Source organism: Aquila chrysaetos, chromosome 5 (assembly GCF_900496995.4).
Source record: "Aquila chrysaetos chrysaetos chromosome 5, bAquChr1.4, whole genome shotgun sequence".
Lineage (NCBI taxonomy): Eukaryota > Metazoa > Chordata > Aves > Accipitriformes > Accipitridae > Aquila > Aquila chrysaetos.
In genome coordinates, this window is record NC_044008.1 from 32,887,668 (window position 1) to 33,031,846 (window position 144,179).

The window sequence follows — 144,179 nt, forward strand, 5'->3', positions numbered from 1 at the left end:
TTCTGAAGCTCTCCTTCCTCTCCTCCCAAGCATAACACATCCTCCCAATTTCCACAAAGCACTGTGCTGTCTGCATTCAAGCCTCTCATGTCAGAATCTATTTAAATATAACAGCTATGTAAAAAATAGTTTACAATAAGTAGTTCTACCAACAGACAGGTGTCATTGTTCCCCAGCAGAAGCCAGTTAAAGCATGAAGATAACTTAATGTGAAGATGTAGCGAGTCCCGTTTGCATTAATATAACCCGTTATACTTCTCCGCGACTGAAATCCAATCTTTGCAGTTAGAGTTTACACTTATGTACTCCAGCCAGCCGCATAAATTTAATCCTCATAAATTCTGATCTGAAGTACTGTTAAGAGGGGAAGCTGTAGAAAGAAACCTGAAAGCGTTTAGCATAAATGATATACGCTTATTCTGCATGGACATTTGGCCTGCTCATGTCTTTGCCCTGCCTGCCTCCTCCCCTGGCTCCTAGCCCCCAGGAGCGGTGAAGTTGCATCCCAAAAATGCTGTTCTAAGAATTCCTGATTGCCCCGTGCTCAAAGGCGCAGAGTAATCTGTGTGCAGAGCTCCGACCACACTCACATCAAGGGAGCTCGGTGCCTTCCCATCAACCAGTTTGCCGTTTCAAAGCTTTAAGTAATGATTGCACTCATACGGAATCCTAAGGAAGAACACCACACCAAATTTGCAGTAAGTGGGCAGGAGTAATAATAACGTATTGTAGCTTGTACTCTTAATATTTAGCGGGCATACGACGTGTGTGCAATATCCTACAAAATCCGCCATCGGAGCACAAATAACAGAAGAGTGAAAAAAAGGTGAAAGTTTTGCGAGGGCTACTCTGTCCTGAACTCAAATACTCCATCACGGGCTTGACCTAAATTGTGCAGCAAATGGAGAGAATTCTGGACATTCTCCAGCAGCTTCAGCTAAATTAAATATGAACATGAATAATGCCCCGGGGCCCTGCATTCTCTGGGATGCCACAGGCACGGGACTCGCAGAGAATCCACCCTTGCTGCAGAACTGTGTTCCAGATTTTAATTAACTGAGTTTCCTCTGTCAGGCTTTTCTTGTGAAAGCCTCCCACAGTAAAAACACTTCTTAAAAATGTTATGCTGCAGCAGATGAAAATAAATCTAGCTGTTGAATTTTCACAAACTTTCTTTGAAAGAACATAATTTCAAGGACTACAATCACTCATTCCAGATACATGGTTCATGAACTCAAACCCATCACGTCCAAGTACTGTATGTTCTCATCTTTCCTAACTGCCATATGCTACTAAGTAATTTCATTTTATATGCACCCTCATGGCTCCAGGCTTCATGGGCAGATGGCTCTTTGCCACCCAATCTAATTCGCACATCAAGGGCATCCCAAGTGAGGTCCTTTGGAGAACGGTATCCTCCTTCAGTTCCTCTCCCTTTCTTGAACATTTGCAGATCAGTACAACCTTGTACTACCAAAAGGTTCACAATTTTCAGACATAAGACACTCATTCTTCAATTAAGCACAAGATAGTACAAGCAGTTCTATCCCATTCACTCTAAAAATACAATTCAGTGCCTTGGAACTTCACAGCATACCCACACGGTCCTTAATATCCTTTTTGGTTCTATTTTGGGTCTCTCCTTCTTCCATAGCCGCATCTGTTCATTGGGCAGAACGTGTCTACCTCCTCTGCTACCACATACACAGTTATAATGATGCATCTTTACTCCTGCAACCAAGTGACAGTTTTCGCTGTACTGCACCAAGCTTGATGCAGTATCTAAATTTGGATGCCTTCTAATTTCCTTTAACTGCATATTGATTAAACTGAATTTTCATGGATCAGCTCATCTTAACACAGGCTTGTGGCTGTTGCCTTTGAAGGACTCATAATCTCAGAGTTGCATTTGATTCTCTGGAGCATCCTATTAATCAGACGGTAAGGTTCTCCTATTAGTAACTGTGGTATTTCTTCAAGCCACTGTGACCTACATTGCCTCACCGGGTTGGTTAGATTTTTCACACATGCTTTTATCACATTTTACTGCCACAATTTCTGTAACTCTTTGCTCGCTGCGTAACCTATCATCACATCCGTTAAATACTTGTATAAGCACGCATCTCGTCTATCTGAATGCACAGCAGGGGCAGGGTTAGCCTGGCACTGACGAAACATTATTTCACAAACCTGTACAATTCTTCAACTTAAAAAATACTTCTACATGCAGAATCTCCTCAGCTTATCGCTTCTAGGACACATTTTACAGACACCAGGATAGATACAAGAAACAAGGTCATCTACGTTGAGAGTGACTAAACCCTCCACTTTACACCTTTTTCTCTAAAGAAGGAACAGCGTAGTAATTTTTAATATTGCCGTCAACAGCTACAGAAAAAACTCACCCTGTTAAGATCCGTCAGATAAACAAAGCTGTTTAGTATGAACATTTTAAGGACACCTAAAACCAGTTTTGTAATCTATACTAAAAAGAAGCAATCAGCTACCCAATACCAGTTATTTTAAGATAACACATCTGGAAGAGTGTTATTTGAAATATTTTTCTAGGAGAGCAATGGCGGAATTGTGATGGTATATATTACCATATTGACACCACAGATGCCAAATAGAATAGAAAGCAGAAACGAAGAGGTCTCTATACTAGTTACTTCTAAACATTCATAGTAGCGCTTACTAAATCCTATTTTTAGACATCATGTTTTACATCTAGCTTTTCTAAGTGATTTAATACATTGTGCCTCAAAAGACTACAGCCAAACAGCATGCACAGCTCACCTTCCTATGCTACAATAAGCCATCTCTGCAGATTAAAAAAGGGCTATCCCAGAGAACACGGTGACCCAGATAGCCAAAGATAAAGTGTTTACAATTTGTTCCAGACATCACCTATTTAGCTACACATAGTTCTTTATATTTACAGCCCATTCTATTGCTCTGCTGAGAGTAGTAACCTGAATATGCCAAGAACATAGTGGGAGCCTGCTAAACATGGACTAAATTTACTCCAGTGTCTCAGAGCTGCAATGGTTTAACAAGTGCTGCACAGGCACAGTGAGTAATACCAATTATAATCAGTTGAGCTAATCATCCTTGTCCCCCCTTTCATAGCCCCTTCTTCCCCAAGGACAGATAAAAGTTATCTTCTTTTGAGACACTACTTGGTTAGCCATTACAATAGACAAGAGGTCCGTCCCATGACCCAGAAAGCATTATTTTGACAATTTTGAAGCTGTTTTGAAAATATGAAAGACAAAATCTAGTAAGCGGATGTTTGCAGAAAGATCCAAGTTTTTGACATCATTTAAAAAAAAATAAAAATCTGCCTGCCACTTAATGTAATTTTTTCTATAATCAGAGCTACATTATATATACTCTAAAACTAGCATTCGGCTTGCTAGCCTAAGCTAGGTCCTCAAAGTACTAAAAAAAAAACCCCAGACCAACACCCCCCCCAAACCGCTGTGGTTTTTCTAACAATAACAGGAAGGTGTTCTACAAGGCGTTTTTTTATTCTTCTCTCTTTTGATAACATGGCTACAGAGCCTCGTTTGTCTGGCCCAGAGCCATGCAGCCACCAAAGCTGTTTTCTGCTTCCTGAGCTGGTGCTTTGAGATACCAAACTGACAAAAGCACCACTCTGTTGCTCGAGTTTTGAAAACTAATTGCACTCTATTGGCCTGATCTAAATTAGGAGCCTAGTTAACACTCTGCCTCGCTTCTCAGCACTGATCAGACTCAGACGGAAACCCGAAGCCATGCTGCTTGGAGTAGGGGAGGTTTGGCACCAACAGGAGCAAATCCCTTGGTGTTCAAAGATCAAAAAGGGACTTAGTTGACAAGTTTTGGCTTTTTTCCAGAATAAGGCAGCTGCATCAGGGGGTGCTGCAGGCAACAATTTTGGATTTAAGCAAGCAGAACAGGTACTCACGCTATCTAACTTAATGGTTAACTAACGCTAGTGTTCTGAATTTCTCACCTACAGATGCTTCATTGTCCTGCCAACAAAGAATAGAAGCTTAAAATGATTCAGGATACTAAAGTGCAAAAATCCTACTCCTCCAAAGTCCCTCTAGGTCCTGTTTTCGGCACTTGGTGCTTTCTTCTTTACCCTGACTCTAAGCCAAAAACTAAAAGCATTGCTAATCAATAGAAGTTCAGAGTTAAAAAAACTGTTAAAAGGACGATGATTTAAGGTAAGGAATTCTAGATGCCAATTCTTCACAGAAGCAGGCTCATTTTTATCTGTTTCTTTTCCAATGTCACCTGCCTCAAGTGACTTTATGCTTGGAACAAAAGAGCATGGAGGAACACCACTGGGTCAGTTGTAATAGTCTGGACTGAGCTACTGCTTCATGCTGACAAAAGCAAATCCTACAGGGAAAGCAGTGAGGCAGAAGCAGCAGAGTAGAAAGATGTATCAACATGCTTCAGCTACTGGAACTCTTGAAAAAGTACTGTATTAGGTCAGAACAAAGGGCAGTTTTGTTTTTATTCTTTCTGACAACACACCAGTAGCAAATATGAAACAGTAAATTATATAAGAATAAAACATTCCTAGACTGTTAGTATCTCTGTATATTTTACAGTTAGAGGTAGTCAGTAATTTACGATATTTCTGAGTGGAGACTGTATTTAAACTAATATTAAATATCATGTTCCACATATAAGTCTAATCCTTTTCACCCTATGACCCTGAAAAAAAGTCTCATAGCAGTGAGTTCCACTACTACATTACACAGCGTAATGAAATAGAAGTTTGGAACTTGCTGCCTGATGACTTCATTGAAATCTTAATTCTTATAAGCTATCAAACGTTCCCGAATGAAAGTCACAGACAACGTCAAACTGGTTCTCTGTCACATTTTAGTTTTCTATCTTCTTTTTTTTTTTTAAAACACCATCAAACATGGTATCGCAGAAGATGACAAACCCCGATTTTAAGTAGTGGCATAATATTTTTGTTTGTTTGTTTTGCTCTCTGTTTCTTTTTTTTTCTTTTTTTTTTTTTTTTAATGCCATTGAGCCCTAACCTAGCATTTGCAGAGAAGCATGCTGGCTTCATGCTGGCAGCAAGATTTTCTTCCTTAGCAGAGTTAGAACTCCTCAGTCTTCATTATTACACTCATGATGCACAGTGATTTGCATTTATTAACACTAAGTTACACCTGGCACTTTGGCACTTGGCTGTTCGCTATCAAGAGACCTTTCCGAAATACAGTAAAGGAAGCTTCAGACTTAATATTCTCTGGATCACTGAGTCCGAGACCTTCCTATGTATAAAGACCAATATTTCTCCCCATTCTGCAGCTTGAGGAGTTTGTACAGAAAAATCTTTTACTTTACTACCTTATTCTTGTTTCTGAATTCTTGTGAAAGTAGCAACAGAAGACCCCAGAATGACCTTCTGAATGTGACTGCTTCATATCAGCTTAGAGGACTGCTTTATATTAGCTTACAGGGTGTCTTGTGCGTGTGTCTCTCTTTGCTTTGTGCCCAGTTATATATTTGAATGTAAATTGGTTAAGAATACGTAATGGTATATTTGGATTTACGTTTTCTATATTTGGAAAAAAAACAAGTCCTGATGACCAACAGGAAGAGCTGAAAATAGAAACAGAGGCCAGCTGGTCTCTTCTTCCAAGTGTGAAAGTGTTTTATATTGTGCCTCCTAAAAATCAAAAGTTTGACTACACGAAGTGGCCAATACAAAAGGGTTACCACCATCACTGTGTGTCTGTGGTTTTGGGAGTGATCACTGCTGCAAGGCTTCGTACTGTTCTCCTAATGTGTCTATGAGGCTTTTTAGGAGAATGTGACTAGCACCCTACAGAGATTTAAGGATGGAGACCCTATGCAAAAGATCTGAACAGCTTTAGGTGCAAAATAGGCACCAATACACTTTGCTTAGAGACCATGACACTTCCAAGTATACATGAAAGCTGATTTTTAAGCATGCAGGAAACTTTATGCCTTTTAGATTTTGCCAGCAGGTTCAGATGCCTGAGAACATCGGACTGTGATCCATGTTAAGACACAAGTATATTTAAAACCCCGTGCATAACCATAATTACCATGTTAGGCACCCAAACTGCAGTCAGGAGAAACAGTGCAGTATAAGCCCTTATCACAGCAAGAGACCTTCAATATCAGATTAGAGCATATTAAAACATATGCACATTCCCATTTTTAAAACCTAAGGCCATTCTCATTTTTAATGCAAGAGCAACAGAACTATCACTCTTAAAAAAATATTAAGTATGTTTCAAGATTAAACTACTTACTTACCACATCGCTTTTAACTTGCATCTCCTATGAAGCCTATATTTTATACAGGCTATATAATACTACGAAGTATACAGCAAGTTACTAAAACTGTGCATAAGACGCAAGAGCAACATCTTAATATCCTCTTGGAAAACAGACAAATGCATTGTTTAGTCTACAATGATTTCACAGATCAAGCTGATGTGACGGTAATTTATTTTATTACTGCATGAAGAGTTAAAAGACCAGTACAATGCTTAAGGCTGAAATTCAACCTTATGCAGAGGAACTAGTGCAAGATTCATATACTAGTAAAGTACCACTAAAGCACTGCTTCCAAACAGGCGAGAACCAGACCAATACATAAAGCATCAGTGGTGCTAACAGTGATCCTAAGAGGAACTCATCTTAGGAAAAAAAATCTTGGGAAATTCTCTTATGAAAGATTTCACTCCCAGGGTTTGGGTCTAGATACTAACTACAAGAAGCACTCTCCCAGATATTTTTCTGGATTTAAGCATAGAAACACATCATTTTCTCAAGAAGCTGCCTTGAAAAGTGAAGTTTTGAGAGGGAGATATCAAAAGATAGGAGGTTCGGGGGAACATCATCTTCAGTAAGTGTCTTCAAACCAAGACAAACCTGTATTACAGATAATTTTGTAGGATTTTACAAAATGTACACTATATATATTATATATGCATATAAAACAGTATTATTTCAATCGCTAAGTTCTTCCTCATCACTGAAATAAGCACTTTTCTTAATCCGTGGACGTTTTGAATCATCTGAAATTGAAGATTCCCCTGCAGTCTGCGTCCATCTTTGTTGTTCTTCCTCAATTTTGGCTTGCTGCAATGAAAGAAGGAGAAGTATTAGCTAGGATTAAGAAAAATTAAGATGCATTACAAACAATAATGCTAACTATTAATATGCATTGAATTATTTAATAAGTTAAAGAATTCAAAGGGTTTATCTCCATTTCCAGATAAACTGTGCAATGAATGCACTAGAAAACATTTCTGAAAGTAGCTCTCGCATGCAAACAGTAAGTCTTCTGCACCAATGCAGGCCACATGGAGTACCCTCTGTTTTCGCCCATGGCAAACTTACAGAACTATAGAGCAGCTGAGATCTGAAGCAAAGAATGCATCGTGTTTTAAATTGACATCATTGAATCAGCTTTGTTCCACTAACAAGCCTTCTATCAGTTGTCTTTTGCAGTCAGGGAATGAATGTCTTCAGGGATGTAAAGGTTATTCAACTGAAGGTTTAAATAGATGCTTCCTATTTTTACTAGGAAATATGCTATCCCAGTTAAAATCTTTGAATGGCAAGAGAAATGGGAATGTTTCCTGGCTTGTTTACATTTACAGGTTTTACTTCCAATTGTGGAGTTTTCTGGGGGTGAGGTAGGGATAATTGTGCATATTTGCATCAATTTTTTTGGACTACATCACGTAAAAGCTTTGCACTCATTACAGTCATATTCAGGACAAAGTTATCTTAAAACCTCTTGAGGGTTTTTTTGGGGGAGACGGGGCACACAGAGGACAGCTGAGGACAAAGAAATTTGAACATCAGGACAGGTTTGCTCTGTGTAGTGAAGCAAAAGCCTGTAAAGAAGTAGTAAAGAAGATAGTAATACAGCTGTCAGACTATCTATCTACATAACAAAAAATGCGTTAAATAGGTTTTGAGAGGTCTGTTAGAGACCATGATGGACTGTACTAGGCAAAGGAAGTGCTCCAGAAACAGATGTTGTTCAAGGATATTCTACTGAGTGAGGGCAGAGGATGCACCTGGTCATTTATACATGACTGTTTTTCTGGCTGCTCCGTTAACAAAGTAAAGAGGGATTTGTGGACCAAAAACCTAATACAGCAGCACAGCACAAACACAGCAATAGTGAAACAGTTAAAAAAATAAGAAAAAAAAAAAAAGACTGAAGATGCCTGCAATATGAAGAAACCAACTATAGTCACCAACTACTGCCAGGCAAGAGTGCCCTGTGTGCTACAGGGTGGACAGACTTACAGGTGTATCTCAGAACTTTTGAAAAGCAGCTAAAAAAGGAAGTAGAGTTGCATTTAAATAATAATAAGTAATAAATGCGCAATGCTTCAATTTTGTACCTGAAAAGCTATGGCTTGGCTGAGGCTATCTAGAGCAGGATCTTCTCCTTCCTCCTCACTTTCTTCTTCCTCCTCGCTTCATCGCGCAGAGAGAGAGAAAAATATATAGATCTTTATTTTAAGTATTCAGTATGAAAAAGCTTCCTAATAGAAGTAGTAACATGTAAATTAATATACATACATTTCTTCTGGCTCGACTATTTTCTTTCTCTTCTTCTTTTCTTTTTTTTTTGGTGGCTCCCGCTCCCCTAGCATATTTTTAGGACAAGCATAACTTAAGTGTCCTGCTTCCTTGGAGAAAAAGAAATACTGCTTAACAGAAACCATTACAAACAACTATATGTTAAAACATATAATGAGGAAAGTTAATGTAAGACAGTTCACACGGAAAAAAATGGAAGCAATTAGTAAGATAAATGGAATGCTGAATTAGCACACAGAAGACAAACTCTTCTCTATAAGCTTGCCATGGAAACAGAGAGATTGGTGGTGATATGCATGTTTAACTGCAAATTGAGAACAAGCCATGAGCAAAGTAGATTTTTTTTGGCTGCTGAAATAGCTGAATATACTACAGCATAGTTTATTTTCAAGACAAGATACAAACCTCAGCATTAGCAGTTTAAGAAACAGGAGTGAGTCAACATTTTTGCTCTAAAAAGTGTACGAATATAAAACGAGTCTGTATTTGACATTAAATACTATCTAAATCTTAATCTATGTTATTATGTTCAGGAAAAGTGAGGAATTGCCTAAAACTTAAAACACACTTCTTCTGTATAAAAACAGTTGTTTCCAATATTTATTTTACTGCCAACTGTACGGTGAACTTCCAAAGATACAGCAAAAGCAAGTATTTTGAAGCAAAGATTAGGAAGTTTTCCTTCTCAGGCAGCATTATACTGACACTCAGATCTGTCTGCTCATCAGTGTGTTAAGCAGCAGTTATACATACGTATTTTCCCCCACTCCCAAAATCCCAAATAAAAAACAAAAGCGGTACTATCATTCCTGAAAATGGTACAACTGCTATGCAAGTTGATAATATCAACAGAAAAAAAATTAATTTAACAGCATGGGCAGGATTCGTAATGGCCAAACTGAAGAAACAAGCTAAAAGTCTGTGCTGGTTTTGGCTCGGGTACAGTTAATTTTCTTCATACTAACTGGTATGGGGCTGTGCTTTGGATTTGTGCTGAAAACAGTGTCGATAACCCAGGGATGTTTCCGTCACTGCTGAGCAGTGCTCACCCAGAGCCAAGGGCTTTTCTGCTTCTCCCCCCACCCCACCAGCGAGGAGGCTGGGGGGGCACAAGGGGTTGGGGGGGGACACAGCCGGGACAGCCGACCCCGACTGACCCAAGGGAGATCCCACACCGTAGGACGTCATGCTCAGCAATGAAACTCGGGGGAAGGTTGGCTGGGGTGGCCGCTGCTCGGGGATTGGCTGGGCATCGGTCGGTTGGTGGTGAGCAACTGTTTTCATTTGCATCACTTGTCTTTCTTGGGTTTTATTTCTCTCTCTTTGTTATTTTCCTTTTCATTACCATTTATTATTATTTCATTTTATTTCAAGTATTAAACTGTTCTTATCTCAACCCACGAGTTTTCTCACTTTTACCCTTCCAATTCTCTTTCCCGCATCCCGCTAGGCAGGGAGTGAGCAAGGAGATGTGAGGTGCTTAGCTGCCAGTTGGGGTTAAACCACAACAGAGTCAAAAGATGGAATATATTAGTTCATTTTTGGTTTTACTCACCCCACATTCGTAACACTTAGACTTATCAAAGTAGTTACGCCTGCGAATGAATTCTGCTGCTCTTCCATTATCAATGGCAATACTTGCTTTTATTACTCTTCCAAACAACTACAGCAAATTGGAAAATAAAAAAAAAGGTAAATATTTTGGGACTGTAAACCCAACCCTCCTGCCATAACAACTTTCCACAATTTACCTGTTTGTTATTAAGTGCCCGAGAACAGTTTTGTGCAGATTCTTTATCCAAAAACAAAATAAAGGCAACTCCTTTGCTCTTCCTGGTGTCTTTGTCTTTCATAATAGTAACTCTGAAAACATATAACCACATTATTGATACACTAAAATTACTTCAGAGACATTTTTTCCTTAAAGATCTCAGTGGGATCTTAGCTTTGTTATATAGCAAAAGGGAGAAAGTATATTTAACAATAGGAAGGCTTGCTAAACAGAAATTCAAAGGAAGAGCTAACCTGGCCATATGCTTACAGGTAGAGTGAAGATGATTTAAAAAAAAGGTATGTGGGGTCTTTCTGGGTCCAGTATCATTCTTTATTCCCTTGGATGACTTGAAGAACAGACAACATACTCTTTAGATTTGCAGACAACCTAACTGGAGGGAACTACACATACGGGAGGTGAAATTAAAATTCAGGAGTAACCTTGACCATTGCTAACATTGCTGAAAAACACAGTGTATTGAACCGCACCCAAACTGAGAAATCTATGTTCGTGTAGGACTAACCAGCTAAACAGGTTCACAAGAGGAAACGATACATATATGCAGCATTGTTCTACAAATATCTCCAACTGGAATCCAAGCAGGTCATGGATGCATGTGTTATTTTACATGACATATAAAGTTAAATCTACAGTCTAACATTGGAATCAACAGCTGCAGTAACACATAAAAAAATTCAAGACAGATTTAGACCCAGTAAAAACAACGAAGAAAAAGAATGACAAGAAGTGAAGCAGGGGTGGAACCCACACAACCTCAAGTCTTTCAATCTTAACAGCAATCGTATTTAGCCCTAAAAAAACAAACAGTGGGAAACAGGATACCAGTCTCCATGTACATAAAAATAAAAGCACATGCTAAAAAGTAGGGAATAAACTCCTCCTTGTGTCCACCACAGGCAGAACAAGGTTCAGCCATAAGGCAAGCCAAAATTGTAAGTAATAGGACGCTTTAAAAAAAAAACCACCAAAACAAATAAACCAGCCCCGCTTCAATGCAGAAGGCCTACCAGCAAACCTGCATAAGTAACAGATGACCTACACAGTAAAAAGTGTATAAAATAAAAGCTCGGTAAAGAAAGCTCAATTTTCCCCCAAATACAGAATTCACAGAAAGATAGAGCTTAGAACAGTTTTTCTGCCAAGGCCTCTCAGACAAGGATGCGTCCAACTGAACGCATTGAGTTGAATTGTCAATAAAGCTGACTTTAGAACAATTCTATTAATTCTTTCGCCAAGTTACTCTTCCAAGAGTTCCAATGGAACCCTAATATGACTGTCAAGCTTCTAATTGGGATATCAAACGTACCAGTTAATAACACAGGCATAGAAAGAAACAAGTGTGACAAATCTTTAAGAAGTCAGCAACCTCTTGAAGCCCTAGAAAGTCTGATTTCTCACTGAACAAACTGAGATGCAATCATAATAGCCAGGATATATTGGGGCAAGAAATGTAGTACAGAAGAAAAGTGAGCATGATTTTGCTGAGTCAAGACACACTTCAAAAAAAAAAAAAGTCTAATAAAGCTTAATTAAATAAAGTTAAAGCTGACCTAGATGTCATCGTAAACCTTTCTGCAAAGTGTTTTAAGTCCCTGAACAAAGACTCTATAGAAATCAAGCTAATATTTGAAAATATTTTTCTTGGGAATTAATGACTAGCTACAAACAGGAAACTGATCCTTGTTAGCCTCAGTTTCACAGGGAAATGGGAATACCAGTAGAATCCCACAGTATCTCCACTGTTTATAGTCAGGTCAGCTTGCACAGAGGCAAACAGGAAACAAATTTTGCTAGATAAAAAAAAAATATCACGGTAGTATTTTACACATAGTATTCTGTGACTCTTTTTACCTTTGGTTTAACTTCTGGCAGTGACTAGACAAAATGTCAGGAAAAAGTTAATGTCAGTAAGGGAATTTTTTGCAAGACTATATATAGGTGGGGGAAAGTAGTAACTGCGCAGACAGAATGCAAGTTCTAAATTAGCTACTTTCACACAGGATGCAGTGCAGGATTTCTTCTGCATAGGCATCTGAAAACACCATTTCTGTTGTCTACGACAGTAAAAAAAAAAGCAAATAAAAGGATAGAAACTATTAAAAAAGGAAAAAAAAAAGAGAATGCTGCTATGACACCTTTGAAATAAGCAATACATCATACAGCCAATACTTCATACAATTCTCATCCTCCTATCAAACAAGTTCAAAAGCCAAGACAGGAGGAGACCCCTACCCCCAAACACACACAGTATAGGTATATTACCAAATGATAGCAGGGAGGTCAGAAGTGTCACATTTATGGAGAACAGGCCCCTCAATGGATAAACACCAGCGTTACTACAACCTTTGCTTAGGATTTTTCTAAATCAGTAGTTCAGCGATTGACTTAACCATGTCAGACACCCCACCCTGGAAACAACAGGCACCGCAGGTGCCCAGTTGTATTGGTCACTGCATGTCTGCCAGAGCCCTACATAAGGGTTTTCCTCTCGGTCAATTTAAAAAAAAATACATTTTTCTAAAGTTATAGTTTGGCTTTTCCTGCTATTTGTCACCTGAAACACACTCCTGAGACTTCAAAGACTTTGAAGGTAGCTCTGTATCTCACAGATTGTTACAACAGCTACTAGAAGTTAGATATTTGGTGGTGTAGGGTTAAAAACTGAAGTCTTGAGTCTCATCATTCTGACCAGTTAAAAAAATAAAGAAACAAACCAGCAAGTTCCTTACTGTGGCATTTATTTCTATCATTTGAACACAGAGGCAGGTATTCACAAGTACTGTTCATGAATACCCTACATATTAAAAGCCATTACTCTGCAGCCTTACATCTAATCTTAAACATAATACTAAGCAGTCACAATAACAAGTCCCTCTAGAACCACAAATAGAGGAACCGTACGTTGCAATTGTGCGAACTGTTTGTGGGAATTGTGACATCTAGTTCACATAAGTAGAAGCTCCCACTTTCACTTAGCCACTTGTGTCCCAGGCGGTGTTCGGGGGGAAGGGGAACAATACTTGCTAGAAGAATATTGTTTCAACTACTTCAGAGAAAAGACCACTGGTAAATGACAACATTCTGCTTGCTCTTAAGAAGTGGTTAGCAAAACCTGTCCCCAGCACAAATATTCTTACATTATGTATGTACCTGCAAGAACTTCCAGTTGTTAAATTAAATTTATACTTTATTAAAAATGAACAGGACTTCAATAGAGTTCCACATTCATACTTAAAGTATAAAAAGCACAAGACTTTCAAGTGAAGCAAAGACATTAAATATTTAAAATGAAAGCTACAAAAATAGCAGGCCATATCAGGTCACTTACTTGACAACTTTCCCATACTTTGAAAATATCTGAAATATAAAACAAAATGAAAAGATTTAAGAACTGACAATTGCATTTCATTAGTAATAAATTAATCAAGACATACTTTTCTAAGTAAAAGATATATAGCAGTATTGTATTTACATTCAGAACTGTTGTCAACAAGTTTAACCTGAACAATGCAGCTCTTAAAAAAAACTTACCCTGTACAGGTCGTTGTTTGTCAAAGCAAAGGGTAAATTGGACACATACACTGTGCTTTTGCTTGGTGCCAACCCACCACTCATTTTTCTGATGAAAGGAGAAAGAGAGAAGAGTTAAACTGTATTCAACAGAGAAATCAATTAAAACAAGTCACAAAACTTTTTTTTAATGTTCTTTTCCAAGCCTAGCCCAGACAGTCATGATAAAGTTGCAGGAAAGCACAGCTTTCATTTGCCTTTCATCATTTTACATGAAATTAGTGTTTGCCTTCACGTGCTACAGAAGACATACATTCCTTCCCCCTCCCCTGGATCCAAAGCATATTTTTGCTGTATGTGAGTCAATTTGTAAGTCATGGAAAAACAGCCAAGTTAGTGTACTTAAAATAAACCTCTGCTGATTTGTGCAGTAAAGAAAGGTTTATGTCCAGAAAGAAACAAGTAATGTCCATTTATTAAACATTATGGCCAATATGTGAAATTATTGACCTTTGTTCAAGTACCCGCATGATCTCATTCTTTATACAACTTTCAGTTCAGCTGCATTCAACATAGAATAAACCACAATCAATTACGGCAAAAAAAAGCTTCCCTAAAGCAGAGTCTTAATTATTGCAGGGGGGGAAAAAAGGGATACTACATTGATGTTAAAATGTATCTAAGATGCTAAAGCAGCAAGCATTTCCTCTTGTATCTGTTGGTCAGGCTTCTACACTGCTCTGGAACTGCAAGTGTCCGGAGCCCATCACAGACGGCATCTCCCCTTCCTCCTCCTCCTCCTGCTCTATACTGGCAGGAACCAGGGAAATCTCAAAGCCATTTTCATTTCCCAGTCTCTATTAAGCTCTTGAAACTAAGTATGTCTGGAAACAACAAATCAATTCAAAACCACTGTTATAACTGCATACACATCCTCTAATACTAGGTGAAGAGCAACTGAACTAACTTGAAAAAGTACAGCCTACGGTTTTCCTCACGTTTGGACATTTCCCAAAATTTTAAGTGGTGCTAAAGTCTGTGCAAAACACTTCTTCCCTTTGATCCATTCTGTAGCCATGGCTCAGTCCAAGAGCTAAGCGGGTAAAATTTAAGATCAGAATAAAGCACAGCCCTTATGAGAGGGCACACCAAACAGGTCAGCAAAACCATTCTCCAAGCTCTCCAATTACTACCTCCTTATCCAGTTTCCCGCAGCCTTATTCCTGCTTCTTGGCACCCCTAGCCGATTCCTAACTGAGGATCAAGCCATTTCTTCAGCAAGACCAACTCATTTTAAAAATGCAGACAAAAGCTGATAAAGGGATAAAAGACACTAAAGTATTAAAAATCAACATCTGTCAGAGTACACAGCTTCTTCGGGGACTTTTCAGGTAGTGAGTCTGAGCAGATTGCTTGGCCGAGTGCCAGCGAAGTAACTAATGTCACACTCTAATCCGGCTGTGGTGATTTTCTGGCATTTCATGATTCAGTCATCTGAAGACCTGATATTCCCAGTAGACACTGATTATCCAAGCGTTTTGCTTCTCTTTGCTGACATGCCTACTGTACCACAATTCATTTGAGCAGCAGTTTCCAAGTGATCGAATTTTGAGCTCTTCCATGTTCAGAGACTGTGTTTTCTGGCATGAGCAGAAATGGCAACATAAAGGTTAAGCAAATGAAAACAGAATAAATTTGCAACAAAGGCCACGCATTGCATCTGGTGTTACACAGAGTGGATTCATTATCCCAAATTCCTTGCTGCTTGGCATTAGTATCCTTGACAAGCCTAACCATGCTGACTTGGCAACACGCCACGCAAAGAGATGGCCTGAAGTGCAGTTATCCAGATGCACAGTGGATACAAAGGATTCAGTAAGAGCTACCTCAGTGCTGCATTACAGTATGTCGCCAATGCTAATATATTGCAACAGCGGAGGAGAAAACAGCAGAGGTGAACCTCAGGTGGCTGCAGATAGCAATTTAACTCTGCCTAAAAGACAAGAGAAGCTAGAGCACCTCGTAACAGGAGGCGAAGCAGGCCCCCTGTTAATGAACGGACACCAGTGAGAACGGCACGACTGGAGAGCAGTCGGCTTGTGTATTCTCCAACACCGCAGTGCAAGCCTCCAAAGAGAAGGTGATTCGTCACGTGAAGATTACTACAGGCCTAATAGCTCAGACAACAGGAAATTATTAATGAATGCAAGCTACAGAACTGCCAGTTTCAGCTGTACGCTACTTTTTCCAGAAGCAAGCTGAAAGAGTTGCACCCTGGAGCGCTGGCTGCCGGACAGCTGAGGTTGAGCTTTGTTTCTAGTCCCCTGGACAAATTTCAGTGAAACAGTCTTGCTGCTCTGACTGCCCAAATATTCTTAGCAATTTGTTTTGTTTAGGACTACTACGCCAGGATTTCTTACTTTTAATGTCTAACTCACCGGACAGGCACAATTCTAATAAAAGAAGAAGTATAGTAACTGTAAGGCTATCACCATGCTCATGTTCAAGATGGCAAAGGTTCAAATTTGCCATGCCAGGAAAGAGTATTTCCCCAGAACTGCAGGAGGACTTCCTCTTCTAAATACTATGGGGTCACTGGGATGGTTTATAAATACCTTATTTAAGCCAGCAGATACACTGACAGGTTTCCACAATAGATGAATGGCCTAAATGTCACTATCTACTTAAAAGCCCGGTCATCCTTACTAAGTTTTCTGCAGAACATTCAAAAATAATATTCTACCAAAAGCAATCTCTCAAAAAAGCCTGAGCATGTTAAAACACAGATTTCTGCTTATCTGTTGTGAATACAGTGGTATAAATGCAATTTTAGATCCAACTACCGGCACAACTTCTCCCACCCCAATAAACTTTAACAAAACATCATGTGTCAACTTTAACTCTGCTATAACCAATCCATTAGTCTTTTTTTTTTTTTAAACCACCATGAAGTCCCCGCGGGGATACCAAGTGCCAACACCATATAAACAATAGCTTCCCCCCCCCCCCCCCCCCGTTCATTTATGGATGACAACCTTGCCATACCAGCTTCACATTTATTGGTCTGATGTTTTCTAGCTGGCAGGGGTGGGGTAGTAAAAAAAGCCAATTCCAGCTTTAAACTAACTCTCTAGATGAGACATCTCATCTGGAGGGTCTTCATTACAAGGCTCAGAGTCCTTTTACTTCAGGAACTTTCTAACTTCAAAGAACTGTCCAATACAAGTTTAACATTTTCATCACATTCTTTCTCCTTGATCACCAGTCTCTCTGCTTTATAGGTTTTCACTTCACAGGCTGACAAAAAAAAAAAAAAAAAAAAACCAAAATAAAAAACAAACCACCACAAAAAAAACCCAAACAAAAACAACCTCCTGAAAAACATCAGAGCTTTCTACTTGCTGCAGGGGAGTCAGCTGAGAGTCATGTAAAACCTGGCTTCTATATCCTGCTAGATCTCCCCGACAAATCAAACCATTTTTGTTTTATACTGAATGCTTTTATGGGACTTCCCTTATCTTCAAGGTACGACCTGGTGACTTACTTTAAAGCACTAGCTGGAAGCCAGTACATTATCTCCGTGAGGTTGAGCACAACCCCCATTAATGTAATAGCCTCTCTATAATATTAATGCCTTCTTCATTTATCATTTTCACATATTAACTTTCAGGACAGAGTTGTCCCTCATTACTATGACGACTTGAATTTAATCTTTTTTGTCTTTTCCAACAACTCGAACTAAAAGCAGCCATTCTTTGACAAGAGCCATCTGTCAGTAATGATTAAGTTTCCTGCAAAATATATTGGGTACAGGAGTATGTTTTGCTTGAATCCAATATGCTTAATGCAGCATCTGTCACTCATGATGAGAGCATCATAAGAGAAGACAATGATTAATTTCAGTAACTGGCTTTTCTACTCTGTGCCAGAAGACATAAGGAGACCACCAAAATAGTTCAGATGCCTCTGAAGCATCAAGTGGAGTCTGAATTTACTGATATTTTCACGACTTGGCATCAACATTTCAACTTAAGCACAAACTTTTGTTTAAGTGCACAGCAGCAAGGCCAGATTAAAGTACGCGTGACTGATTTGTGGGTAAGTTACTCAAGACACGCTTACTCAGGCCAACCAATCCGAGTTCTTCCACCTTGATCCTTAAACCACCGTACTTTATTTCCGATTTAACAGTATCAACAGAGTTTAGACCCAAATCAACAAACCACGAGTTGTGGCAGGAGCTAGCTCGAGCTTATAATCAAAAGCCTGTGGTAAAGGAGGAAGCCGAGCTCACGTTCTCCTTGGTCCCAGACAAGGGCATTAACCACTCGCCGCAGTTCTGTCCTACACGAGGGGCACGTAAGGAGCTACCAGAGCAGAATCTGTTTTATCTCCACCTAGTCGCTTAAATATTACAAGGCCAATATTAGGTAGGATCGGAACTAGGTAAATAAAGTTGACGCTATCGGAAGAAAGAGCGCAACAGCCTCTCGACCAGCCCAAGCCAAAGACGTACAGCAAAAGACGTACTCGGAAACTTCCACCGCTCCGCTCTGCCCCGGCTGCCGCCCTTCCCTACGCCCGCGGCAGCCAGCAGCCAGGCGGACAGCCTCCCCCGGCTCCAAACGAGGCGCTCCTGCCGCCACCGGGCGGCGGCGGGGCCGGGGCTCCGCGTCTAACGTCCCCTCAGCGGCCTACCCGTCACGGCGGGGCTCAGCCGGCGCGGCTGCCCATGGTGCGGCGCGGCAGCGGACGGCGCGCAGGCCCCGGCGGGACGGGACGGGACGGGACGGGACGAACAGGCCCGGGAAGGCCGGCGCTCTTCCGCCGACGCGCGGACGACCGGCGTGGTTGGCGGCCAATAGACGGCGGAGGACGGTGGGAGGGAGGCGGGCGTTTTCCGGTGACGTCTAAAGAGCGCCGGAAGCGGCGGGAAGGCGGTGAGGTGCTGGCCGCGGGAGCGAGAGGGGGAGGTGGGTGAGCGGTGGCGGCGGCGGGCGGCCCTTTCCTTTCCTCTCCTCTTCTCCCCGAACCCGCGGGGAGCCCGTGCCGTGGGACGGGATCCTTTTGCTTCCCCGGGTTCCCCAGAAGTTAGGCTGACTGGAGGTTGGCGGGAGGGGAGGGGAGGGGAGGCGGCGAGGGCGGCTTTTGTAAACCTTGCCTTCCAGCCTTTCTTAAAACCCGCGCGTGACAGGGGGTTTTGACTTTTCAGCTTAGTTTGTGCTTTTTCTTTGGAGGGGGAGGACGTTACTCCTCGTGAGTGCCTCTGAGAGCTGTTCTCAACTTTAGCAACTAGCAGCGAATGGCTGGAGGCTGCATAAATCCCGTTGTAGACGCTGTCCGTGAGGCGCCCCGTGGGTATGATGGTGCAGCATCGGTGTCCTTACCTTTCTGGGGGGATAAATAAGACTCTGGTGTGTCACTTAGCTGATTTCGTTAGAAGTGCTAGCGTAAATCTGTATGCTTAGCTGAACAATAGGGTGTCCCATAATATATTTAAAGTCTTTATCAGCATTTAAACACTTTAAGTCTGCTCTCCGTGGTTCTTTGTTCTCACTCATACTCCTTAAGTAGGCTCTTTACCATGCATTAGAGTTTTCGTGGATAGTCTTATTGCAGTTCTTTATCTGACGCGTCTGGGACTTCAAGGGAGCAAAGTCTTTGTCAGAAGTACACAAAAAGGTGTGGAAACCCGCAGAACCTGTGCAAGCAACAAGTAGGGTTTGATACAGCGATTTGCCCTGGGTGAAATATTCAGAGTTGGTTGGCGTTTTCAAGTGTAAATGTTGAAAGCACTGCGGTTTTGACCTGTTGCAACAACCGTATGGTGAGCTGACATATTTTGTTGTCAAAATGTTTGTGCTGCAAGATGGAAAGTCACGGTGGAGGCGGTGATCCGTACAGTTGTTTGCATTGATGTTGCTAGCGTAGCAGCCCCATCGCGGCCTGGTAGAATATTCTTTTTGCAGCATTGACACTGATGAAGGATGGGCTGTTGGTAACTGCAGGTGTTCAGGCAAAGATAAGTGCTAATACATCAGTCATTGTATTAATATAACCCCCAATACATTGCCTCCATTTCTCTTGCACCCAGTGATGTATTAGAATGGTGTGGTAAGAAAACTGAACCCTTGGGATCGTAAATCCTCATCAGAATGATGCTGCTATTAATAATTTTATTCAGCTTATGCATTTCTGGTTTTTTTCCCTTTTGAGGTCAGAGTTAATTTGACTTTTGTGGTCAGTGCTTTTTTAAATATATTTTTTTCTTTTTTCTTTTTTTCTTTCTCTTATTTTAAGTCAAAATTATTGTGAAAGGTCAGGAAAGATTGGAAGAAAGCATCTTCCCTCAGGTTATTTTGTATCTAGGTTGAATATGCCTAGACTTGTTGCAGTCATGCTTCTAATTGCTTTTGAAAATCTTATAGCCTAATATTTGGTATTAGGAAGAGATGGATTCTCGTTGTATCCCTGTTTTTTTTCTCAATGCCTCCCTCACAGTATTTTATGTACTGTTGTGGTGCTCTTACACTTCTGCTTTTTCATCTTACCAATAGAGGACTATGTCTATTCAGTGTTTTCTACCTGTCCCAAGTATGGGGGGAGGAGGAGAAAGTTACACCACCCCCCCCCCACCCAGTTTTATCTGTCTTGCCTCCTGTCTAGGTAAGAGATACTGGGATATCTTTGAAGCACTATCAAATACAGATTCTAATTGTTGGAAGAAAAAGCGGTGTTTTCTGTCTGTCTTTTTATGTCCGTCCTCAAAGCAGCAATTGTTGCAAAATTGGCCACGATATTTCTAATAAGTTACAATTCTCTAAGCATCTCTCCTAGGTCTTACTCATACAAAAGCATCTAAGCTTTTTGTGAGAGCTTTCCAAAGTGGAGGAGAGACGGAACTGGCCCACATTTGTCAATCTCTGCTGTTTGTCAAAGTAACAGTATAAAACCAGATATATACCAGTAGCATCAGAGATACTGCAGCTGCCTGCCTCTGCATTTACAGCACACCATTGGTTTTATGCTTTGTTCACATATGGCAAGATGTAGCCATCTGGATTAGAAAGCTGTGTGTTTTCGAAACAAAAATGTAGATTCTGCAGAAGGTTGATACCACACACTGGAAAATTACAAATCCTGGAGAAGTAGGTATTTCTAGCCCTGATGAAAATTGATGTCTCAAGAAAGACAAGAATTGTGCACAAAATATTGCAGAATACTGGAGTGCTTTTGCAAATATGTCAGAGATTTTTTTAGGATATATTATTTAGAAAGAAAAAAAAGTAATGATTGATTGATAAAGAAAACCCAGTTGTGCAAAAAATCTAAAGTTTAAGTGACCCATGTAATCTACTTGATGAAGAAACCCTTTTTGTATTACATCAGTTATACTAGCATAGAGCAAGACATAGCGCTGTGATAATCGGAGCAAAGCCATTCTTGGCAGCTGGCCGCAGTGAAGCAGCTTGTGCTGCGCTAATAGAATGGCTTCTGCGTATGCTGGAGTGTCTTTATTTGAGAAAATGAAGACCTTGCTTTAGGGAAAACAGTCACCTCTGATCAAAAATAGGAAGAGGTTGTTTAAATTAATATAGCAAGTGATTATATGCCATGATAATAAAGAAATATCAACTACCTTTGCTGTCTATGCTAATAGAAAACAGTCAATATGAATGACAATGGCATTAGGTGTGAAACAAAAATAGATTTATTTTTTTTTAATCTTTGTTTTAGAGTAGCTTTGTGCTGAGAGAACAGGTGAATCTGAATACAGCATAGTAATCTTGAGGTTTGATCTCTTGAATTCTTGTTAATGGAATCTTCTCATATTGATCCGAAGGGTTTAGTCTCTTCATGGTTGTTACTAAAGCTGTGTTAGGTCACATAATCTAAGAAATGCAAATTTTTTTTTCTGTAGAAACAGATGAAATGTGCTCAAGATGCTGGGAAATGCATTTTCCTCTCTTTAAACATTGGGGTTTTTTGTCTGGTATTTTCAAATGCATCCTTACTTTATCTCATTGGTCCCAGCTAAAATTTGTCTTTTTAGTCTTCTGTGTGAAATTGGTCTCCCCCTATTGGTTTTCCTTGCCAGCATTTTGAGCAATGTACTTGATGGTTAATTCTGTCTGATTAATTTTCTTCATTTCATTCCACTAAATACAAAATATTCTTAACTTCTGAGATTTTTCTTCCACCTCCGTACTTACTTCTTGTCTGATATAGTTGTGTATTTTTTTTTTCTTCAGTCTGTTGACTTTTGTGATAGTATCTCTCTACCTTTTTTCCGGCTTGTGTTTTTGTTTCGTCAAAATACTGGTGATATTCTTGCTAGTGGGAGTGAGGTCCATCAACAATGATAAAAACACTCCCATTTTTATAAGCCTTTCTGCCTGATAATATAATAGAGCGTGTACATGAATGTCGGTGCCTGCTGCCAGTGATTTGTGGTGGGATGTTGGCTGTGGCATGACTAACAGAGACCAGCGTGATGTCTAAGCTTGCCCGTAGCTTCAGCCTGCAATGCGTTGCTTTTTGAACCTTGTGTTCAGTTAACGGTTTCAGTAACTGCTGCAGGCAGCAGGGCATGGACGCTACTGTATTTGTCAATATGCAAAAAAACCCCACCGGAAAACCTTATCTGAATCCAGCTTCTGGTATTTGCTGTTGGTCTAAAAACCCACCTGGAGGGAATGGGCCACCTTGGGGCAAGGGCTGGGTGTGGGGAACCAGCGGCAAAGTGTTTTGAGAAAGAGCAGGACAGCAGACGCTCTAGCTCTTGCCCTTACCAAAACCAGGACCTACCAAACTCCCGTCGATTTAGTCAGCTTTTGATTTATAATCTGTGGCTACATCAGACTAGTCCTGTGTCTTGGTTATGGAATGTACTTAAGGTCAAGTCTGTCATAAAACAGAACAGAGTTTTAAGAAGGTACTCTGGTTTGTTTGTACCAATGGTAGGGTCAAAATCTGAACATAAAGGCTTATTAACAGTTGAGGAAGGAGCTACTTCATCAGGATTTACTATCTATTACCGAAGGAAAAACATCTGTTAAATCAAACTTTTCATTAACCTCTCATCACATACAACTGAGTCTTATTTTTCTCTACTTAATGATACTGAAACACAATGAAATAAATGTAAGTTAAGTGAATATATTTAATACTTTTCTGAGTGTTTTTAAGAAAGCAGTTACAGTAGTTTCCAAAAGCTGTTGCTAACAAATGGAAGAAAAGCTGAGATAGTGAGTAAAAAGTGATAAAAGGGAAAGAAAACTCTGGAATTTATTAGGAAAGTGTTGTATCTGTAATAATTTGTCACGGGAAGTTTTTTGATATTGTGAATTCAGCTGAGTAGTTAATATTCTTTCTTAATTGAATGTAGTGAATTAGTAATTCAGACAAGTCTTGGGTATGGGCAGTCAAAAGACTTAGATTTTAAATGTCTGGTTTACTTAAAAGAAAAGATGTACTTATGAATATATATATATATATATATGCACTTTTTGCTAACTTCAGTTTTTTTTTTGGTAGGTAATTGAATGGGTCTTCCGAAGCAGAGTTGCTAAAACTGACAGAAAAGTAAGTATGAGAGTGTTTGTTGTTTTTCACAAAAATATATATCTGACTTAGTGCTACCTCTGTTTACAGTTAGTATACCCTTTAGTCATATTGATTCTCAACATCTGTAGTAATTAATATTTTTATATGGCCTAGTAAGTCTATTTCCAGTTAAAAGTTTTTATTTTGTGGAAGTAGATGTTATGTATTTCTCCTTCTGAATATGTCCTGCTGTTTCTTTTTCTTATTGATTATTTTTCATAGCTAGAACTGTCATTGTGAAGGGAAACTTTGAAAAATAAAATTCTAGCAATTTCTTACCTATTTTCAATGAAGTATAGTATATAATTTGTCACCTTTATAACCATCAGAAAGGTTTCAGCCCCTCAAGTTTGTGTTGTCTAACATAGCATGACTAGAATCTTTTATGGTGATGGTTTACTTCCACCTGTATTTAGTTAGTAATTTTGACTTTGAAAGTCACCTTTCTTTGGAAGGAGGAATTTTTAGTGTTCTGCTGGCTACCAATTTAAACCAGGAAAAATCTGCACATGAAGAATGCATTTCATTCATGTATTCAAAACATGGAGCTTTGTACTAACTGAATGATATGTTGTGTTTTAACCTCTTTCCACGTGGTTGAGATAATGAAATAATTCAAAGTTATTACATATGATACAAAAAAGTAGAAATTCTTCAATCTAATAAATAGGAGTTGAACTCTTTTTTTAAAAAAGTCCTCTAGTTTTAGCAGAGCAATATCAAAATTGCTATAAGGTATGTGTGTATGAATTTATATGCACAGCTGGTATTTGCAATGTGCGTATATTTCAATAGAGCTGTTTATAGTATTCTTAAGTCCTGTAATTATATTGATAATACTGCACTAATTACCATTTGTTCAGTTGTTCTTGCACTTACTGTGAGTTATTTTTGCTTTAAGTTCATTAATTACTTTCTATAACTAGATAGACTTACTTTTGAAAGGGCTAATTAAAAAAAGTGTATGTAGAGGGCTTGTGCATAATACATTATAGTGGGAGAAGTCCAGGAACCTTTATTTCTATGCTTGTTATCCTTTCGTCTATTAATAATGAGTCTGGTTTTGGCTAATTGGATTTTCATTGTCTTTAGTGGCATATCGAAGAGATGAAATGTGGTCTGAAGGGCGATATGACTATGAAAGAGTTCCAAGAGAACGTCTCCCTCCAAGGATTCATCCTGATGTAAGTGTATAGTATGTTTCCTTAGCTTTATACTGTTATACCTTTATACCATGACTTGTTTCATAAGGGCTGAATTTATGTACATATTTATGTTCCTAGTATACCCCAAGTTCCATTCTTTTCTCATTCATTTAAGCCAATAGTCTAGCAAGTGCATCTGCACAGAGATAATAGGATGCCTACAAAATTAAATCTTGTAATTTTTTTTCAAAACTATTGAAAGTGTTTAGGAATATTTTTATTTTGATAAATTGATTATTTTTTTTTTTTGTGTAATTCTTTGTGTTATTCAACACAGGATTTTTAATAACGTCTGGAGAACCAAAGGCCATACTGTGTTGTATTTTTCCCCAGACTTTTTTTTTAATGTTAATACATCTTTGAAGTGATTTGAGGTGGTAAAATGACTATTTTCTTTATTGTTCTTGTTACCGATGCAGTTTTTTACTATGATGCTTAAAGTATAGAAGGAAATGTTTGTAACAAATGTTGAAAATACATCTTTGCTAAATTGTGTTTTGGAGTCTTGTAAGGGAAATGCTTATCAAGAAGAGTTTCGATGGAAATCTACTTTGTAAGCATGGAGACTTCTACTGTATGCTATGCTTGTAAAAGCAAATGCAGAAGCTATGCTTACCCTGCTGTAGAATAACTTTAGAATGCTTTTAGAAAATCTCTGTACCAAAGAGTTGGGTAATTTTTTTGTTTTTTCTCCTGGGCCTGAAGTCTCTAAAGAAGAAAGAAAACAAACAGGTTGTAGCTTTGTCTTTTGAGCTATTACACCTTAAATACAACTTTAAGAATACTTTTTGATATTTCTATTTACGTGCTGTGCAACGTACATTTGGCAAAATAAAATTTCAGGTACCTGTGCCTGTTATCTGGCTTTTCTTTTAATTCTTTTAAATGTTGGAATAATAGCATAGCCGGTTTAGCATACTTTCTGGGTTCCCTCTATCATATTTTCAGCTTGTTGTTTTGGAAGCGTACCAGTGTTGGTAACTTGTTACCAAGTTATGTAGTCTTCTCTATTGCATAGTCTATTAGTGTTTGGCTGCTCTGTGACGTTTTTAACTCTCTTTACAGGCAACAACAAAATTTCTGCATTTTCAGCAAACTGGAAATCAGATAAGTTTGCACAGGGTATTTAGCTGCTTCTGCAAAATATTTATGAGCAATAGGACATGAGGAAAGGCAGAATGTATTTTCAAGATTTTTATTTTTTTTAATCAGTGTTTGACTTGACTAACACGTTAATTTAATTTAACCATTGCAACAGTGACATTCCTAAATTCTTTTAGTCTTTCAGGCTGGCCAGGGAACATATGCATTATGAAAATTTACTTTACAATTTAAAAGATGTGATGCACTTATTTTGATGCAAGAATTAACTAGATAGTTCAATGCTAGCTTTATATTATATGTATTTGGAACTGGAGATGCAGGGACTAGCAGAATACACTCATTTATCACAACTAATACTATCCTTCTGCGCCAGAAGAACACCCCCAGTAGTTGGACAAACCAAGATCTGGTGTCTTTCTGCCTTGCTGAAAGATGGTTATGAAGCTTCTCGTACAGCTCTGGTGATTCAAGATAGTTGGCAGGCAGTTTCTGTCCTTGTAAGCCTGTGCCATTGTATCTGTGTCCACATGTAGAGGTCTGAGTTAATTTTGACTAGACAAGTAACATGGAATTAATTTATTCAATCTATGAACACGCTTAGCATTTCCTGATAGGTTAGTATGTTGGAACTGAAACATGCAACGATACAGAATGAAGTATCTCTTGTTTGAGAGAGAAAAAGGCTTGTCCTAATCTAAACTGGGTGCTAATTATATATCAAGTATAGAGCATAGTGGAAACACACGCTTTCAGATCCTGGTAAACAACATAAAGTTGCAAGCACTTGGCACAGTTAACCCTAAGTGGGTACACCTTGAGCTTTCATGTAACTATCCTTCTGTATGTCAGTATAGTTATGCGATAGGGACTTCTGGGTGAGGCTGAAGCATGGAGCAGTTTTATTTTAGCTTCAGAGCACATCTTTATAAGACACCAAACTAAAAAAAAAAAAAAAAACCCCACAAAAACAAAAAAACAAAAACAAACACATCAAGGATGTTCAATGAGGTAAGGGTAGATCAAGCATTGTGGCCGCATATGGATGTGTATGTAGTCTCTACTTTGCATCAGTATGGCTGTAGGCTGGCTTTGGATTGCCCTCTAGTGAATTTGTTGGGTGGTCTCTGAAATCAGAACTAACTTTTTTTGCATGACAATATTTAGCAGTTTGTGAATTTAATGTTTTTTTGTTGTTGTTGTTTTTTTTTTTTTTACAAAAAATGCATTAGATTCTGACTTCTACTGCTGTTAAAAAAACTAGTTTGAGTATCTTTCCCTGCCTCCAACCTGCACATGCTAACTCAAGTCTCTGCATTTATAGCCTGTGTTTTTAAGGCCCATAGAAAAAATATCTTGCTAAAGGAAGAAGACTTAAAATACAAGGTCTTGCATTCATGTTTTTGTTTGCTTTTTATTTGCGGTTGACTTATATAATACTTAGTTCTAGAAAATTGAATTTGTATCCTTTGCAACTGTGCAATTTGTGCTTAATAAACAAAGGATTTCTGTAATTGGTAAATGGTCCATGACGTTTATTTGAAGGAAATACAATAAATTAATTTTGCATTCTAGCAAAAAGCTATCCAAAACTTGCGTTATAAGAAAAACCAAGTGTTAAAACTCTGTCACTTGAATACTCAGATCACCTACTGTGTTGTATTGAGGAGGTGCTTATCTGTTCAGATTATGAAGCAAGGACTGTCTTCACTGTAATCTCCATAGTGTGGAGGATGTTATGGACATTAAGAAAATTGACAGTATTTTCAAATGGGCTCTATGTTTTACAGGCATTACAGGAGTAACTTTCTTTATTGCGTTCCTAAGTTAACATAAAAGTCTCTGAGAAACACATGTAGCTAATGCATAAAAAAAGAAAGTAGCTGATGCTTAGAAAGTAGCTAATGCTACTGCTTTAAACTTTCAAAAGAAACTTAAACCATGTTGAAAATTTTCCCTCTAATTAATCTTGTAATGCCTAAGGATTGCATCTGAATGGTGTCCGTTTAGATTTAGTAAGTTATTCCACCATCAGACTGGCATGATTTTTAATGTTTGTTGTTCCCCTGTGCTATTTCAGCTTTTAAGATTATTATAGTCCCATATTTAGAAATAACTTGTTTTTATTTTTGTGTATTTACTATAGGTTTCCAGCTGTTAAAAGCAATATGATTTTGTTTGTGTTGTCTTTTAGGATGATTACCATAGAGTAGTAAACATTGTGCCCAAGAAACCACCGCTGCTTGAAAGACCTGGGGATGGGAATTATAGTAGGTATGATGATTACAGTCACGCTGAGTACAGAGACTATGAAGAGGGTCGCAGTTTTGCCCATGAGCGAAGAAGTGGCCCTCCACACCGAGGTGTACGTAAGGTGATTCTTCTCACATGTTTATGATGTTTACTTGCTCATTAATGCTTGAATACTGAACAGCTAAAATATTATTTCAGAGAGAGCATTGATGTTACTGCTGTTCTCATAAATTGAAAAAGAATGAATAGAAAAAACATCCAGGTTTTGATACTTGGTGCTTTTTTGCTGTTACTGTGCTTCTAAGACTCTTGTGATTATATAGTGGTACCCGTTTGCTGCTTCTTATGGTTGCTAGCTACTCTATTGACTTAGAAAAGAGCTCTTGTCCAGCACTGTGGAAAGCTCAGAGTCTGAACTGGGAAAACAAAAGTGGCCAGAAGTCCTCTCTATAATGTAGTGCAAAGTTATCTGGATGAATAGAAGAGTGATTGCAAAATCTTTCTATGTAACAAATCCTTGCACACGCAACTTGTTGAATGTTGTCTACCTATCCTTCTACTTCGCACAGTTGTTCACTTATTTAAATTCTGTCATGATGTTGAATGCTTCCCCCCCCAGTAGCTACACTTAAGTACAAAATTTATGATCCCTTTGGAAAGTCATTGCTGTTGCCTCCTCCAACCCAGCTGTGTGAAATTCTGTAATTTCAAGCTATTGATGATAGTTTACATTTCAATGAGGAAATTTTCTTTTTTTTTTTTTTTTAAGCCAGGGCCTATGTATATAGTTTGGAAATTTTTTTTTAGTTTTTGTGTTTTGTACAGCATTGCAAAGTTGCTTTCTTTAGTATTGATAGAGGAATAAAATAAGAGGAATGGTGTACAGTGAATAAACTGAGAGAAACCTTGCTGTGAATGATTAATACTTTCTTTTAGCTCATTAAATGCTTTGGTTTTGCAGTAAATAAGTACTATTTGGCAACTAACTATACCTGACATCTGATGTTGAGATACACGTCACACAATTGTTTTGCATGTGTGTTTTGCAGGATGAATCAGGATACAGATGGCCAAGGGATGATCATCCTATAAGTCGGCAGCCTGAATACAGGTATTTTATAAGACACTGCAGTAGTGCCATGCATAGGCTGGGACTATTTAGGGCATTTTTAGTTTGTTATGAAACCAGTTTGTGGAGCAGAGCAGTGAAAAGGCAGGGATGTGGGAAAGGACATCTGTTGGAAAAAAAGATGATAGTTGAAAAGTGGTTTCTAGTTGTATTGTTTGAAATACAAATTAAATGGTATGACGTGAAAGTCTCTATTTTAGTATTTGTTTAGTAAGGATAAGAGGCATAATGATAGCATTTTTAGGTTGTTAGCCTGGGACTGTTAAGTAATTTAGTGCATCTCCCTGATCAGTCACACTTTTTACATAACTTCAGAGAATTCTTTGGTCTAATACTTGCTTCTGTGACCTTGGGGTGACAATACAGTGGAAGGATACCTGTGCCACTTTAAAGGTTGGTGGGGTGAATAAATGGGATTATGAAGTTCACCATAGCCTTGTTCTGACCTCCCTGTTTTCTCAGCTGGACTAATGAGTAGATATTTCCATCATGCATTATGTTAATTTCTGCGAGCACCTCTTAGTCCGTACCTTGGGTTCCCATCTATGAAATGTAAGGAATAGTACTAAACAGTAGGGCTGGAACATACATATGCCTGCAATGATGTTTGATATGGGATTATTTGATATAATAAATAAAGTGCACAGGATAATGTTACACTCAAAATTAATGGACAAAGATGAAACTCACCTTAAATATTCAGACAAGAATTAATTGTTAGTATAACTGAAATATTAACAGTCTAATCGAAGAATGTAATCTCATGCTGTACTTTTATACGCCACATCCTGTGTTTCCACTTCTCGGGGTGTCTGCTATTATACCAGGCCTGTATTTCTATATACTGCATCAGGGTGTTAGTCAAATACCTCATTCCGCATAGAATAACTCCTTACTGCTATCTATATAAAACTATGGTTGTACTATACAAAAATCAACAACAGTAAACCAAGTTAGCTATAGACACCTGGTCAGTTAGAAAAATTGCTGTTAAACCTGCACCAAGTTAAAAAACAAGACTTCAGGCAGGTTGGGAAAAGCTCAGATAGAGCAAGCCTGACAAACTTTCTCAAAGCCTCAGTCTTGAGGCCTTGCAAGCACAATATGAAGCTGTTAGAAGCGATGGCAATACAGTGCTACACAGTTGCAGGGAGATATCTGTTCCTTTGAATGTGATGATTTAGACGTAGCATAAGTAGGTTATTACATAACTTCACCATTAAAAAAATCCTTCATATACCATAAGGGTTTGTGTGCATTAGACTTCTCTCAAAATTGTGTTCTTGGGGCTAGAAGCAACAGTAAAGGGTTTTGAAAAGTAGTAAAAGAATCAGAGTTGTTCAAAGCTGGAAAAAAAAAAAAAAAAAAGAGACTGAGAAGACTGAGTTAGTGCCAGGCTGTGTATTTTACACAGAACAAGAGTGGCACCCAGTGGTCAAAAAGATTGTCTTAAATGCATCCTGATTTCTTCCATTTAAAATGTGAGGTTAAAATGTCAGCTTGTTTTGTTGAAGGCTTTAACAATGTGTTGTGTGATAGGTGATGGTCCCATCTGAGTCTTTATTATATATTTCAGAATATGTAACTGTAATACAACTGCAGTAACACTATGGAAGAATTTCATGAAGGTACTTGGTTCAGATGAGGGTATGAGAATGTATTTGCAATTGAATGAAGCCCTACTGATTTATTATATAAATATGCATTAGCATGTCGGAAGTCTGACTGTACAGAAGAGCACAGGGATAGTAAATAACCTTGGTTGTAAAATCCTGTGATCAAACTGCTAAACACTTGTAGCATTACAAGCTTTGTAATAAACTTAATTATTATTTTTTGTACGCTGCTCACTATTGAGCTATGTAGTGGATGTCAGCAGAGGAAATTGAAGTACAGTACTTGGTATCTGTTGTCTCCTGTGGTGAAAACACTAATTACTTTCTATTTCAAAGACACTTGCACTATAAACCATGAGATTAAAAAATGATTATATGCGAAAGTGCTTTCACTTTGGATATGATGAAAGTTATTTTGGGTAAGTTCTTCTGGAGTACATATAAATAATTTTTTTTTTCTTTGAGGTAGTAGAAGGAGATTTAAGATTACTTTAACCAGAAGTACTTTTTAAAAAATTGCATGGAATATGGCTAAAACAGTACAAAGCTAGATTTGTGAAGCTAAAGACACTCAGGAGACTTATAAAGTTAATGGGTTTTCATAGTCAGTACAGTGACTATAAATTCTAAAAAGAATAGCTCCTTTATTGACATAAATAATCAGTTTTCTTGAGTATTTTAAAAAACTCATTCAGCAGCTAAAAATGTGCTGTAAGAAGTTGTCAATATTATGTTTATCATTTCCTCTTAAGCATTAATCATTCACATTTTCCTGCTATGATTATGGCAACTTAACTGTTAAAAAGTATTTTCTGATCTCCTACTCTTTCCATTTTTGTTCCCCTATCTTTCTTTGGAGTGCTGAAAAACATTACTCAAGATTCTCCCGAAGTAAAAGAAGCTGCTTATCTGGAATATCAAAAATCCTTAAATGATGCAGAATTTTGGGGGGCAAAACTTTCCTATGTTGAAGAAATCAGCTGTTAAGTTTTTTGGAGTGTGGGTTGTTGTTTGTTTGTTTGTTTGTTTTTAAGCAGCTTGCCTTTTCCTGAAGAATAGGAAGTGCATGCTTATTTAGCAGTTGCATAGCTGTGGCTTGAGCTGTGATGTGTCCGCTGACCACCAGCAATTCTCCATGAGTGACGAGGGGATTGTTGAGGTTCTACCGCTTGGCTTAGCTGTCTTTTTTTTCTTGCCTTCTTTCTTCTTACGGAGTTATGCTCCAGTTTCATTTGCCAATAGTCTACTATTGAGCAGAGTGTTACTGATCCTTTTGCTCTTTCCTGGACCGCTCAGTTCTTGAGAGTTGTTAGCCCTGTTTTATACTATGCTCAGTGAACAGCTTTCATCCTGACCATGACTCCTTTAGGGTAGCATCATTTTTTATATGTAAAAAAATAAGGTAATTCAGAGGATGTGCTGGGCATAGATTTCAAAATGAGTTCCCAGCCCTTTTTCTCCTGTTCTGACCTAAGGGATTCTTACTGGATTTCTGAACTGCAGAAACTGATGTGGATTGTGTAACCTTGCAATCATAGTTTGGTTTGAAGTGCCTCTTCGTTCAAGCCTAGTCGGCATGTATAAAGAATTGTACATCAAAGCAGAATATGTTAGTTTGGAGAACAGAGAATTTTCTGCGCCCATGATGACGGTCTTAATGTCTTGGTCGCTGATGCTGTGAGAATTTTGAAACTTGGAAATTATGAGAGGAGTAGAGATCAAATAACATATGACTTCTCTGTACATTTATCTTTTACTGATGTTGATCACTTCTGGGGCTGTGTAACTACTTGTCTTTAGTGATATATCAAACTCATTTATTCAAAACGCATTATTTTATGCATGTCAGAGTTTTTGAAAAGTTGCAGGGAACTATGCTGTTATATGTTGAAGAACTCAAATTTTACCATACTTCTGTATGGGCCCTCATAGCAATGGATTTTGCATACAAGTTCATTTTTATAAAGTCAGATGAACTTTTCAGTGAGAACTGCTTTAGAAGATTGTTAGCTGCTGTTCACTTTAGTCATACCAAATTTTAATCCTTTTGAGTGCACAGAGCATTACTTCATTCTTTTTTTTTCTAGCCAAACTGAGTTCATAAGATGTGAAATATGCAAAACTTGGCAACTTAAGATGGGTAAGACTCATCTTCAAAGAGAAATTACAAAATGACGCACTTGTAAATCCCAGCTATACATGCATTAAATTTGATCCTTAAAATTATCTGAGGTCCAGATTTTTGTAAAATAAGGATTGCCATATTTGTAGACAAAGTACTCTGCATTAGTAGTAATGTTGGTTCATATAATATAGACTCCTGGGAAGTGGCTCACGTAGGACATTTTGAATATCTCCTCTAAAGTTGTTGACATGAGTAAGTTTTCCTTTGTTAATGAAGGAAACTTGCTGCTACTACGTGTGTTCTTTTGTTTATTGGTGGTTAGTGGTATGTTTTTTTTAATGTCCTGTGTGAAATTAGGAAGTCTTAGCCCAGTCTTAATACTAATGCATTTGTGTATATAAAACACATCTGCTTATCTGTGGCGGGCACAGGAAATGTTTTGTAATAAATAGAATAATAAAAAAGTAATTTTGATGCTAGAAATGAAAGAAAACTGTCTGGCAAAATGTTGAAACTTAATTTTAAACGAGTAATGATCTGTGAACAACTAAGATTAATTAGTCAGTTCTTTATTTTGTTGTGGAAATCCTTTAAATCAATGGCACGTTGCCTTTCCTCTGAAAATTTTACGTGGCTTTCTGAACATTAAACTTAAAGTTACCTCTTTAGGGTAACTATTTTTGTGGATGCATAAACCTTCACAGTGAGATTGTGTTTACTGAAGGCCATGGAGACAATTGGTAGCAAAGTGGGGGATAGAAGCCCAGCAATTGTGGCTTTGTGATCTCTGCTTGAACTACTCTTTCATTTGGTGATTCACCCCTTGCAGGTGCAGTATGTGATGACAGGATGTTCTAGAGGAGCGGTCTGAAGATTGTACATTAAGAAGAAAATTGTGCTTTGGCAAGAATGGTTATTTTAAACAAAACCATTGATGAGAGAGTCTCCAGGTAGAAGTTAAGGGTCACTGACTCTTCTCTCAATAAAGCAGGATTTAATATTGAGGGTTCAGATGTGTCATAGGCCAAGGCAGTTATCTTTACATTATCACTGTGCAATCACCTTGGAATTACAGGGGGTAGCTTGTTTCTTCTTCCGTCCCCGCTGCCCTGCCCCGTATGTATTCTCTAATGAATGAAACAGTGAACCTGTTTAAATATTTTATACTCATTTAAAACAGTGTGTTATATTGTGGGAGGTCTTTAGGCTTTCGATTTAAACTTTCTTGTAATGTAAACTGATCTTTGTCTTGCTTATAGAAGAGAAACTTAGCCAAAGGGATTTATGAGATGGTGTTAAAAATGTACGTAAGTCTGCTGTTCTGTTGCAATATTTGACAAGTCTTAAGGGACACCATACAAGAACCTCATTCTTCATTAAAAAACATGTGTGGAGGGAAATAAATATGGCAATCACCCAAAGAAAATGGCCTTGTTTTTCAGAGAGATTGATAAGCAGGGTTCTAATCATATTCATTAGCACATGCTTTTTTCTTTTAATAAATAAATAAATAAATAAAATCTCTGCCAGAACATTGAACCTCTCAAGTATTCACACGAACTACTAGAGCAACTTGTTTATTCATATATGAAATTACAGTTTCCTGATAATAGGTCATTGTGGTAGATTCGTTATACCTGTCTACAACTCCAGGCAAGGACTTGTCTGTGAAATCTTTAGTTCAGAAGACCCATTGTATTAGGCTGCTAGCTAAATTAGTTTACCTTGGCTTATGGTATTTGGGGGGGTGGAGGGGGGAGTTAGAACTTTTTGGAACAAGATAATAGGTAATAGATAACTTAAAAGTAGATTCTGGCTTACACTAAATATTTAATGACTTCATATTGCACTTCATGTCTTATGCAGCAGTCTTACTGATTCAGTAGTTGCAACATTTTCTTTGAGGGCTGTTTTCTGCTCCACTGCTTCTTTAGCTCTTCTGTGCTTGGGACAACCAATTTGCTTGCAAACTGAGATTTATGTTTTATAATTTGATTTTCGTTACTTCGCCAAAATTATATATGTCTAATTGTATTATTAATGCTTTGGGTTCCTTTGGACCACAGGTTTTTATTTTGAATGGATTTTAAGAACTTGAATCTTCTCATGCAGATATCACTTAGCATTTTAAAACTGCCTCTACTGAAGGCTATATATAACTAAGAACAGTTTGGGACTGTCCAGTATTGCAGGTCAATGCAATCAGAAGTAAAAAAGTTTCAATTCAGATAAGTTTAGTTTTGTTGCTGTGATGAATATCTTTCCTCCATTTAACTTGGAACCCAGAGACTTGAAACTATATATGGAAACACTGGCTGTTTTCTTACTAAGAATATTATGTCAAACTGAGTTTCTGCTGCTACTTATGTTGGTCAGACCAGCTTTATTTATATCTAGATCATACTAGAAATGTCATTCAAAGCAAGACTGTTGTCACTCCACTTCTGAAATGTTTGTCACTTGAGAGAATGGGGAGAAAAGGAGAGACTGGTGGACAGGGTTTCAACTGTAGAATTTTTTTTGCCCCCACCCTACAATGTAAAAATATGGGGACAAGGTAAAAATTCCTCTTATTTTCAACTGGATTTTTTTGCATGTTTCAGCTAATTGTGGGGTTATTCTGTACGGTGACTGTTGCTTTCACTGGCAGCTAGTTGTAGCTGTTGAATGATTGCTTTCAATTTTTAAATATTTTTATTTGCATAACTGTTGACCATGATCATTATGGAAGGCCTATTTTCTTTTATTTCTTTGCAGAATTTCTCATTCCAATTTTAAAAAACACGTTTGCTTTCAGAAATTGCTTACTGATAATTTTATTCCTTATAGCGGATCTTGCGGCACTCTGATTTAATTGCTTATGCAATTTCCATTTCTGGTTGAGGAGAAGGAGTTTAAACTTTAAAGTTATAATATATACTGTATTGATAATTTAATTTCTTCTTCTCTTAACCATTTTTCCTGATGACCTTCTGAGGTTAGTGCCAGTATTCCTGCTATTCAGCCAGGACCCTGGAACCTCCCACAGGAGTCTGAGCTGCAATTTTTTTTTTCCTACCTGGTGGGAGACGACTTTGACTGTTGTTGGTAACAGATGGGTCTGGTTGTTCTATTTCATTTTGGAATGATGTCATGGAAGCTTTGTTTTTCTAATCAAAACATTTCATAGTTTCTCATATATGGGAATTGTCAAATTAGCAGAACTTCCTACTACCTGATTATTTTTTTTTTCCTGCTGAGCTTTTAAATATACAGCATCATGCAGTAAAGCTTACCCTTCATATGAAATGTAGAACGGTTCTAAATCTTGGTTTTAACTCTTAGAGCTGTAAGAGAATACTCGGTAAGCTTGTTTCTGAAAAGCATAATTACAAATAGGTAATTTCAGATTCTGTGTGTATGGTATTTCTTATGCTTTGATCCTTTGAAATGTTTCAGTTACATTTAAATATGGTCTCTATGTTGTGACTCTAAAGGACTGACAAAGTATTCTTTGGACTAAAGACAGGTTGTTATATTCTTCTCAAAGAACATTTTGGTATTCTTAAAAACCCAGCCTGAATTATTGTTGAATAAAGAACAGCTAGGTAGTAAATTGGCTTGCATTTGTTTGACAACAATTACAGTAAACACACCAAATTTGGTAACAAAAAACCTAGAAGTTTTCATCACGGCAGTTCTCAACTGCTATCACGTGTTTATTTAATTTGCTTTTGATCCAAAGCTATATTGTGTTTTAAGGATCTATGGCTTTTTGTGTGTATAACTGTTTCCCACTGCAGTTTTTGTAAGGTTGTAAATTGTCATATGAAATTAGTGTCATCAATATATTTTTTTACAGTGGTTATTGCATGAGAACTGTTTACTACAGCTATTGGTATGTTATGATACAGATGTGTTGTGGTTTAACCCCAGCTGGTAACTAAGCACCATGCAGCTGCTCGCTCACTCCCCCCCACCCAGTGAGATGGGGGAGAGAATCAGGGAAAAAAAGTAAAACTTGTGGGTTGAGATAAGAACAGTTTAATAGAACAGAAAGGATGAAACTAATAATGATAATAATAATGCTAATAAAAATGACAATAATAATAAAAGGATTGGAATATACGAAACAAGTGATGGACAATGCAATTGCTCACCACTCACCGACCAGTGCAGCAATCCCCCCAGGCCAACTCTCCCCAGTTTATATACTGGGCATGACGTCACATGGTCTGGAATACCCCTCTGGCCAGTTTGGGTCAGCTGTCCTGGCTGTGTCCCCTCCCAGCTTCTTGTGCCCCTCCAGCCTTCTTGCTGGCTGGGCATGAGAAGCTGAAAAATCCTTGATTTAGTCTAAACACCACCTGGCAACAACTGAAAACATCAGTGTGTTATCAGCTTTCTTCTCATACTGAATCCAAAACACAGCACTATACCAGCTACTACAAAGAAAATTAATTCATTCCCAGCCGAAACCAGGACAAGATGTAAGGAAAAATTCAGTAGTGTGTGCAAACTCAGTTAAATTTTGTAATAACATTGATTTGTTGCTTAAAACTAAGTCACATTTTGTGAAAAGGATTGTTTTCTTCTTATCAATGATGTTTACATAATGCTAATAAACTGTAAGGAGTTCCTCTGTTTACAACATATGATAGGGCAACATGCCTAAAGATAAGATTATGTACCTCTACAGTGTAAGATCTTGGCTAACACCTCACTTTAAAGAAGACTTTAGAAAGCAAGCTCGTCTGGTCCAGTTTTATAGCTAGCATTATAATCGGGTGGTAGATGGTATCAAACTAGCAAGTTAATTCTGTATTGGAAAATAATGAAGCAAACTCCTGTGGGTAGCACTTGATTATTCTGGAAGGGTTTCCTAACAACAAAAACAGCTAGGTACTGAGAGACAGTAGGGAGGGAAGGAGAAGGGAGTCTCCCTTCGAGTCCAGACAACTACTGTTAAGATGGGCATCTAACTAAATCATCTCAACGACTAGCCAGTGAATTGGCTTAATTAATGCAGTCATGGCTTTCTCAGGATGGGGAGTATTGTCACAAAGGACTTGTACATGATTTCCCTTAGGAAGATAAATTCTTCATCTGTTAGGTTCTGGGGATTTGTTTGTTGTATTTTGTACATACTAAATATTTCAGGGAATTTAATTCCCATTGAGAGAGGGTGGGAATACTAGGATGAGCTTTGCTTAAATGTTGTTTCTTCACATGACTGCGAGTTGCTCCCTGGCCTTAATTGATGAAATGAGATGCACTGTAAATTTTAGTAGAGGAGAGAAAAAAATTCGGTGTTACTGACAGTATAGGCATCCTTTTGTTGAGCATTTTGCTGCAAAGAGAAGATTTTTGATATGCCATTTCCACCTACTGCTGTGTTTGAGTGTGTTATCATCTACATCTGAGGAAAAGTTCATCAGTAAAGCAATTCCATGATCTCATGCCATTTGTATTATTTTTAAAAGGTGATGCTATTTTTGCATGCTAACAAATTATTCTTAATGTTAGTCTTGACATTTATTCATGATATACATTTGCATAACCATACAATGTTCTTTCCCTAGTATATGAAGCTTTGTAGTATTAGTTTGTGAGTTGATAACAAATGCTTTTGTCTAAGTGGAACTGAATATTGATGCCATGAGACACAACAGTGTTGTGTCAGCTAGCTGTGGGAATGTCTTTCTCTTCTGAAATCTGACTTCTAACAGTTGCATCGTGTTAAATGAAGTCCTACCTTACCTAGTCTAGTATGCCTAATTATTTTTGGAAATTATGTTTGAGAGCATGTTTATGCAATTTGGAAGTAGAATGGAAAAGCTATTTTAATGTGTTGACTTACAGAATCATGGAATGGTTTGGGTTGGAAGGGACCTTTAAAAGTCCCCTAGTCCAACCCCCCTGCAATGAGCAGGGACATCTTCAACTCGACCAGGTTGCTCAGAGCCCCATCCAGCCTGACCTTGAATGTTTCCAGGGATGGGGCATCTACAGCCTCTCTGGGCAACCTGTGCCAGTGTTTCACCACCCTCATCGCAAAAAATTGCTTCCTTCTATCTAGTCTAAATCTACCCTCTTTTAGTTTAAAACCATCACCCCTCGTCCTATCGCAACAGGCCCTACTAAAAGTCTGTCCCCATCTTTTAAGTCGTCTTTAGCACTGGCAGGCTGCAGTAAGGTCTCCCCAGAGCCTTCTCTGCTCCAGGCTGAACAACCCCAACTCTCTCAGCCTGTCCTCGCAGGAGACGTGCTCCAGCCCTCTGACCATTTTTGTGGCCCTCCTCTGGACCCACTCCAACAGGTCCACGTCTCTCCTGTGCTGAGGACCCCCGAGCTGAACGCAGTACTGCAGGTGGGGTCTCACCAGAGCAGAGCAGAGGGGCAAACCGATTCAGGTTTGATGAGGTACTAAACTCAGTGTATGTTCTGCAATTTTTATCTTACTAGATGCATTTTTTTGGAAGAATTTTGTACAAGGATTATTTAAGTAAGGCAAAGGATTATGTTAACAGAGGAGGTTGAAGTGACAAGCAATGAATTATCTTCTTCAAAAACTCTCTTCAGCTACTGTTAATTTTATACCTTACAAAAACTTGTCTCTGTTAAACAGTATTCTGTTTAAAAATTTATCTTTGAATCTACATTTATTACAGCCAGAATATTGTGTTTTCACAATAGATATGTACTTAGACATACTTAGATATGTACTTCTATTATTTTTAGAAAAAAAATATGTATTACTTCTTTGAGTCTTACTGATGCTTACTTTGACTACTCTAAAATTCTGTCAAGGGACCTATTTTATTTATCGTAGATAAATAAAAGTCATGAGTGCAGTAAGGAGACTGATCTTTCTAAACTAAATATCTGTTTCCACAGTAGTTTAAACCTATCTAAGCTGGTACCGTTCCAGTCCTTCCCTCTCCCTGGTATTGTGAGCTGGTCCTGCATGCTAACCCACCACAATCAATTAAATAATTGTCTACCAGTTTGGTTGCCAGAGAGAAAATATCAATGCCAGGTTAGACATGGAGTGGGAATATGGTTTCAAGGAAGGTTGAAAAGATTAGGATTGTAGCAGCACCACTTTGAATCAGTATGACTTGTCATCGAGGTGCGCTCTAAAGTTAACTGTTATTAAATCACTGAAATAACTGAAGGCATACAGTAGCTGCAAAAGGATTTTTAATAAGGAGCTTACCCAAGGAGCATGGCTTGTTAAGTATGTTCAAGTAAGTGCTATTTGTAATATATAGGAAATGGCCTAAAAAATAAAGGGGGGGGGGGGGGGCGGGGCAGGAGACATTAATGTGTATTATAGTGATTGTAAACTGTAAGCAAAGTGAAAGGAAAAAGCAAACTGGAAAAAAAAAGATGAAGCTACATGGCTGAATAATTTTTAAGAGGAAATGTCTGTCTTAACTCAGGGCTTTCTGACTTTGAACAAACTACATACTTGACAGGGAGGCAGGGAGGAATGAGATCAAATAAGGAAAAAACCCATTATGTACAATAAAATTTTTCTTCATATACATATGATATCTTTTATCTTCAGAAATCCAAAAGCAGAGGTAGTTTGCTCACTTTTATTTAAAATTGCTATGCAGAAGTCTGTACCAATATTATAAAACTTTTGGGGCAAAAGCAAATGAAACCTATTTGACCCAGTTGCTTCAGATTTCACTTTAACTTAAGAATAAAAACATAGCAATTTGTGGAGCATTTTTCTGATATGGAGAAAAATAGAGTGTTTTTCTGATTTATAGATCTCATTAAGGGATTTGGAAAGAGAAGAAAACTAAGTATAATAAGGGTATTGTGTGTCAGTATAACTGACATAAGATATTACTGCTTACAGACCTGTTCCACAACTTGCTGTTTTCCTTTTGCAGCTTTTTATTGATAGTGTTAGAAAGTCAACCGCAAGGGTTGATCAACTCAGTATATACTAGTACAGTACGCTACTTGTTGCTTTCTCTTAAGTATCAATGAACTAATGGCATTCTGTGGCATACTGATGAAAAGCCTTAAGAGCTCCTTTAGCAGATATTTCATGGTTTCTGGGTTCTTCTATTTAAGAATTTTAAAGATAGCCTTTGGGAAAAAGATTAATAGCTTGCTGAACATAAAATTCACTTATGCCCTTAAAAATATCGTGCAAAAGTATTTCCTTCTTTTTTCAGGTGCTTAGCGTGTATATTATTAGACAAATCTTTGCCTACATTGAATTTCTTGGCAAGCACTGACCTGAAGTAAAAAACAAAACCAAAAAACCCAAAGAAAACCTCAAAACAAACAAAACCCCCACAAAAGACCAAAACTACCCCCTCCAAACAACAAAACAAACAAAACCCCTCACCAACCCTCCTCCCCCCAACTTGTTTTGTTTAGAAATTTGGCAATATACAGTTGCATGTCTCTAAACAGCATATATTTTTCTCTGCAGTCTTATGTCATTTCCCACACCAATTTAGAAGATCTTTAAACAATAAAATTATTTTTAAATTTCCATAGAGCTATTTACTTGTGTTTCATAGTCCATTACTGTCCACAAATGTTTGTTCTCAATACCTTTATGCTTGCTTTGGGTAGTACTTGGGAATTTTTTCTGTCTCCCACCCCATCAACCCCATGCTCTTTGGTACCACAGGGAAGCTTTTTAAAGTTCTTTCCCACGTGCTGGTCTTGGTGCCTGAGGCAGGATGACAGTAAATGTGCGAGCACCTGCTTAGGAAGGTCTGTCCCATTAGAACTTTCTCTAGAAGCAATAATGATGACCAGTTTCTGTGGTCTGTTATGGTATCAGGAAAAAAAGTAAGAGCTTGTGAAGATACCTATCTTGCTTCCTGTTTTTCTTCCAATTTTAAGCTTGTATATTGAGATACAAGAGTTGAATGGTTTCCATTTTGAATTAAGGCTGTTTAGGAATTGATTCAGTTGCTACTATATTGAGAAGTTTATTCCTTGACATAGTTATCTGAACTGCTTGACTGTTTTGGGATGATCTGCTGCTCAAAGTCAAGAACGTGAAATCTGGTCCAACAGCAGTGTCTGTCAGTAAATATTTTATCAGTGAAATTCTGTGCTGTTTTAACTCCTAATACAAACTGTAACTTTGTTCCATCACCTTAAGCAAATATGCACTCTGGAACTTCAGACCCATGATTTATGTTCTGTTGTAGAGAAATTGCTTGGACTTACTAAGTCCTCATTTTCAAAAAGAAGAGAAGCCAAGATCACATGCATTTGAATGCAATTATTTTGTCTAATTTGCTCTTGATTTGTCTAATTAATATTTTGTCTTTATTCTGCATACAGTTGTATAAAGCTGTTTGCTTTTAATTCTTTGGAACTTAAATCTGTGTTTTTCTGGACTCTTAAGTCTTTATTTCGTTCTTGGTCCTCTGTCCTAATCTCTATGCTTGACCATAGTTTTTCTCTGTCAAATAATAGAGAGAGAGTTTGAGTTTAAATGTACTTTTATTGTGTGGGCTTATCTTCCGGCAAGTTTAATAAAGTGTGTTATTGATGACAGTAGAAAAGAGGGTACTCTCTACTAAGGATAAAGAGGTGTGTAATCTGATTTCCAGTTTCAGTTGAAGTGCAGAGCTTTGCTATTAAATTAAAGAACAGAGCAGGCATTTCTTGCTAATGTTTCTATAATATTCAAGTTTTCTTAATTTTTATTCCCCAATCTGTCATGACATCCCAAGGTGGGGGCAGGGGGAGGTGAGGTTAGTAGCTTTCATACTGGGTGAGGTAGACAAGTGGCATCAGTGTCGAGTTGGAATGTTTGCGTATGATGACTTCTATGGTACCACATGCAGCATAAAAATCGTGAAGCATTTATATATTTTAAATATTTTGTTGTACATTTGGTATGTCTAGTTATCCTCTTCATGACAGTTACTACTGTTCTGCAATGTCTGTTTCCTTTTGCCTTCATGTGAAAAGCTATTAATAAGATTACATTGACTAGACCTAATTACATTAATTTCATTTAAAGCAAATGCAAATATCACAAGTACTGCAGTTACTTGCTTAGTCATCAAATATTGAAAACCAGTTGTCATAAGAAATCAGTCATCATTTCAAATGTTCATATGAAAGCTGATGGAACCAGATTCAATTACTTGTATCTACAATGGTGTAATTCACTGTATTGTTTTAGCTTATGATAAATCAGCATGAAGATCTTTGGACAATAACAAGGGATTATAGTAAGTCTCTAAAGCAGAACTAAAGAAGATTGTTGGTTAGTTGCACAAACACATATTGTGTACTTTGGAAAGGAAGGGCATGAGTTCTGGGAGAGAGGATGGTGGCTGGAATCTTCTACCACCTACGTTTGCTTTGGAGATGTTAAAAGTAGAGGTGTTCTTGACTCTTTGTGTTTGCTTTTTGGATGTTTAACACAGCAAATCTTTTGAGAAACTTGGAGGTCAGGGGTGTGGTATATTTTATTAGATGTTTTCCACGTCATCTGAATCACGTTGGTAGCTCTGTTAGCCCCTGCATTGTCCTGACAAGGAAGGCGAGAGGACTTTTTTTTGTTTCACTCTTCCTCCCCCTTCCCCTTGCCTGTTTATTATGAGACAGGGAAAGAGCATTGCATTAAAAAGCATGGTTCAAATCTTGTCTGTTTTATCTAGTTGCGCTGAAGTCTGGTGTCTTAGGAGATATGTATAATTTCCTCAATTTATTTATAAAATTGTGTGAATTACTTTTAGGCAAGGTTAGTAATCAATCCCAAACCTATAAATGGAATGTCTAACCTCTTTGACAATAACAGTAATCTTTCTCAGATGGAAGGGGTCACATAAACTTCTCTGTTGACATTTTATCTAGGTGATAGACTGCACTCACCTTTGAAAGAACCTACAGTTTCTGCTCCACAGTGATGTGCCGTTGAGTTGCCAGTCTCTTCAGTGCAGTGTCAAAAGTTTGAGATACATCCTCTGTGGCTGGACCGCATCGTAGATTAATGTTTTAGTTGAAGAGATGGATGTCTGTATTGGGATGTAGAAGTCCAAGAGAATAGTAAGCACGAAGTATTGTACGCAGTTGTCCAGTAGCATGAATTCAATGAGGGTGAACTAAGATTCCTTTTACAAACGCAACTTTTTCCCATGTTCCAAGGGATGTGCTTTCATGTACCCAAGTACACCTCCATTCCAGGCATTTCAAATCTGGCAAGTGATTGAGTTTTGCCTTTATGTACTCTTAAATTATAAAACTGACACACTAGTTTGTGTTAGTCTTTGTTTCACGTAGCTTAATCTGTAGCACTCCCTTTTGTAAACTTGGAGGGCTTTCTGTAGCCCTCAGTTTCCCACAACTTTGCTGCTGAATGGTTTGCAGGGCTAAAAATGGCAGGGAGGCATGAGACCAGAAGTGCTCAGTGTAGTAGGGGTAGCTTAGGAAAGGTGGTGTCTCTGATTCTTTGGCGACTGAAAAGCTCCCTTGTGTTGTATTCTCTTGGTCTCCTGCTATGCAGAAAGCCGTACCTTTGCCTATTCTGTATTTGTGTTTTTTCCTCCAGAAAACTGGACTGATGGTTAACTGAAATAACTCTCAGGCTTGTGCTCTTCCCTCATCTGCCCTTGGTGGATGGTATATCAGGGTATGGCTGTTTACTTATAAAATTTCAGGAGCTCACCCAAGATTATCAGCTTTAGTGAGAATTTAATGGTCAAGTTTCATGGAGGTTAAAAATGCTAATACTTCCTGTTGCAATCCTGCTGAGAGAACGAACTTGCGCTTTTGGGACTAAGTGTGAGATGTGATTACAAAGAGTAAAGATAAGAGGGATCCTATATAAAAGGGATTAATCCTGTATTTGTTATTAAGGGCAGTAGTTCTATTTTAAAGTTACAGCTGAGCACAAAATTTTGCATCTCTCTTAAGTACTGTCCCTGCTCAATAAACCTTTTGAGTATGTGTTGGAATCTGAAGCATGTGCTTAACTGCTTTGCTGAATTGGGGCCTTCATTACCAAATTGCAGGTGTATGTTAGCTTAAGTATTTAAGGTGAAAAAAAAAAAAGTAAAACAATGCTTATTTTGTTCTGTTCAGTGTAGTTTGTTACATTAATGGAAAACATCAGAAATGCTATGCTGTTGCTATGCTGTCCGAAACTGTTTTAATATAGTTAGTAGCTTGAGTGTTCAGTATGAGATAGGGTCTGGTTAAGAATTAACATGAAGTGATGAAATGATAATTTAAAAAATGAAAGTGGGATTCTACTTTTTTTGTGCATAATATTATTGTAGAGCGAGGCTTTTGAATGTTTTCCTGTTTAAAAGTGTGTTTCAATGATATTTTGTAAATTCTTGTGTGGATATTAGAGCATTTATTATCTGTCTGCAATAGCTGGAGCTCTGTAAACATTTCCATAATAAACTTCTCTGTATACTAGGGCTTAATAACTTGGTCATAAAAATGTGCTTTGGGCATAAAAGTGGTGTACTGGTCTGCCAGAAAGTTTGTGCTTTAAAAATAGGTAAGATTATTTAAAGAGAGAGATTTACAGGGAAAATGAAGAAAAAGTGTGCTGTACCTAACTCATTCCTGATAAATATTTGATCAACATGTACTTTAATAAATAACCGCGCCCCCCCCCCCCCCCCTTAACTAGACAAACTAGTTCAGTGTTGAGCTAATCTTTCTAGTATACTTGAAGTCTGAACTTTCAGTTTAAGTCTATTGGTACATGAAATGTTCATGCATGTAATGTAGATGTAGCTGAAAATAGGGAACTAATGCTTTATCTCAGAGGTTTGAGAACTTGCCTGGCTTCTTTAGATTTCTTTTTGCTGAATTCAAATGGACAAAGGGATTTGAGTGTTTCTTCATTACACGTGTTTTCTCAGTCTCTGATAATTTCAGTTATTTCCTTCTGGAAAGTCTCCTGTTAATCTACACATTTTCTAAGGAGTAGTGTCCAAAGGTGGGGACATTGCTTTCAGGCCTTTGAAGAAAGCAGGAGGATTATCCTTCTGTGTATTCTGGGGTGATTCATTCTTTGATGTAAGTATCCATACAATTGCTACTGTATAGCAGCTATTAACTAGAGTACTATTTAACAGTTCTGTAATTGTTTCTTTTGCTGGCTGGCTTGGGGAGAAGGAAGTGTTGCAAGAAACAGAAGAAGAAAAGATGTTTAGTAAGGAAGTTAATATTGATTTTTAACACACCTGTTAGGTATAAGTCTATGTAACATTGTCTTGTATCAGTTTTGCTATGCAGACCTGTAAAATATGTTTTTCTGTAAGATAAGATACTTATAAAAAGCCTGTAGTGTGTTAACAGTGAAGTAATTATTTAACTGTAAAACCTGGCTTTGTTTCACTGGCGTTTTACTGAAAACCAGGGTGGCTGAGAGCTATTGAGTCATGCTTCAGTTTCGTATGAAAATTTTCAAAATAAAGATTTATTTTATTTTCCTGATACTTTTATTCCATCTGGAATTGGAGAAATAAGCTGATGGATCGTCTGTATTTTTACTGGCTATATCCCCACCCCAATGATTTTTCTGTTGCAGAATAACCTCAGTGTTGTTGGGCGATATTTGTGCTCTGAAGCAGAACCACTCATGCAGATGTGCTTTCCATGCAAAAATTAAATCAGCACTATATAAAACACACCAGTGTAATAGGGTGTGTATTACTGTGGTGCTACCTGTGTAGTTTCAGTAGTCCAAAACACCTTTGGCACACTGAAGTCCTTTGTTACCTGTCACAAATGTGGGCCTGTAACATGCTATAGGAATCGTACACTAGAGGGCTTTTTTCCTTTATCCACCAACGTAAAATTAGCTATAGCTACATTGTGCGAAACGAGACCACCAGAACTTTGCTTGCCTTTGTGAGACATTCCCTTACTTAAAATATTGGACTGTGATGAGAAATAGGAGAGAAAAGCAGTGAAATAAGGTACATTCTGTCTTACTAGAAATGCTATGAAGTTTTTATTTTTACTTAGTAATGCTGTGGAGGAGCTGAGAGGTACTTGCTTCTCTTAGCAATGCGTCTTCTGACCAAGGCAAATGTCACAAGTCTAGATTCAGTAGGTGTCTGCGTTCATGTTTGTTAGTTTTGAGATTCTTTAGGAAAAGTTCAGTTTGATACTGATTTTTTGACCTTTACATGTATATGTATTTAATATAATTTGCAGGTAACCAGGACATTTGGGGTATGGTCTGGAGTAACAATATATAAATTTAGTAGAAAGTTTTGGTGTTTACTAGATTATGGTTTCAAATCATTTGGGTTTCATGTAATGCTGAGTGTGTCTGTGGCATTTTGCAGTAAAGTTCAGATTGAATATTGTGTATTGTGAAAGATAGACTTTTTAGTTGGTATAAATCTTCGTATTTTCATTCAGGGTTTGACCTTGGGTGGATACATAGGCATGAGGATAGATATTCTGCAGTTTTGTCTTTGTCCTTGCTGGATACAAACTGAAATCCCTTAATGATATTTCCCATAGCAAGGTGTTTGAAATCAAATGAGGGACGTAGTCCCTTGAAAATAAGGGTAGGAGAAAAATAGAGTTGAAAAACAGTTAAATAGTGTGAGCAATATTTGCATATGCATTTTTAGCTACTGTAAATTAAGGCTTAATTTCCAGGTGGAGCAGAGCATGGAGTGAATCTGAAGAAATGAAATGTGAGAGTCCCGATTTCTTGAATGTCTATTTCTCTTATATTTTAGCTGTATTATCGAGAAATTGAAAGGAATTAGCTTCTAGTGATGAAGTGGTTGAATGAAATCTGAAAAAAATTACATGCATGTTTTTTTCTACTTTCCTACTTGTTTTTCATTTGTTGCCTAGTACTTTAACAATGCTGAAGATTTCAGGTGTGTTCTGCAGATGACAGCTGACCTATTTGTATTTACCAGATGTAAAATGTTGCCATTGTATTATCTCATGCTGTTCCAGAAACATAGGAAGGATAACCAAGTAGCTTTTATTTTTCTGTTGTCTTCAAAGGGACGTCAGAGATGGCTTCAGAAGAAGAAGCTTCTATCCTTCTCATTATATAAGAGAGCGATCCCCTCATAAGAGGGACTCTCCTTTCTTCAGGGAATCGCCAGGGAGCCGAAGGGATTCTCCGCACAGCAGATCTGGCTCTAGTGTCAGCAGCAGGAGCTACTCCCCTGAAAGAAGCAAAGCCTATCCGTTCCACCAGTCCCAGCATAGCAGAAGTATGTCATCTTTACATAAAAGAAATATTTCTTCTCAGCAAGGTAATGCTGGATTAATGATAACTGGTTAGTGAGGTGAAATTGCAACTAGCTATATAAGCCCTTTTTCTTTACATGCTGACTTTTACAATGAGAAAACTAGACATTTTGTACCAATTATGTGTTGTCTGCTCTTTGGTTGTTTCATTGTACTCTCTGTTCCCTTATGTATTTCATGTGGGAGATCGTAGGTGTTATTTCGGTAGCATCTCTAGACTGACTGTAGGAGTTTCAGCTGCACAGCTTTTTCTAGTATCGTATGTTATTTTCCTTTTAGCATCAACTGCTTCTGTTACTTCTTTAAGTACTTCAATGGATTCCCTTATAAGAAACTTTGCTGTCATGTATAGCAGATGAAGACTTTTCTTCCTGCAACCAGGGGAAAAGAGGGATTAAAAAAAATTGGAGAAGTTAAAGTACATACTGCTACATATTACGTTTTCTGAAAATGTTCTTAGAACTGTATTATTAGGGGTTTGAATCTGGTTGTTTTTTAGCAATTTCGTCTTATCAGATTCTCTCAAATCTTGCTTTCCTCAAAGAAATGCGAAACATAGTTAAGTCTATACTGTGTATGTTCTGCCTTTTAAAAGCTTGGCTGTTAATCTTTCCCAGAAACCTAATGAATTATCTGTTTTGAAAATATTGAAGGTTTTCCTATTTAAATAATTGGCAAAAAAAAAGGCAGAATTGCTTTTTTTAGTATACTACAATCTTAGCCACTGCTGTTTGTACAGCTTATGTAAGTTACTCTGATTTGATTTCCCTTTCTGCAAATGCTTTCTAGTGAACTGTACAAACCTACTGTTCATATTGGCAGTTTTTAAGAAACTAATTAGATATTTTTTATTCACTGATAGGCATATTGTGTGTGTTTCCAGAGTGGCACACTGGACTGTTATGTAGCACTTCTTGCCAAAAAAGATCTGGTGGAGTTTAGTTAACGTTGTTTACATATTTAGAGGAATCATTTTGCTCCTTGGAGAATACAAATTATCTTTCTAGCTCATCATTGCAATTCTTTTAACATTTTGTAGCAATAGTCAGTGAATGTGAATTCCTCTAAGTGTAGGAGAGGAAGAGAAAAATATGATATTCAACTAAATTTGTAGAAGTGTTGTAGATGTGCAGTTCATAATTACCAGGAACAGGAAAACATTGTTGAGAGAAACCATATAAAATTTTGGAATGTTTCAGGGTTTTCTAAAAATTTTCAGCTGACTTTTTGTAGTATATTGGCAGAATTACTCAAACAGTAGTGGAGGTAGCACAGTCAAGCAGACATCTTCACAAACCAGAAAAGATGCTGGTCAGGAGAGGAGGTTGCATTTAGGTCTGTGGCTTTTGGGATTTTTTTTCCAATTGCATGGTTAAACACCTCTTCCCATCATCTTTAAATCAGTTTTAAGAGACCAGATGGCTTGTACACTAGACTGTTTCTTTATAACTGCCTGTTCACTGGAAAATAGTACTACTAAACTGTTCCTCTAGATGTCTGAATTAAAATGGCCCATTTGCAAGGTATACATGGCTTAAATAATACTTTTAGAATTGTGTTTGAATGTGATTTGTCTTAGGTAAGCTCATGTATTACATATTTAAAAGGAACGTAAAGTGGGACATATCTCATATATGTCAGCAGTACATTTTAGTCTGTACTTAAATGGATTTACAACAAGCGAAGTATGCACTATTTCATGCGGAACTTACAATACGCTGTCTTTTTAAATATCGTAGTAGTGTTTAAAGTCATGCAGTCTGAATCAGTTTGGCTTCATGACTTCCACTGAAGGAGGAATACTCCATGCTCTCTAGCCCTTCATAAATTAGGATGAATACAGGATTTGAACAAAGAAAACTGGGGGGACATAAAGAAGCTTGGTAAAGGGAGAGGAAGGGCTGGTGGGAAAGGACAGGCATTCAGCTGTGGTGGGAGAGCATGGAGAGAAGCAGGGTGGTATTCCTTCACCGGGCCAGTCAGTAAGGGGTCTGTAGAGTGGTATGCCAAGGAGATGCAAGAAGGCGAGTAGTGGTGCTTGGAAAACGTCATGTTCAATTGTACAGGTAGGGCTTGCGGGTTCAAAATAGCCACACGCATTCAGAAAAAATGGCCTAATAATGTCTCCAAATTAAATGGTGGTTTCTCTCTCTGCTTAACTTTGAATAATTTACTGCCACTTGTATCAGCTTATTTCATCTATTCAGGCACAAACATATAATCCACTCAACTGAGATAATCTTTAAAGAATCCAGTGTGATGAAGGAGGCATGTAGGAGGCAGAGTTAGAATAGTCTGTAAATTTAAAAGGAGGTGGCTCATCCATGGGGCTGAAAAGCAGGTATCACAGGAGCAAAACTTCTGTTACTTGGTGGTGTTAAGGGAGACATTCTGTGCTTTGGGGAGTGTGACGGATTAAAGACATGGTTATTTCTATCTTCATGTTTTTGGTTTTGTCATATACTTTGTATTTATAGGAACTTTTAAATTTTCACAGTTTTTCTTTTTGCTATTTCTTTTCATTGTTAAAGAGCTTTTTTAGTTAAAGATAATTCATAATTCATCTTTTATGGCTACTGGAAATTCTTAAATAGGGCTGCTTGCTATGTTTTTAGGTATGCTCTCCATTTAGCATCATCTTCAAATTGAGGGTTAAAGTTCAATTGGGAACGTTTGCTTTTGCCAGAGGAACTTCCCCAACTATTTTCAGTAGCATTTTTGAAAGACCCATCAGTAGCTGTGAAGATTTTTGCATGGATTAGTAGGTCTTCAACATCATAGCAGTAACTCACTTGCCTCTAACAATGTGCAGAGATGACCTAGGTGTTTGAGCTTTGCTTCGTATTAAGTCTACACTATACATATGTTATGAAGATGTGGGTAAGGAGTAGAAGACCACCTTTTCAAATACCTCTTAAACATTTCCTATTGTTAAAAGTCTGCATTTTGCATAGACCTTTCCTTAAATTCTTTGTGTAGGTAATGGTATTTTAAAATACACAACACGATGCAGTCTTATTTTATGGCATTGAGTAAAATAAGAAAATAGCTCAGCTATTAGGAGTGAGATGCCATGTTTGCTCTTTCTTGCTTTGACTCATTAAATTAAAGCTGTATGTGTTTATAGTTCTAAAATAATTTCCTGATTTTCATAAGTATTTGATAGACTTTTTAATTCATCCCTTTCTTAATTGTATGGGTACAAATTTAATGGAAACCAAGGTAAGTCTATGTTGTTTTCCATTTATGAACAGTCAACCATTTCCCAGTGAGTGTGAACAGTCTAGTTAATTTAGGCCTACTGACAACACATTTGCTCTTTGTATTTACCTTTTGCAGATCCCTTGGATGTAATCCATGGACCGCAGGTTGAAAACTAGTAGTTTACACTGCAGCCAGTTCTGCTGCTGCAGGCTGCCTGTAACCGGTCTGTGGCAAGGCTATGCACAGACTGTGATTAGCACAGTGAATTTGAATTGTGATTTTGCCGATTTTAACTTACAAGAAGAACGCTGATAATACTAAGAGCATCTAGCCTGTGGTTGATACGGTACAGGACTGTTTCCCATGGCAGGGCTTTTTAACATACTGTGGCCTGCTAAACCAGTTCCTTCACTGCCTGGTTTCCTGGAGTGATCGGCTGGTGTCTAATATTTCACCCTTTGATATTATTACAGGAATATTAAAAAGTAAAACCATATCATCTTGCCAAATCATATTGATACACCCTTTCAGTTAATGTTGAAAAAATGACAATGGGTTTTCCTAAATATGTGAAATAATATAGCTATATCTCTTCTCTCTTTACAAAGAGAAGAATGCGTTATCAATATTTATCAGATGGTGGAGCATGTAGATTTCATGTCTGACTTGAGTGAATTTCACTGGAATTTTTCTAAGCCAATAACTATATTTGCAACATGTAACTTTAATATCATTTTACAGTCATTAATTTTTTCTTAATTGTAGGTAAAGAGAGGACGTCAGTTCAATCACTGAAAACATCAAGAGATGCATCACCTTCAGGCTCCACAGCAGTACCGTCATCAAAGGTGAATTTTCTTTTCGAGTGCTTCTCAGCATGGTTTCAGATTTCTCATTGTTGTTGGATTTTTTCCCCAGTTGGAAGGAGATACTGTAGACAGCTGTTAAGGAAAGGAGCATCTTGAATTGCTCTGCTATCCAGCAGAAGATAGGTTTCCCTTTTCTGGCAGGAAGGTGCTGATAAGGCTGTTGTGTATCTAATGATGACACTGACAAACCTTTTTATTCTGTATTCACGGTCTCACTTCAGGAGAAAGGGAGTTTTGTATGTATTTAAAATTGTCTTTTTTCCAAAGTCCAGAGTGTGCTAGAAAAGGAATGGCAAGGAGAAAAATGGGGAAGCAATTTTTAGGAGCAACAGATCAATTGGACAAGCTTGTACTTGCACTGAACTCCATCCTTTAGTGATTCCTAAGCTGTGACTGGATTTGGAAACAGAGAGGTGAAGTGTCTGACTAACTGGGAAGATAATGTGAATAGCAGCGTTGGCTTGGAAGCAGGGCTGCTCGAGGATGTGGCAAGAATGATAGCATTTACTTGGGAAGGGAGCCACATTGCAGGATAGTTTGGTAAATGTTGTTTTATGTTCTAAATGATGCTGTTTATTTTCCCATCAAATCTTGTGGGCTGAGCACCAACTACATCATCTTGCTAATTAGTTAAATGGACAGGCTCATAAACACTAATGAACAATCGGCATTCAATATTGTTCTGGCTGTCCTGTGGCAGCAAAAACATTTTCGCATCATAGACTGCTTACCTGTAAATTATATTTGAGGTTAAAATGCACACTTCCACAGGAGTAGTTTCTCTAAATTGTTGAGAAATACCTTAATGAGAAATAAAGAAACAATGCATTATATTGTTCTAAGTGAATAAGGTCCTATTAAAAAGTAGCATTCACCCTAAGTAGCATGGTGTACTAGCATGGTTCTTGAGGTTTTTTTAATAAAAGCAGTGGAATGCTTGCACACACACAAAAAAAACCAGGGAAGAAAGAAAGGTACTTTTTGTTGTGAGAAGGTGAAACTGAAGGAAATAATTAGGTGGGAAAAAAAAAAAAAAATCAGGCTTTGGTTGTGCTATGTCATTCTAAGTACTTATCCCTTATGCAGCTCTTTTAGAACTGGTGTGCTAGGCATTAGCTAACTGCCGGTGTCCTTAAGGGGAGAAGGCAAGCGATATATTTTCAGTGATGTAAATAAGGAAAGTAAGATAAAAGCTGTTACATACAAGTTACAATAATTTGGATTATAAAATACGCTTTATAATTAGTTCGCCTATTTTGCTTACAGACTCAGCATACCGGAGCTTAATAATCCTTGCTTAATACAAACCTTTGAGAACAAGGAGGCATCGCAAAATCTCTTGCTCTTGTATTAATATGCAGTGTGAGCTTGAACTATAAAGTATTCTTTACATGTTTTGCTTTCTTTTTCAGTCTGGTCTGACCTATGCTGTATTGGGTTTTTTGCCAGCAGTTTGCATATATCTGCTGGCAGTGGATACCCACTTGATGTAATCTACACAAAGTGAAACTCTCTGTTTGATGGAAATCATTGCTTCAGACAATACAAATATTTATTGGGTCTGCATCAGCTGCAGAAATGGAAGTACTTCAGTTACCTTTTATTGCTTTTCTCTTGAAGTCCCAAAATCTGCTTGCAATGTATTGCCCTGTATCAGTGGAGCCTCTTGGGGTGATGGCTGGGTCACACTAACCCGTTAAGATATATAAGTGCTCCACTGACATAGAAATATTGACAGAAAAAGTCTTGGCAAAACATGATGACCATCTCTACGGCCAGGGTCTTAAAATCTACTTAGACTTGAGAAATGAGTTATATACTTTATTTTATAGATTAAAGGATATAATTTTCAATGCTCTAAGTTATAATTTAGCTTTGAAATACTTACAAAGGTGTATGCTTCTGCAGCAGTATCTCTTTTTACTGTAGTAACTATATGCAAATCTGAAAAGGTATTCCTATCTGTCTTATAATTAATTTTTTACATATTCATGCCTGTGAATTAATACATGTTGGTGTTATCTGATCTTAAGCACCTGTTTAACTGACTATGGCATGAAATCTTTTGTGTTTTGCTTTAATAGCTGTCTGGACTGTGAGCCTTGGAGGCTGTATCCAACATAATTAGAGCAAAAGGCAGATGTGTGAGACAGGGAAAGCTTCCCAGCAAAGATGGCAGAAAACTGACAGGTTTTTGCTGTTCTTACATTATGTGTAAGGTAAAAAAAGAAAGACGCATCTGTTTTGAGGCAGGCAGGGGGAAGTTTGGTTGTTTTTTATGAGATATACTAGGTTGTTCATTTCTTCCAAGTTTGCAGCCTAAGCAGCTGCAGACGTTTTCCTCCAAGAAATGTGTTCCTGTTCTTTCTCTTCAGTTGTAGTGTACCTGTGGAAATACCATTACTTTATTACATAAAGTGCACTCAGGATTTTTTAATATGTATTTATTGACATGAGACCTATAGAATTAAATTTAGTGAGATTAAATTAAACAGATTTTTTGCTGTATTCCAGTAGATACTGGAGTGGTTAGTTTCTGTTTATGGCTTGTGGAAATATTGTAGGTCATGTGAGATTTTATTTATCTTCATTTCATGCAAAGCTGACTGTCGGTGACAAAGATACTGGTCTTTTCTTTTTGTTAGTATTGGCCAGAGTTACATTTGAGGAAAGGGAGAGATTAATAATAGAACCACAGTACAAGATTTTGGCAGCTAGGGAAAAGTCAGGTTAAAGTCAGGCATACTATGGGGAATAAGAACATCGGGGAAAAAAACTTGGCAGCAGATAGTTTGCAGTGAGACTAGCGTAAGGATAATTGTGTAGTTTGGAAAGGTGAGCTGGGCTAATTATTCTATGAATTATATCACCCCTTTCTTTTAAAAACTCTCTTCATACCCCTACATATTGAACTTTGCCCCCTCCTGACTTTGCTGGTTATAATTCTGTAATTTACAATTCTAGAAAAAAGGGATTCCTATTTGAACATTGTGTTGCACGTCTCTTCTGGATTCAGATAAAGGTGGTGTCTCTGACACAGAATCCTGGAAGGGTTCTGTGAATTGTACACTTATGCCATACTACAGCACAAAGAGATGTTTGGGTAATATTTTACTTGAGGTCAGCACAAAAGGTCTGAAGATGAAGCAGTCTTATTACAGGTCACAGTATTTGCTTCTGCTGGCCATTTATGTAATTTAGAATGAACCAATAATAAGAGGGGGGAGTGTTGGTTTTTTTGTTTCATTTTATGTTTGCTTTTTTTTGTCCATCTGTTTGCAAAGATGGAACAGGTATTGGGTGGAAACTGTGACAACCTTTTTCAGGCAGTAGGATTTTTGTATCTTTTTTTAGATATCCATCTTAGTGTTGCAGTTTTTAATACTAGAGTGGTGTAGATTCTTGGGTGGATGTTTCCATACATACAGTTGATTCAAATGAAATATCCGCATAGTGGTAACAAGATTTGTAAGGTAGCTATTCCTAAACTGGTTTTGGTACCTGGATATTTGTCATTGTCTGTTGCTCTGTTACTAAAAGCCAAATCACAGTCTTAGAGCCAAGTGAATTTTTAAATATTATTTATGTGAGTATTTCCATCTGAAAAGGTAGATTAAAAGACCATAAAGCCATGACTGACTCTGTTATAAATGATCAATGTTCCCCCCAAATAAAAATTAATGAATTTTAATGGAAGCAGCTCTGATCATTTAAAGTATGTATAAAATACTTTTTGTCCCTAATTAGCTTGGGATTTATACCCTACACAGTATTTAATAGTTTAGTTTAAATTAGTTACAACCTTTTATGCTTGAAAATCACATTGAATTATTAGATCACTGCACACTTGTATCTGACTTCTTAGTGCCCATTTGATCCATGTCTCTTTAAGCTCAACTGGTCTCAAATAATGTTTCTGTTATTTCTGTCCTGTGAATTTAATAAAACTGATTCTGAAAGTATGGTGCTTTTTTTTTTTTTTTTTTACTGAACTTCATTGATTTATCTTTTTTTCTCCTCTCCTTTTATCTCTGCTCTCTCCCCACGCACTTTTCTTTTTAAAGAAATCAGTAGGCAAATGAAATAGCTTCAGCTTCCTTATTTCCTATTTTAAAATGTTTTGAGGATCTGAATAACTGTTTATTTTAGCTTTGAAGATGTTTTGCTATGTGTAAATATATTTCATGTTAAACCTTGACTATAATGTTTTTGTGCAGGCCTTGGATAAGAGCAACAGACTATCGGAAAAGGAACTTGCAGAAGCTGCAAGCAAGTGGGCAGCTGAAAAGTCGGAGAAGGCCGATGAAAGCAATATACCTGAAATAACAGAGTATGATGTAAGACAGGATTATTAATCGACTTATTTTAAAGTGTTACAACAATAGACTCTTGTTTTTCTGTACTCTCCTGAAAAAGGCACATTTTCTAACTTACCCCTGAATTTGTCTGCCTATGCTATTAAATGTTTGTTAAAAGGGAGTGAGAGGGAGACTAAAGCCTTGTGATTTATTTATTTTAAAAAATACACAAAACCAGAGTAGGTTTTGTTAGCGTAATTTAAATTCATGTTGAACTACAACTGACAAAATAAGGCTCCAGCTCTCCCAGGGGTTCTCCAAGGAGCTCTTGCACTAGTGTAAGTCTGTATGCCTACTGAACTCCTTAAAATTAGCAGGGGACTTCTGAGTCAAAATACAAGTGTACATGTAAAACATAAGACTAGAAGAGAAACTCTACTGAGTTCAGTTCCATGCCATGTCAGCCTGCTATGTCATGTATTCTTTTTCAGAAAGCAGTCCTCCTCTATATTAAAAATTAAGCTTTTGTCTTGGTACTACAGTGGGTAGGGTTTTTTTTTCCAGAACCTTTATTTCATTAATAATCAACATTAATTAATTACCAGTTTATACCCATCTGTTCTTGTCCCTCCTTGTCTTCTACCCCTTGCTATATTGAGGTGTGATTATAGCCCTTTTCAGGCTTTGTTTTGTTATGCTGCTCTTGGATAGGATGTCTTTTTTGGATTCTGCTATGTTAGTGGAAGATGTATTTGTTTAAAACAAACAAAATGTCATGTAATGTCTTTTTGTAAAATAGTCTGGTTTAATTCTGTGATCACTTCATCTTCAACTTTCACTTTGCTTCAGCTTCAGAGGCACTGTTACAAAACCAAAATAGTACCTACTTTACAAAGTCATGTGTCTTAAACTTTAATGGCTTTGTATTTTATATTTGTTTGTAAATAGTTTGAGGGAAAATAAAAGCATCTTGGGAAGCATCAGATTTCCTCCCTGTGTTTCAGGCTTGTGGAACCTAAGGGCTTGATTATAGAAATGAACTCACTGGATCCATATTTATCTGAACTTTTAAGTCCTGTCCATTGATGTAATGGCTGAGTGCATCAGCAGCTTCTTGGTACTGGTCAGGAAGATCCAGTTGGATAAATAACCTGTTTGTTTCCCTCCAGGAAAAAGAAATTAAAAAAAAAAGGGGGGGGGGGGTTGGAGTGAGGATGCCATACGGAGGAGAACATATGCATGGACATTTCTGAGAGGTTCAGGAGAGTAACCGTGAAGAGAAATGTCACTCCTGTTCTTGATGAGTGGAAGGTAGTGCAAGGAAGGAAAGAACAGTGGGCCATATGGGGAAGAGTTGTTTAAAGCTCTCTCTGTGCCTCAGAGAAAATTGCAGTGGCAAAAAGATTCAAAATAAAGAAAGATTCAAAATTAAACAATTGCAGTTGATTATGGCAGAGTCTGAGATGGTTTATTGACTAAGAAAGCGTGCAACAGGAATGCTAACGAAGGAGTTGAGGCATCTCATTCTGAGTCCTAGAAGAAAGGATACTTCTCACCTTGATTAGTAGGCTGTCACGTATGAGTTGCAACAGTCTTTAGCTTTTTCCAGTTTATCTTACATGGTGCTTAATAGCTGAACTTTGTGTTGTACTGAACTTTTTAGCAGCCTTTACTCGCTCTCAGGGGTTTCATGATTTACTGAGTAACAAGATTTGGCATGCAATCTTACTGGTTTATATTGCTGCTAAGTTTTGAGCAGATGCTTATAGGAGCTTAAGCTTTTTGTGTGTGTGTGTGTGTGTGTGTGTCTAATGCTTTTCTCTTTCACATTAGTTAAGTCTTAAGATTCCCCACCTCTTTATTTTTGAATAGTAGAAAATACCTTTATGCATCATCTTCAATTCTCAAATCTTATTTTGTAAAAAAAAAAAAAAAAAAAGTTTACTACTTTACAAATCTGTTCCATAATATTGGATTTAAATATGCTGTAGTAATTTCTTCTCTTTTTACATCTTCTATAATAGACTCCTTGGAGTGGGAGTCTGTTTTCTTTGGTGCAGGGATACTGTCTTAATTTCTGTTTTAGAGGGAGGGAAGCTTTTACAATTTTGGTACTTCAGTAAGATATCTTGTATTATCAGGAATCCTCTAAGCGCATGTTTGCTTTTGCTATACAATAGGTCTCTCTGTTTAATATTAAACCTGTGGTCCTGATGCTGCAAGAGTTCTTTCTGACAGCATTTTGATTTTGTCGATGCCTATTTACCTTTGATTTTGTTACTTTTATCCTTTCCCAGAAGATGAATCCCACTTTCATTGTGGATTTTTCTTGCTAGTTGGTGTTGTAAATATCACATATACAAGTCCTTCTCAGCAGAAGGGCAGGTAAAGGTTATCTGACATCATTGTCTTTACACAGTTAAGACTGAGTCACAGGGGGGGTTTTTTATGATGTCATGTTCTCTACGTGTTTAAAATCCATATTTCTGTATCTGTTATTATTGCTACTATCTACAATCTACTTCACTAATAGTCTTGATGAGCAAACTCATATCTAACTGAATGACTGTATTTGGGTTTTTATTTTTGCTCTCACTTTGAGGTTTTTATTTTGCTCTCAAAACTGGGTTTTTTTTCTTTTTTTTTTTTTTTTTTTTTTTTATGAAGGCTGGATCTTCAGCTCCATTATACATCGAACAAACAGAGGAAACAGAAACAAATATAACAGATAGTAAGGAATTATATGAGGATGGCCAGCTTCTTGGTCGCTCAAAAGCAATTGCAACTAAGACAAAGGAGATTGAACGGGTGAGTCCTCTTGGCGTTTTGTCACTCACACAGTACCTGTGCAATGGTTCGATCTGGTAGAATATGTTGATTTACTTTTTCCTCTTTCTTGGAGTGTAATATGAACGTAATCAGATTTCTTGAGGTGATGTGATGATAACATCCCCATCTGTTTAATTCTGAAGAAGCATGGCATTTACCTGCACGTGGGAATTAATGGTAGTTTTCTGTAACTTACATGCAATACCTGCTACTTTGCAAGCCAAGAAAATGACTGCTCCTTTGAATAATTGTTTTAAAATCAAATATAATACAAATAATTTCAAATGTAACTTAAAAGTAAGGCTTTATGTGAGATCAAATTATCAAAAATTACTTTCACACTGTAATTTCCTGAACTTAAATATACACAATTTGGGACTGAACACTTGAAGCTGCCTGTTTGGGGTTTTTGCGTGGGGGGCAAGGTGGCTGGGGGGGGGGGGGGGGGGAGTGGTTTTCTGTTTGGTTTTTGTTTGGGTTTGTTTTTTTTTTTTAAGTCAGCTTTGAATCTCAGTGCCTTTGCCATTCTCTGAAGATTAAGAACCTTTAAGTTTTGCTTTGACTACAGTGTTTTATATCTAGATGAGGGAGGGATATTGTGTTCAAAATTTGTATTCTTTTTCTCTTTTGTGTTGAGTACTTGGGGCTTGACTTTAATAGAAATCTTGTTTTGTATTCTCTTGTAACATTGAGTTTTTGAAGAGGTTCAATGGAAGTTTATTTGTGTATTAGTTTTTAATATCATGTCACCTCACAGTGAGGAAATTATCTACAATAACCTTCAATTTCATTTGTCATAGACAACTGAAGTGTTTTGTTTCCATATTTTTGTTACTTTAAATGGAGAGGTTGGAGATTTTTCTGACTTGATCTTTCTGATGTAAGTGCAGCTATGCCCAACTCTAGAAATTGCATTTAAAGTTTATAATTTGTGTGGGAGAAAGAGATTACTTTCTTCAAACTTGCTCTGATTTACAGCATATGCCTGGGGCGGGTGGAAGGGAAATAGAGATCACTTTTCCCCCTCGTGATTATCTTATAATAACATCTTCAAGAAAATAGGTCTCTGGTCTTGTTTGAGATAAGCTTATTCTAAGTCTTTGTTTTCCATCTTAATTCTAGTGGACTTCGTTGCTTGTGAGCCCATATCCTGTGCTGTAACACTGTTGTTCCCTTTTTTCTTGACACTTGAAAAACAACTTCTGTTGATGTTAATTCTACTGAATTGTTTTTGCTTCTTTTTCTTTTTCTTTTTTTTTTTTTTTTTTTTTTTTTTTTTGATGTTGACTTTTTCCTGGTGAGCATGGCTTTGCATGTGTGCTGGGTCTGTCTGGGATGGGGTAAACCAGAGCACGCTGTGGCTATGAGGGTCACGATGCAGTTTGTTCATCCCTGTGTGTCTGATCACCAGGCCGTATATGGCCTACATCAGCTACTACCAAATGCATAAACTTAGGACTATTTAAAAATGACAAACTGAAAAAACTGAAGACAAGGAGCAGATTTAAAAAAAAATAGCAGTTGTGATTATTTAGCCTGATGCTGGTGAATCTGTGATTGGTTTATTTTCCCTTAGGTCATAAGGACAGGCTTATAGTGAAAACAGATGAAAATTTGGGCATAAAAAACAAATGTTGTTTTCAATATGATCTAATGTTATTGTGTTTGGTAGAGTTTGCACTTATCTCGAAAGAAATCTAGATTATGCTCTGTAAAACAGAATACTTTTAGGAACTTAGCTCAGAAAAGCCTGAGGAATAACTTAAAAAGGTTTGGATTTCATAGAACCAGTTTCTCCTGTTATTGATTTGAATATTGAAGCTGTCGGCTTCAGCAGAATTAAAATAAGATTTTAGAGTGATACTGGAAGCATCTTCAATACATTTTATTCAACTGAATGAGATGCATATTATTTTATAAAATCAGGTGCTGTGAATTTGTTGAAGGCTAGACAAGATATGTATTTAATAATCTAAAATTAAGATTGTAAAATGACGTATATGTTTTTCAGATAAATGTTGAAAAGTAACTTTTGCTTTGGCAATTAAAAAAAAAAATCCAGAAAACTTATTGTTACGATAGTCCCGACAATTGTCATAATTGTGAAATACTGTGAATCTTCCTACCGTATATGGGAGCAGTCTCTCTGTAGAAATGTATACATTGTTCTGTTGACTTCGAGTTGTCACCATGTAAAAGTAAATTTGGTTTAATTCTATATGGCTCGATTTCTCTGCCTTTGACAAAGAATAAGAGAGGGAGCAAAGAGTGGAATGGAAACTAAATTTGCAGTCCTGTGGTAAACTTCTTACTAAAGGTTTTTTAGGTGAACTTCTCAATATAATTTATACTGATTTTACTACTGTTTAACTGAAAGTATGTTTCTGGTTTTTGCACAGTAAAATTAGTCCTTAACATGCAAATTTAATACTATGGCTAGTCATGCTATATTGTTTGTATAGATGTAACATTTAAATCTTAAAAGTGAACTGTAGGCTATAATACACTTTAGGAATAGGAAGACTGACTTGATAATGAAATATAGAATACATTTATAAGAAAGCCTTTCCATAATTTGTTTCTGATTGTTTGTCTTGAAGACTCAAATAACAGCAGAAAAAATTTTTGTTCTATGGACTTTTTTCCAGTTGAATTTCATTCAGGTGTTTAAAATAGCTTCTGAATACCTAGTTTTAATGTATTATTTCTGGAATGTAATTTTATGGAAGGATTAGTAAAATAAAATATTTCTTGCAAAGAGTTATGCTGCAAAAATGGTGAAGCTGTAGTCCTTCTGCAAAGCAAGATTCCCGAAAGATTGGTTTTCAGTTTTCACTGGACAGCTATTAAAGTATTTTAGACAAATAAATAAATCAATCGGGGTAGAAATAACTTCTTGTGCCACTGGGTATGTGTCCAAGAATTGGTGAAGGTCCAGCTAGTGTTTGAGAAAGTGAGGCTTCGTTAGAAGGCTTGACCCATCAGACCTCTTCTGCTAATGTTTCCCAAGTTTTTCTGCTTTCTCTTGGAGCACCAGATCTAGTGATGTTTCCTTTTCAGTTTATATTTATTCTCATCCTGATTCCCAGGTATTCTTGCCATTCCAAACTCCTGATAAAGCCCTCTTTGCTCTGTCCTCTCCATATCCATCTGTCTCTACAGCCCCAATCAGGAAAAAGAACAAAATTTTCCAAATATGTACTTTTAATTCATAGTATGGCACTATTTCAGGTAAACCCAGAGGCAAAAACCAGTGCTGACAGAACATGTACAGTGTCGCAATGAGCAAATTCATTGCTGTACACCAGAGAAACAGGCAGCCTGATGCCCTGGGCGGGAGCGGGGGTGGCAGCTTGTGATACAGTCTGTTATTTCTCTTAAGAAAAAACAACAAAAAATCCCTTAAGCAATTGAATGAAATATTCATACAGGTGTTCTGTTTAAGTCCATCTCTGTTACGTGTCGCTCGTATCACTCTTTTGTAAAGTTCCCTCTACCTTTCCTCTCAGTTACGGTTCACAGAGGGCACTAATGTACCTTTCCTCTGAGTTACAGTAACACAGTCGCCAAATTCAGAATTTTAAATGGAACGTGATTGTAAATGGTCGCTCTGGCTCATCAACCAAATATTTGTATGTTATTTGTTTGATGGGGGACTTACTGCAAGTGTTCATGTAAAATACTGTAATTTGAAGAAAAATAAAATTCTTTGTGTGCTGACTATGGCAAGGCAAACATCGTCAAACAAGTGCTAGTTGCTGTTTGCTATTTAGTGACTGTCTTTTAAGAGTCTGCAGTTGCTTTGCAAGTATTAACATACAGAGAGAATGGAAGTTGTGCTCGTGGGTGAAGGCTTGGAAAAATCCGAACACTGTTTGAACGGAGCCAAGAATTATTTGTGTGACTCCCAAACTAGAAAAACTCCAAAGCATATGTTTAATTTGAAGTCTGCCAATATTACTTTGGAAGGAAGAACGCGGTTGGAGGTGAACAGGCACTTGAGAACATTGCCGAGCTGGGACCGCAGAATCCTGGTCTCGCCTTTGAAATGACAGGCACAGTGACAGTATCATGGAAACATCCAGGTTGGCCTCGCCTGGGCCAATCTTCTGTTGAAACGGAGCCTTAGATCAGGTCAGTCGAGTTGGGTCCTGAATATTTCCAGTGAGGCAGACTCCCGTGTTTCTCCGGACAGCCCGTGTCAGTGTCTCACTGCTCTCCCTCTGAGCTCAGCTGCCGTCGCAGTCCTGCATGCTGTTCTCCAGAACAGACTTTCTTTCCACCAAGGACAGGGTTTTTGCTCCCTGCTCCTCCTGGCAGTTTCCTCTCCCTGTCCGTGAACTGCGGAATGCCGGCTCCTTGCTGTGGTCCCCTGTTTTTGGCTGGCCTCACCTGCCCCTCGGGTCTTGCTCTGCCTGGAGTTGGGCTCAGCTGCTCTCGGGGAAGGGTTGAGTTCCTGGGACCCTCTGGCTCTGCCACTTTGTGGTTGGTAGAACAGGATCTTTCCTGGCACTTCTGTGTGGCAGGTACTGGGAAAACTGCATCTTCTTTTCCATCTTCGGGCCTCTTTGCAGTGAATGAAAATTCTGCAGCGTTAATGCGTGTCTCATGTTTTAATATATCCCATAAAGTAGGGTCTAGATCCATGATGTGGCTTTCGGTGTTCTACTACTAAGCAATCAGAAACTTTGGAGAGTTTAGAAAAAAAAAACAGTGAGGTAATTAGCTTTCTGGGTTGTTTGGGGTTTTTGGTTTTTTTTTGAAACTAGGTGTTTCCTTTGAATATGCCTTTCCGTCTTTCCTCCCCAATTGTAATTTTGAAATTTGGTGTTACATGTTGTCTGAGCACAGTGGGTAGAAGCCCATTAAATAGGTGTTTAGAAGATTGGTCTGGGTACTTGAAAACAGTGTAGCAGAGAATTTTGCATTGGCTGTCAAGGTCAATGAATGTCCATAGGTTGCTGATGTAACAATTTCATGCACTTTTTTATATTTCTGCATTTAATAACATGCAGTATACATTAAAGTATTGTTTTGGAGTTATTTAGTTTCTGTTTTTATATAGTTAAGGATCAGCTTATGCTTTTAGCACGTAATGTGCTGAAGTGTGGTTTTTTTCGGAAGTGATGACAAATATGTCCCTGGTATTAAATTCACAATTGGAGCGATTCAGCGTTGGTGTTACACAAAAGGCTATCTCTTTGTTGTTCCTTTATGAGCATGAGTAGCAGGGATTCTTGAAATGTCTTATCTTGTCTAGACATCAAGTCTGCAACACTGTGTTAATTAGTCCATTATTATGTGTCCAGTTTCTTAAATGTTGCATATGCAAGTTGAAGTGACATGGGTTACTTCTGAAAATCTATTATTTTCTGAAGACAAATTTTACCAAATGAGCCAAGTACCTTCCTTGATTTTGGCAAAATATCAAACCTTTAAGTTTCTGAATGAGATTTGACACTCAGACCTCAATTTGTCTATTACCACAGAGCTCTGGCATCTAAGAAGGAAGCATAGGAATTAATACATTCATGAATGCTTTTTTTCTTAATGGAATTACTGGCTGACTGGATGCTTTCAGTTCAACAATATTTTTAAATGTTCAGCAGAATAATATATGTTCAAACATTTGTTTACTTGACTTTCTAAATTAATATTACTTGTTAACAGCCCTCAGTTGTACTATATGAACTGTTAGCCTAATTGGACAGCCTTCTTGGTGGAAGATGCTGAAAATCACAGATTTTTCTAAAGCTTGCATTTGAAACTTCATAGATATGGTGCATGGAAAGAAGGAAAAATTGGTGTGTGACTGGGTCAGCAGGCTGTCCAGATTCTGTTTCCAGACCTGCTGTGTAACTGGTTTCATTTTTTAGGTAAACTACTTAAATCTTTGGCCTAGAAGTTGCAGTTAAGAAAAACAGTTAGGTTTTAGCAGCTGTAGTGTGTGTAGTTTCAGAAGAACTGTTTCTTGTTCTCCTGCTTTGTCAGATCTCTTGTTCTGCTAAGATCTATATAGCAATAACTGAATTGCCTTTGTGTGTATTTAACACTTCGTAATGGGACTCGGTTCTCTAGAGGTCCTGCTCAAAGAGAAGACTGACAGCTCACAAAGTGAAACTTTACATTGCAAGGACTTAGTTAAGAAAGTTTTGGTTTTAATAGCAGACCGTAAAAAAAATATACAGGCATTTCTGTCATGATAAAAGTTACAGTTTCTGTAATGTATGGAAGTATACTGCATGCCTTCCTCCTTACCCCCAACCCCTCCCGTGTCCACTGCTAGTTTTGTTTTGCTTCAAACAAAACTGTTTTACAGTGCTTCAAAAGTGTAAGGGTGAAAGAGGATGTTGTCGTGGTTTAACCCCAGCCAGCAACTAAGCACCACGCAGCCGCTCACTCCCTTCCCCCCCCCCCCCCCCCCCAGTGGGATGGGGGAGAAAATCAGGAAAAGAAGCAAATCCACGGGTTGAGATAAGAACAGTTTAATAGAACAGAAAAGAAGAAACGAATAATGATAATGATAACACTAATAAAATGACAACAGCAATAATGAAAGGATTGGAATGTACAAATGACGCGCAGTGCAATTGCTCACCACCCGCCGACCGGCACCCAGCTAGTCCCCGAGCGGCGATTCCCCGCCCCCACTTCCCAGTTCCTATACTGGATGGGACGTCCCACGGTATGGAATACCCTGTTGGCCAGTTTGGGTCAGGTGCCCTGGCTGTGTCCTGTGCCAACTTCTTGTGCCCCTCCAGCTTTCTCGCTGGCTGGGCATGAGAAGCTGAAAAATCCTTGACATTAGTCTAAACACTGCTAGCAGCAACTGAAAACATCGGTGTTATCAACATTCTTCTCATACTGAACTCAAAACATAGCACCGTACCAGCTACTAGGAAGACAGTTAACTCTATTCCAGCTGAAACCAGGACAGATGTAAATATGAGGTAGCTTCCGCATTTTGGGTAGGAATGAGCTAATTAGAAGCTGTGGTAAGTATATCAGAAAAGTTTTATAAGTTCTGGATATGTTAGATTAAACATTTAAGTTTTAGCAGTTGTTGTAAAATAAATAAATGAATAAATTGGACTAATGGGAATCCAGGAAGGAATGAAAGAGGCTGTCAAAGCAGGCCTTGGATGTACCTTTTCTTTTGACGTCACCTGAGCCAAGGAAACAGGCTACTGTTTCCTTAGATTAGCTTGTTGGTCTGCTTGTGCTATTGCTCATTTCAGGCAAAATTATCTAGGTTAGAAAAAAAATCCCCTAATTAAAATATGAATTAAGAGGTAGGTAAGTTAAGTGAAGCTGAAGGAACTGGAACATTAGCTAGAAAACACATTAAAGGATTATTTCTGATTAGGGATGAGGTCAGACATGCTTTGTTTCTGACGGGAGTAGACCAGACAAGAGTAACAGGCCAGATGAGAGTAAAAGATGGGGAAGCTGTAGATTTTGGTTCCCTCCTAGCTTTTCTGTTGTCCTTCAAGCCTTGTGTACTTAATACACAGTAGCAAGGCCTTAATGATGGACTCATCATCAGTCTAATTTGGTTGGTAGCGTAGTATGTATCATGCCTCCTCTGAGCTTATGTTTGCTTTATTTAAATGTAAGATGCAATTAAGCGTGTTAATTTATTTTTTTCCTAATCAAGAAAACATTTGTCTCAGGTCTTGGTATTTTGCCTTGGGCTTCTCAGAAAAATTGATGATGATTCCTTTACTTAATGATATCATCTGCCTATGATCTTGTTTCATCCTTTTGTGGTTTATTAGTTTCCTTTTATTGGTACCCCTCTCCTTATATACAAGTCAAGTAATTTATTACTTTTTACACTTTCTTAGGCACTTTTTCTTCCATATTAATTCTGACTCACTGAGTTTTCTACTGTCTTTTATTATTTATTCTAGACCTCTTTAATTTTTACCATGGCAAAATCAAATCAATTAAGTTATTATGCTTTTTTGCATCTTTATAGTTCACACTTGCCTTAAGTCTTTTTTGTGCTGGGATCTTCCAATTTTCTGAATCTGAACTGTTTGTTAGAAATCTGCATTTTCATGATTATGAAACTGCAAGATGGAGAACATAAAAGCTTTTGGTCAGTATCTTCATAGTATCATTGATTCTCCTTATAAATACATTGATTTAAAGCATGATACTTGTAAAAGGATGTGAAAACTTTAGCTACTTTCCTTTTCTTGTGTTAGGGTCACCATGCTTTAAAAGTTGCAGTCCTTCACTTTCCAGTTGTTTAGCTATGTTCTCTTCCCTTTCCATGGACATTAATGGGTTATTTGGTATGCACTGCAGTGTTCGTAATTACAAACTGCTGCATATGCAAAATCAGTGCAACTCACTCATTTTACTTCACCACCTGAAGGTATAGTTTAATAAGGAAGTGTATTACCACATTTCAGCTTTTTGCCAGCAGGTTTTTTCATTGGAAAGCTGATAAAAAGTGAGTGTTATTTAATATGCAATGCTCATAGGGCAATACGTTTAAGAGAACTTAACACCAGAAATGTACGCATGTATCCAGTAACAGTAGGGTATTTCTTAGAGAGACTTGAATGCATTAGATAGAATTCACCTTTAGCTTTCTATCACTACCTGTCTATGGAACATTTTGTGTTTGACAGTTTATTTTGCCTTACATTTTTTAATGTAAACAGTTCTTGGCCTGTGCTGAGCACATAATTTTGAAGTTGGTGAATGCTGGGGACTCAACCTGTTGATAAATGTAGTTGTTGATACAGTATTTGATGTAGTGGCCCTTCATTTATGTGATCGAGCAGTACTGCAGATTGCAAGATCTCAGAGGACTGTTTAATGCGGATTGTTGACAGATGTTATAATTTGATGGCAGATCTCTGGAAAACTTAAATGAGAGAGGGTTAGTAGTTAGGTACTTGATAAAATTGCTAGACTTCGTTGAAACCAAAAAAAAATGTAAAGAAGGTTGTACCTGTTTCACTCAGTGCCCAGCTGTTCAAATCTGAAAGACAAGATCCACTTTTTGGTCAGATAAAGTGAAAATCTAGGGAGTTGTCCATTAAATAGTATTTTTTCAATCAACAGCTAGCAGTGATTGCTTGATTGATTTAGAATTTCTTGTTCTGTTGTGAGAAACCAGAAGAACTGAACGACAGGATGAAAGAAGACCTGGAAACTGTAATACTGAGTAGGCTAGGAAGAAGAAAGATTAGTTTCAAGAGACGATGAGTGTAAACAGGATTGGAAAAGGCATTAGGAACAGAAGAAACTCTCTAAAAATGTGTGGGCCTTGATATGTAATTAGGAACTAATTATGAGAAATTGCCTGCTGAAAAAAAGTGTCAGAAGTTAAGATGCTTGGAAGGATAAGCAGAACTGACACTGGCGAACCTCCTGAGAAAGCTGAAGGACAAAATCAGAAATGCTGAATAGTCTGAGCCTTGGTAAAGGCAGTAGTTTCTGTGGGAGTGAGGGTTATTGTTTTTTTTTGGGGGGGGGGAGATGTTGTTGTTGGGGTTCTCTTGTTGTTGGTTTTAGTAACTTGAATTTAATTTAGAGGATAGAGAGAGCCTCCTCTCCAACGTTGTCTCCAACTTATTCTTGCTTTAACAGAAGGGCATCAGTGGACTTGAGAGGTGGTTTTAGCAGTGTTGTTTGATTTTGTTTTTGAACTGTTTTAGGGGTGGAAGATAAAATTCTCTCTTAGTTGGCTCAATGAACTGAGGCTTAAACTTCTAACTTTTTAGCATTTTTCTTTCTTATAACCTACCGTGTCTTGATCAAGGCATCTTTTAAATTTTGGAGGAATATTTCAGCATTGCTACTGGGGAAACCTGCTGCTTCCTGGATTGAAACAGAATGAGAACAGGATCAGCCCCACATACCTAATAATTAGATCCAGAAATGTAAATTGCCTCAGAAATAGCCCTAGCTCAAAGAACTACTGTCTAGCATCTATTCCTCCCACCCCCAACACTGATTTCACATCAGCTCTATCAGTATTCCCAATACGGTCTGAGCGTTGATCTTCTGAAAGACTTAGAGATGAAGCAGAAATCCAAGCGGTGCTTAAAACAGGAGGTATGTAGGGCAAACGGAGAACAGTGTCACGAAGGAAAGGTTCCATAAAACCATATGTGATGATGGGAAGGTGGTAACTGAGCAAACGTTCAAAAACCCCTGGTAAGTGGCAAATGAAAGGTAGTGGCAGGAAGGTAGGTGACGGGAGGGACTTGATGTTGGGCATGGAAGGTGGTTTTTCATTTCTCCTGCACTGGCAAGAGCTTTTAGGCCTCAGGAGGTTGGAGTAGGCAGCGACAGAAGAGTAGCACACAGACAACCTGTAGGTAGGGAAGTGTGAATCTACAGTTTTATGGGGTTTTGTGTGTCTTTTACAGACTGTAGGGCTGATCTTAATGTAACAGAAACTTGTTTTGTAGATGGCAGTTTTGCTGGTGTATGTAGTTTAATCCTCTAATTCATTTGTAATCTGATTTGTATACAACACTGATTCATGTATAAATATAGGATCACCTGTGACCAAAGACACTTTGGTGACAGGTTGTATTTGTCACCTGCTTCTTAAGTTTCTTTTTATATTCTGTATCTCAGTGCCTAGCCTGGTATCTTCTTTCTCTGGCAGTTGTTTCACTGAGCAAGTTAAACTCAATATGTTTTAAAGATGGGTAGGCTACACTTTTTTTAATAGCTTGTTCTTTTCTGTGAACATTAGTGATTTGACAGCCATTAATTGGGTGGCATTTGGAAAGCAAGCAAATTATTTAAAATGAAAAAGCTAGCTACAACTTAGAGGACTGTTATATGGGTTTTGCTCAAATTATTTTGAGTGCATATAGCATTTATTATATAGGTTTGTATCATAAAAACCTGGCACAGAAAGTATTCATTTGCTCTGACCTTTAAAATATAAGGTAATCTTATGGTTCTTTTGCATAGTTTTATTACTTTTAGAAAGGTAATTCTGTCCTAGTTTCAGCTGGGATAGAGTTAACTGTCTTCCTAGTAGCTGGTACGGTGCTATGTTTTGAGTTCAGTATGAGAAGAATGTTGATAACACTGATGTTTTCAGTTGCTGCTAGTAGTGTTTAGACTAATGTCAAGGATTTTTCAGCTTCTCATGCCCAGCCAGCGAGAAAGCTGGAGGGGCACAAGAAGTTGGCACAGGACACAGCCAGGGCAGCTGACCCAAACTGGCCAACAGGGTATTCCATACCATATGACGTCCCATCTAGTATAGGAACTGGGAAGTGGGGGCGGGGAATCGCCGCTCGGGGGACTAGCTGGGTGCCGGTCGGCGGGTGGTGAGCAATTGTACTGCGCATCATTTGTACATTCCAATCCTTTCATTATTGCTGTTGTCATTTTATTAGTGTTATCATTATAATTATCCGTTTCTTCTTTTCTGTTCTATTAAACTGTTCTTATCTCAACCCGTGGGTTTTGCTTCTTTTTCCCGATTTTCTCCCCCATCCCACTGGGTGGGGGGGGAGTGAGTGAGCGGCTGCGTGGTGCTTAGTTGCTGGCTGGGGTTAAACCACGACAAATTCCAAAAGGCATCAGAATTGGGAACTTACTTTCCTAAATGATATGGGAAAAAATCTTTTGTTGCATAGGTTGCTTATGCATGTGCTTCTTCTGTTAAGATTATAAAAACATTAGACTTTTATCTTGGGGTATAAATGACTAATGCACATCATCATTTATCACTGACCCACGAGGATCACTTTCCTGTTTTGTTTGACTCTTACTTGCACTGATGTTGTGACTTTCAGACCTCATTGATTGTCTGGACATACACTAGTATGGATATCACAATGGCATGCTTCACAAAATATGGCAGAAAAACAAGAGTCGAGATTCTCCACAGGACAAAGGTTATAGTGTGCCTGTTTTACCTTGATACTTTGACTTCGAAAGGCTAATAGAGTCAACCTGACTTATAAAGTCACAGAAGTTGAATACTGACAAAATCAAGTGGGTCATGTCGTTCATGGTTCCTTAGCTTCTCATGCTTCTTGAGAAGGACTGTTTATACATTAATTTTCTGAACTATTGAACTTCGAATATTGCTCTGAATGACACTAATAACCTTTAATAGATGGGTTTGATACTGTTTCTCCATGGTTTAATTGCCTTGCTAGCAGTCTTTCCCCCTTTCCTGCCCCCTAGATAGCTTAAATACTTGGTTTCATTACAACATAAAATGTTGTACTTGTGTGGGTACTATGTGTACTTACTTGACCATAATTGCTCCCCACAAGCAGTTTACCACCTTAGTATAGTAGATAATTTATATATTAAGTTTTTCGGTCATGTGCTACCTAAATTAAAAAATCTCCACATAAGCATTTTTAAACAGAAAATCAGAAATAGATTAGGGTATGCTGACACAAGCTTTTCAGTGATCATCTTCAACTGGAAATTTGCCCATTTTATTCCTTTTTTTTTAGCTTGGCTTCCTGGAGAAACTAGCTTATGCAATCGCAGAGTATCTGTGCTGTGTATCTTTTGACTCTATTGTCAGGTTTCAACTAAATTCAATTTAGGCATAAACCAAGATGATTAGTTGTTACAAGCTTTATGAAAATAGGCAGTAGCAGAAACTGTACGAGTTCCAGTGGAGAAAGACTGTAATATGATTGCATCTCATTAGACATCAGAAAGTCCCCTTAAGCAAGTGCTGCAGTTGCTTTAAAAAACAAAACAAAACAAATCACCTTGTACCATTGCAGACCTCAGCCGCACATAACAAAGAGTTTGGTGGCAGCCATAGTTTAAGAAATTACGTCCCTGTGCTGGCACAGTAGTCTTTGTGGGGCCTGGCTATGAATTAGATCAGGAAAAAGAATGAAAAGTTTGCAGATACTTCTTTAACCAGTTCTCTTATTCACAGTGTGGTTCCTTAAACGTGCCTGCTGCCACAAGTGAGTACCCGTGCTGTGTTATGTGTCGAGCCACTACCGTCTCTGAATGTCCAGTATCTTGAAAGCACTGCCTTAGACACTCAAAGTTATTTAATCATCAGGCAGATATATACAGAAAGCTATAGTCTTTGGTGGTATTTGCATAGTAACTATTTATTTTCATCATAGGGAAGATAAAACTTTTAAAAATATTTCTGTTTAATTTCTATCTAAAGCTGCCATGACCAGAACTTTCTTCTTCCTTTAGGATACCTCACCATCTTCTAACTTCAGTAGCCTTGATTCTACGTATTTTGGAGAATGTGCTCATTTGGGAGCACTAGTGCATCACTAGACACCCTTATAAGAGCTTCCTTCTTCCAGCAGGCCTCTTGGAGCTGAATTTTGATCTAGTTGGGAACCAAGCTGGTACCCAGCTGCTCCAGCCCCTAAAGTTCCTGAGTAGATCTTGAGAGGAGAGAGCAGTCACAATAACCAGTATTTTTGGTAGTGAGATATCTCAGTTTTATAAACTAAAAGGTCCCTTCTAATTCAAACTCTAACCTCTTAGAGTTCGTTAACGTATTTGCACTTTAGGAAAGTGAAGATCAAAAGATTTCTGAATGTTGTATCTATTTATTGCCTGTCAGCTAATGTGACTAAGAACTGGAAGTGTGCAGTTACGGAGAAATATTCCCACAGCAAGGCACAACTCACTGTGAAGTAAAGCTGAATGCCCTTTTGAATGCATCTGTTAGCTGCCACTGAATAGGAAAGTTGCAACAAAGACTGTTACGGTTTAAGATAAAGATGTCTCTTTGTTCTTTTGGGGGGACCTGTGAGCTGGATGCAGCCTCCTTGAAATGTGTCATTAGATGACTTCTACTGGTGGGACAGTGTCACCCATAGCTCCCCGAGCAAGGGGATGGAGACTGTACCTTCCCCAGCTCTTGGCAATGAGTGGTGCATCCCTCCACCTGCAGCAAAAGTTCAGGTTTTTTCACACAGTCGAAAGGAGAGAAACCGGTGTAGGAAGGCATGTGAATGCCAAGTTAGGAATCTTCCTGTCAAAGTGCCTTCTCTATGGAGAGAGGTGGACCGTGCCAAAGGAAAGATAGGAGGAGGACTTGGATGCAGGAGAGGACCCAGAAGGCAGGGGCAAAAGGATGCAAGAGTTTCTGGGGAAGAGGCAGAGTGGAACTGTGTCTAGCTCAGGAATGAAGTGACCTCTGAATTGGAGGGTGGAGGAAATCTGGAAGAGATGAAAGGGTTTGTGGTGACAGGAGAGGTAGGGTTGGGAATTGGGAGTGTGGGAAGCAATGAGCGAGGGTGGGACTGGACTTGCAGTTGAAGAAAAAAAGATTTCTGCCACGATCAGGAGCTGCAGCCAAGAGGGTGGGGAAGAGAATGAGATGGGGAACAAGAGGAACATGGGTGGAGATGGGAATTAATTCCACAGGAGCTTTAAAGCCCATGGGCAAATGCAGTGGAGTTTCTCCCTGGCTGGAGGGTGGAGACGCTACATCATGCAAGAAAACTCATTGCTATTTCTGGTGCCAGAAACAAGTGGGGAGCAGTCAGGTGCTTCCAGCTGGGTGTCTTCCCCTCTGGATGCCCTTGAGGCATCTGCAGGAAGCTACGATCGATCCTAAGGCGGGAAGTGCAGCGTTCCTGCGTCAAGTACCTGGAATCGCTTCCTCAACAATTTGATAAACATGTCCGTCACTGCTGATCGTTCTGTTGTCCATTGGGTTCAGTTTACTGTATTTCTCATCAACTACAAATAAAACCTATATGAATAATTTCTCAATGTAGAAATTAGTTTTTAATGAAATTATTAATCTTCTTACCCAAGTGTAGGTCTAGCCATAAGTAAAAAACGCCCTGATTAATTTTTAAATACTTATCATAGTTTTTCTCCAAGGTACTATTTGGCATAATTTAAAGCCCATTGTACAATTTTTCCTTTTTCTTACGTTGCTGTTGAAGGATGTTCTCTTGCAACTATGTTTTCGCTAAAATCAGAAGCAAAGATAAACTCTTAAGATTCTGTTTCCTGTTTCACTGAGGTTAGTTAATGCTTTTTTTCCTTTGATTTTCTAGTAACAGGATACCTAAATGTTTAACTCTGAGCTTTGGAAAGCTCTCTGACTCACCCTTGATTCAGTTTAGGCTGTTGGTTTCTTGAGCCCATGTATGAGTGCTTGGTGCTTTTAATAACAGTGAAATGTTTCATAATACATGCAACAAAATTATTGGTCTTGTTATTCTTGCTGTCTCCTTTTGGATCGGGAATTACATCTGTATTCCAAATGTGACCATTATCATCTGGACACTAGTAAACATACAGTAAAATGGTTGTAGTATTGAGTCATTAATGTACCTAATCCAGATGTGATTAATCTGAAATTGCAAATCTATATGCAAGTTGATAAGAGACTTTTAAAAAATTAGTTAAATACAGTATGCATTCTTGGTGTGTGAATTTTCTACATCATTTGCCAGCCAGCATTTGGGGAATGGGAGGTGGTCAAAAAAATCTTGAGTTTAAAGTAATGGTCTCTCATGACCCAGATAAGTTACCAAAGAAAATCTTTTTTAGGAGCGTTCCTTTCTAATTAAAGCGGGATGGGCTTCTTTGCTACCAGGAAAAGCATGTATCATTATAATGAGTTGGCTCTGGAGCCTTTTAAGTAGTGTAGGGGTTACTCATGTCATGGTAAGCAGCCAGAGCACTGATTCCAAAGAGAAGTATCTCATCCACTGTAAAGAGTATTCCTTCCTTGTTCATTTATATTGACCCAAATACTTTTTTTTTTTTTATGGCAGAAACATAGTTTTTGCATGTATGTATTTCTGACAGTGCAGTGAAAATGTAAGGTACCTCCTTGCTTGTCTTAGACCTGTGCTATGCATTGGGGACTTCCAAGAATGTAACCTCTGCTTTGCAACACAATCCTCTTTACTCTGCGTATGGACCAGTGTTCACTTTTTTGAATCATGATATTTATTATAAAAACGATCCTTTCTACTTTAGGAAAAGTAGGATTTGATCACTTGTAACTCTTTTGTTAAGAATTATACTGGGTATTTTTGAAAGTCTAGTGTCTTTGTAGTAACATGGCTCATGTCTTATTTCTTTATCTCAGGCTTCAGTTTCTCTTCAGTCTGTTGCTGTTTGACTAAATGTTTCTGTACAGTAAGACTAAGTATTCTTGAAAAATACGTGTGCATATTGCTGAACAGTTGTATTAAGATATGCAGAGGTCTGTTAGGGATAAAGAGCTGAGCTTGTTTTTGTCCATTGTGGATCAACTAAGATTTTAAAAGCAAGGTCATTTAACATGGTAACTGAGTATGAATACTCCATGTCTAGTGTCAGGTAAGGTTTTATGCATATAAGGATACAAGCTTTCATTGGTATGCTTGCAATTAATTTCAATGTGAATTGCTCAGCATGTACGTGTAACTGGTAAGCAAGTAGCTTTTTACGGTATTCCTTAAAGCTGCTATATTATATATTATATTAAAGCCCTGAAAGAACATGTGTGTATATGTACATGATGCATACAGTGAGCAGTGTTTATTTCTGTTCTTTAAATGTTTCCATTTAGTTATGAAACATACCTTTTGTTTATGTGTTCATGTTTGATAGAAATGCATGAAGTGTAAATGCGTTTATGTCACAAGGTAATACAAAGGTGCTCAGACAATTCTAATTGACATGAAATATTTTTCAATGAATTTCTGATTTTTCAGAGCTAGGTTATATGAGAGCTTGAGTGAAGACTTGCCAAGGGAACGGGGAGGACTCAGGTAAAATTGTGGTGGCAGAAGTGGAGGTAGTCAGAGGCAGTAGTGGTTCGTGTTGGCCAGCTGCAGGATCTTCGGAGCAGAAAGTGATTTGATTTTGTCCACAGTGTAGTTTGAGCAATGGAGAACTAAGGTGAACAAAGAGAAGAGGTAAACAAGTGAAAGAGAGGTTAATACTAAGTTGTGGTGAGATGAATTGAGTCAACGGATGATATTAAAACTAAGCAATTACTGTAAGATCTGGTTTCAGTGCATTGCAGCCAACAAATGGGAAGTGTTAATCTTATTTTCTTCATTAGGAGTGTAAGCTACTGACTTACCCTGCAGAAGGCAACTTTTTTTTTTTTAAAATGAAACAGTCACTGTTATTCTACACAGTCCATAGTACTCATAAATAAATAAATGAAATTATCCTTTGTTTAGCATGTAAATCAATTCTTTGTGGATACTAATCCTTGAAATAGCAAAATGTCTTACCTGCTGACTTGAAAATAGGAAGTTTGCAATGTTTCTACCCTTATGTGATTTAAAAAAACAAAAAGCCCACTGGAATTTCTAAATGAAATGAGAAAATGTCGTTCATTTTCACTGTGTTTTTTTAATTTAATTTGGCTTGCTCTGTTCTAAATAATTAAATCTTTTTTTCCTCATTTAATTCTGTTTCCAGACAGTGTAGTTCAGCCAGATCTTTATTAGCGTGAACTGTTTTGTTAAAAAAAAAAAAAAAAAGTTCTGGAAGGCTGCATGAAGGGAGGAATGCCTTATTTTTCAGGATATGTTTGTACGAATAACCCCTGTCTATTCTGTATCTTTGAGAGCACATGGTAATCTTCTATGAAGTAAGGTTAAAAGGTAAATGGCATGGTACTGTTTCTTTTGGCTATTGCATTAAAGTGTTTGACCTTTAGCAACCTATTTTTATCTTAGGCAGTAAACTGTTTAGTTCTGCTTATCAAAAGAGACTTCACTGCTCTCTTTCCATGCTGTTCTTATCCAAAACACACTGTATCAATCCAGCATCAGTAAGGCTTTATCAGCAACAGCTATTATTCTGCTTAGAGATACAGCATAAAAAAGTTTTATATTGTAGCAGTACGTTTTATTCAATAAATACTTTCATATATAGTTTTGTGATTTCCGGTTTCATTATCTAGTTTAGATCTTCTTTTGTATTACCTCCTTATTAGTTTACTCTTTCCCTCAATTTTAGCTGTTTGACTTGAAATTATTTGTTTTGCTGTCTGCCCTAAAGTGAGTTGTTGTAGACTATTCAAACAATAGCCTATGTATCTCTGAGGATAAGATTAATATGGCAAAGTAAGTATGTTTGCAGATATAACAGATTTCCTAATTATTTGAGGAGATCTTCAAATCCTCAAGGTGATGGTGCTAATTTGAAATTTTGTGAAGTGTTTAGTTGAAGGGTCAACTCCCGCATACCTGTCGTTGCCTGTGTGATTTGCCAGAGTGAGGTTCTACGCATTGGAGCGTTGGCCAGAGGCAGAACTTGCTGTATCTCTGAAGTGACCACAATTCATAATGCCGCTGGTGATACTCAACACATCTTTAACCTGCAGGAAGTTGACAGAGTTGCTGTGTAGCCGCTAATTTGTTCGAGCTATATTTTATTTCATCGACTTGTTAATTTACATAAGGCTTTACTACTGTTAGTAGTAAACAAATGCTGGTACCATAATCAGCCTCCCTGTTTTACAGTTAGAGTAGATAAGATGTTTCATGAAGTAAATCTGAGAGGACTGAGTCTAGACCTCTAGTATCCTTGAAATCTAGTATCCAGAAATAGCGTGGCCAGCAGGAGCAGGGAACCGATCGTCCCCCTGTACTGGGCACTGGTGAGGCCGTACCTCGAGTACTGCGTTCAGTTTTGGGCCCCTCACTACAGGAAAGACCTTGAGGTGCTGGAGCGTGTCCAGAGAAGGGCAACGAAGCTGGTGAAGGGTCTGGAGCACAAGTCTTATGAGGAGCGGCTGAGGGAGCTGGGGCTGTTTAGTCTGGAGAAAAGGAGGGTGAGGGGAGACCTCATCGCGCTCTACAGCTGCCTGAAAGGAGGGTGTAGCAAGGTGGGCGCTGGTCTCTTCTATCAAGTAACTAGTGATAGGATGAGAGGAAATGGCCTCAAGTTGTGGCAAGGGAGGTTTAGGTTGGATATTAGGAAAAACTTCTTCACTGAAAGGGTTGTCAAGCATTGGAACAGGCTGCCCAGGGAAGTGGTGGAGTCACCATCCCTTGGAGGTATTTATAAGACATGTAGATGTGGCGCTTAGGGACATGGTTTAATGGTGGACTTGGTATTGTTAGGTTTATGGTTGGACTTGATGATATTAAAGGTCTTTTCCAACCTAAATGATTCCGTGCTTCTAAATTTTGTCTCTTGAGTACTAGACATATGTCTGTTATTTTTTGACTTAGTGGATTTGTTGCATCATGCTGTTATCACAATTTATAGATGTCAGGGATCACAGAAAGCTGCTCTGAGCTATCTGAAGAATACAGAGCTAAAGCTCTCAAAAACTCTGTCTCAAAAAACCCCAACACAAAGCAGTATTTGATGATCCCAGTTTTCTTCTATTGGTCGTAATACTTTTTATAAGGACTGACTGAAGCCAGACTCGAAAAGAATCAAAGCTTTTCAGTGGATGCCAGAATCTGAAGACAAGCGAACACTTCAAAAAGTCATGAGTGTGTTCACATATCTTGCCCAGTTCATTCCAAATCTGTCCTCTGTCAGTTCACCTCATCAGACAACTTCTGGAAAATGTTTAGTGACACTGGATTGAACAGGGCAGAGATTCCTTTAATGAGTTTGATAGGTAACAGTTCTTGTGCTGAAATGCTGCAGCATTGCTTAACTATCTCATTAGTAAAGGCTTGTAACGAGGTAGTAGAAAGCGAATGTTCTTAGTCTCAGAAGATCTTTTTAAATACAAAATAGGCTTGTTTTTCATATGGCAAAATAGTTCACATTGAAAAAAAAAGTGATTCCCAAGCTTTTTTGAACCAGCTAATCACTGTGATTCTTCAGTATTACTTACCAGCTGTAACCCAAACTTATCAAATAATTAATTCCAAGTACTGTGGGATACAGTCAGTGGTGTATCCACTGAGTAAATGCAGAACTTCTACTACGTTCCCTTGGAACCACAATTGGTAATCACTGCCCAAAGACATGTGATTTACTAACCATAAAAGACAATCTCTACTCCTTGTGGCTTTCTCTTTGGGGAGAGACATGCTTTCTATTTTTGCCAATTTTTGGATCGGATTTCTGCTTCCAAACTGAAGTGGAAATAGCTAGAATTGTGGGAACAGATTCAGGAGAGATAGTTTGGGTGTTGAATGCTAAAAATACAGAAGGAATGAATATATTTGCAATAAGAAATGAGGCTTCATCATACAGCCATTGTGCTAGCTTTACATTCTGTTTCTTTATGTATTTTGTATTTGACTCAAGATACATGCTAAGATGCGTGAATATTTCAACACAAATCCTGTGTGCTTTGTCTGTCTGGGTTAGGTACCAGTTCTGTGAGTGGTCCCAGATGAGCTCAAAGATACTGGACACACTAGTAAGGCTATAGATGAATGTTCTCTTTAGATGTCATCCACAGCTGCCCATCACCTTCTCACCCAGAATAGGTGGTTCCTCCCTGCAACCCAACTGGTGTGCTAGCATGTGACCTAATCAGGCTGATTTTGCCTAAAAATGAATTTTAGGAGTAGTCCTGTGTATTACTGGCTCACACAAACAAGTGGGGTGATGGTTTCTAGCATGGGGATGGTGACAGCTGGGAAGGGGGAATAGTCTTTTCAGCCGTCACAGCTGCATATGGAAAAAGATATCCATCCACAAGCTAGGGAGGGCTTACAGAAGTCTTCAAAAACATGGCCTTAATTTATTTTTCCTTTATTTGATTTTTATATTTGAAATAAGTACTTAAGTAAATGATGAGAGTGACTATTTAGAGGGTAGAGACAGGACCATGACTTGGACATGAAAAAAATTTGATCCGTTATTGAAGCACTAATAAAACTGATTTGTGAGGCCAATATAATGTGTGAAGTAATTCTAAACTTTCAGAAACCTTAAGGTTTAACATAAACTAAGTAATAAAATGTTGGTAATCTAAGTAATTGTTTTTCTTCTTGCAGCTGTTGCTTTTCCTTTCTGAAAAGTTGTCCGTTACATACAGTACTTGACTTATTTTGTATAGTATTTTCTTTATGCTGCACATGTGATTAAAAAACCTAGCCTTTGGCATGCATATCCAAACCTGCTTTAGCATTCTTTTTTAACCATTAAAGAAGAAGAAAAAAAAAAAAAAAAGAAGTTGCTTTTTAGACTGTGATGGTGAGAAAGCCTTCTCATTTAAGGGCTGGTTCTTTAAACTCATCGGTCCACTAGCTCTGAGTTTACAATAACAATGCTGCTGCCAGTTAATTGTGCAACTGGGCTGCTGGGAGTTGCTCTCAATTGGAAAAGGAAGATTTTGTTTGTTTGTTTTCTTCTCTTGCTGTTCATTTACATTGTGCCATTGAAGAAAATATAGGTGATCCACACCTCAGAATAAAACTCTGTCTTGCCCATTAACAAAAATGAGCCCTCTTAATGCAGAGTGTTGAATCTGGGAATATTTGTAGCTGAGGATGTTTGTTGAAATTGAAAGCGTGAAGACTTGTATTGAGGCAAAACTGAATCACCACAAGTTACTTTTTGGTAAAAGCTCATGCATCATTGCTGATCTTGACTGCAGCACAGTCCATATATGTGGATTTTAAGCTACTGTACTTTCCGTACAAAAATATTTGTGTGTTTTTATGACAAGGAAGATTGGATTGTCACATAATTGTTGCTGTTAATATACAGCCCATTCTGATGAAGCTTAAATGAATATCGCTTTCCTTTATGGGCAGTGGACATAACTGAAAGCTATTAAAGCATTTTTAACATGAGAATTAACATAGACAGAGTCTTTTGTAGATAAACTTCACCCTTCCTGTTTTGGATGGAGCAATAAGTTTACCATGGAGCAGATTTAGGAAATAGCTTTCCATCAATTCAGTATTTTATAAATAAAAAGTTGCAGGGCGAGGTCCTTCCTTTGGCATAAAGCTGATTATTTCCTGTTTAATCCTGAACTGGTGCATTTCAAGTAATGGGATTTTTTTAGCATCTATCAGAGAGGAGAGCTTTTATGATTTTGTTTTCATTTATGGCCCTATGAAAATGCAGTTTCTAGACTTGAAGATCATTATAGAACAAAGGGAAATTAATAGATACATAAGTTGTTGCACTTTCAGACAATTTTTGGACTTAGCTGCACAGTTTTTTGTAGCTGGACATTCTCAAACACATAGCTGGGTGTTCTTATATGTGAGCTGAAAAGGTGTCGATACATCTTTAAGAGATTATCAGTACTTCTAGTGAGGTTTAGAAACTGATGAATTGTAATTGCTACGGATTATTTGAATTCAGATTTATCATCTGCTTGCAGAAGGCACACATTTTTTATAAGAATATATAAGAGGTGGAACTTAAACTAATACTGCTGTTTTACCTAAGGAACACACAAGTTAATATATGAAGTAACACTACCCTCATCCAACACATCTGTTGTAAAGAAGCCTATGAAATCTAGGCCACACACAAACTGGTCTCCAAGGGCCTGTAGTTGGTGTTAGAATGCTGTTATTATGTGGTCTGATTGGTTTAGTAAAGAATTATCTCCAGTAAAACCATGTAACATAATAGTCCTTGCTCTCCCACATGGGAGCTACTTCTGCTTGACTGAGCAAGACATTTCTTGAAGAAGTAATGCACTTGCTCTTGCCAAAACGTAACATTAAATGAAGTGTATCGTCATGTACATTGTTGTTGTGTATCAATTCTTGTTCATTTAAACATTCGCTTAAAGTCCTCCACTGTAGTATTAAAATGATGAAAGTAAATATACGGATTTCCTAGCAATATATTTAAAGTAAACTTCTTATTTCTTATTGAAAACTTGTTTGTAATAATTTTAAGGCAATGGGGAACTATTTGGAAAATGTTAAGTTTTCATAAATCAAAACTCTGTTGCTGAACTTTCCAGATATTAGTTTAATTGCCAGGCAGTACGAGTCATAGCAGTTTCAGGTTTATCTTGAACTGTGGTGAATACTTTGTCTGTGATGCTTTCCCTTTTCACTTTGACTTAAGAGAGAGCTGAGACAGTTCGCTAGTTCGTAAGAACTGTTTTCTAAATGGTACCGATCTGGTTGGCTTTTGCTATGAATGTTCAGGACTGTACAGCCTTGCTCTACAGATTTGTCCTTGTTGTGTAACTGGAGCTGTAAACACTCACAACCATCGTTGAGGACTTGTCTTTTTAATTGCTTTTTATTTTTATTATTTTCTGGCACTGCTCAACAGTGTCATACAGCAGCTGTACGTTCCATCTTTAGATTGCTTTATAAGCATTGAGTAAATGCACGGAAACGTGGAAATCTTTGTTTGGACGGTGAAAGGAAGGAGTTGAGGAGGGATGTTGCTTCTCTACAGAGGTGATGATTAGAAGTATTATTGCTGAGGGGCAGAGCCCGGCGCAACAGAAGCCATAGGAGGATGAGGCTGACGTGCGGAGGACGAGGCAGCGTGCCTTTTTTCGGGCGCTCCTGCCGTCACGCACGCCCCGGCCGGTCCTGGGCTTCTCCGGAGCCGCGATGGGCTCCACCCCGTGCAAACTCCATGACTTCACGGTAATTGCAGGGGTGTCACCAGGGCACGATACGAAGCAAAGGAGTATTCAGATGGTGCCTTGAGCTTAAACTGGAGATAATGGTTTCATGCAAGTAAATAATTTAGCCTGCGTGTTTTCTTCCCAGTGTTATTACACAGCGCAGAAAAGGCCAGAGTTGTGTCTCGGGACCCAAGCCAGCTCTTCAGGGTTTTCAGCCTTAAAACCGTACGTGTAAACTCAGCAGAGTAATAGACACCCCACCCCAGTTTTACAGAGCACTTTTCCTCTCTTTTCATACTAGAATTCTACTTCAAAATGAAGCGGGAAGCCTCGCAGCAGCGCTGTTTTAGACTGCATCTTCCTCTTTCAAATTAGTTTAATCAGAGGAACAAATAAAAACGCAGGCAGGAGACGCCGCGTCCTAGAAGTACGATGCTGTAGACCGGCTGAGACAGAAACACCGTGGCCCGGTGCAGGGAGCAGCGACCGAATCCTGGGGAGTTCAGAGCCGGGTGGTCTCAGCTGCTGTTCCCAGGGGATTTCTCCCCAGCTCCGCAGCTCCCAGCGCCCGTCCCTGCTGCGCTGTGCTCACGCGCCATCCCCCGCATTGGAATTCACACTTCTTTTAAAAGGATGGCTGTATCAGCATCTATTCCATTCCACGTGAGGGACTGCCAGCAGACCTTTCAGTCAGGTATTTAAGTGCCCAAAATGGTGGGCTTACGTTCTGAAAGCTGATTAAATCTATAAAACCAAGCGCTGGAAAGGGAGGCAGAATTGTATTTAAGTGGAAATAACTTTAATATTTTGCATCTCTTCAGTAAGTAGCAAATTAACATGAAATTGTTCATTATTACATAGTAGGTTAAATAACTTGTTTCCCCCAATTTGCATTTCAATGAATATCTAATTGGTCTGTAAACACATTGATTAATGGGTGCAGAAATTATTACATAGATTCAAGGCAAAATTGTTAGTGCATTTTTAAGAGGGGAATAGACTTGTTGATATTTTATAATTAAAAATTGTATACCACTATTGTAACAGAGTATTAAATTTGTTGTACGTTAATTTAGCTTTTTGTAGCCGTGAAAAATAGTTCATCTTGGTTGAAAACCAATTTTAAATGTCTTGATCATGAGAATTGTCTCGAAGTGGTTTAATGACAGTTCTGAGCATTCTTTGCACTGTGGAGCTATAAATTTGTATATTGTACTCATAAACATAACAGTACAATTACATTACCACTGCAGTAATGAAAATTTCTCTGCACTCTTTCAGTACAGTCTAATTTGCATAGTTGAGAAAAATCCAAGATAGGGTGTAAATAAATTAAAAAGAAGTGATTTGGGGAGAGGTAATAATTCCTTTTAAAAGATGTCTTTGGCAAAGAAAATACTGTGATACCAGCAATACTGAAGTCATTCAATGTATAGTAGTTTCCTCATTTGCTAGAGCTTACATGCACAATTATAATGCAAAATCTTACTGCGTATACAATCAGCTTAGAGCTAGGTCTACATTACAAAATCTTTTGGTATTATTCTTAGTTAGGAGTACAAGAAAAATTATACTTCATAGTCTGTCTACCCATGCAGGGGAAAACCTGGCATAGATGTGGCTGTGTTAACAGAAGATTGCTTTGTCAGACTTATTTTAGGTCTGCTGAAGAGGGGAAATAAGAAGCTGGCTTATACCACCAGGGGGCTATACCAACCTAGCTATCGTGGTTTAGCTGGGGGAACAAAAGCTGTTACCTCTGCCTGGTGTAGAGGAGCCCTGGGGCATCACTGAAGCAAGAGAGATTTCAGGCAGTTTGCTTTTTCATTACTGGGGTGTCTGGAAGGGATGTGGTACGGCTTTCAAACTTGTGCTCTGCAAGTTCAAGCTCTGCCTTTGTCAGAAATCAAACTAGCAGTGAGCGTGTTGCTTCTTTCCTCCTTGCATGGGGTATTTGATACTTGTGGGAATGTGCCCTTAGTAACTGAAAAGTTTCTGTCTTCTGAAAGATAACATATTAAATGAATACTTGCATGAATCACAGATATAAGATCGTGATTGCTGGGCATGTTGGGTCTTCTCAACGGTGAGTTAATATCTAAGGGTTGCAGGCTGTTTAACGTGGTTTCTGAGCCACAACCCTAACTCTTTGCCCCGTGTGAGCTGAGTCTTGAGGGTCTTTGGCCTTCTGGATGAGGAGCTCAGAACAGGCCTCTCTGAGGAGGAGCACTGACTCACAAGCAGTGATGGTGGGCCGTATGCAGACGGTGCAGAGCTGCTCAGAGAGCCTAGAGTCGCGTCGTGTCGCTGTGAAGGAGTCCTGGTGGAGGTGAGCGAGTGTTAGATGAATCTGTAAATGTATGGAATGATAAGAATACTCAAAAATGCAGGAAAGATTATGCTGAAAAAGAGCGAGGGATTGGAAATCACAGATTAAATCACGGGCATCAATTTCACTTGCTAAATCATCACATCCACTTCGTGGATGCGGTCCTCCTCATGCCTGGTGGTCCTGCTTGTGTTTGCGAGCAGAAGTACCACCTTCTGCATTGAAATAAATTTGCTCATCTCTTGCATAAAGCTGCTCGAGCCTTGCATGCACAAGTCTCTTGATAACTCCTATTCAAGGGGCTTTTACGTCTGCATAAAGCCAAGAGCGTTCAAAAAAAGTGCCACAGTCATATTCATTCAAAAGCATAGCTGGAGAAGGTAGTTAATGTTGTCTACCTTTATATAAAATAAAGCACATTCATTAGAACAATTCTCTTGGAAATGAGAGGTGAAGATTCACTTGAGTTCTGAGTTGGAGAGGAGAAATTTGCATCTCCCATTTGCTACTCAGTTGTATTTTCTACCCACTGTGGACGTGGGAGATATAGAGGCTAACTTGCACCTTGGTGGGGCCGGTCTTCCTGAGGGTCTTTCCAGTTATCAGGGAACTTCTCTCTTGTTTCCCTCTTCTTCAAAGGCTGCTTAGAGCAGAAGCTGTAGTTTTAGCTGTTCTGAATTGCCTTGAGAAGTTAAAAAGCCTTTCTTTGTACAGACTGTAGAGCTAAGCTGGGAAAACTTGGTGTGTGGGGGTTGAAATAAGGGTTGCAAATATCTCCATTTTAACTTCTCTGTTTTTCCTGGCCTCATCACCTTTGAATACTGTGTTTACTCTTGCTGTTGAAATGAAGCTGCTTTTTGGCCAGGTGTGCAAGACTTTTAAGACGAAGATGACAAAGTTTCTGACTCTCCTGCAGGCTGTAGTCACTTGCAGGGGAGGACATCTTAAGTTCTAGCTTTTGTTCTCATTACTATTTATGTTGTCCAACAGTTCTGTTGCGCAAAATACACAGGCAGCTCTGGAACAGTTTTGGAGAAGAACATAAAGCTGTGCTAGGCAGAGAAAGGGAATGACGCGGACTTTGTCAGTGAGTAGTAGACACGTCATCAAGATATTCCCTAGCTAGGTATGATTTAATCCACGCCCAGAGTTCAGGTTTACAACAAAGTTTTGGTGAAGGTGTTTCCCACCCATCAGCTGAGCCATTCAATATGTCTTCTTTGGTTTAAGCCAAGACCATTTTTAGATTATCATAGCAGGAGGGATATAGTAGTCTAAGACATGAACAGTCCCCACATGCTTGCTTCTGCCCCTCTTTCTTCCCCATCAGAGGTTAACGTCCCAGAGCTGGCCTGGAAGAACAGAATGTGCGGTATCCTTCATTTCTTTCACGTTAGCATACATTTTAAGTTACGTCACTGTTGATGGTTAAGTCACAGTTGAGGTTAACTGTGAAAACTTTGCACAGACGCAGATTAGGAAGTTCTCAAAAGTTTTGTTCTGACTGCTGAGTTGTAGGGCTTGATCACCTCCAACCTGGGGGACTAACATCTCCATTGCTCTAGCTAGATCTGGAAGTAAATGTCTTTTAGCTATATTTAAACAGTTCAAAGTGCAAATTTTGGGTTAGTTTTCTTGAATATGAGGAGCGTTCACTAACATGTGGCAGGTGCATCACACCTTTAGATTTGCATCTAGACAAAGCCCAAGTGGTTATACAGACTAGCACGGTGAAGGGTTGGTCTCAGCCAGAGCTTCTGTGCTATCGTCATGTAAGAATAAAAAGAGCTAAAATGCCATGAGAATAATATAAAAGTAGGCATATTTGTGCTCCTCTGACCTCACAGGTGCCAGGTGTGCTGATTTTGGAAAACTCTTCAAAGAGAATTTGAATGCAGCTTATATACTTCTCATTCACAGAAAAATCAAGACTATATATATTTTGTGTGTGTATATAAAATAAATATAAATATATGTATGTATTTGGGAATAGAACAGCTGTTTCTGCTTCTCCATCTGCTTACTAAAGTGTTACACATTCTTTCCATTATGCTGGTGGTGTAGCTTAGGTCAGAGAATAAAAGTATGCTCGGGCCTTGGTAAATGATCACCCTATGGCTTTAGCTGTTTTCAGGATTACCTGACGTATATATCAGACAGAATAATCGTGTTGTTGGTACCATTCCCTTTCTCGCTTTTCAGTATTAAAATGTTATTTCTTTTTTCGCCACACATGGAATCATTTTCAGTTTTTAGTTCCAGATGTTTATGGATGAGCCTTCCATGGCCTGAGCTCAAAATCAGTATCAGCTGGAATTTTAAAGATAGGGTTATTTTCAAACCTTGTTAGGTCACAAGTTCTTCCACTATTCTTCTCCAACAGAGAGCTTTTTTGCTTGTTTGGAGTCTTCTCTGCAGTTCTCTTTCTTCCTCAAGCATCACATTCTCGGCTTATTTTCCAGAAATAGCCTCCTTCTCTTTTGTAGAGGAGATGGATTTTAATATGCCATATATGCCTATTAAACTGTCTTTATCTCAACCCACGAGTTTCTTGCTTTTACTCTTCCAATTCTCTACCCCATCCCGTCGGGGGGGAGCGAGCGAGTGGCTGTGGGGGGCGTAGTTGCAGCTGGGGTTAAACCATGCCACCATCCTCTTGAAAAAGAGCTTTGAGTGCTTTCACAATTTTTCGAATAGTTGATTGTACCATTAAGCTGTAATTAATATCTCCTGTAATTGATATTCTTGTAATTGATAATCTCTACTCCCTTCTGGAAAGCATAGTAACTTCTCTCTGAGGGTTGGTAGTTGTGCATTGGCTTCAGATATAAACTGGTTTATGAAGTTATTTCCACTTCACGACTGTGGCTCACAGTTCTTTCAGTTGTGCTGATGCATGTGGTTTTAGAATTGAATCACTGAATCACATTAATTGCGGGGAAGTAATTTTAAAAGGGATCATCTCCGTGATGCAATTTACGTCGCAGCTATACAAATAGGTTTATCAGCACAGTTGAGAAGGAGGCACCAGGAGGCTCAGAATTAGCAGCTGGGGTAGAAAGCTTGTTGAGGGAAAATTGCTCAATTATTATTAGAAGAGCTGAGCTGTTTCCTTTGTTTTCTGTTGTTAGAACTGCCTTCCTGCTCCACCTTCGCCCTCTTCCCCTATTTTAGGTCAGTTCTATTTTTTTAAGAGTCTTTTGTCACAAAGTATTGAAAACGTTCATCTCGTGTATGAAGGTGTTTAGTTTTCAGGTGGTTGTGACAGCAAAGTGACTTCTGACTCCAGACGCAGTGACGATGATGATGGCTCTTTTGATTTTCCTCCAAGTGGTCTTTTGTGAAAGTTTTGAAGAAAAATGTACTTAGGTTGAGCTAATATTTATAGGCTAAGGGTCAGAGAATTTCATCGGGGTTAGTTCTTTGTGGTGTGTGAGAGAAACAGCAGATAGCAATATTTGCCGTTAATTTGAAGACCAATTAAAAGTAGTGCGTTTCCTTCAGTTGTAGCTTTGGGTGCCTTCCCGTGCAGAAGACGAGGCGATGTGTCTAGTCTCTATTAGTGTCAGGATTTCACTCGTGCCAGTGTTGCGCAGCGTCCTCTGAAGACTGACAGTTACCAGGTTCGCTTACCTGTGGAAGATCATTCACACATCCTTGGTCTGACCACTTCAAAGGTGATAAAATAGGACAAATAGACATGCAATAAGTAGGAGGAAAAAAACCAAAGTTTTGAACTATTTCCCCCAAAACATAATGGCTCTGGGGAGAAAAAACTTTTCAGAAATCTTTCTGCGAAGGTGCTAGCAAGCGTGCTGCAAGCACTTGAAAGGCACGGGTTATCCGTGAGTGCAATACCATCTGTCTGTCTTGTGCCTAATCAGAGACAGCAATTCTTCCTGAGCTTTTTCCTTGGAAAGAGTCGGGAAAAAAAGTAACCGCAATTTACTCTGTTTGAAGTTCTCTTAGCAAGTACCGTGTTTTACTCGCTATGGAACATGAACTCTGAGAGTCTGGGTCTTGTGCTGATATTTTACTGCCAAAGAACTAAACATACAAAGCGGGGAAAAAAAAACCCTCTCAGAAAAAATGCCACGTGCACACCGGTTCCACACTTAAGATGTTTAGCACCAGTTTGGTTTGGGCTGCACTCTTCTTTTTGACTTCTTAATCTCCATTGAAAATGAGTTTCTTCCAAAAGGTTTTCTTTTATTTGCCAACCAGTATTTGAAAAGTGGGTCTCATCTTAAACTATTTTTATAGAATATACTATCAGACATATTTGAGAACTGTATTAAAGGTATCATGTTAAATCAGTGCGTTTCTGAGAATAGTTTAATTTGTGTGGAGAATGTTGGGGGTTTTTTTGTAGTTTGTTTTTTTTTTTTTTTTTAACTGCTCCTCTGACATGAATATGCTTGAGCTGCCCTTGGACTGGTCCTTATGAATAAAACAGTGTACTGGTGTTCAGTTGTGGGGTTTTTTTGTTTGTTTTTTTCTTTCTTTTTTACTAATGGGAAATTGCTTATATACAGTTGTATGTTTTGTGTCCACAATATAGATAAATGTGGGAGGAAAGGGTCACACATCTCTGTAAAGAAACAAGTTCTAACACAAGCACACAATACTAGACGATAATCATGCTTTGAGGATTATCAACATTTTAGCTTTTTTTTTCTCCTAAAAAATGTACAGAGATACAAAACTTACTTATCTTCATTCAAAAAGCCAGCGTATTTTCTAAATGGAAATTGGCCAAAGAGGTGTGAAAATGAACTGCATCTGGCAGTTGGAAGACTTTGACAAGTTCCTTTTTTGGTGGGTGTTTAGATTAATAACCTTAGCTGGAATAAAAAAAAAAAAAAAAAATTTTGAAAGGCCACTATTTACTTTGAAAACCGCCTAAGAGCACAGTCAGATATTTGTTTGGAAAACAGTTGCAGTGATAAGGAGAAGTTACTTCTCAACTGTGGTACCTAACTGACTTGCAGACTCTTCATTCCCTGCAGTACAAGATCAGACAGGTTCACGTAAACCACTGCCAGCACTGCTCTTATCCTTTGTGGCTGAATCACCAATGCAGTCAAACTAATTAAAGTTGTATTTGTCAAGGACTTCTACGAGAAACAGATATCCAACAAACAAACAAACATAATTTGGTGAATTTATTTAAACACAACTTGTATTTAAAGGATTAGGAAAGATTACAAACTAAATTATTGTTGCTTTGTATGAAGATTTGAGTGCTAGAGATGCCATAGTTAAATTAATTTTACATATATTTGCAATGAAAATCTGGTTTAGCATTTGCACTTTGCCATTATTCATTAAATATTGCTGCAAAAGGAACTTAATCTCTCTTTAAGGCATTTCTTCCAATAAGAGTTATTTCTTGTATTCACATAGTTCTGAACGAGTTACATCTGTATTACCGCAGGTCAGAAGAGAGGAAAAGGCAAATACGTCTTAGAGTTGAAACTTGCGTTAAATCCAATATTCTTCGGGTTGGATCTGCAGTAGCACCTAATTCAATGAGGGCTGTTGGTGCGCTAATGTTAAGTGTCTTGCATTTAATTGCTTTCTAAAATGTGTTCTTTCTAGGTCTACAGACAAGACTGTGAAACCTTTGGCATGGTAGTGAAGATGCTAATTGATAAAGATCCATCATTAGAGAAGTCCATTCAGTTTGCCCTGAGGCAGAATTTACATGAAATAGGTGAGCGATGCATTGAAGAACTCAAACATTTCATTGCTCAGTACGATGCTGCCAATCAAGATCTATCAGAATCCTTCAAAGAGGGCTCATACTAAGGACAAAAATACCCTTTCAGATCCTCTGCATTGTGTATGCCATAATACATAAATCTGTTTTTTGCGGGGAAAGAGGAGATTTTGTTGGAGATTTGAACCCAAGGCCTGCGCTCCTTTGCAGTAGCTCAGGTGACTATCTCTTGTTCACTGTGGTCTCCACAATTGTATTCTTCCTACCTGTACTTGTTGACATATATTCCTTTCAAAGGATGTTCTTTTCAAAAATGCTGTAAAGTGACAAACTATTTTTGAAACCTTTACACAGTTACCTAGGAAAAAATGTTCAGTCCGATGTATGTACACTTACGTTTCAATGTTTATAAGTGTAACTTCAAACACTGTATTTTTTATTAAAATAACAAGAAGCAGCTCTTCATTCCTCAACTTACGCAGAAATATGTCTTGTTTTCATATACACTATAGGAAGGGAAGACTTGCAAAATTGGTCGCAACTATGATTTAAATTATTTATTATAGTTTAATTTTAAACTTCAGATTAATTCTGTAAAATTACACTAGGTGTTATCTCCAGTCTCTGACTGCCAGAGCAACTCAAACTACTTGCTATAAGAAGTGCTGTATTTTTGTTCTAATTGCAGGTTCTGCAAATGCCTTTTAAATCTTGGTGTTTTCCGTATCACAAGTCATTACTAGCAAGCAATATTATGTAGGATGAATTCCAGTTTTTGTTACTATTTGCTACTAAACGTTTCCTTTGTTATGTTTTTGACTACACCTTCCAGAATGTAACTGCAGGCAGCCATTGAGCAGGGAAAGGTCCCTTCTCCTACTCTCTCCCTCTTCCCCCTTGCGCCTTCTCACCACTTGTCATCCATCAGTTCTAACAGTTAGGAGGCTGTGTGTAATCTTTATCCCTGACATCAAGAATGAGCAGGAATTTGGGGTGGCAAAGTGGGGCAAGGAAAGCGAGCAGGACCGTCTCTGTAGTAACTCCAAGTTGCTTTGGATTAGGTGTAACGTGAAGCTGAACCCTAAGGCCCCAAATTCATCATCATTTCAAACCTAGGTGATTCTGGGTAATATCTGGCACCACTTTTGACCTGGTAGAGCGACGTGTAGTTGGGGAACAGTGGTTGAGGCGAGTCAAGAGGCTGCCAATGCTACATGATTACTTGTTAGAGATGAAAAATATTTAGGACTTATTGACGGTATCCTGACTATTGGACTGTGTACAGCTTTACATTTAATAAGGTACTGGTTTTTATGAATGTTTTAGGAAAGGGATAATTTGAGTCATAATCACAAACAGGTAAGTGTAAGCACGATTGTTTTGTATACATTTGCATTTAGAAACACTTGAAACTCTGTAAAAGGACTCTAATGGCCAAAGCTCACCGTTTCCAAAGTGCACAGTATTTTAAAATTAAGTGTCATTGAATTCAGCCCCCTTAACAAGGTAGCTTCTCAGATTTCATCAGAATGGTGTGCAGAAAAGTAAATGAAACAGCAATGATTTTGCATGTACAAGGTACTGTATGTATCACAGCATCTTACACATGCAAATCTTGATATGGTATATTAAATATATATTACATCAGATTCCTGAGATGCCTGATTAGTTTTTATGTCGGTAGGGTGTGGTTTTGTAGTTGGCTTTTGTTGGTTTCTAAGAGTTCACATTGCTCAAAGGAGATGACCTGCACCTTACCTTGTTGGCACCTGGGATTGTGTGGGCTGCACAGTGAGTGGGAATCAGCTCGCAGATCCTACAGGATGCTAATTTGGGGAGGGAGAGAGGGGAAGAGAGGCAACCTGTTGTGTGGCACAGTAGCTAGACCTGGCCCGCCCCTTCTGGCAACAACCCGGTTTACCGAGGTCGGTCATGAAACCACAGGCAAAGGCTTCTCTGAGGCAGAAGCGTAACTGCGGCGCTTCACTACTTGTCTACAGGACCGAGAGCCTTCAGGGTGTTACATCAGAGTTTCTGCTCTGGGTTAGAAATGCTAATGAAAAAAATACTGAATTTGTGTTTAATATATTTTTGATTAAAAATGTCCATTAGTACTGTACAGTTTGTTAGGGGTCTCCTTTGTTAGAAGCCTGATTAAATTTACTATGATAGAAGTATCTGATTTTTCAAGTGTTCTTCTGCAAAGTAAGACCTAAGCTTACAATCACAGAATATCTGGAGTTGGAAGGGACCCATAAGGATCATCAAGTCCAACTCCCTGCTCCTCACAGGACTGCCTAAAATTAAACCATTTGACTAAGAGTGTCGTCTAGACTCTCCTTGAACCCTGACAGGCTTGGAACTGCGACCGCTTCCCTGGGGAGCCTGTTCCAGCGACCGACCACCCTCTCAGCGAAGAACCTTTTCCTAACGTCCAAGCTGAACTTCCCCTGACGCAGCTTCATTCCATTTCCTCGTGTCCTGTCGCTGGTCACCAGAGAGAGGAGATCAGCACCTGCCCCTCCGCTGCCCGCCGGGAGGAAGGTGTAGACTGCGATGAGGTCACCCCTCAGCGATGAGGTCACCTCTCAACCTTCCCTTCTCCAAGGTGAAGAAGCCGAGTGACCTCAGCCCCTCCTCGTAAGTCTTGCCCTCAAGGCCTCTGACCATCTTGGTGACCCTCCTGTGGACACGCTCTAACAGTCTGATGTCCTTCTTATATTGAGGTGCCCCAAACCGCGCACAGAACTCGAGGTGGGGCCGCACCAGTGCGGCGTAGAGTGGGACAGTCGCCTCCCTCCATCGGCCAGCGGTGCCGTGCTGGAGGCACCGTGGGACACGGCCGGCCCTTCTGGCTGCCAGGGCACGCTCTTGCCTCGTGTTCAACTTGCCATCAACCCAAACCCCCAGATCTCTTTCTGCAGGGCTGCTCTCCAGCCTCTCGTCCCCCAGTTCGTACGTATAACCAGGGTTAGCCCTTCCCAGGTGGAAAATCTGGCACTTGCTCTTGTTAAATTTCATACGGTTGGCGATTGCCCGGCTCTCTAGTCTATCCAGATCTCTCTGCAAGTAAGATCTTTCAAAAGTTTGTTAGGTTGCCCTTAGCTTAATCTGACTTTTTTTTTTAAGTGGATTAAATTTTACTCATGAACTAAGGAGCCCTTTGAATTTTTTTATAATTGCTATTTCTGTGAAAGGTTTAATTCACATTCATGAGTGATGGGTAACTGGTTTTCCATTTAATACTTGTTATGTTGAATGTTCACATTTCACCTTTTGTGATGTAGGTTTTCTGTCAACATAAGTAAAATATTATGCCAGTCCCTTAATTTAAGCAAGAAACATGGCTTTTAGTCTTGCTTCCTGTAGAAGCAAACGTATACTTTGGATTTATTTTGTATCAGTGTAAAAAGTTGTCCTTGCTCTCGTGGCCAGCCTCGATGGGACTCCTGGGAAGGGGTAGGAAGAACCTTGGTGGAAGGAACCAGGTGCTGTGCTGGAGGAATTTCTTTTCTTTGTCACCTTCAGAGCTCCTGAAAACAAAACTGACTCCTAGCACTTGTTAATGTGCAGATACCCTTAAAAGAATAAAAAGGGAAGAGGAAAAGGAAGGAAAGGAGCGTGGAAATTCAGTGCTACCTGCCGAGGCCGGAGCGGTTCTGAATGGATCTGTAACCCCACTGGGTGAGTTGGCAGCTTTGAGTGACAACGTAAAGCAGTTAGCTTGAAAATCAGCGATAAAACCACTACGGATACGAAAGGAGCTAATGCCTTGTATTGGAGAAGGATGCAGGAACTTGTGACCCCGTTTTCTGTGCAAGGTTTCCTCTTCTGATGAGGATAACGTGTGGCCCTAGTATTTCTCACCATCATGAAGGTTGTGCTGGTTTTGGCTGGGATACAGTTAATTTTTTTCATAGCAGCTGGTATGGGGCTGTGCTTTGGATTTGTGCTGAAAGCAGTGCTGATAACCCAGGGATGTTTCCGTCACCGCTGAGCAGTGCTCACCCAGAGCCAAGGGCTTTTCTGCTTCTCCCCCCACCCCACCAGCGAGGGGGCTGGGGGGGGCACAAGGGGTTGGGGGGGACACAGCCGGGACAGCCGACCCCGACTGACCCAAGGGAGATCCCAGACCATAGGACGTGGTGCTCAGCAATAAAATGGCTGAGATTGGAGAAGTTTGTCAGGGCTGCTGTTGCTCAGGGACTAGCTAGGTATTGGTTGGCTGATGGAGAGCAACTGGTTGTTTTTTTTTTTTTATCACTTAGGGCTTTTTTTTTGGTTTGTTTTGGTTTTTTTTACTTATTAAACTGTCTTTATCTCAACCCACGAGTTTTCTTACTTTAACCCTTCTGAGATGAGAGACCCCCATCGCACTGGGCAGGTAGTGAGTGAGCAGCTGTGTGATGCTTAGGTGCCTACCACGGTATAAGCTCCACTTGGAATATAGGTGCTACTTCTAATAACACAAAACAGAATTTACAGCTTTGGTGACTGTATCTGAGTCTTGTGCTGGTAGCAGATGCTGTATCCCGTACCATTCTCTTCATATATGAAGGCGGAAGAATCAATTAGAAACACTTCTCACAAGAAGTATCAAAAATAATGAAGTAGAAATTGTTTATGTCAAGCTGAAAAAACTAAAAGTTGTATAGCCATCTTTAAACTTAGTGTCTAATTTTTAAAGTGGATAAAAATACAAGTTGGCTCGTCTTTCATTAAGTGTGCTTACAAGTACCTGTTATTATTCCTGTGACATGAATGTCTCTTAGCAGTCCATTCTGCAGCAAAACAAAGCTTTCTAAATGTTTTTTAATGCTGGTAATGACTTGTGGTCCTGCACCCCAGCGTAGGTAAGGGAGAAGTATGTGCCTCAGAGCATTAGAAAATATCTAAACTAGCTCTGAACAAGCTGCTTAACCACTGGAAGGCAACAACGCTGGAGCACTGCTCCCCTAGGCATCGTGCTGTGCAACCGTACCTTCCTCGGCTGAGCCTGGTCTTGAGGGGAAACAGGTCAGAGCTCCTGCCTCGGGCTGGAAGAATTGCTGCTGTTCAGCAGGAGAGCAGCACTACGTACAAGCACTGTTGTTTGCACGGACAAACGTGCCTCTCACTTTTTTTCTGAGTAAAACTGAGTACAAGGAGAGGTCTCTATCCGCTGCCAAAGCTTCCAGCTGAGAAATAACGCTATAAACGGTGGTGGTGGGAAGTGTCATTACTTACATCACTCATTTTGAAGTACCCCGAGCCTCTGCGGGAGCAGGGAGTTCACAGTGCCCCAGCAATGACACCTTTAGCCCTAAGTTATCCTTGGGTTTTGCGTAAGGGCATGGGGAAGAGATTTAGTTTGAGCTTTCGAGGGAGGTAATGTGAAAGTTAACTCTGAAGATAGTTTGTAAATGATGCAGTTTAGAGATCTGTGTTGAACAGTTGGTTGTTGTTGTTTTTTTTTTAAACAAGAAAGTATTAGGAAGCAACTAACAATCTGTGGAGAACTTCTATCTAACGCTCCCTAAGACATTACACCTTGGGAGAGTACATACGCTGTATCTCAGGAGATGGTGTAAGATCAGAACTATCGGTGGAGACATTTCTCCGCGAGACAGTTACTTGCTCCAAAAAGGACACGGCAGTAGCAAGCAGACAGAGCGTTTCGTTTCTGACGATCCTGGTTCCCCGTATTTGGAAATGCAGGTAAGAATGGAAGGTCCCAATCGTTGTTTGAGCATCCTGGGCAAAGTATTAACAAGTCAGCATCTCTCCTCAAGTCCTGGAAGTCCTGGCAGTCTGGGGGTTGTAAGATACTTAAGCACAACAGGCATTTGGCTGCTAGGAAAGCAAACGCTGCCTGAGCCACCACAGCAGCCCGCCAGCTGGAAGCATCCCACGAGCCGCCCGTTGGCCCACGCGACATAGCACGGTATTACTTTGATCAGCTTTTATGTACACAAGACTTGTTTGTACTAGAAGAGTGACTTATATGGTGAATACCACCTCTGGGAGTAAAGGATCGTTTGCTTATTTTACCCTGAAAAATACAAGCAAGTAACTGCTAGTTTGATTTAGCCTTAGCAATAGCTTCATTTTCTTTGATGTAAGCCAATACTCGTGTGTGTCCATTCCCTCCCTTTCTTCTAGCTGCTTTTATTTCCAAACTTCTACATCCTCAAGAAGGGCAAGCTTAGTTCAATTTGCCAGGCTTTTTTAGTAAGAAGCATCTGTTGTTTCATTAATTACCTTTCTTCAGGTGGTCAGAAAGCCAATGGCTTTAGCACTTACTATCTTAATTGGTGGATGTCACTGTTAATTCAAGTAACAGATTTCTGCCCTTTATCTAAAAAAATGGAAGAAGTTTATTGTAACTTAAAATAGCTCCTACTCCACATACGAGTTCAAGGCAACTTCTGGGATTACCTACTGCTTTAAGGTTTTTGCCAGCTTGCCTTCTACAACCACCCAGCATTTCTCTTCCTTTATGTAAGTGAACTTCAGAAACTATTTTTGGACAAGGAGTGGAACAATAATTTAAAAAAAAAAAAATCCACAACCACAGGAGTTGCATATTTGTTGTACTGATATATTCCAGGCTTGTGTGGTTTTTACATTTATATAGTTTACATTTTGCTTGACCCATAAATAACACTTGCAAGATTAAGAGGGCCATAGTGTAGAGAGTATTTACATAGCCCCACCATGCATACAGAGCTTTTAATACCTAGTAGACAAAATTAAGCTGTTTTGCACTAAACATTTTTCAATATTTTTCAACTTAAAACCCCTGACTAAAATACAAGCAATATTTCATCCATAATGCTGCTGTTAAATCCCTAACAAATCTAGTTTGATATTGTAACAAACTTCTTCAAATTCAGGGATATAAAAATATTCAGCTTTTAAAATTTTAACTGTACAATATGTACATTAGTATTTGCACTGTTAAATTATGAATACATTTAAGCCTATGAAATACTACATTATAAATATCAATGTTTTTTGATTTAGAATTGCAGCTAATACATTTTAAAACCTGGATAATGCATTTGAAAAGACACAATTCTGGAGCCTAATCCTTTAAGCCCTTATGAAAGTATTTGTTACGTAAGTAGATTCATTGACTTAAATGGGGTTACATGCCTGAGCAAAGGACTCCAGCAGTTGTACCTCTCTCTCTTCACTGCTGGGGGGTGGGGGGCACGGCCTAAAACCCATCATCGCTCATTGGCAGCTAAATCCAATTCCAGCAGCTGAATTAATATCTTCCTTTAAACAGGCACAAAAAACCCCCAACCCTTACAAAGGGATGGCATTCTTAAAAAGCTGCGGAAGGGAAAACATGAAAGTTAAACATAAACCATTTACTGCTGCTTTAGGATACATCAAGGCCTCAAGCATTTCAGTTCCCACATTCTGATTTTTGCCTCCTTAATAGTGGACTCTTTGGAAAAGAAGCATTTTCCCAAATAAAAAAAAAAATTCCAGTTTTTGTAAGGAAACTTCAAGGAGGAAGAGCGAGCTTTATCAATGAAGAAAGGGCACAGTACAGAGCCTTCTTTTTCTTGGTGGTTAAGAGGAAAAAGTCAAAGATCACCCTGCGTGGGTATAGCTACAGCACAGGACTGACAATTGTATTTATTGATCTTTGTTGAATCCCTTCTCTCAGATAATTCAACATAGGTGAATAGCGAGCATAAAATAAGATGTCTACAAAACATCTGTACTGAGAACTGCAATAACAGTATTTTGACAGCTGAAACATATTATGTAAACCTAGCAATATCTGAGCAGATCATCATTCGGCATGGTGACATTTCTGAATGTTACTTGTACAATGTAAACTCTGGCAGGTTTATCATTTACACTGGCAAAGCATTAAGAACCTTAGCAACTTGCCTAAGTACAATTATTAATATAAAAAGATGTGGTTCAGACTGGAGCTACAGAGTTGACTGGTCTTCCCAACTGTTAAAAACAAATTAAGAAATGATGCAATTTTTTCCTTTGTGTCCCCTCTTCTTCTTTGATTTGGTTGTCCTTTGTCCAAACTGAGAACTAGATAACGCAGTAGTTGGCCCAGAAAGGTCATCTGTATAGTACGGATATCTCAGTGATCGTGGCTGTGGAATTGGCTGTCCTAGAAAATATCCTTCCTCTTCAGAATCAGATGACGAGGATGAAGTTGAACACCAGGAGTCATCTTCCTCACCATACAATCCAAAAAATTTATCAACCACCTGATTCCGCAGTGCATAATCAGACCTAGTATGGGCATATTGTCCATACAGCTCCGCATTTTGAATATATGCCCGAATCTCACGTGAGCTTCTATTCTGAATAAATTTTTCATGATCCTGAGGGGAGTAATAACGAAATCTCTCTCTTGGAGAGCATCTTCTTTCTGTGGCCAAGTTAAGTGCATTATCTGAACGAGACTTCCTACTTCTTCTACGATGATGAGAAGGCCGATTTCCACGCTCTTCAAAATGGTAAACGCGCCTACGTGTCCTTTCACTCATTGGAGGCTGACGTATTTCAACATTCTCATAACTTCCATTATCAATAACGTCATCCGAAAACTTCACTTGCTGCGGTCTAGACTGGGATTTAGATCTTCTCAGTACAGGCATATGCACTGGCTTTTCCTCTGGCAAGACCTTTTCCTGACACAACTCTGAGCTCAGGCTCTTCAAGGACTCTGTGCTCCGGTGGAGCATTGAAGAATTCAGAGTTCCCATGTTGCTCATCTTCTCACAGTCCTCTACCTCCAGTTCTTGGAAAGTTTGCAAAGAGTAGAGAGATGGCCGTGGCTTGCCTTCTCCATCCATTGAAGCCCCTGTGGTGGGAATGGAGACAGGAGGAAAAGAAAATGAGAGGACTATCAGAGAGATAAGTATTGTAACAAAATAGTAAACATTTCTTTTCAGTAAAGCAGACCTTATGAGTGGTTTTTGGAACTATTACCAAAAGGACTAGCTTCACAGAAGAACAAGCTTTGTTTTGACTTAAAATGTTTAAGTATTAGCTCTGATTACCAAAGAATTAGCTAACATTAGGACATCAAGAGCGGAAGAAATTTAATGAGTTAAAAAATTGTAAACGCATACAGCTAAGCCTCTAACAAAAAAGAATTATTTAAAATTATCCTACAGTCCATGCTTGCCATTTTTAAGGCTAAATATTTCTTGTTTCTGGTATCACTTAATTCAGTATTCCAGCTGTTGCTACAGGAAAGCTAGGCTTACTGCCTCGCAAAGAAGGATCCTTACCCTCCAAAAACCATCAGCAGTAAGCTCGCCTGGTTTACTCCCGGTTTGTGTCCGATGACCCTCCGCTCCCACAACAGCAATGTCCTCTCCCTGTGACCTTCCCAGGTGCAATACCTCTAGTTCCTCCTCCTGTGCCCCCTGAACCAAGCTCCCCTCATTAGTTCCTTCATTACTGCTTGGGCAATGCAGCATGGGGTCAGGCCTGAGCTACACGAGTAGCTACAATAATTCAGGTTACAGAAAAAAAGGAATGGAGATGAGGATAGGACAACTTTTAAAATGGGTCTCTCATACCTAACTCCCAGGTTTGGGTTTTTTGTAGGGAAATAGGAAAGGAAGGTTAACGCACACACACACGCACGCATGCACACACTTGGCATATCTGACTTTTATCCCTTTGGCTAATTTCAATCACGTTTGACATGGAGGTTCACAAAAGTGGATTATCAGTTTCTCCTTAGTCAATGGAGAAAGATAATCTCATAAACCTCATTTCCTAAGGCTAAGAAGTTTATGATCCTTTCAGATTTTCTACATATTTTTACAAGCAAATCAGGAAATTACCTAAAGTGTTTTGCAGATTATCTTTAATATTATCCTAGTATGTAATGCAACTTCTTGTACTTAAGGTATGGAAAAAAAAAATCTTCATTTGCTTAAAGCGGTGGTTTGTATATAACAAATGCATAGTTCAAGACCATTCTTACTCTGTTTAACATTATGGATTTTTTTTTTGTTACAAGCAAAGGAAAGGTAATTCAGAAGAAAAGGAGAAGAATTTAAATAGAATTTGAGTAGCAGAAATGTAATCTTGTGGAAGAATACGTGCTTGATAAAAGCTATTGCCTACTTTACATGCATCTCTTGCTACTAAAGCTTTTTAGAAATCACAGACACGAAAAGTTCAAAATACTCCAACACGCATGCTTTGGTTGACCTCTCCATCAAAACCAGTCATTTTTTCCCCCATTACCTGTTATGTTAGACAAAGCCAAAGAATCCATTGAGTCTCGAACACTTTGCTCTTGCTGTTTCAGGTCAGACAAACATTCAAGTGAACCTCCATACCATGGAGTTTGGTCGTGTTTGTATCCTGACGCCCCATGTTCCATGTCTAGCTCCTGGATTTTCCTGCTGCTGGCAGGGCCTGGGTGGCTGCCGTAGGCAGAGTCACCCAAGCCATCTTGTGACTGGGCCCAGTACATGTCTGACTGATACTTCTTACTTGCTAGGCTTGGATTATTTTTTTTCAAGTCCAACTTGCTCTTGACCATGCTGTCAGAAATCCAGTGTTCGCTTGATCTAATGTCTACTTCAGCAGGCTGCTGGAAGAGGCTTTTATCACCAAACTTCAGAAGAAGTTGAGTCATGTAGTCTTCATGTTCAGCCCATTCTTCAGGGTCTTCAGGCATTTCCTGCTCTACTCTTCCTTTCCAGAAGTCTTCGTTAACAAAGCTTGCCTCTTCCCTTGAAAGGCTTAAGTCATCCAGCTTACGAGAAAGAGTATCGTCAGCATTGCCTGAAAGGCCAGGAAATTTGTAATTGAGGGCTGGTGAGAGGAGGAGAGACTGGCGGCACTGGTCAGCTGACCGGCTGCTTTTTCCCATGCGAACGCTCCTCCTGGAATCTCTAGATCGAGCAGACTGAAATGCAGAATCGGAAGAGTCGGAGGCATGAACATCCTCTCCCAAGCTGCAGGTTTTTGAACAGTAAATCTGCCCTTGCTTTGGAAGGAAAGGGCAGCCAAGCAAAGAGGTCTTGCACTGAGCACAAGAAAAGCAAGTCTCTGTGGCATGCCAGTGCTGTCCATCATAGGTCATCTGAGCATGGTCAACACCTGGAAAGGGAGAAAAAACAATGCTTTGGGTTTCTCAAAAAAATCAATTCCAGAATTCCACACTTCTGGAATGTGAAATAATTTCATAAATTGGCTTTCCCTTATATATAAGTAAGTTTAATGCTTAAAAAGGACATACTTACCAATGTGTTCCCCACAGGTCTCACAGTATTCCGCATAGAGAGATTCAAAACAGTTACAGCAGAATGGTCGCCCATCCTTCATGATATATCTCTGTCCACCCAGGATTGTTTCACACTCGAGGCAACAGAAGTGCTTCATGTGCCAGTGGCGACCCTCAGCTTCTGTACACTCATCAGCAAAAATGATCTTTTCAGAGATAAAAAGTAAACTTTTAGTTAAGTGGCCAAAACCTCACCTTGGGAGTTGTTAAAGCATGCAAAATACCCTAATTGTGCAGTTTGCATGCTAAATTTGTTTTTATTTAGCTGCCTTTTGAATACAAAGATAGACACAACACTCTCCCACAGCAACTGCAGCATTCTGACCTTTTCTATAACAAAAAAAAACCCAAAAAACCAAACAAAAAAGAAAAACTGTAATTTTTAAAGAAAAAAAAAAGAGAACATAAGAACTCAACCATTAGAGAAGCTGCTATCAGGATGATATTTTGGAGTATTTGTACAGATCCTTTTTCTAATTCAATCTACAAGATTCAGTTCTAAATACAAACAAGCACGTGCTTTCTAAATACCGTCACATTGCTTGTAATATTGCCAACTTGACAAGAAATGAAACACCTCAGCCTTCAAACATATGTATGTAGCCAAGTCCTGACTTCCTAAACGAATGCAGCTGAAGTTAGTAATTGCCCAAGTGATGCAGTTTGTTAACAACAGGAGTGTAGATTGGCTGTAAAATGAGAATTATTTACCTCATCGCAGGCTGAACATCGAGGTTTGAGAAGTTCAGCATGGTGCCTGCCACAGTGAATTTTCCCATCTTGGTAGAAGTAGATAAGGTCAACGAGCAGCTCGTTACACGTGAAGCACACAAAACACGAGGGATGCCAGCACACACCAGGCCCAGCTCTTGAGGCAAAAACTGCAACTTCACCGCCGTTTACTTTTGTACCACACTAGGAACAAAACCAGAAAGTGAACACGCTTCCCATCCCAAACTACTAGCTTCTAGCATTTAAACTACATTAAAACACCAAACCCAATATGCAGGTTTTAGTCCAAAATTCTGACAAGAGGGAAAAAAATATTCTCAATTTTGGTCTAGACAAACCCTGCATCAACAAACCTTTTGTGAATAGAAGTTTATTTTATACATAATAACAATTTTTAAGCATATGCCTGTTTTTGACCTGTCATTACTTTAGTATGAGTCAGCAACAGGGTTTTTTGGGTAGGAAATATATCAAAGATTCAGTTCATTCCCTGTACAAAGGTTGTGTTTTGCTTAAGCAAGCACTACCTTCTTTCTATTTACATGCATTTTCAAAAATACTCTTTTTTTTGGTGTTCGAACATAGACAGAGATAAGCTTACACATAATATTGAGATACCGTAAGTTTTACGTTATTCAGCCCGCTAGTTGGCTTATGGCACCAGTAGTATTACCTGTTCACAAACCGCATGCATCACTGCTCTCGAGAGTAGTTTAATAGTGCCCCGGCCAAGTGCCTCCTTTTTGCGCTGAGAACTGAACATCTGCAGTTCCTTCTTTTCTTCTTCACTTAAAGACTGGCAGTATCTCACCTTCCAGTGAAAATGCAGGAGAACTTATTTTAGGTACTGAGCTTTTAAAGTAACAGATTAATAAGTAAGTGCATATATGCAAGAAATTCATCAGGTGTGCTGGCAATCATTAAACTTTTCCAACTTGTCTTCTCCACCGTCTTAACATTTAGCTAATATGGCATAATACAAAAGTAGCACGGAGAGAGATTTTGCATTACAGGATAAAAAACCCACCATGCTAAACTAAGAAGTTGTCTAGGCAAGAAATAAGATTTTAAAAAGCCAAACCAAAACCTGCTGCCATCCTAAAATAATGGAACAGACCTAAATCAGCCATAACGTTATCCTTTAGATTTACGGTTAAGTGCCCACAACTAAGTATTGCAGTATACACAAGATCTTAAGTATTGACACCCCCGCCCCCTTCCCTTACAAAGAGCTTGTTTGTTATTTCCACTTCTACTCCAAATTACACTGCATATCTGAGATGCAAACCTTTTACTATCACAAAGCATCCTTTTTGTGTGCTACAATGCAATTCCAGGAATTTGTAGGTTCCTGGTAATTGGTGGGTGGCTGCAAACACTATAAAACCAACTTGTGTTAAGTTTATTGCAGTGACACCAGCCTCCCTAACAAGCAAAGGCAGTGTCCTTCCAGACAGCTCTTATCTGCACACAAGCCAACCGGACAGCTAAACAATGGACTCAGTGTACACACCGTGCTGCTTTATAGGTCAGATGCCACAGTTTAGGCCTGTAATAAATACACGGGTAGGCAATTCTCCACGTAAAAGCCGCCAGGGAGACCTAAGCCCTGACGGTGCATCCTAAATTGTGTATTTACCTCATTATCGTGGGGTGGCAGCTGATAGAGAAGTTGTTTAATTCGGTGTTTCTCTCCAGGGCTGTTAACGTAAGGGACCTTCTCCTCTGGCAAGCAGGCGAAATACAGCTGGACCTGACCAGGAGGAACGCAGAGTTCAGACCGAGGGACACACATCACCCAAGCACCGCAACCGTCCTTCAGCTACTGTTTTATCCCGGGTCTCGTTTACGAAGGAAGAAGGTTACGCTACATTAGACCTGTGACAGGGTTTCTGCTGGAAATACGAGACCCAGATGAACCAGCTCAGCAAACCTGAATTGTCTCTGATAAAACTAGCACCCAGCTGCTGAATTGCTTTTCTGGAATGCAATTTGCAGTGACAATTAGGGGGGTATCATAAATTATGCACATTTAATGTTCTCATTATTCCCACCCCCTTCAGGGCTGGTCAACAACCCGGTGGAAATTCCAAGTTTCCCCTCTGCAATTTACCACACAAGGCATGAAGCTTTCCAGAAAACAGCCACTATATAAACAAATTTAATTTGCTCTCTGCATTTTACACATTGTTGAGACAAAAGCTGTTTTGTAGTCTCCTGCTGATCAGGTTCACCCAAAGCATCAGCTTTCATTGCTTCCATGTGGGCTTTGGTAAGAAGGTGGAAACATCCTTCCCTTGGGAGGAGGCTGGATCCAGCCACATTTCAATCAGATGCAAATTAACTACAAAATTTTCACAGGCTGCATGTTTTTGATAAAGAAATCAATATTAGGTGTACACACCTAACAATCTTCACTCTTTTTTTTTTTTTTTTTCTTTTTTTTCAGAAGAAAATTATGACAGGAAAGCTGTAATGAACACTATGACAAAGCCCAATGGCAAAAAATATTTTTGTGGAACAGCTACAGATTTATTGTTTTTCCTATGCAGTTTCCAGCTTGTCACGAGGCCTGGGGCTGTAAATAAGAGCTGACTATTGGCAAAAATATTACTTGCCATCCAGATTGAAATAATGCTCAGGTCAACAGCTTATTACTGTGCAAGACAGATGAAAAAGAAGCAGTAATCAGTCACTTGACTCAGGAAGCAATCAAAATTATATGAGAAAGGCTGTACGAAACATGACTTGGTCTTCATTTAACCAAAATTTAAACATCAGAAGTCTACTGTAAGCCCACTTACTACTGACTGTATTTCAAGAAGCTGCAGGAAAAGATAACAACATGCAGTAAGAAGTGAAGCTTTAAAAGGTACTTTACGCCCTTTTCTCAAGTTTATTGCACTGTTCTCAAAATAAGTCATTCTTCTTGGGAAAAAAATCTTTAGTGAGTTTAAGCTAGCTGGATTATGAGGATATTTTAGGGCATTTAATTGTGCTGGCAGAACGTTAGCTTGCTGTTTGCCTTAAGGTCTGATTCATCAGGATTCTTATATATGCTTAAGTAAGCGATAAAAAGAGTTTCCCTAAAAATAGCGCATTATTTGCCATTCCTGCTGACTTGTTAACTTTATTCATGATTAAGAAAATCTCTGCATAGCAAAAAGGAGACATCTTCTGCACCTTTATAACTGTGGACTGTATTAGCTTGCCAGCTGAAGGAGGCTTGCTCTGCCTCCATTAGCAGACGCTACAAAGCCACTCTGTCCATTTAACACTCAAGTCTGAGATCTGGATATTACTGAGTACACAGCTTCAGCACAATCATCAAGTAAATATAGCAATAAATCAAGCAATATTATCAAGTAAATGAATACCATGAGAGGTTTATTTTGATCTCCCACAGCAACTTGCTCATCAGTAATTTCACTTTTATTTCCATTACCGTGATGTTATAAAGAAGAAAGTGGAGAGGGGAAGGAACAGCCCAACCAACCCATGAGTTTCAGCTCCAGAGATCGTACAAGAGAAATCCTGGCATGAACAAATGGCAGGCATACAACTATTTAAACAAGCGTAAAATATATTACTACTTGTCACAGTGACAGAACACTTGCGTTTATGTGCGCTGTAGTAACATACATGTTCTAGATGTACAACTCTTTAAATAATTAGGCATTTGACAAGTGCAGTGAGGTACTGGCCAAGTAGCACAATGCCACAAGGTATGCTATGAGCTTTAATTTAACCTAATAACATATTTCAAAGAGAAAGCAAATTTCTATGCTGCTTTTAGACTTGACAATACATACCTCTGTGGCACACATTCGCTGAAAAATATTGACTGGGAACCTTTTTTTGGAACCTAAAACTCCTTGGTGTTGAGGATTTTAAGCTCCCTAAACACAGCCTCATTGGGACAGGAAACAAAACAAGAAGAGTTCTAGACAAATTTAAGTTTTCTACATTATAAGAATTTAATTAGACTTGTAGAGGCAGCGTATCACTCCCTTAGACAGTCCTCACAAGGCTTATTTTAAAAATGCAGAAGCACAGTTGATACCTGCTCTGGTCTGAGGCCTGGGGGTACCCAGGCATATTCTTCCAAGGCACAGCCAGAGTCATCGTCTGATGTTGAGCTTCGCTGACACCCGAAAACGAGATTGTTGGCTTTGGGCTCCATCTCCAGTGGCATAAGTGTGAAGCGTTAAATATTTCAGCTGCACCTCATCAAGCAATTGATCTGGAGAAAGAGATTAGCAGAGCTTTAATACACTTGAACATGCAACAACTAATTATCAGTGTAAATGATCTTACAACAGTTCAGTATTTCTTGTGTTGCCCAGAACAATAAATGATTGAAGCATCATTACAACTTGCTACAAGCAATTCAAAAGTGCTTAAGAGAGCTATATAAATAAAACTACTCAAGAAAAAGAAAACTAGACACACACTACCACGTTTGGCAACCACAATGTATTTCAATATTAACGCTTGTCATCTTTTACACTTCTGCTTGTTTCACATCACAGGTTATATGTAGGTGTACCTAGGAAAGACTCACTGAGCAGATACCAACAAAAGGAATGAGCTCTTAAGCTCAACACGAGCTCTTCCAGAAGTCATTACTACCACCAATCTAGTAACACAAAAGACATGACAACTGCTTGTCAAAAACTAAAGAAATTGTTGCGAAAAGACGGTTGTGCAAGTAGCATCCTGTTTTTCACAAGGTAGGCACAGAGCAGTGAGCGTCTGCTGGATTCCTCTGAGAACTCTGTTTTAGCTGTATCGGAGCGGAAGGGCGTTGGTCCAGTTAAATATCTGAAAGCCAATTAGGCCAGATTAGGCTCTGTAAAATACATCATGATTGTTCTGTTAATTTAAAACCCTACAGGGAGATGCTTCTGTTGATTCATGAAGCCTGCAAAGCTTAATATCAGTGGGATCATTTTGAGTCACAACTGGCAAAGAAGGCTCTCACCAACATCTGTAGCGTTCCGCAGTAGAAAGCTTATTAAGATAAGTATCTTACATTAATTCTAGCAGAAGTTCTTAGGAAATTCAGACCAGGAATTTCAGTGAAATACAGATAATCAAAAGCAAAGAGGATGTACCCTACCACGACAGACATCCTGACCACTGGGGTTAGAAACAAGCTTGCTTTTACAGTACCACATTACACATCAGCTATGCCTTCCCCATTTTTGGCAATTCTTTCACCTATGCATCTAAACACAGATGCCATTTCATCAGTACTAGATCCGAGCTGTAGAAAATTTTAATCTCCTTGACATATAAGCTTGCTGGTGGGTCTTAAAGGGGAGAGCAATCTAAAAACTTCCGGTGGGTCCCACATTACATTGCCAGTCTCATCACCACCATATTAGAGAAAATAAGTTGCTGCTAGGTCACAGGTGGTAGAAAGATTTAAGACCACATACCCAAGTATTCTGCTAGTTACTCAACAGGACTTTCTCCTCCTTCAAGCATGAGGCACTGGTTAGTGCCAGGCTCTGTTGATTCAGTACATAAACCCAAACCTGCTCCATAAAAAGTGGCCACATGCATCCAAAGCTACAAACCCAGTGAAATGACGATATTCAGTATTACACAGTCTATCAATCCCCATTTTCAATACGTCTATACATTCCCACACCCAATAAAAAGAGATGGGATTACTTAACTCTTCCACTGGGCTAGTGCTCCAAAAAAAATTAGCTTGTTAACTTTACTCCAAAAACTTCTGGTTCAAAAACATACGCACTATTTTTGGTGCACTGCTAAGATGCCAACACACTTCTATTACACTGCATAGCTGCACTGTAGTAAAAGATTCATTTAATACTTGATGGGGCAAGCAAACCTGCCAACCTCCCCTTTGAGAACAGGCTATTTCTACAAAGCTTGTGAGCTGTCAGGCAAATTGCTAAAATCTTACTCTAGCTGAACAACTGAAGGTTAGCAAAACAGCTTCCGAGCTTAGCATCACCATGTCACAATCTCTGCCAAGGAAGGTGAGAAAAACCAAACTCAATCCTAAAAGCTCAATCCTATATATTTAAAATAGAAAGACAGACATCCCAGTACATACTAGATCCCTTGAATTAGTTTCCTTCAGAAAAAAATGATAAGACAAGTGATACAAAACTGTTTCCCTTCTCCACATACTAGTGGAAGTGAAGTCAAGCATCAGGTATGTTTTTGTTATTGCTTGTGTAAAACTGGGGTACGAGGAAGGAGGGACAGAGGTATACTGTGACACAGTTAAGAACTCGCTCTAGCAAAAGAAGGCAACAGTGCTCACTGTTGCAGATGGATGGGGATGCTCAGGTTGGCAGCTTGTGTCCCGCATCATCTATACCCAATTCTTAAGTGTAAAATCACTACGAGTATCACTGAGAAACCCAAGTCCTTCCAAGATGATCTTAGCAGATCAAACAGCAGATGAACTGTTTTACAATCTCCCTTCAGAAAGGGGTAGATATCTGGTTTACAATAATATGCCACTCACTGACACCTAAGCTGCTATTTCCAATTCTTACAGCACTGCAACACGAGAACTTGTGTCGGTCAAATTATCACTTTTCAAGAACTGACTCCTGCCCAATAACCCAGGAATAAAAGCAGTCACTAGGTGAAACACCTTCACCAACACTTCATTAGGCAGCCCGACCTCAACCACACCAGAGAAAGCAGATCTGAAATGTAATTCAGGCAAAGAGACAGGTTCAGCACTGCCAGTCCCCAGGCACTCGAGCAGGGTGTACCCCCGGCTCGCTCACATGACACCCAAAGCTCACAAGCCAAAGGTAATTCAGTAATTCCTTCTTCGTATTGATTGTTCAAAAACCTCTCTCCGTAAGATCAAAGATTAACTTCTCTGACTTACTTTCTTCTCTTGAAAGACAAGGAAAAAACCCAGAATCTGAATACATGAAGACTTGTTAACCTTTCTGAGGATTTTTGAACACTAAGGCCACACGCTACTTCTACCTGGCAAAAAGCAGCGCTGGGTAACGTGGGGATTTCAAGTATAGCAAAGGTACGTAAGTGCGAGAGCGTTGCCTAATTCCAAAGGAAGACAAGGCATTGGTATGAGAGAGAGATCACGCTGCTTTTCCATGGAGATGGATCCTGCCTGAGTCGCCTCTGACCCATCCATTTCAGACAGAAAGCGGTCCAGCTCCAGCAAGAGAAAGCCACAGACCCACGGGCCCATTTCCCGGTGACACAGGGCAGGTTGAAAGTATGGCTGGTAGAGAAAAAAGGAAAAATACACCTCCCCTCCAACTGTTAAATGCAACTTTACAGTCAGGGTGCTCCTCCCCAGATAAGGCAATTGGAAATGTTTAAAGCGAGGTTCATAAATCTCAATGAACCGAAATTACTCAAAGGACAGTGTTCACTTTAAAAGAAAAACGCTACCATAGAGCTAATGGCAAGCCAGCTATAAAATGACTGACAGCACACCATATATCAATATGGCCATATCACAAATATCATGGTGTTGCTGACAGTGAGGTTTCTGAAACAGCCCAGCTTAACAGCAGGCTATCTGCAGAACTGTTTTAGCAATTGCTTGTTTAGGAGTTCTCCTTCCTCTCCTGCTCAAGTGTAATTTGGTTTGCATTTTAAAACTACAGGGTTCTTCCTCCCTGCCCCCCAACCACACTCATCCTTCAAAGTGATCCGTTTAAAATGACTACATCCTAAGGAGGATTCAAATGAATATAAACAACAGCTGAAAAAATAAATGCTTTCCGAGGGATGAGTAGAAAGGTGGTCTTTCTACTCCTGCCATGACATCTACAAAACACAGCAAGGATGTTTTGTTTTGCTTTCTTAAAAGTCTGTGGAACATTTTGAGGTTTCGGCTCTGTTCAAATACTGCCTCTCAAAAAAAGCTTCATAGCCTACAAGGAGGTATTTCACTGGCAGCTTGACAAGTATGAATAACATAATTGAATTAAACAGCTAAATTTAATTTAAAAAGAAAAGCAATTAATACCTTTTTTCCACTGATGTATTAAAACGACCGTATTCTGACAGAGTTCTTAGAAGCAAAGACAAACTATGCTCCTAATTACAACAAACCTATTGGTACACAAAACATTAGGGTATCAAACTTGGAGCAAAGCTGTTGCTGAACCCCATATGAAGGTTATCCCCGTGCTAGGATTTCCAGCTCACTGATTATGTTCACCCCTGACCAGATAGAAGAGGTCGTGATTTGTGAGCACAGTTAGACAAACATCTCCTTGCCCATCCCCTGCTGTTTTACTCTGTCCTGCAGGGCAAATTGTTTAACAACTTTTTTGTTAGAAGGCTTGTTAACAAGGCTATAGGGGATACAAGATGCATATCACATGCATCCATTCACAATGAAGGCTCAACGAGTTAAGATTAGCATGGCCAGCCCATTCACCTGCTTATTTAATCCCTGGTGCACGATAACTACATTAGAAGAGCAAGGGTGTAATACAGCAGCAATAAACCACCACAAAATAACTATTAATAATTTAAAGACCATTTCCAATACGTCTTACGGGAATGATCAGAAAGCTAGCCACTCCCTAGCTACAGTACAAACAACCTATTTACGGACAGCTCTGTACTTGGGAAATCTGGATCCGCAGTCGATGAGCAGAATTTGTGTGGGCACCAGCCCACAGCAACTGCTTCAGCTGTTGGGTCCTTCCAGTAACGAGCTATCCAGAGCAGGGGGGAAAGGAACGAAGCCTGCGTACTTGTTCATTCAGCAGGCCTTTAGATGGACCCTAGAAGCAAGAACTGTTTTCCCTTCCATTGGCCAGCCCACAAGCACCAACAGAAGAATGAACTGCTTTCCTCCTCTAGCATCCTAGCGCAAAGATCACTTTCCCAACTGGAAGCCGGACGATCCTTCTCGGGGTGTTTTCCTTGGACGAGCCATACTGCAAAGACAGGCTACCTGCATTAACAAAAGGAGGAAGCACGGTGACAAAAGCATCGCCCCACGCCAACACCTCGGATTTGGATGTCTTAGGCTCAGCGCTGCGCAGAACACGACCGCAGGCTGCAGTTCGGTAAGAACCAAACCTCTAGCCGAGGAAGTGGTATTCTCACGGATGCTTCCCCCCCCCCCTCCTCCTTAAGAGGGTGTACAGATTTAAAAAGAAAGAAATCTTGCCTTTTACAGTCTCCCATTGATTTTTTTTTTTAATTCTATTTTAAACAGCAGCCAGACTTTACTCCAATGTACACATATACTCAGGTTTCACCCCGTCACCTGTTGGCTCCTGAACAACACCCTTCTTTGTTAGGGCTCACAGCCCTCATTTGAGACAAGTTTCCAGAGAAAACACTTAAAGAAAGTGTTCAATAAGTCACAAGACTGGAGTTGTAAAAAAAAAAAAAAAAAAAAACAACAAAAAAAACCCAAACCACCAGAAAACCAAAAACCCCAAACCAACGCAAAAACCTAACGAAATCCCGCGCACAGCCCAGCTTATCCTGACAGACGGGCCGGGACGATGCCTTCTTCAGCAGGCACAGCTCCCTCAGGGATAGCGGGGGGGGATACTTCCCATCCCGCCCAAGTTTCAAGGACGTGATGGTGGGTCAGAGGCTCCCCCAGCCTCCACCCGGGTCCGAAGGTACCCCGTCCCCCACCGAGCCGCTCCGGCGGAGAGAAGGACACCCCCCCCCCCCCCCAAATTAAATTACCTCTTGACAGCACCGGAACGGCGGCGGAGCCGGGAGAAGCGGCTCAGGAGAGGCGATCCCCGCTGCAGACCCGACCCCGCGCTCCCGCTCTTTTAAACCCAGACCCTTTCCCCCCCCCCCCCCCCCCCCCGGGGGGTCTGTAAGGACGGACAGACCCGCTGAGGCGTCCACAGCTCCCGGCTCCGGCACGGAGAGCGGCTCCTTTCCCTTCCCTTCCCGGGCAGGTCCGGAGGAGCGGCCAGCGCCAGGCACAGCCCCACAGAGGAAAAAGGGGGGGGGGGTGTTGGGGGGGGGGTGTTGGGGGGGGGGGGGGGGGGGGGGGGGGCTCCTCCTGCCCTGTCCCGCCTGCTGGGATCGCGGCAGGAGAGCTACCTGCGCCGCCCTCCTCCTCCTCCTCCTCCTCCTCCCCCGGGGCTGCAAACCGGGGGTGGGGGGTGTGAGCAGCCTCCCCCCGAGCGCCGTCCGCCCCTCACCGTTCCTCCGCCGGGCGGGAGGAATTTCTCTCCCCCCCCCCCCAGCCATCTTCCCTTCAAAGTGCTGCCCGAGGCGGGGGAGGGAGAGAAGAGGCGGGGGGGGGTGGGGGGGGGGGGGTGGTGGTGTTGCCGCTCCTGCCACCGACCCCCAGGCAGGAAGGGTCGCATCTCGGGGGCAAAGCGGCAAAGACACCCCCCCCCCCCTCCCACGGGGACCCCTGTGCAGGACGGGGACGGGGTACTTCGCAGACACTTATCGCTTCCCCCCAGGAAGGGAATTTGCATGAATTTAAATTCACTCTTCCAAATTTGAATGACTTTGCCCGCGGGGCGCGAAGGGGAGCCTGACGGGTAAAGGCGCTGAGAGAAGCATCCCTCTCCCCCTCCCATATCCCTGTCCCCATCCCTGGTCCCCCCCCACATCCCTGTTTCCCCCATATCCCTGTCGTCCCCCCGTCCCCCCCCCCCGTGTGCTCATTAACCATCGCCAGACGCAGCCAGACAGAAAGGCAGGCTGATGGATCCGGACCAAGGCCGGGCTTATCTGATCTCAAGCCGCAAAGCCTATCCTCGGTTAACGACGTTAAAAAACAGCCGATCCCCATCACTAAGCCGACCCTGCCGTGAGATGTGCCCTGAGACCTCGCAGTCACTCGCAGAACCAACCGTGGGTGAACGAACGAGGTCCCGCATGGATCCAACCCCGTGAAATCAAAGCTACAGTCTGCAGCTCCTGCAGCGCGGGGGGGGGGGGGACGACGACCACCACCACCACCACAAAACCAAACCAAACCCCCAAACCTGCTTAAACTCCAGCAAATTAACCAGCTCCAATCCTTCCACACCCCATTTCCCTTCCATAAGCAGTTTTGCTGGTTGTACCACCTCCGTTCTTAAACTGCTAAGTTGTTTTGAGGTCAAAGTTGGCCTATCACTTGGATGAACTAGAGATTTTGTCAGAGCTTTTGTCAGTGCCGGCTTTACAAGACCCAGACTGTTTCTATTCTGTTTGTTGGACTGAGCAGACCCCATCTGGTGGCCAGCTGAACATCTGCCAACTCCATTCATCATTAATCAAAAATGGAAATGTCAGGAATAATGTTTATTCTTCCCCACTACACGACTGAATTAAATACCAACAATTTGCATATATTGTCTACTCCTTTTCCAGGGGTGCCTGACCTTTTCTCAGTAGTTCCCCACAGTGAGGGCTCACCGCGTCTGCACAGCACATTGCAAAAAGGAGAATCTCATTTGGGGACTTCTGCAACACAACCAACTCAGTGGCTGCAGATGAGTTTGCAAAGTTTTCCTGACCTAGAGCCTACCGAAGCCAAAGAAGAGATGCTCCCTGACTTTACCGGGCAGTCAAACTGTCCCCGATCTTGCTAACACTTTCCCTGACACTGAAGTGTTTGAGGGCCTACAGAGATAGTTGGCTGCACTGCTCTTTTTTCCCCGGATTTTTCTGGCTTGAGCACAGAAACTACTATATTGTTCTGGGCAACGCACTTACAGATTATCAGGCCAAAAACAACCACTGCGATCTTCTAGCCTGAACTCATGTGGTCATACGATTTTCCTGAAATTACTGTCTGCATGAACAAAACATTTGATTTTGATTTAAAAGTACCAGCAATGAAAAACCCACTACAACTCCTGTTAAATCCACTACAGCCCTTGTTCAATTGTTTCAAGTAGTCAATAATTTTAAACTTTTTTTTTAAAATCTCGGATTGCTGCGTTTCAGTGCTCAAATGCTGGATGGTACCATCCCCTTGAATGTTAGGCTTAAGAACCAGCTATCGTAACTCCCCCCAGGCATTTGCAAATTCTGAAAGTCATTCCTTAACTATCTCCTTTGATTCAGGCTACTTTCCACAAGAACAAATGTGTTGCTATGATATTTTTTTTTTATTTTTACACAACAAATACGACAGCATACATACTTGTTATCTGAAGCATGAACTACGCTACAGAAGTTGCCTTAAAAAAAAAAAAGCTAAAAAAAGACAGGCACAAACCAACTTGCCCTTTAAGGCATGTTACAAATTCTTGACTGCGGCTGGGTAGAGCTGATCCTTCAAAGAACCGGATGCTTCAAGGGACCTGTAATGGATATAGGTCCTTTTGCCTTAAGGTATTAGCACAAATTCAGCCTAGGTAACAACTTTCCTGTACTACTGACCAGGCCAGGGGTGTTCTTCTGGCCTGTAAGAAATACCCTCAGCTGTATCAGTGTGGTTTCCCAGTTTGCAATTATCCACATCAGGGAACATCCCCTGAGATAACACTGGTAATTGCTACCTTTGTTGGCAGTCACAGAAGAGAGACCAAGGAGCAGAAAACACATTAACCTCTTGTGCTTCAGAGGCGGCTTCTCCGGGTAGGACAGTGGCATAACACCCACCTCTCAAGCCCAATTAGTTCTGTGGATAAACAGAAGAGTTCATCCTCTACATCATCACCCTTTAATGATCACCACCTCCACTGCAAGAGTTTTAATTAAGGATCATGTCACCTGTTCATTTAAAATAAAAAGTCACAAGTCAGCTATGAAAGGTGAAAGTATGCAGTAAGGTGAATGGAAGCTAGAACAACAAAAAAATATCTGAGTAGTAATTCTTCTAGAGAAGTCAATGAGAAACCTATTCAAAATAAACCAGGTTTCATGTTGTGAAACAAAACCGACCAATAAAGGTTTTGCATGTTTCCGATAGCACACGAGGAGCCCACAAAGCAGGAATTACAACTGCTCCCGAAGGGTTTAGGCACAAATCAAAGCCCACCTAGCACAGGCAGGTCCAGCCCTTCAGGAATCTGAGGGACAACGACCAGATCAGGTGTGGTCCTGCCTGCAGGCTACGGCGCAGGGAGCTCTAGGACCTGTTCACAGCACTAAGGTCCTTTCCACCTTCAGTGGTCCCAGGTCTATGTGCCCTTGAGGGAGTGAAAAGGCCAGGCTAAGGGATGCGGTTTCACCAGGGTCTGAACTGATCTACTGGAAAACCCAACCCAGTGAAAAAACACCAGTTTAGTTCCTTGGATCTACTGGTGTTAACACAAGGAAAAACCAGGACCAGCTCCTAGGAGGCTGGACTGCCGTGGAGCTGCGGGGTCAGCTGTCCATTTCGCTCCCTCTCTCCTCTGGGTGAACAGGGAGTTGGGGGCCTTGCAAACACAAGGGCAAGGGGGTCTTGCTCGGCTGATGCATAAACGGCCTGACCTCCAAGACCACTTTACGGAACACTCCAATACAAGTGAAATTTAACTACGTTCACCTTGGTGCGTTCAGATACCCCTGTGGACATCCACCCACATCTCTAGATATTTGAATGTCTTGTCAAACCTGGCCCTAGGCCTCCTCTCGCAGGTTAAGAACATCAGTGTGGAAGTAGGTGCCTTTGTAGGTGGGAACCATTTGCACAGCTCTACCACTACATATGATCCCTAGGAGACAGCTGACATGCTGGATGCCCTTGAAGCAAAGCTGAAGCCTGGAAGGACCCTAATGGGCCACCAGAGCAAGGCCACCCTTCTTCGTGCTGCTCCGCACCTACAGCCATGGGTGAAACCTCCTCGTGCTCTCCCCGTTCAGCACCGACTCCTCCTGCCCACCCAAACAGGGGGAGTTTGGCACCAGCAGCGGATTGCCACGTGCTGCTGGGAGCAGAGGCAGACCAGTCCCCTTACTGGTGCATCGGGGCCTCTTGACTGTGTCACTGGCTGGCATCTTTCCGTATTTTCTTTTTTGAGGCTGCAAAGAAAGGGCACGGAGGCAACACCTCGTGAGTTCTGATGGCTCCAAAGTCTGAATCTTTTAAATAACATTTAAAAACACAGAGAAAACCAGCTCTGCAGGAGACGTGCAGGCAATAGACAAGAGATGATATGCAACAGAGAGGGAGAGCTATGGGGCTTAAAAGGCAGCATGCATGTGAAACGCAACATGTTAAAAAAATATGGGTAAGACAACTTTTGCCCAGCACAGGTTTGTGACTGAGTCAGGGTGCTCGGTTTCCACTCTCCTCTTTGCTGCATTCCCTGTGATCCTAACAGTCTGCCCTCTGCCTGCCTCAGTGTCGATGGAGCAGTGACAATGCCCCAAACAACTTTAGAAAGCAAGGGAAAACATCCAATGGAAATAGTAACATCAGATAACAAATCAGGAGACAATCAAGTAGCACTAGACAAGTAATAATAATTTTAAAAAAATGCCCATTTTTATTTTCACCCGCCAAACAATAGCACAGGGATCTGCCGAGGCATCCGGCAACCATGCATCAAGGAAGGCAACAGCACCTGGACAGCTTGCTATGGAGAGCTACACCAGCTACCGCGGGCATGCGGACTGGCCAGCATCAGCGACTGCCTGTTGGGGATGAACGTCTAAGAGAGGTTTGTTTTATTTCCTTTTCTTTTCTTAATGCTCTCAGATTTGAAGACCAACACACCTTTTAAAACCGCGATCCTACTTTGCTTCAGCAGCAAAGAATTAAAGTTTCATTAAAATGCCCTTCCTTGTTGGATCGGGCTAGGACTTGCTCCTGAACCAACAGGTCTGTTGCCATACCTGGAAACTCGTAACCCCACAGGCTTTTCTGAAGACAGTAATCTTGATTTTATCATAATTGGCTCCACGCAGCCCACAGTCGCACAGGGCAGAGGTAACCGCCCGGGTGCCCACAATACCACTGCAACCGCCAGCTGACAGGCGCGAGCGGGGCTCTCCTACCCACATCGACACACTCGGTTAATTAGCACCCCGTTTCCCAGGCTGTACAAGGCACAACGAAATGCGTTGCAACAACATGCGCCTGCAATGCTTTGCCGGTAGCAGAGGCTGACGCAGGGTGGAATCGCTGCCTGGGTTTTTAATAACACCCCAGCGCAAACACCATTATGCAACGGGGAAGGTGTTGCAGAGCCAGTGCTAATGCACTGTTTGCTTATTGAGGGACTTTTCAGGCAGGTATTGTGCCAAAGCCTGTGCGGATGATGAATGATGTCACTTTTATATGTATCGAGCTCCATTCTCAGGCCTTGCCTCTGAAGAACTCCTCACAATTTATCTAAATTGGTTTGGAAATTGGTTTAGATTAAAAAAGAAAATGGTGCAAGCTGTGTGGCTCTTCTACTATGGTCCACACACATACACACACGTGAAGGGATACTCACCCCAGGAGTGGGGCATTCATGTAAAGAAACTAATACTTAAACTAATATTTAAACTAGTATTTAAAAACAAATTTCAAACCCTTTGTGAGTACAGTTTTGTTGCATGAGTAATGCTCCCGTTACACTCAGTCTGCCCTGTCGCTGGTGATGCTTTTCAACAGCCTAAACTTAGGGAAAAAAAACCCCAGGGGACTGAGTTTAAGTGAAGGCAAAGTTTGACTTGGAAGATTACTACTGCTGCTGCAGCATTAGATCCAGAGAAAACAAAATTCAGTTTTAAGCCAAAGATGAGATTTGCAAAGGTTTGTGGTAACCTCCTCTTGCTTAAAATCTGCAGGGGGAGGGAAATCTAGCAGTCACTGAAGCAGGTACCCAGCAGAGTGCTACGTTGCCATTTTCCAGAAGCCATACCCACAGCACGCTACAAACACAGGGGAGAGAACAATGCTTAGATTCACTGTTAGTTTATTGTACCAAATTAATCTCGCAGGCCATCCTCAAGGCAGACAGTGATGCAAGGAGGATGTAAAAAATGTCAGGTGGATAACGAGATACATTACACCTTTATTAGCTTTCTGTAGTGCAGCAGTTGCAAGAGAAAAAGAGAGACTACCAGATTGATGAGCTGTCAAGACTGAAGGCCACAAAACTCTACCAAAAGGCATCACCAAAAAAAGGTAAGTGTTTCAGTCTTTTGCATAGGAAGATCAATGGCTAAATAATTATCCCAGCCAGGTATGCCTGGGAACAGTCCTCTCACTTCTTGCTCAGCAAACAAAAACCTGTCTCAAAGCTGGGCAGGCTTCTACCTCAACAGAGATTCATCACTCTTCTATCCACCCAGCTCATGCTCTCTGCCACTGCTGTTACTGTAGCTTTCTTGATTTTTATAAGGTTTCTTTTTCCTTCATGCTTAAGAAGGCTTGTCATGGGCTAGGCAGCATCCAAATGACACCCTGACTCAAGACACTAATGCATAGTTTTACAATGAGTTTCCATGCTTTGTTGCTGCCTTAAAACAGAAGGGATACTAAAATCTCCTCCTTCCCCTTCTTCTTCTCTCCTACCCCCCAAAAAAAGAAGAAAAAAAGAGAAGAAAAAAAAGAAAGTCCTCCACCTAACTGAAGTTCCTTCTGTGAGAGCCATGAAGGTTTCCCCCTCACTCCCATGACTTTTTTGAAAGCGTTAGAAATCTCCACAAGCTGGCATCTTGCTAAAAAATTTCCCACTGTCTTGTTTCCCAATGGAAGTGCTGTAACGTAACCCATTACCCCAAAATGGGCACCAAACCAGCCCCTATTTACATGCCTGGGCAAACAAAACCCAATGTTAAGGGGGTTTTGCCCTTAGTACAAACTTTACCTTACTAACATTAATCTAACTGTGTATGACCAAATAAGATGTGGGGTAAACATGCAAGACTTAAGCTTGCTGTCTCTTTTCCTAGGAGGGTTATGATTCAGCACGTTTTCTGGGAAACCCGAACAGGCTTTCCGCTGAACAGAGTGAGGAATGACGATTTGGGAGGTTACATACTCCCCCCCCCCCCCCCCCCCTTCCAAGTATGATTAGTTTTTCTCTGCTGGTTTAGCTCCCAGAACTGGTTTACTGCAGGATGAGTTGAGCGCAATTGTCAGTATTAGGGAGGGGATGGGAGTAAAGCCCAGAGGGAGGGTCCCACTCCTGGTCAGTAGCTAGCTATTAAAACTACACTGATACATCAAAACCACATCAAAAGGCAGCCAGGAAAGATGGCTTCACCAGCACTTCTCTCAATTGCCTGCCAAGTGCCCTTGGGATTACGGACACACAGGTATGAACAGAGGAGAAAGATTAGGCAAGAAGTGCTAGATCAGTAAATACCCCAGACCTAGTAGACTCACACAGTCCAAAGGCATTTGAAAGAGTCAAATTTCTCCTCTAAGTATTCCCTTCACCACAGACCTAGATGCTTAGGATTGGGTGGTTGGAGACATAAAGCGTTCCTTTCCTTCTCTTCATCTCCACTGCACTTGAAATTCAAGGCCAAGTGTCTGTTCCAGATGCGAGTTATGCCTGGTTTTCAGCAGGAAATAGCGAAGATCTCAGTTAAACAAATATTCAAATAGAAATCCAGTTACTTATGTTTCTTAGCCAGCAGTCATTACCCTTTCCACACCAACTGGCAAGATATTTAATTGTTACTACAACAGGGAAAAACAGTTTAAGTCCCCTAAATATCAAGCTTCACTTCATCACCAACATGACATTACTATAGACAAGTCTGGAGCCTCCGATATGTGTGTCTTTCCTTAACTGTATTTATAGAAGTGTTTGCAGAATAAGCATATTTTCAGAGTAAAAGATTTTAGATTATTCATAGTAATGAAAAACCTTATGTATGAAGCACACAGTACAACTGAAGATTGTTTTAAGAACACTCAACTGGCACTCTTGACATGAGTGACCTTTGTACAAGCATCCATTTATCCTTAAGTCCTTACGGTACTGTCAGCTGCTGAAACAGCAACTGCTTGACAATACCTGACACCTGATACTCAGCTGGCAGCCTCCGAGCTTTAAGCTACACCCACCTGGGCTTGCCAGCATGTCCCAGCTTTTCTTACCAGCTTGCTCAGGAGGATGGATTCCTTCGGATGCGTAGCCTTGAAGTAGTAATGCCTGCCTTTGAAAGAGTACCAGAATTTAATGGAAGTGAACAAGTGTGATTGCAATCTATGGCCATAGACAACGCACACTTCTAGAACAGACAACCTCCACCCCCATTTTTAAGAATATTTTTACATTCAGCCACTACAAAGTGAAGCATTTCATCGTTGCTATGAGTTCCAACATCAGAGGTTGAGGGAATCTGCTCAAGTGTCAGGCCACTCTCACAAAGATAGTTCAGGATTAAATTCTGCAGTTTCCAAGGAAGAAGTTCAATCATTTTCAGGATGAGACAGCAGAAAAATATCCAACCTTTCCACTACATAATGCTTCAGTATCTTTTAAACAGGTTTTGAAAGCAAATATTTGATGTAGCAATGTGAACTCAAGGCAAAACCCCAAATTGCGACAAATCGGGTTTTGTTAAGTAAAACCTATGAATATCAGAGCTGCTTGATCTGGCTTCAGATATGTCTGACAGGTGATTTGTCAAGACATGGCATTTTTACAGGTCTGCGAAATGGCAATTGTCACATACAGAGTCTATAAAAAGTCCTGAGAATATTCATGTATGTTTAGTGTTAGTTTAAGTTTTCAACGATTTAGTACCTTTAAACTTGTGTATTTTCCTGACTTGCTTTCTTGTCTACAACAATTATTGCTGAGACAAGATTAACTTAGACAATTAGTAAGCAGAGGAGAGATGAGAATAAGTGTTTCACAACAGCCATATACACATGACTCTCCAGCTTGATGTAATCTTTGGATTTTTGTGTTACACACACATCCCTCCCTCCTCAGTCATCATCTACTTTCTCTTCAGTGGTACTCCTCCATAATTCTCCTTCCCTGATATGCAGAAGTAATGAGTCAGTGATAATTCAGTGATAATTACATTGTTTTTGTAAATGCAATCAATTGACAACTGGCCTGGACTTTACTTCCACATCGTAACAAGAACTAGAGTGTTCTGAAGGTACTCTGAACCTTGCACCAGTCAAATTTTAAAACAAGAAACACTTTTTCCAACAAAGAGCAGGGTGGGGATTTGGGCAAGAATCACTTTTTAGGTTTGGACGATTGGCTTTCATCAGCAGATAACCCCCCCCACACCTCCAGACTGGTGTAAGCTCCATTCACAGAAAGAGGACCTTAACAGTTTACTAATGTGCACATTAAAGAAAAAAAAAAGATAAAAAGTTTAAAAGAATCTAGTTAAATTAGCTCCAGTTTCATTAAGGAGACTTCAGTTACAGAATGGAGAATCCTGACCTTGTTTTGAGCACTGCCACTGCTTTCTCAACCAGCTTGGTGCCATTATGCAGTCGGATTAGAAAGTCCTTCCACAATCAATTCTTGGTGTGCTAATCAGATAATATCTAAGATTTTGCAAGACTTAGTTACCACACAAAGGTCCAGAGAGGTGCCCGCTCAGCGGGAGTGAAACCAGCTCTCGCAGAATTTTACGTAGCCTGTTTGCACCACATTAAACTACAGAAAATAAGGAATGTCCATACCAACCCAGACTGGCTCTGCGTCAGGACCACAGAACCTCCAGTGTTACTCGGCTTTCTCTTGTAAATGAGGTTAAGGCTGGATTTACTTCTTCTCTATGCATCACACCAGGAAGAGTATTCTTGGAGAAATCTGCATAGCCAAAACCAGCTTGTAGCGCAGGGTTAGAAGCATGCACTTGGCACTGTCTGAAGTACCCAAGCAAGTGATGACTTGTTAAAATTGCAGCTAGATCAACCCCTGCTTGGTACCATGAGACTATGCCACCATCACTGATTGATTCTTCAAGACATGAACGATTGAGTGGCATCAGCTGTGCCACTGGGATGACACACCTGCAAGAGGAACAACAGACTTCACGAATGAGGAAGAGGAAGAATTGCCAGGGGAAGTGGAAGAGGATGGCTAGTACTCTACAGCTTAGATGCCAAAATAAGACCTTTGTACCTAATTACGACCTTATTACTCAGCTGCCACAACTGCAATGGGCAGGTTGCCTCCTCTTGATTTCTCTAGTCTACAGAAGACAGTGGAGCTAATGTAAAAAGGTCAAAAAACTGAATCAATACACTGATCATCCCAGCAGTGGATTTTCAATGGAGAACTATTAGCACGCAGTGAAAATGACTGAGGTAAGTTTAGGAGATGCAGTTATCTGTAGCTTTTCCCCATTAAGCCTTGTAACTGTCTCAATGAGAATTTAAGAGTATATATACTTAAACTTCTGTGTGAAGTTAATAACTGCACAAGAGACAAACAGTGGAACAAGCCATTCACATCTTGTACTATCAACAAATAAATGCTGGAGAGCAAGTTTTTGGATCCAACTATTACCTCTAATTACACCTATCTCTATGAATAAATGAAAACTAGTTTGCATTTTTTCCCTGATCATTAGCCTCATTTACATAAGTGTTATGGGGCCAGTTCTTTATCCATTAGCGTGAATTAAGCGATACCCTGCTGGGTGCAGGACTGTTCAGACATGCTGACTGCGGAGCAGCTGCTCTCCTCCTTTGGTATTGAATGTTGATTAGCATCATAGCACATTGACACACTGCAGGGCATATCATGTGTCACACTATGGCATACAACATTTAATGAGAACCCAAAGCAAATCCCATAGTTTAGAAAGACAATCTCTGTGCTGAACAGCAAGGCAATAATTAAGCACATGGTCTGTCTTGGGAAAGACTGAATCCCTCAAACAGTAGGCATTCATGTTTTGGGACAACACTGACTACCTGAGGCAGAGCTGTATGGTTTTTTTAGTTATTCTAAGCAGTACCAAGTGTACCCACTGCCAAATTATCAAATCTAGCCACATTTTCCAGCAAAACACTTGTACATTACTCTTGCAATTCTGATCTATGAGACAGAAAAAAGACACGGCAGCTATGAAAACAGTGCATGATACAAAGTCAACTCCTCAAATACTGATCAAGGTTTAATACAGATCTCCAGTGGAACCTTTACATTCTTTGTCAGCTTTCCTCATCTGAAAGATGGGTTGACACCACCTTGTCTTGCAAAGACTCATTACTTACTTGAATGCTACTTTGACAATACTGTAAAATAGTGCATCATTGTATTAGCAACATTTCACTACTTTGACACTATTAAATGGAAGCAAAGAAAAGCTTTTCACAACAGTGGAGAAGTTAATGTCACAACCATTCAAATTTATGGAGAAACTCTGGTTATTTTACAAGAAAACATGTTTCATGATAAGAGGTAACGACGCAAGAATGCTGAAAGCGCTGCTGTCTCAACTCATCCGCAAAGCAGCATCCACAAAATACAACAGTTAGTTTGTTCTGAATGACTGGAACTTGATTAGTAGAAGTTTCAGCATGCGCATCTTTTCTCTAGAAGACCAATGCAGCAGCAGAATCCACTTTTCCAGCTAAATAACATGTTTTGCTCTGCATGGCGTTCTCTTGCTCCTAGGCACTGATGTAAGCAAAACAGGAAAATCCCTCTGGGGAAGAGCGGGCCAAGTTTGGTCACTGGAGTTGATCTAATTACCATCATAGTTGTACATCTGTTTCAAAGAGCAGAGCTAGAACCCTCATATGAGAGGTGTTAGAAGAAATTAGACATCATTAATCAGAAGAATGATGATGAAGCATGAAACAACCCGCTACTTTTTCTGTGCTGTTCACAATACAGTGACTTTGCAGGAGAACATCATAGCATTAACAAGGGGCCAAAAAATTTTACATCTACAGCTCAGTCCACGGACACAGCTAAGAAGGGATACCTCACAACTCTATTTGAAAAGATAAAGGAAAAAAAAAAAAATCACAAGAGGTCTCCAAATTGCATGCTCTCTTCTTTTCCTTCTCCCACAACTCCAGGGCACAAAGACATTTTTCAGATTTGGTGGAAAGAAGCCACTTCAGAGGCTGGGCTTTGTATTAAAAGGGGCCTTGCCTTTTAAACTGAGAACAGACCTGGGTTATGCCAGAGATCTTTATAAAATGGGTTCCTGGTTTTGATAGCATCAGCCTCCCTCCCCATGACCTCAGTAAGACTCTTTGCTAGAATGCTTCAGTGAAGAGTAAGAGACGATGCTACCTCTGCAGCAGTATTGTAAGGCAGCGATGCTCAGCTTTGTTTCTGGACAGACCACTGATCTCAGTTTGGTCTCAGAAAGAGTTACCCATCACAGCACCTCCTCATCCCAGCTCTTCTTTTTATACCATACCCTAGATTAACTTCTCACGTACTGCATATGCATAATAATCTCACTGCATATTTATCTTGTAGGTACAGAACGGTGTTCTGGGGACTCCTGTCTTGCTGTCCCCTTGGAGACAGGCAGTCACCAGAAAGGAAGCCCCCAGGAGCAGACTGGGTGGACAGCTGTAGCATGCAGGTCACACTGAACACTTTTGCTAGAGGACAGTGCTGAGAGCCTTCAGCCCCCAGCCCAGGGGCACTGGAGAACACTCACGTTGGAGCATGCATTGGGAGGACCAGCGAGACATGAGCCATGAGCTTTCGGTGCAGCTGCAGCCTGCACGGTCCTAAATACAGCCAGTCGCTACAGCCAAGAAGCACTTAAGAGTACCTCAGCCCTCCTTTAACGGGAAGGACACTCCAGCCATCTCTGCACCAGTAAATTAAACAGGGCCAGGGCACAAGCTCAAGCACTAGTCTGCAGTCAGCTACACCATCTCACTGGTGGTATGCTCCACGGTGTGGTTTTGAATAACTAGCACTACTGGACACAGTGTGTGGGACATAGGAAAGGCCACAGACCATTCCTACCAGGTGGGCCAGAAAAGAGTTGGGTTTGGGTTTCTCCACCCTCCCTCCACAGCCCTCCAACACTAGCTCAAAGAGGCTTTGAGAACCACTCAGCCCACGCTTTCATGTCGTACCCCAATGCAAGCAGCACACACCCTCAGCTACCTGATAGGTGTTTCGGATATGCTGAATGGAAAAAAAGACAATCCACCAAAGATGGAATGTCTCTGCAAAGGGCACGTGTGTGATCAGGTGTACAGCGCAGTGCAACTATGGGCAAGGGCTAGGCAATATGGATTTGGGCAGTCTGGCACCTGGTCTCAGGGTCAGGGGACCACTTGATGCTAAATGAAACACTGCCCAGACAGCTGTAGTCTTGGGCTTCTGAGAAGTCCTCTACTGACTTTAATAAACATGTTTAAAACGTGGAATAGCAGAGTAACTGCTGCCATCCCTCAATTTTTAGGCTTACATAAGGTTCCTTATAAAACAAAATTTCAGAACTATGATTTACTCCAACCTGAGTGCTGGAAGTACTTGCAAACTTTAATGCAAAATATCTATGTTATAAAATACTTTCAGAAACTCTTTTGATAGAAACTTTCTGGTAGAATCAAATGTTTAATAAAAATAGCTTTTAGCTATACACATTGGAGAAGCAAATGCAGAAAGACCACTGTTACAAGACTGAAAAGAAAACAAAATTAGAGAGATTTGAAATTACTTTTTGGAGTTAGGATGATTTTTTTAATGCATGTTACACTTATAAATGAACTCTAGAGTAAATGCAAAGAAGCAAAGAGACTTTCAATGTCACTCACGCAGACATTAATTTCAGAGGATACTGCTGTTTTCAATCATGTTTAACAGTGTTAATTTTTTCTCATTATCAGCAAAACAAAATAAGTACATGCTGAGGATAAGGAAACAGCTTTGTTTATCTTCAAAATCATGTGCTTACCAGAACTAAAGCATGTATTTGCCATATGTCAACCCCTGCCCCCCTTCTTTAAATTACAAATTCATTAATATGGCACAGCAGTGCTACATTGTTAGCAAGGAATAAAGCACATTTTAAAGAGTAATTAAGTGGGATAAAACTACTTGGAAGAGAAAGGTTTTCCACTGCAGCAGTGTTTTAGGGAGACCAAAGGGGAAACCTGACACGAAGGAATGTCAGCCTGAACTTGATTAATTTGTACTCAGAGCAATGTATCCCGTCCCCCACTGCAATGGCAGCAGCTTCCCACATCGCTTCGCAATACCCTTCCTTACAGTTTCCTTTTGTTCTATAGGTCATCCACCAGACTGATCTGTTCGGATCGATATATTTAATAGAGCCATATCTTCCCTATTAATGTTTCAAACTTTGCAACTCAAGCCATCTGTATAGGATGTGCAGCCTGCCAGAGACGGCTGCTTTGCCAAACAGATTGTGCGGGCTGAATATGCAACGTCCCGGTCCAGAACATGCGAAGTTGACTCAAACACTCCTGCAGCCTTTCCACAGGACCCACGCTGTGGTTTCCTGGCATGGTCATACTGGAAATATCAGTAGTCCAGGACAGGGACATAACAAGGCTCAAAACCAGGTCAAGTCTGAATTTTAGTTTCCTTCTCTTTGCTTTTTTGGTACTGAGATTTGAAACAAGAAGTCTAATGATTCAGTTTTATGGCTTAGAAAGAAAAGCCTTGAAAAGCTTGAACCCTGCTTTAAATGAAAGCAGATTCTCACCCACACAGAAGCCTAGTGCTTAACAGTGCTTTGCTTACAAACATTGTCATGTTGTTGAAACAAATGTATCTATGAGGTTTAATGTAGAAGAGGGCATTTATTTCTATAGTGAAACGAAAACAAGAGTTTGTTAAATATATTTCCTGACCTTTTTTTTTTTTTTAAAATGGTAACAGTGAAAAAGAACTTTGTATCTCTCCTGTGAAGATGCTAAGAATATACTCACAACTCCTCTCCTTTCCCTTGGGAGTTAGGATGCTCAGCAAGTTTGGCTCTTAAATCAACATACGTTTGTTATTTAAGTTACATTGCCATTGCTTCCTTTCTGTTCTGTGAGAGCACAGCATGGCTATTCCTTCCAAGCCTGGAAGCAGCGTCTTTAAACTGTGAATATTACATTACCACACACCTACCAGACTAGAGAGAAAACACTTTTGCTGCATAGAAAGATTGACAACTCTAAACATGCTATAATAAAAAGCAAGGCCTGATAAAAATTCCATTACTTGCTTATCTGGAGAGATTCTTCCCAGTTCAAAGGGTCAATTTCCCAGCAGGGCACCAGCGCTTATCAGCTAGCTCTGCTGAGCCTTTCATTTGCAAAGAGAAGTGTTGCCTCCAACTGGCATGACAATGGCACTATTAAACAGGCACTTCAAAGATATAGATGTTGTAAATGCTTTGATTTTGCCAAGTTCTCTATGCCATCACTATCCAACAGACTTTTTCATGCAGAGGTCAGTCTTCACTAGGCAAATGAAAAGCAGGTAATAAAGTAAGTCGTGTGAAATGCAGCAAATCCATCACATGCCTCTACTCCCAAAGCAGGTCCCCACGTTTTCCTAGGTACAGAGAAGCCTGTACCTGACCACGAGAGAAATGGGGCTACTATAGTATAAAGTTCAACTAACCTGCTGTAGCAGGGAGCCAGGGCCAGTAGGACTTGCTTATATCCCACAAACCTGCAACCCTCCTTCCCCCAGGAGAAAACACACGGACGGTAGTATTACTGAGAACTTGCAGGAGCAGACATTTGGAAGAGCAGATCTATTGATTAGTTGCTTGTCTGACACACCAGCCTAGATTCATTTTAAGCCAGCTGCCTAGGCAGGAAAGCCGGTACTCCCTTGGATGATTAAAGAGACATGGGGGTTGTTCGTTATCTTGCTATATGGAATGAAGGCGAGGAGACCGGGCACAGTCAGCATGGACCGACTGGTCATTCTCCAGTTATCACAGGATCACCAGATACAGATCACACATGTTAAGGTGCATATGTGGTCATCCAACATCTGCCAGTTTGCATCAGCGCTGGATGCACATACCTTTATCTAGATCTTAGATGACTAGCCTCAGACCTTTCCCAGCATTTGATCCGTGACCTTTCCTCGCACATAAACCATATGTTTTACGTAAAACTCTCCTGCCCTGAGAGCATGAAGTTTGCACGTCATTCATCTTTTAAAATTCCTTTTCACTTAGCTCTTTCCCCACTTTCTTTAGAGCAATGTCCCAAAGTCCCAGCCTTGTTTTTTCAGGCCAACCATCTGCTTGGATGGAGCAGCATCCTTTGGAAAGTGCTCTGCAATCTCTTTAGAACCTCTGCAGCGCAGTTCCCTCGACCTGTTAGCTTGTAACCCTTGGGACACCGGTAACAAGATGTGGCAGAAAAGATTGCAACAGCAAGAAGCTTCATTTTCACATGAATGAGGACATGACAGGAAGTTTTTCAACCCAAACCATTTCCTGTCTGATCAACAGGCCGTAGTTTACACATAGGAGTAAACATGTGACCCACAGCAAACCAAAGCCATGACTCTAAAACATATCTGTTGAAAGCACAAACAGACTATGATTAAATTAAGTTTTAACTCTAGAAAGCAGTTTAAACTCAGATAGGGGTTAGATTCAATCTTCACCGGAGGAATTGCCTTTTTTCTAGTTATTCTAGTTCCCTTCAGAAGGGAAAAGGAACTTTTTGCTTAGACCTCCCACGCTCGGTTTATGCAAGCATGGTTAAGAAGGGCATGGGACGCAAACGAAAGCTATTACATTATCGCCTGCCAGCCAGTTACACCATACCAGCAGAGCCCCACATATTTTCCACCTGTCCCAGCAGCAAAGCTGTAAGAGCAGTTCACGCCAACGCATGACACCTTGCAGATGCTGCAGTTCCCTCGCCTTAGCCAACAGGCAGCAACACAAGTATTGCCCAGTGTGCGCCCGTAACACAAGGCACATTGTAGTTCTAATAAAATTGACCAGGGCAAAATAAAACCCTAATCTCCACTGTTGACAGGCTGATGTGGATTTAACATGCAAGTTAAAAACAGTTTTGTCTTAGGGCTTTATTCCGTCTTGGCTAACGTATATTTATATACCTTCTCCTTCCATGCCCCCGGCAGCAAAGAAGTACAGCTTGTGGTTGTGACTCGCACACACATAGGCTCTCTTCCTCTCTTTTGTCCTCTCCCTCCCACCTCCCTTCTACTGCATTATATTTCAATTAGTCACAAGAGTACAGCAAAACACACAGCTCTCTGATCTTAGATGATCTTTTATCTATAAAGATTAGTACTTGCCTTCTCTCTAGGAGGAGCAATCTCTCCAGAAAGAACCTGCTTTTCAGAGAATAATAAAGAAGAAAAATTGGAGGAATTAGGTAGGAGATGTTTTAAATATTTATGCTAGCAATGCCTAATAAAAACACTGGTCTTGTTTCCATCAAATATATTCAGAAAGGACTCTCTCAAAGCTTAAAGACAAGCAGCTGTGCCTAAGTCTACCAGGTGAGTACTGGTATGCTTACACAACCAGCACATACACCAGCAGTCCCTTCTCTAGAGCTGCCCAGTTTCTTTAGCCCTCAGCACTTGAGTGTCAGAGGCAACCTGTACAGGTAAGTCTTTGTGCTTCTATAGACACATTGTTTTAGGTGTACACACTTTGAAATAGGAAGCATTTCAATACCAAGCAATATACCTTGGCCCCAGCAGCTGTGCTTCCCCAGCCACCCACTACAGCACTCTGCCAGAGGATGCTCTAAACCTGTGCCCAAGGAAGGGTTTGTTACTCCAGTTGTTGCCAAGGTCCATCCATCCTTTTCCCTCCATCAGCAATTAGATGCAACATACTAATTTCTCCCTTTAAAAGAAATTCTAAGCCAGTATTATTGAAAAATGATCCATGATCCTCAGGGATCTAACAGTGGTTAGTAGGCTTTACAGGAAGAAGAAAGCTAGTACTAAGACTTCAAGTTTAGTAAGCACTACATGCACTCCAGAGCCATGGGTTTCCAACTATATTGCACACATCTGTTTAAAACAAGTCACTTACAGGGCATTTAATCATCATGCCATTGTGCACTGGTTTTGGCAAGTTTTAAGTAGATAACTATGGGACAGCAGTCTAAGATGCACATGTGATTTTTAACTCAAGGAGAACAGTTAGTTTAATGCCACTCTTCTAACGCATACATAAGCAGGGACCTGACTGACAGAACAGCTCTATCATGAAAAGCTTAGTTAAGATCTCATTAGTTAATATCTAGATGGCTCTCCTTGACAACACTGCTTTAACTGCAGTGCAACCTGTCATTTTGTAACTGTACTTGAAGAAAAAGAAACAAATACTGATAGAAGATTTTGCAATGTTCAACTTATCCTAAAACATCTCTTTATTGGTCCAAGATACAGGAATAAGTCTTTATTAAAAATACCACATGTACATGCCTAACTTTATAGTGTAACATATAAGCAAGCCAGGATAGACCTGGGAACTGAACAAAGCAAGATTCAGCATGTAAGGGTTTATCAGAAACTGATGGATTAGGTTTTCTAAAATAGTTACTACTGATGTAGAAGAGCTGATTGCTTCATTGATGTCATCATCTTAAGTTACTCCATCATCACCCATTTGGGTTTTCTCATCACCTTCTAAGCACATCTCCCTAAGAAAAGTCTTGCTGGAGAGTTATTTCACAGTGTTAGCAAGAAGAAAGTTTTACATCCTTGTTTGCAGTTTAAAGTTCACAGCTGCCCACTGGTTTCCTGGGAGAGTGCTTCAAACTGGAAGGCCAGGCTAGTCCACCCGTAAGTTTGGAGGGTTCAAAACTTAAGTATGACTCCAAATGGAGTCAGTGAAGAGCATAAGGCAGTAGGCAACATGCCCTTTGCCATATGGCTGCTGGGCTCCTTGCCAGTCATAGCTCAAGAACCAGTACTTGAAATGGTAAGATACAAAGAGTTACAACCACCTCAGACCGGACCCCTGAGCACACGCATCTGCAAAGACGTGCGTGCCTACACCGAGCAACAGATCAGAAGCAGAGATTCATGAGCTAGTGGAGACTCGGGCTCATAAATCCACATGATGCAGTGCAGCTGGATATTCAGCTTGGGCCAGGAACACTATAGCTGCATTTACACAGCTCTTGTGCCGCTAAACTTGGATGTCTCTATTGCATTCCCCCACAGCTTCTGCTTCCAAGGAAGTGCAGCCAATCTGGGAACACTGGGAACACACATCTGGGGTCTAGAAACGCTCCAAGCCAAAGCTGACAGGATGAATCACCATCTTCCTGCCAGCTAAAGGATGGAAGAGATTTAAGGACCAACCTCCTCCCCCATCCTAACAAGCAGCTGCGATACCCAGGAGCAGAAGGGGGGATTCAGGTGAAGAGGAGAGCTAATGCAGACAGTCTGGATCTGGAAACAGATGCTCACCGAAGAAAAAAAGATACCTAAGAAAAAAAAGAAAATGTTCAAAGTGCAAAGCTGTTTAAGGGTAAATTTCAAGTAAGACTTCAGTCCTTGACAAAAAACAGAGTAAGCTCAGAAAGGATTGTTGCTTTCAGTTAAATCTTTGAATATTGGTGAGGCTATGACAGCTTTAGATGCAAACAGCACTGATCTACCAAAGAGCCTAAAAATTATACTGAAGCTTTATTTTAATGATGTCCAATGGGATAAATAAGCAGCAGAGTCAGCACTGGCAGTGTTGGGAAAAAGCCAACACCAACGCAGCAGATTGAGCCGGGACTCAGAAATTGGGAAGAAAGCTTCTCAGGGAGGCCCATAGCCCTAGGCCAAAACACAAGGCACTGCTGCGCAGAGCAGGAAAGGGAAGGGAAAGGCAACAGAAGACAACTTCCATTAAGCCACGTAATCACTGGAACTATGTACAGGGAGTGAGAAGTATTGGGAAGAGAGGCCTGACCACACACTGGAAGCTGTTTGAGAGTGCTTTCCTTTCCCTTCCCTTCCCTCTTCTTTCATATTAAAGAGTTAATATGAAGCAATACAACTGTGTTTTCTTTGTTTTGCCCACTTGAAGTGCTTTCCTTTTGAGCACAGAGGGCAGGAGGCAGAGAAACACCACCATGCTGTCCTCCCAATTCGGCTCCCCATACCCCACTGTGCTAGTCTGGAGGACCCTGGTCCCCAGGCTCCAGCAGTGCCGGGAAAAGGGATGGCAGGAGCGGGCTCGGTAACAGCATCTGCACTTCCAGAGGCTGCCCTTGCAGTGGATGCACCGCTGGGGCAGAGCCACCTTCCCCCAAAAGGCAGAGCTTTCAGAACAGCAAGCCAGAAAGCCTTGGTACACCATGACTAGAGAGAACAGGCTGCTCAATGGAGAATGTACTCTGCTATACAGGCAGCCTAGCACCTCCTGTTCACTCCTCTGCAGAGGGATCAGGGATAGCCAGCACTACCACCGGGCTTTGCATCAAATTTCTTTCTGCTTAAGACCTAATGGGGCTTCAGCTCTTGACTATTTTGTGATGGCAACAATATCCCTGGCAGCCTGCCTGGCAAAAGGAGGACCCTGCCCCATCACCAGTCTTACTATTCAAAGTGACAAGAAAAGCCATCTCAGTTTTTACAGTATCACTGCAATACTGACCTAGACACACTCTCATTTGAAAGGATGTAAAACGAAGTAACCTCAACACTCTGGTTACTATTCTCAGGACAGGACTCAGAAGTGCAGGGAGGCAAAGATCTTGAGCCAGGACAACAGGCCACACAGACTGTGAGCTACAACAAAGACACACTCGGCTTCATGCTCTCACTATACATACATACAAGATATACACTGCATGTGTGTGTATGTATGTATACACACACAGATAGGCAAGACTATATGCAGGCAAGATGATTCCAGAGCACTTAAGGACACAACAGTAGACAGGCTGAGACAAGTAAGTAATAACACAATTTAGAATAGCAAGCTGACAGCTAAAAGATGCAAAGTAGTTTATTCTAAAAAGTACCTCCATCTATTTTATGGTGGAATAATTCATTTTGTATTCAGTAAAATTTGTTTCTGGAATAATTCATGCAAACAGGCTTCAGATAACTTTCTTAATTATTTGTGTGGGTACAAGGTGAGTTTGACCTGAAATAAGCTAACTTGAAATCCCCACCAAGCTTAACAAGCCTTAAATTGTTGGGTTTTTTCCTTTATTTTATTCTATGGCTAGAGCCTAAATAGCTATAGCTATAGTTTGTATAACGCCATGGCTGCTTTTCTTAAAGTGCTAACCTCATACCCAGGTGACACAGGTCTTCCAGACCTGATTTGCTGTACTCCAGAGCTCTGAGCCAGACATGGACTATTGAAGGAGAAGCAAATTCTCTTCTACTTGGACCAAGAACCATCCACAGAACTTACATTTCATAAAGTTTCACCAACAAAGAAAAAGGTTAACCTCTCTCCTTGCCAGCCCTGAAACAGGCTTACTAAGTATGCAGACTCACACTTGTTCTGGCGAGCGGCATGACGATCTGTTTTGTTTCTACCACAACTCTTGCAGTCACTGGAAAGCCTGAACACAAGCACATATCTGTGACCACATTTTGCTTCACCAGGGCAAACAAATCGTGGATACTCCTCTCCCCAGCAAGAGAGAGATTTCTGGAGCTCATCTTTGGAACTTTGTCTGTGCTGCATTTCCAGTGCATAGCACTTAGCACATATGAATTAAATTGTCAAGTAAGACTACCTCCCCTACCTCTCCAAAAAAAACCCTCAAGAAATCCTGCATCTCAAACCACATCCTTATTAAAAAAATTAATAAGTAAATAGTCAGAAGGGTGTGTGCAAGCCACTAAACCGAAATTCCTAAACTCTAATCCTTTCCAACAATAAAACTTTCTGCTTCTGCCAAACCACTTAGTCCATCTGTTTCACTTTCTTTACTGTAAAAAGGAGAACATGGCTTCCTTCCCTTCACAAAAGCAGCCTGTGGACTCGACATTTATAGTGTCCTTTTCCGAGTAAGCTTTTTCACACTAAAGCTTCAGGTTTTGTCTAACAGAAAGCTCAGGTGATTGTACAAGCATTAGTTCTTGTGCCATTGTCATGAACACAGGATTATCTGCTTTTAGTTCTTGTTGACAAAACGGCTGGAAAAAAAATTAGGTATTGACTTGGATTTTCTTGAGGGTTGAGGGATGGAGGAGAGCACCTTCCCACATAAAATGCCACTGCTCTCTTGAAAATTCTAAATTCTGAAGAACCAGAAAAGCAGTTCAGCCAAACTGCTTCCAGGTTTCAGCATTTCATTTGAAAGATCAACCTCTTTCCTGAGAATCCAGAACTTGGAGAAAGCATAAGTATGTATTTACTCTTATGTCTTCTCATCATGAAGAAAAACCTAATGTAATAAAAGGAGAATTTCTTTTTAGTTAGTCAGTAAGGAACTAATTAATAACTTTTAATACTTCAGTGATGTAAATTTTGAAGAGATTCCATTTCTGGTCCTGTACCTTGGTAAACCTTCAAAAAAAACCACATGTTTTGGAGAACATGGCCACCAGTCCATCAAGATCTAGACAACTAATTGAACACCCTTCATACCTAAGGCAAGAAACAATTATTTAAAGAAATGATACCACTTAACTGCAACCATTTTTAGGCCTCCTACTTCGAGGTATGAAGCAAAGGTGGCTTGAGAGCAACTTCAAAAATGTCTTCTGCAGGCTACCTTTAGAGGAATTGTTCCTGTGGGTGGATATATGTAAATCAGAGTTCCTGCTCCTCAGGGTTTCATATGGAAACATTTACTAAGTTATACCAGCATAAATGGCTGTAAAATATCAGAACAAACCTTCTCCTTCAACATTAGATACTTCACCTCAGATTTTATTTGTAATTAAAATGTTCCACAGGAAATAATAACCATAGCCTTAATTAGGTAATTAAACCTGTTCTTGAAGACTTATGTAATGCAAAAGAACAATCATGCAGATGGAAAAGTTTAAACCTACTAATTATATGCATGCACAAGTTACAAGAAAAAGCTTCTTTCTTAAATCTTTTTTTTAACTTTGGCAAAATTACATGTTCAACAACCAGCTGCTGTGCATCTCAAGTGAAGAGCTTACTAATGCAAACCTTCTATATCACAGTGCTGCACTAAAAGCCACACCAACTAATTCTGATAGAATTAGAAGACTCAGAGCAAGTAAATCAAAGATTCACAAAAAACTTAAGTTTGCTTTCTAGATCCTCACATGCTTAGATGTGCCAGGAGTTCAGAATAACTTATCTCTACATCGACTGTAGATGTTCCTTCCCCACCTGCCTGTCCCACCCTTCTCCAAGATGAGTGGTAATAAGGATGTCTCAGATGCTCATGAGGCAGCTGTTAAACCAACCTACTTCAGAGTTATAAAAAGTACAAGGATTAAAAAGGGTGGGGAAAAAAATCAAGTACAATTATTTTTCTTAGTGGATAAGTGTTCATACAGTTGTAAATGAGCTCTGAAAATTTAAGACAAGGATTTGCCCCATGCTGAGGAGCCCTACAGATATTAAAGGGATTTTAAAATGGGTGCTTTTCATTCTCTTTTGCAACTTGTTGCTCAAAATATGTACAGGCCAAGTTGGGATCTGCATTTCAAAATTAACTTTCCTATGATTAGCCTGTGGTTTCATGAACATCCGAAAAAGGATAATTGCAGTTATACCTATTTGTATAGGAATGCACTTCCCTAAAGCATTTAGATTAGTTTACACCAGTGCCTCAAGTAAACAGGCAGTGGTATGTTACAGCAAGTCAGCTGGTTCTCAAAAGCTTTTTAAATAGTCTTGTCTTTCCTCACAGAACTTGGACCACAGAAAGGGAGAAAACATTGGTCTTCCACACAGCTCCCTCTGCTGATTAGAACTTCATACTTTGCCACATTGCAAAACATTCATAGAAGACCATTCAGCCATACAGATTTTATAAGAGGTCAGAAATACTTGAGTGTTATTATATAAACATTTAAGTAGCAAGTCTCAGGGCGCGGCAGCGGAAAAAAGCATCCAAACAAGTCAGCCTTCTGTGCCCAAAAGCTACTCAGTTCCATGAAACCCCTGGGGGAAAAAAAAAACCCAACAACAAAACAACAAACCAACTAAATTCACGTCTCCCAACTGAAACAAAACTAACCATACTGAAACCTCATGGAGAAGTCCAGTTTTTCAGAAGCCGGGACAATAACAATGCCAAACTTACTTGTATTTACTAGCCAGGGTTTCCCAGAAGTGTTGAATAATTTGAGATTCTTATCCCAAGATCACATAGGCCTTCTTGGTATCAAGAAAAATGCAAGTCATCTTGTTGATAAATGAAGCAGCAAATAAAGAAAAACAGAAAACCAAGCAACTTCCCTAGGTCCTAGATTGAGTCCTACCCCCAGAGAACAGATGCTACCCATCACATTGCCGTATTTATTGCAACTTTAAAATGCTTATATTTTGCTTTTCTCTTTTCAGTAGAAATTTGCCTGAGTTTAAATGTATAGGTTTTCATTTACGAATTGAAGGCTGATCTCTCAGCATTAAACACTGATGAAAGTTTCACCAAATATTAAGAACTAAAAAAAAAAAGTTATCAGCCATTTTAAGACAATCTTACAACAATACTTTCAAATATGTCACGTGGTGTACTTGTGCCTGGAACTTAAGAATCCTGACAAGGATTTCACTTGAAGCCTTAGGGGCTAGAAATTGCAGTTTCCTTCTTTTTCAGTAATATTTGCTTATACAAAGTCTTAGCAACATTTGTTACTAGTAAAGAGTACAGCTAGACAGAAATCTACTTGGAGAAATCCATATGTGGTGAATACTCCATATATCAATCAATGTGGGTCTAAATTCAGAAAGTCATCTGCAATGCAACAGAGAAGACAACACAAGAACAGTAAGAAGTTTTATACTAGTCAGTTACCTGGTTTTAATTTAATTTTAGAAAAAAGTAATGGTTAATAACCCACTGCCCATCAGAAAAACACTAAGGTTTTCTTTGACCTAAGAAGCTACAACTGTAGACAAGATACTCAGTAGTTACTTCACCTGACCCAATCAGCAAGGATTCACTTGTGCACATTTCGATGACACAAGAGTATGGTGGTGTAAGAATTGTGATCATCAGCATCTGTATTAATACTTTGAAACTGCAATTCATGGCCAGGTTGTATCTGTTCTTTCAGCTAAGTCCTTTATAAAACTTACGTATGCCTAACACTTTCTTCATGTTATAGTTCTCTCCGTGCAGCACCTAAGACTCTCAACATGTGCTCTCCTCACTTTTTGCAGTATATTAAACAGACAGTGGTCAATAACTGCTCTTTGAAGATGGGTCTTCCCAAGTATTCATCTTGCCGCTTTGATTTAGTAAAATAGTCTGTGTTTATTCCTGCCTCTGTGGGTCCCCCAGTCTTGTAACTGGACCATGAAGTACCAAAGAGTGGATCAGTAGCCCTCCTTTCTCTCTTCCTGGGAGTGACACGGACTGAAATATCACTGGCTTAACAGTGTGAGGCCTCTCAGCATGAACCATTATTATTTTATTTTAAGATCAGTGGAAGTAGCTACTAGGTGTAACAACGCCTGTAGAGAAACAAGAAAACCATGCTTCGCTGCTGCTTATGCTTCAGGCCAAAGGCTGTGTTTCCAGCAGCAAGACAACCCCAAGAGTGCTTACCTGGCTTTTGTAGCCAGGTTCTGGCTACTGTAAGGCCTTTATCTTGGCCTTCCACAAACAGATCTCCAATTACAGGCAAGCATGTCCGTATACATCCATTTTTCTTACTGTAATTCTGTTCAGAATTCGTTCCCGTTTAAGCTTTTCCCTACAGGTATCTTGAAACTCATGAAACGGATGCATAAAAATACCAGTTTTAAACACACTTCTCCCGAGGAATACCAATTATCTCTAGCTTCAGAAACGTTGATGTCCTTTGGGAATGGCTAGACAGAGCCATCTCCTGGCTAGACACTAAACAGAACTTCTGTAAATATACACCTTTATGTCTGTGAACAAGCTATTTGTCCATTGCAAGAGAAATCCTTTGTGCAGATTCAAGGGTTGGTTTCAAAGGATAGTCTTCATATCTGCGTACTATAGTTCCTCAGAACAATCAGTTAGTAAGTACTTAGATGATGGAGAACAACACACCCTGTTTGCTACTAAGTTTTTGTAGAGTATAGACATGAAGTTAACAGCAACCCTGGAGTTAAAAACCCAAGCCCTAAATCTCTCCTGCTCCTTGAGAAACACTGACACAGCAGTAAAGCTTTATCCACTTGTCATTAACAGAAGTCCCAGAAGAACATCCACAGTCCAGGAGACAAATCGCACGCAACCCAGTCAGTACTATGAAGCATCCCACCCTGCAACCCTGTCTGATTTCCTTAGGCACAACACAGGGATAATTAAACTCAGTTACCACGATCAATTGGTAAAAACAAGTAATAGCTACATTTTGGGGATCTTGTTCAGGCTATATGATTAAGTTAAAGTGATGAGTTTAACCCTATTTAAGTTTCTAAATATCTCATGTTGTGGATTTGCTTTTAAAAAACAGAAATAATAGTATCTTTAGACAGCATTCCATCTTTTGCTTTAGTAGGTTTCAAAGCTGTAATTATTGCTTCTTAGACAGAAGTCAGTATTAGAATGCTTTCTAAAACCTCTTCTCTGCACAGTATATCTACAACCCATATGCTAGAGTCATTTTCCTATTTCTACCAACACAGATGAAAGATGTGAGCACGGCAAACAAGCCTTCTTCAGTATTGGAGCATATCTCTAGATTCCTTGTTAAAACAACACCCAGGACACCTAACAGATGTGAAAGGTTACAGATAATTGAAAGAAATCCACTTATTTAACAGTTTTTGTTAGTTTTCCTCCCTCCTCAAAAAAGGTATTTCCATCTCTTCTGAATGGTTGCAAACATTGACCCACCTGTAAACATAAACAGTGCAAACACTACACACACATTAGGGCGGGTAGGGAAAGATGCCACAATCATTAGGCTGAAGCCTAGCAGCATCATAAAATATAGTGGAATAAAGAACTTGCCATGGCAGTGAGAGCAATCTGTCATCAGTATCTTCTCCAGATTGTGAGTGCAAGCAGTAAGCAACTGCAGCCCCTTGAATCAAACTTTATTTTATATTGCACCATGTAAGCCCTCACCTCAGAGGGACTAGAGGCTTTTAGATCCTAGTTTTAACTACAGCTGAGCAACTATCCTTCTGTTCCCTTATTAGAGGCATATGAGGCTCAGAAGCCTCTTAAAATGCACTCTTCAGCCACCACTGGGGTGATCTACTGTCCAAATAATCACTTTCAAAAGATTTGTGGTTTTGACCCTTGAAGTGAAAATGCAGCTTTCTCTGTGAAATCCTCATGAGTTGCCCTCGATACATAAGCTCTTGCAGCAAAGGAAACGTTCTGAAGGAGTGTCAAAACACAGCGTTTCCAAAGCCTTGGTTTTCCTGCGTACCACCATTCATACGATGGCAGGAGCGTTGGCAACAGGAGTGGCTTGTGGCCCTGCGCCAGCCTGGGAGCCGTTTCAAAGTGGATCACTTATACCAGGATTTGGGGATCTTGGGCTAGAGCAGTGCATGACCGAGGTCAACAAAGTGAAGCAGAGCACTTTGGTCCTGCACTAAGGCTGCCATCCCCTCCTACACGGGTGCATGAGCAACAGCTAGATCATTGGAAGCATTTCACGTAGGCAGTCTGGCAAGTCACAGATGTCACTTTTAAGTAACACAGACATTATTCATAGCCAGTCACTGCTTGCTATCTACAGATAACTGATTGCATTGAGACCAGATTGGAAACAAGGTTGGCTAAAAAAAAAAGAAAAAAGAGCCAGACAATCTGTTCTCTCAGAGCTCCAGTTATTCCTGCATGCAGAAAGTGGGAAAGACTTCAACAGCCGGGACCCACACTTTAGCACAATAGCTGCTCAAAGTCAAGAATACAGCAAGATAATGCATTACTAGCCAAGTGCTGTACAAACCTCAGCAACTAGAGTTTGAGTCTGCTTTTTACTGCAGCTGGAGAATCTGACAACTTGGTTTTCCAGTCCTTGCCTGCTCTTTGTGTAATTTTTTTTTTTTTTAAACATTCAGACTTTCTGCACACAGTATAACACTAGAAGAGATCACATAACAGTTCAACTGGCCATGTGAAGATGCAGGGCCTGTTTTGCATTTTTTAATTGCATGAATAAATCTGGTGCTTTTTTTTTTTTCATTCTTAAGATTTATATTTACAAGAGGACACAGGAAAATTTAAACACCGTAAGAACAGCACAGAATATCTACATCAGCTCATCATCACTTAACTATAGGTATCACCTGAAATGAACCGAACCGATTTCTACACCTATTATATTCTTGGCTTCTTCGCTAAAGCATGGTGTGGTGTACTTATTATACAGCTGCAATCAGGATCTCCCTTCCCTAGGAGCAGAATATAATGAAGTTACAATTTTTGGCAAGTACTTCATACCCACAACTTGCCTAGATCAAGTTTGATCTCTGTTTAGTTCAAAAATTTATGAAGTTTGTTATCACAAGTTTTTGGGACTCACAATAACGTACTGCAATCAAGAAGTTTGCTCTCTGAAAGAATATACTAATATTTAAAAAATGTAGTTATGTTCACAGTATTTAAAAACACATTGAACTTACCCTATGATTTTTTTTTTGGTAACTTAACCATTAGATCACAAAGCTGAACTACTAACAAAATGTTTTATGCAGGTATCTATAAAAACAGAAATTCATGTCAGAGCACCATCCTTTAAATAAGTCAGTTAACTTTAATACTCTGTAACACTTCTCTGTTCATTGAAGAACTCATCTCTGCCAATACCAAACCCCAGTACTTAGTAAAGCTGAATGAGGAAGCAACACAGTTCGGCACTGCACTTCTCTACAAGCCCTCAGATGTGAGACCTCCGAAATCCTCATTAAAAGCATAATAGTGGACACACAGTATGAATGCATTGAACTTTTTTTTTTTTAAGCCTTCTTGTTTTTCTACTTTTGTACACCCAATGTATACAAGAAGCTGTTTATAAACACCAGACCTGAGTTTGCATTTGTGGGTACAACACAGATCAAGTGATCAAACTATAGATAGAACACACAGGAGATGTTTACAAAAGCATACGGCACAATCACACTGAAGAGAGACTAATTTTAGCATTCAAGATCTAGCAAGTTCCAGCAATTTTTAGAGGTTGATGATTATTGTAAAGCATTCCTAAATCTCTTGCCGCTATCCTTATGTGTATCAAGATCAATATGACACAAATGAGACACACAAAGCCGAACTCTCTTCCTTCGGAAAACGTAAACTCAAGCACTGGAGTCTTTTCCCAGCACTTTCAACAAAACAAAACAAAAAACCCAACCAAAACCCCACAAACCAAAGTAAGTTACAGTACCCTAGAAAAAGACTCAGAAGATTGGATGGCAAACTAAGAACCCAACATGCCATTGACTACATACAAAGTATTTTGTTGATTTTTTTTTTTTTTTAATTTGAATTAATTCCATCTCACTGCCTAACACACATTAAAGAAAGGCACTAGGGAAAAAAGTTGTCAGATTTTATCTACAGGAAAAACATTTTAAAAAGTCTGTCATGTAGGAGACTTCAGCTTTACTAATTACTTCCCTCATCCTAGACCTAGAAGATCTGAGGATATGCTTTTTTTCCCAGGGCATGTACTCTTTACTTATCATTTGGGTTTAGACCCATTTTTATCCACGGTTTAGACTGAAACCTCCCTGAAGTGGCTGAGATCTACCCAACCCACCCTATACTCCACCCCCTCCACTGGGGAGGGGCAGTAAATTTTGGCAAAGAGGCCAGGGGTGACAGCCATGCTGATGCAGACAAGGCAGGCAAAGGGTTCCAATCCGTAATAACCTTTGCACCACCAAGAGCAGTAACCACCCGTAATAGTGTCCCCAACTATTTTAGGGCATGCCATCATCTCTGGGGACCATCTCACTATTAGGAAAGTTGTAAAAGTGAGCCAATAAGAAGAGCAGAGAGAAGTAGTGTGCCTGCAGAACAAGACAAAGCAAGACACATGAGAACTGGATAACTGGGGACTTTCAAGGCACAACTTAAACACATTTATGTTTGGGATGCTGCAGGGACTCTGCCTTCTTCCTCTGTGCTGACCACACGCATTCTCCTTGTGCCAACACTGGCACTCAGCTGACCACATGGTAGAACTGTGCAGGAATTTAAACAAGCAGAAAGCTAACTCTACCAAAAGAAAAAGAGGAAAAAGTGAAATTTCCTGTTGATTTGATTCTTTAAACCAATTCACCATGAGGTCAGACAAGCAGTAATGCCACTGCAAGGGGAAAGACAGACCACAGCAGCACACTTATCTAAATAGTGCTCTAAGCCAGTGGAACTGTGCGTACTTTTCTGTTCTCAAGCTATCGTCGTTGCATCTGTATGTGTGAATCCACTTTCACATTCAGAGTGACACCCCAAATCTTTCTCTTCTTTTGCATTTGCATCTTGGGGTAGGGGAGGAGGAAGACAAAGATAAATTTACTGTAGGTAGGAATTAACTGTTTGTATTAGTTAAGAGTACTGGAGTTTTAAAGCATAATATAAGACCTTCTAAAGCCAAAATATCTGAACACTCACTCTATACAAACAAAATTAAACAGGGATTAACAACTTACAGAACAAATCAAAAAGTTTTACTTACTTATCTGGAACAATGTAAACCCACTGAACGGTAATGACTCACATGCTAGACAGTAACACAAAAAAAAGTGCGGTTCCTTTGGAGCTTGGATTTGAGCACCAGTGCAGAACAGCGGAATTCCTCGAAAGGACATGTTTTCTCTGCATGGCCAACTTACATACCAGCACTCCCTGGCAATAGGCCTGTTTTGCTCAGATACCTTGAACAGTTCTCTAACCATCCTCAGACACCCAGAAGAGCCATAGCAATCAAAGGACAGCCTCCGTGATAATCCCTACCCAAATGCAATTTCCACTAAATTGCTGTAGATATCTTTGGGCATCTGAAATTTCAGAGCTGTTCGTTAAAGCATAGCTATGACTTATCAAACTTCCCCTTTACTGCCAAAATACCTGGAAGGAATGCACACTCATAAAAATTTTGTCTGAAAGGGTACAAACATGCAACTTCAGCTTCTTGCAAGTGAGCATGATGCAGGTGTGCCAAATATAAAACCAAAACAAACTCAGAGGTTCAAGGTGAGCTGCAAGATTTCTACTCATCCAGAATGAGCAGCTTCTCAACCTTATTTCATACCATGCAGGTTTAGGAGATTACAATCTTTGCCTTTTATTTATATTTTCCTCTGGAAGTACTCTAGACTGGCACTCATAAGCAGTTGCTTCTGAA

General features: G+C 39.7%; 3 protein-coding genes across 11 annotated transcripts in view; 1 reads left to right on the forward strand and 2 right to left on the reverse strand.

Annotated features, from left to right (window-relative positions):
- Positions 1-6,489: 6,489 nt before the first annotated feature.
- Positions 6,490-18,764, reverse strand: ZCRB1 (zinc finger CCHC-type and RNA binding motif containing 1). Of its 3 annotated transcripts, none has more exons than XM_030013325.2 (8): positions 18,626-18,764; positions 13,949-14,036; positions 13,746-13,774; positions 10,374-10,485; positions 10,178-10,285; positions 8,602-8,711; positions 8,421-8,496; positions 6,490-7,137 (listed from the first exon to the last, which is right to left on the reverse strand). In XM_030013325.2, the coding sequence occupies exons 2-8, from the start codon at positions 14,030-14,032 to the stop codon at positions 7,006-7,008; spliced, it is 651 nt and encodes a 216-aa protein (XP_029869185.1). In that variant the 5' UTR covers positions 14,033-14,036; positions 18,626-18,764; the 3' UTR covers positions 6,490-7,005. The 3 variants fall into 3 exon arrangements, with proteins under 3 accessions (XP_029869185.1, XP_029869187.1, XP_029869186.1); XM_030013327.2 differs by lacking the exon at positions 18,626-18,764 and adding an exon at positions 18,444-18,610; XM_030013326.2 differs by lacking the exon at positions 18,626-18,764 and adding an exon at positions 18,458-18,609.
- An 83-nt stretch (positions 18,765-18,847) lies between these two features.
- On the forward strand, positions 18,848-91,235 carry PPHLN1 (periphilin 1). Of its 4 annotated transcripts, none has more exons than XM_030015228.1 (11): positions 18,848-18,900; positions 23,465-23,512; positions 24,626-24,717; positions 25,804-25,860; positions 28,034-28,213; positions 29,142-29,203; positions 47,954-48,210; positions 52,175-52,257; positions 56,496-56,615; positions 59,244-59,384; positions 90,809-91,235. In XM_030015228.1, coding segments are annotated over exons 2-11 (1,203 nt in total). In that variant the 5' UTR covers positions 18,848-18,900; positions 23,465-23,511; the 3' UTR covers positions 91,019-91,235. The 4 variants fall into 4 exon arrangements, with proteins under 4 accessions (XP_029871088.1, XP_029871089.1, XP_040979485.1 ...); XM_030015229.1 differs by having other exon boundaries at positions 47,954-48,168; XM_041123551.1 differs by lacking the exons at positions 18,848-18,900; positions 25,804-25,860 and having other exon boundaries at positions 23,459-23,512.
- A 6,253-nt stretch (positions 91,236-97,488) lies between these two features.
- PRICKLE1 (prickle planar cell polarity protein 1) overlaps positions 97,489-144,179 on the reverse strand; it is a 66,162-nt gene continuing 19,471 nt past the window's right edge. Inside the window, exons 1-9 of one of the 4 annotated variants that reach the window (XM_030015783.1) lie at positions 112,657-112,872; positions 111,699-111,901; positions 107,012-107,191; positions 104,588-104,701; positions 103,622-103,759; positions 102,928-103,131; positions 102,176-102,362; positions 101,169-102,032; positions 97,489-99,762 (exon numbers count right to left, since the gene is read on the reverse strand). In XM_030015783.1, the coding sequence (XP_029871643.1) occupies positions 98,906-99,762; positions 101,169-102,032; positions 102,176-102,362; positions 102,928-103,131; positions 103,622-103,759; positions 104,588-104,701; positions 107,012-107,143 (2,496 nt within the window). In that variant the 5' untranslated portion in view covers positions 107,144-107,191; positions 111,699-111,901; positions 112,657-112,872 and the 3' untranslated portion in view covers positions 97,489-98,905. Of the gene's footprint in view, positions 99,763-101,168; positions 102,033-102,175; positions 102,363-102,927; positions 103,132-103,621; positions 103,760-104,587; positions 104,702-107,011; positions 107,192-111,698; positions 111,902-112,656; positions 112,889-113,930; positions 113,950-144,179 lie in introns of those variants that run through there. The other 3 variants (XM_030015785.1, XM_030015781.1, XM_030015782.1) reach the window with 3 other exon arrangements.

Bases quoted from the DNA above. Each gene is read 5' to 3' on its own strand.
- ZCRB1 (XM_030013325.2), bottom strand. From the start codon at position 14,032: ATGAGTGGTGGGTTGGCACCAAGCAAAAGCACAGTGTATGTGTCCAAT. The intron at 8,712-10,177 runs GTGAGTAAAACC...TTTTTCTCCAAG, and splicing joins CTAAGTGTTACGAATGTGGG to GAAGCAGGACACTTAAGTTA. The intron at 8,497-8,601 runs GTATGTATATTA...TGCGCGATGAAG, and splicing joins ATAGTCGAGCCAGAAGAAAT to CGAGGAGGAAGAAGAAAGTG.
- PPHLN1 (XM_030015228.1), top strand. The intron at 28,214-29,141 runs GTGATTCTTCTC...TGTGTTTTGCAG, and splicing joins CACACCGAGGTGTACGTAAG to GATGAATCAGGATACAGATG. The intron at 52,258-56,495 runs GTGAATTTTCTT...GTTTTTGTGCAG, and splicing joins CAGCAGTACCGTCATCAAAG to GCCTTGGATAAGAGCAACAG.